The 141,352-nt window shown below is 50.3% G+C and overlaps 4 protein-coding genes and 1 long non-coding RNA gene across 9 annotated transcripts; 1 reads left to right on the plus strand and 4 right to left on the minus strand.

Moving 5' to 3' along the window:
• Positions 1-3,016: 3,016 nt before the first annotated feature.
• On the minus strand, positions 3,017-21,855 carry DAPK3 (death associated protein kinase 3). Of its 2 annotated transcripts, none has more exons than XM_065578240.1 (9): positions 21,712-21,855; positions 19,657-19,779; positions 14,377-14,737; positions 12,575-12,704; positions 12,112-12,160; positions 10,903-10,929; positions 10,464-10,616; positions 9,771-9,816; positions 3,017-8,569 (listed from the first exon to the last, which is right to left on the minus strand). In XM_065578240.1, exons 2-9 carry the CDS (start codon positions 19,716-19,718, stop codon positions 8,027-8,029), a joined length of 1,371 nt encoding a protein of 456 aa, XP_065434312.1. In that variant the 5' UTR covers positions 19,719-19,779; positions 21,712-21,855; the 3' UTR covers positions 3,017-8,026. The 2 variants fall into 2 exon arrangements, with proteins under 2 accessions (XP_065434312.1, XP_065434313.1); XM_065578241.1 differs by having other exon boundaries at positions 21,650-21,750.
• A 4,926-nt stretch (positions 21,856-26,781) lies between these two features.
• EEF2 (eukaryotic translation elongation factor 2) lies at positions 26,782-38,702 on the minus strand. The gene is made up of 15 exons (XM_008168854.4): positions 38,464-38,702; positions 36,916-37,130; positions 35,953-36,134; positions 35,651-35,862; positions 34,310-34,488; positions 33,584-33,689; positions 33,106-33,219; positions 32,777-32,915; positions 32,164-32,359; positions 31,621-31,879; positions 29,911-30,018; positions 28,922-29,275; positions 28,232-28,414; positions 27,994-28,126; positions 26,782-27,579 (listed from the first exon to the last, which is right to left on the minus strand). The coding sequence occupies exons 1-15, from the start codon at positions 38,464-38,466 to the stop codon at positions 27,386-27,388; spliced, it is 2,577 nt and encodes an 858-aa protein (XP_008167076.1). The 5' UTR covers positions 38,467-38,702; the 3' UTR covers positions 26,782-27,385.
• A 5,955-nt stretch (positions 38,703-44,657) lies between these two features.
• On the minus strand, positions 44,658-50,789 carry LOC112059593 (uncharacterized). Its single transcript, XR_002888895.3, has 3 exons — positions 50,317-50,789; positions 46,841-47,005; positions 44,658-45,429 (listed from the first exon to the last, which is right to left on the minus strand). It is a non-coding gene; the product is annotated as an uncharacterized LOC112059593 (long non-coding RNA).
• A 40-nt stretch (positions 50,790-50,829) lies between these two features.
• On the plus strand, positions 50,830-82,906 carry PIAS4 (protein inhibitor of activated STAT 4). Its single transcript, XM_008168852.4, has 11 exons — positions 50,830-51,009; positions 55,388-55,817; positions 64,021-64,105; positions 65,833-65,874; positions 66,330-66,420; positions 66,804-66,932; positions 67,021-67,126; positions 70,524-70,597; positions 70,814-70,974; positions 76,945-77,075; positions 82,538-82,906. Exons 1-11 carry the CDS (start codon positions 50,983-50,985, stop codon positions 82,744-82,746), a joined length of 1,485 nt encoding a protein of 494 aa, XP_008167074.1. The 5' UTR covers positions 50,830-50,982; the 3' UTR covers positions 82,747-82,906.
• Positions 82,907-112,284: 29,378 nt separating this feature from the next.
• Positions 112,285-140,219, minus strand: ZBTB7A (zinc finger and BTB domain containing 7A). Of its 4 annotated transcripts, XM_065578427.1 has the most exons (4): positions 139,897-140,219; positions 124,047-124,478; positions 119,886-121,078; positions 112,285-115,847 (listed from the first exon to the last, which is right to left on the minus strand). In XM_065578427.1, the coding sequence occupies exons 3-4, from the start codon at positions 121,061-121,063 to the stop codon at positions 115,394-115,396; spliced, it is 1,632 nt and encodes a 543-aa protein (XP_065434499.1). In that variant the 5' UTR covers positions 121,064-121,078; positions 124,047-124,478; positions 139,897-140,219; the 3' UTR covers positions 112,285-115,393. The 4 variants fall into 4 exon arrangements, with proteins under 4 accessions (XP_065434499.1, XP_008167073.1, XP_065434500.1 ...); XM_008168851.4 differs by lacking the exon at positions 124,047-124,478 and having other exon boundaries at positions 139,897-140,216; XM_065578428.1 differs by lacking the exons at positions 124,047-124,478; positions 139,897-140,219 and adding an exon at positions 137,999-138,528.
• Between the last annotated feature and the right edge of the window lie 1,133 nt (positions 140,220-141,352).

Here is a 141,352-nt window from a genome sequence, read left to right on the forward strand (position 1 = left end):
GCGGCTGGGTCACATACTGAGGTTGATAACAAAGGTGGCTCTTTTAGCTCCGGCAGTACTAGAGGATACACTTTAAAAACCGGCGGTCCCATGTTCTGCCTTTGCTGGCCACCCCACAGGTGTGATACAGCGCACGAGTTCGCCCATGAGATGCATCTGGCAGCGTTCCACAACTGGAGACGCTGTGCACTTGCCCTGTCCTGGAAAGGAAAACAAGAGCCCTGGCGCCTAACGTTATTTTGGCAATAGACCAGCGGGCACAAGCCCTGGTGCCTCTCTAGGGGAATCCCTGGGGGTTTGGGCACCTACCCCTGAGATTTTAGACACAAAACATCCATGATTCCATATTTGTTTTCCTTTGAAATGACCCAACCAACACGCATTTTCCTGGCCCGCTTGGTCATGGATCGTTGCAAGAAACAGACGTGGAGGCAGCAGGATTTGGACCAAGCCTGGGAGCCCTCAGAGACGGAGCAGCCTAAAATCACCGTGTGCCTTTTTTAAAGCATCCCACGGGGCAGAGCCTACCCCAAGTCTCAGTGCCAGGCTGGGAGCAATGGACTCTCCCCCTGCAGGCTGTTGAGACGTCTCGGAGTTCTTGTACCAGCTGCAGCACGTACAGCGCCCCATCACGGGCACGTCCAGGCCCGTACCCACCTCCCTTTGCACTCAGTGGCCTGCACGGAGCCCTCTCACGGCACAGCTGTGGCATGCAGGAGGTGTGGGCCCCCCAGATCTTTCCCCCACCCCCTTCCACAGAGCTGAGCCAGTTGTGGCCGAAGATGATTTGTCCCTTTGACATTTGCATCCTTTCCGGGGCCCTGTAATTGCTGCAGGAGACCGGGATGGGGAAAAACACCAGGGAAACCCAGCCCGCAACGAACAGCCAGGGCCTTGGTTACTAGATTCAGAGGGTCAGTCGGGCAGGTGGAAAAGTTTGGGGGAACTATTTTTCCGCTGGAAAATGCGGTCTGCTTGGAAACATTTCATGGGATTCCGGCAGCAGGCAAACAAAAGGAGGGGCTTGAGTCTGGGGCACTGGCACCAGCACCAGCCTTCACATCCGAACCAGGGAGGGAACCCGCCCGTTGCTCAGGTGGAGGGGCTGGCCAGTTAGCAAGGGCTGAGGGGAAGCAGGAAGAGGTGCTGCGATAGGGAAGCGAGAAGCTTTTAATTTAATTTTTATTAATTAAGGGAGATATCCTATCTCCTAGAACTGGAAGGGACCCTGAAAGGTCATCAAGTCCAACCCCCAGCCTTCACTAGCAGGCCCAAGTACTGATTTTGCCCCAGATCCCTAAGTGGCCCCCTCAAGGATTGAACTCACGACCCTGGGTTTAGCAGGCCAAGGCTCAAACCACTGAGCTATACCTCCCCCAAAGGGCAGGGCAACGGTAATGAGTCACACCTGGCTCCCGCCTCCTTCAAGGCAGGATATTACCCACCTTGTCCTACCCACCCACACTCCTGCAGCCCTCGAGGAAGGACCCCAGGATGCAGTCCTCTCCCGTTGCAGCAGCTGAGGCCAAGCCAGGCAGCCTCAGGTCTCCCCCCACCACCAGGGCAGGCAGGGACCAGGGTAAGAGAAACCCAGAGCAGCACCCAGGAGGCAAAGCCTGGGGCCTGGTCTTTAAGAAAGGGAGAGCAGTGACCTCTAGTGGCAGCCAGCCTCTGTTACACACGCCACGGCCAGTGCTTAGGGGATTTAAGCAGCTCATCACCATACAGACCGCGGAGCTCCTTGGGAACAGAATCGTAGAATCTCAGGGTCGGAAGGGACCTCAGGAGGTATCTAGTCCAACCCCCTGCTCAAAGCAGGACCAATCCCCAATGAAACCATCCAATTTTTTTTAGCCCAGATCCCTAAATGGCCCCCTCAAGGATTGAACTCACAACCCTGGGTTTAACAGGCCATTGCTCAAACCACTCCCCTCCCCCCCCAATCTCATATGCCTAAAGCTCTCCCCCTGCCTAGGGCACAGCCCCCCCATCTCATAGGCACCTAACACCTCGACAGGCCCCACTACTCTCAGAACCCACCTGCATGCCAAGGGTAGAGGAGCGTGGAGTAAGCGACTCCCCCGCTCCCTTTTTCAAACTCCTCTGCCAGGTAGGGCTTTGACAGCACCCTGGCTGCCTCCACTCAATAAAGGACATGAGGCAAGCAAAGGCAGAGTGTATAAATGGTGATGATCTAGGGGCAGCGTGGAGGGGGGGGAACTCGATCTCACACACAGGTAGGTATGAAGGGGTGTTTCCCCTCTTAGCACTCCCACATGAGCATCGCTCATGCAGCCGACGAACGTTTTCAGCTGCTGTGGGTCCTGCAGGCTGCCCGCTCCCTGCTTCGGGGCTGGCAAAAGAAATGGCGGCAGGAACTGCCGCCCGGGGAGTGAAACCAGGAGCTCCAGCACCAAGGGCAGTTTTCTCTGCATGGGCACATGAGTAGGTTGTTATCCTACACGGGACGCTCCTAGAGAGAGAGGATCACAGGTGCTTAGGTCATTACACTGGCCGAGCAGCAGGAGGTTTGTTTTCCTGTTAGATCAGTGCCAGGGAGAAGGACACCGACCCCTTTAACTCAACCGGCAAAGTACAGAGCCTGCCTAGGGAATTGCATTGAAGTGCAGAGAGCTCCTGCCACAGGGAATCCAGCTGAGGTGTTTCAAATGGTATGAATTTAGCGCATGAAAGATAACCAGTCACCCGCCCATGGAGAAGAAAGGCCTGTGTTTTGCCACAGAGCAGGGCCTGGCCCCATGGAGCATGGGAAGGGGGGTGGGTTTGCAACCACATGGATGCAAAGAATTGGACTCTATGCAGGGCACCCTAATGCCGAGCTACCGTTAAGCAGCTTAGCTGACGCTCTCCTCTGGCCAGATTCGAACCAGCACCTTGGAGGCGAGAGGCATAGAGAGTTTACCAATATAAGTTCTCCCAGGTGACGCTATCTTCCCCTTCCCTAAAGCCAGGTTCCTCCCACCCATGGCAGAACACAAGCCCACACCACAGCCTGTTGATACAGAAATCTTTATTCCTTTAAAATAAAGACAGGCTGGTATAACCTATTGGTACTGGATTGTGAGTGTCCCAGAGCAGAGGAGTACATGGGGTCACTCCTTCCTACTAAAAGTGGACCTAGCCCAAGGTTAATACATCTCCCTGCTACACAGGCAGCAGGGCATGGCACAGAGCAACACGACCCAGGAGCCCAGACAGCCATGTGGGTGAACCGAGAAGGCTCAGCCCCTGTCTACACTGAGAGTCAGTGATTGGCCAACCCCCGACTGCCTTCAGGCAAAGTTGAACACTGATTGGCTGCGCGTTATTGCTGCTGTGCTGTACAACAACTCTCCTTCCAACACTCGGTTCAGGCACCGCGCTACAGGCACCATCTGCCTTTCAACCCTAGGTTCTGATACAAACCAATCAACTCCCTGCCCCAAGCAATGGCAGAGTTGCTGTTCCCCAGAGACTTCTCTCAGCCTTTCCTTTGGGGACCCCTAGGCAGAGTGGAGACTTCCTCTGGGAAGGGGCCAGGGGTCCCAGTGACTAGTGGCTCTCACACAGGAGTTTCTATCCGCCCCACTATCATGTTCATGACAAGCATCGGGATTCTCCAAGATCCAGCCCATGCTCTTCTCCCTCCTCAAGGCCCTGAGTTGGGTTGACACCTGCTGACAGCAGGGACTGACTAAAGACTTTCCCTGGACGGGAAGAGATGCTGGTCCTTGCTCAAGGACCGCCAAGGATTGCCACAGTGCAATACACTCAGGCACACTGGGGGCTCCCAACTCATCCAAGCAGCTCGAGACCAGCCCGTGGACAAACCTCACATCTCACCTGGTCGTTCACACCTGCCTCCCCTCATCTATTTAATCCCGCACCGGCATCTGCTTTCTCCAACACCAGGGATAAAGGTATTCAAAAACCAGGAACATACAGGAGTGGCTGCAAGGTTCCCTCCTCCAACCCCTCAGAACACACAGCACATAAGTACAGAAAGGACACTTGGAGATCACACATCACAGGCCGGGAAGAAGCCAGGAAAACACGTGTTTTCTGCAGATCTGATACAGGCTTGGCAACCAACATCTCTTGGTTGAGTATCTGGTTTCCCTGATCCACTATGTATCCAGAGATGAACCAGTCCAGGCCCCTCCCTCATTTTACACAGACATTTCTGTGTCACTGGAACAAGTTCGCCTGAAAGCGCGTTCTGGCCGGCGTCCACTTCATTACGGAAGTTGGGTGCTGGGTTACGGCACATGCAATGGTGCTTTTGACTCTGATTGGCACAAACGCACGGGTCTATTTCATCTCTGAGGTGGGTTCAAGAGTTACGTGACAGCCCTCAATGCTGCACCTTACGCAGGCACGGGGCTGCCTTTCGAATCCATGGCCTTTGGAGCTATGGCACAGGAGAAAAGGGGAATACAATCTGAATGGGATAAGTGCATCAAACATTGCCTCTGCGGAGGAAGAGACAACAACAATATTCTCCACGAGGCATTTTCCTGCTCTTTCATTTTACAGTCTGGAGCCCAAATCCTTAAGCTGGGTGAAGAGAACGTTCGAGAGATTTCTAAGTGTAACTGCTGTCACATCCGACCGCACCCAGGATACAGCCTGGCAGCATCCCAGCCCTGAACCCCAACCGCCGGGGGAACGTAGCCTGCCATGAGCGCAGAGTAGAAGTTACGCTCCCTGCAGACGTGGGACCTGATCCTGGGAAGTGCCAAGCAATCCTTTATTCCCAGTGAAATCGACAGGACTGGAGTGTATCTGGCAAGGGCAAGGATTGGGCCCCCGTGAGATTCAAAGTCTTTGGTCATAGATTGCTTAGAGGACGAGACAGACATGGAAGAAAGCAGGGGGTTAGAGAGACCAGCTGAAAAGGGATTCTCAAGCAACACAGCCACTAGCCTGCTTGGCTTTTCAACGTGGAGGCATGAGCCGTAAAGCAACGAATTTCTCACTGCTTCCTCCCCGGAGGGATCAATGACGAAGAGTTAGCAGGAAAGCCAGGAAAATCCAGGGCATTCTTTGCATTCTTCTCCTCCTGACGCTAGAGTCCACAGACTAGAAGAGACCAAACAAGCTGCACATGCCACGTTTGCAGCCGGATTATTGTTTTCCAGCTTGATAGACGGTTTCTTCCCCCACGACTGCCAGTCTGCACATAGACTCTTTCCTGCACTGCGTGATTGTATAGAGCAAACCCCAGGCTAGAACGGACGGGAGGGAAGACAAGAAAGGAAACTGATTGGACCTGGAGTTGAAGACAGCACATGGCTGTAAGGGTCAAAGTTAGGGAAACTGAAATTCAAGGTACACTAAAGACTCAAACAGTTGCCTTGAACTATCAAAGCAGCTGTCGGTACAATGCAGCAAGGGGGCAGCGAACGTTTTACTGAAGATGAAACACAAAGTTAAACTGCCTGGGTAACAGGCCACAGAACAGCCGTAACCAGACATGGATGGTGGAGGTAGAAATGTGGTTTAGCTTGCAGGCAAGAGGATTGGCTAGTGGGTCGAGATGGGGATGGAAGGCAGGACTCCTGGGTTCTGTTCCCATAGGTTAGTGACTTGACTGTGCGATTCAGTTCGCCTCTAGAAACATACACGGGTCAACTGAGGTTCAGCTGGTGTCTGCAAAGCACTCTCGGGTTCCTGGTTGGAAGGCGTGGAGGGAATAACTAAAGGGAAGCAACAAATCAAGCACCATAGACCGCAGGCCTTGATTTGGCGCATGCTGGCAACATGCAGGGAGATGGGAAGTGCACAGAGGCCAGTCAACGCCCAAAGGTGGGGCAGGGGTAGGGGAGAAAAGGGACAAGCACGGACAAGCGGCTTCTGCACGTGACGAACATAAGGAGAGGGCGGGGGAGAAACGTGCAAGGGAATTCGGCCCTAGAGGGCCAAACATTGAATCAGGCCACTAGGGCAGGAGAGAAATTGAAGATCTGGTGGGTGACCAGCAGCGGTGAGGAACACGCAGTATAAGGAGCAGGAGTCAGGAGAGACCCTTATGGCCCTGCTGCGGCCAGCAAATCCACTCCTGAGTACTGGGCACGATGCCAGGCAGCCTGTAACATGTGTGAGAAAAGAATCAGGGAAGAGGCAGAAGAGACAGCAAGGAAGGACCCGCATTGCGTTAGCCAACTCCATGGGCCTGCTAGTTGATCTTTCTCACCTCTAGGAATCCCAGTGTCATGGAAGCTATTGTACAAAGAAGAAAGAGGTTGTCAGAAAAGAGGCAGCACGAACTCCTACGCGGGCTCAGGGCTGAGAGGCACCAAGCAGAGGGAAAACAGAAGCCACGCGACAGGCAGAGACTGAAGTCGGGAGGTATCCAGCTGCTTCAGGAGACAACGAGCAATTGACAGGTGGAAAAGGCTCCAAGAAGCAGCAGGACCAACCCCAGCCAAGATGGCTCCGGAGGAACATCCAGGCCAGGAGGTGCAGAAAAGGAGACCAGGCACGGGGAGTTGACATGGGCAGGTATGTTCATGGCAGCCCCTGCGGCCATCAGAGCTGCAGCACACCCAGCGTATCTTGGGAAGACACCTGCTTGGGTTCAAGATCCTAGACTCCCAGTGCTCTCCTGCCTCGAATAAAGCGGGGTCTTTGATATGGAGGCCAGCAGGGAGGAAGCGTGGCAGGAGAAGGCCAAACCCTGCCCTCATTAGGGGGAAAAACGATTCAACTCTCCAATTCTACAACCCAGCACTGGCTCAGGACTGCTCCGCCAGTCTCTTCCGTGGCCAGGATCGAGTGAGGTGCAAATGAAACCCTGGGAGAGGGCAAGGATCACGGAGAGGACGCCCTAGCGTTCCAGAGCATCCTTTGCGGCTGGGAACGGTGCCCGGCAGCCCTAAAGCAAGCCCAAGCCCCACAGGTTATAGCTACCGCCCAGAACGGTAAGAAAACGTATTTCCAACAGCAGAGTGGCTTGGAGAGTTTAGAAAGAAATTAAAGCCCTCCCCTCACACCAGGGGATAAAGCGGCACTGGGGGCGCTGAGGGACAAAGGCAGTTGCCGAGAAGGAAGGAAGGAAGGTCACGCCGCTGAGGCAACAGCTCTCGAGGAGCCTGCAAATCGGCGAGAGAGATTCTACCGGCGAGAGTACAGACAGGCCGCCCCTGTGCGAGCCGGCTAAGGAGGTTGGCTAAGACAAGTTGCCCAGGTCAGGAGAGCTTGACAGCCAGGTTACGGACTGGCCAGTTAGAAGCCTTTTCCAAAGGGTTTGGCTCTTTGCTCTCCAAACGTGTCAGGAGCTATCAATGCACAGATCAAGGGCCCCCCCTGAGCCGCTCAGCTCTGCCCTACGGAACTAGTTTATCTGGGAACACCTGCTGGTCTCTCTCCCCAGACAGGCAAGAGCCTTATGAACTTGCAAGAGCAGCTCCCGCTGCCAGGATGCTCTAGAAGTCCAAGCAGCTACAGTACCCAGGTCAGGATGGTCGCAGCCATGGCTGCAGGGAGTTAGAAGACAAGTCACAGCTTCACTGCTGGTGGTCAGAGGCAGCGGGAAAGAGATGGAACATTAAGAACGATCAGCAAGTGATTTCATTAATTTCAGAGTAAAAAACAGCCCAAGTCCTTGGACAAGGACTGGGCCCACTCGCAAGTAATTAAAAGCGGCCATTGCCAATATACCCTCAAAACAGGGGGCTGGCCGGAGACCAGCCCATAAATAGGGCAGCCTTCTACTTTAATATGGTGGGGCAATTGGGGGGAAGACTACAGGTCCCAGCATGCAGTGGGCTCAGCAGACTACAGTTTGGATCAGAAGCATTGCATGATGGGAGTTGCAGTGTCCAGGCTGTCATACCTGCATACTAAACGCTGCTGCAGTCTACTCCGGTTTTATGCCATTAAGGCCGAGCCTCTCGGGCTCCTAGTGAATAGATGACGCTCAAGTGGGCACAGATTGGGTGTCTCCCCCATACCGGCCATGGCAAAGGTATTCTCCCCACCACCGGGTCCTCCTCCCCAGCCCCACAAGCTCAGAGGATGAAGGCTAGCGGATGCTGCAGTCCCCCTCTCCACCCTGCAGCTTCTCCTGCTCCATTGACCACACCAGCTCCTGCACGAACTTCATCTCCGAGGCCACCTGCTTGGCCAGAGCCTCATAGCGGTTCTCCAGTTTCCGGTAGCGCCGCTTGAGCCCGTTGGCCACCAGCAGGGTGCTCTTGGTCTCCTCCTGGGTCTGCTTTTTCAGGGCCTCTGTCTTCTGCAGCTCCTGCTGGATCTGGCGCAGGTCTTGGCGGATGCTCTCATTCTCCTCCTTGTACCAGGACTCCTTCTCCTCGTAGATGGAGCGCAAGGCTTCGATGTCCTCCCGGAAGGACTTCTTGTTCCTCTCCATCTCCCGGAGGCTCTCCTCAGCGGCAGCCACCTCCTCCAGCACCTTGGAGAAGCGCTCGAAGTTGATGTAGGTGTTGTTGGGGGGCATGCTGGAGTGGGACTTGATGGTGTACTCCTTGAGCCGAGTGGTCTTGAGACGCCGCCTCTCCGGCTTCTTGCCGTTGTCTTCGTTGCGGACGTTTCTCCTCTTGATCACCTGCAAGGAGGAGAAGGGAAAACTCAGCTCTCGGGTACCGTCCAGGGTCAATGATTCTCCCCTCCCACCCCCAGGCTGTGCATTTCATAAAATCCTAGAATCTCAGGGTTGGAAGGGACCTCAGGAGGTCATCTAGTCGAACCCCCTGCTCAAAGCAGGGCCGACCCCAACTAAAGCATCCCAGACAGGGCTTTGTCAAGCCTGACCTTAAAAACCAATAAGGAAGGAGATTCCATCACCTCCCTAGGGAACCCATTCCAGTGCTTCACCGCCCTCCTAGTGAAAAAGTTTTTTCCTAATATCCAACCTAGACCTCCCCCACTGCAACTTGAGACCATTGCTCTGTCATCTGGTACCACTGAGAACAGTCTAGATCCATCCTCTTTGGAACCCCCTTTCAGGTCGCTGAAAGCAACTATCAAATCCCCCATCACTTCTCTTCTGCAGACTAAATAATCCCAGTTCCCTCAGCCTCTCCTCATAAGTCATGTGCTCCAGCCCCCTAATCATTTTTGTTGCCCTCTGCTGGACTCTTTCCAATTTTTCCACATCCTTCTTGTAGCGTGGGGCCCAAAACTGGACACAGTACTCCAGGTGAGGCCTCACCTCAATGCTCCTACTAATACAGCCCAAAATGCCATTAGCCTTCTTGGCAACAAGGGCACACTGTCGACTCATATCCAGCTTCTCATCCACTGTAACCCTTAGGTCCTTTTCTGCAGAACTGCTGCCTAGCCACTCGGTCCCTAGTCTGTAGCAGTGCAGGCCAACAGCAAACCCGGCAGTTGCATTCACACCATACGCTTTGTGCATGGTTCAGAGCCAGCCCACACGCAGTGTAGTTCCCCTACCTCCACGGTGCAAGCCAATATTGATGGAGACATGGCCACCGGTCCCCCACCCCCCTGACTGTAGAGAATTCCAGATTGTTTTGTCCCCACCCCTGCTTCAAGGTTGGTGAGGAATCAGCTCCCTCTAGACCAAGTCATCACAGCTGCTAGACCTCTCCAGGCTGGCGGAGTGAGTGAGAAGCAACCACCTCTTGCTTAAAGGGGGATACCAAGTGCAATTTAAAGAGCAATTTTTAGATGCCGGATTCTCCAGAGGGGCTGAGTGCACGCTGTTCCCATCCGGGGGAGTTGGGCTGTTCGGTATCTTTGGGAAACAGAGCCAGGCCACAAGAATTTATGGATTTTTTTACCTTAATCCAGGGATGCTCCAGGCTCTGGGCAATTGTCATCCGCTTCCTGCAATGACATTAGGTCTGGGCATTAGACTACAGCAGCTGGACCGAGCTTTTGGCCCACTTGGGTCACTAGTTTTCAGATGAAACCCGCACGCAGAGAGCTGGACCAGTTCTTCTCAGCCTCTGCTTTAATCCCACCAAGCGCCAGCCGTCAAATCAGCTGACCCGACACACGACGTACTGTAATTATTTGCCTTCCTGCCTTGCGGACCCAACCGCTGCCCCAGGCGAGCTAGCTTCTCTGCTAAGTGCAGGATCCCCGTTAGAGAGGAGCTGGCTTCCAGAGATACTGCAACGGCAGTCTGGTAACAGACTATCGTCCGGGAGAGACGAGAGCCAGGCCAACGGCTCCCATTAAACCCGCACACCTGGAGCGGCAGATATTTTTGCTTTGAGGATATTGTGCGAGACTGGACCCTGTTGACGGCAGATAAGAAGAGCTGTCCGAGGCTACGGACGTGAGAAAACAGCACTTCTGGCTGACTTATGGTCTAAGACATAGTTAGCCAAGCTCTTCCACTGCACCACGGCAGCAAGAGGGAGGCTGGGGGCTTTTGGAGGCTGCTGGCAGGGGGCAGTGCTGGGCACCCAGCAGACCGTCCCCACGCCTCGCTCCCCGCGGTTCGTTTCAACCGACTGGTCTCGTACTTGGGATCTTTGACGAGCAGGCGCCGGATGAAGTCCTTGGCCAGCTCGCTGGTGTTGCTGAAATACTCCTCGTCGAAGTCGTAGTTCACGGCGGAGATATTCGTCAGGGTCTCCTGCTTCGTTTCGCCCAAGAACGGAGAGGCACCACTGAGACTGCACGGCGAGATCAGACAGTTACCATCAGACACCGCTCTGTGCTAACAGCGTCAAGCCCTGCCGCTCACTCCCAAACACCAGCACTAACATTACTTCGGTTCCCCTGACCTGGGTCACAGAGGTGGGGGGGGAAAGGACTTGCCCCACGTCAGGCAGTGACTCAGTGGCAGAGCTAGGAGTAGGACCCAGGACTCCTGAATCCCAGCCCTTGACAACACTGTCTCCTCAAGCACAGAAGAACATATTCTTATCCAGGGAGAAGAATAATTGTCCTTATACTCACAGAATGTATGTGATGACCCCGATGCTCCTAGGAGAGAAGGAGAGGACATAAGATCACTGCATTGTAGATCAGTTTTTAGTCAGGTCTTTCCTCACTCCAGCCTTAAGTCTTCTAGATTTTCCAGCGGAGGGCACATGTTCGTGACAGATCGGTCCACCCTGCAGCCAGCTTTCCCCGAGCACAGACGCTTTCTAGGTCTAGGACAAGGTTCCCTGTTCACGTCTCGGAGCTGCCCGAGTTAAGGATCAAAGCTCAGGTCAGGGAATCCCGGGTTGGGTTATTTCATTAGAAGCTTCCAGGATGTGCAAGTCATCCAAATCCCACTCAGCCTTCAGCGATTACAGGCGTATCCCGAGCCCTGGCCCCCATACCCAACACCCCCCCACCCCAGAGCTAGATTTAGCAGCATTCAAAGAGACCAGCCTGTCTGAAAGTCAGATTGCTGGGGCCCACCAGGAATTAAAGGCCTGCCCCCTTCAGTGAGAGGGGTACCACAGAACCAGGAAACAACAGATGAAACACAGGAACAGGAGTGAGGGACAAAAAGATATAAGAGGAGGGAATTAGATGGTCAGGCTTGACAAAGCCTTGGCTGGGATGATTTAGTTGGGGATTGGTACTGCTTTGAGCAGGGGGTTGGACTAGATGACCTCCTGAGGGCCCTTCCAACCCTGAGATTCTATGATTCTATGACACTGAGCAGACAGCAATGGGGTCAGCAGACCCCAGCCAGAACACTGCCTGCCTACCGGAGACAACCAAGGGACAGAAACAAGCCCCACGGATGCAGAACTCCCTCCTCCCTGGCTGATTGCCAGTGCCAGGCGGACAGCCCCGCAGACTGAAGCAACCTATTTACCTACAAGAACGTGCCACATGCATATTAGCACTGCAAGCTAGTGTATGGGCCAAGATAGCACATGGGTACGCTGGCTAGCGTATGAGCTGGTATGGGCCGCTTCCCTCACACTGCCCAACCAGCCCAGCACCCCTCAACCCTGGCTTAGAGGGACTCCGCTCCAGAAACAAGACGACAGTTCAGTCCCCAGGTGCATTTAATTCTTGGCCTTTATCAGGAAGCTGCCAGCTGGTGTCTACCACAGAGAGGGTGCAAACACCTGCCCACTAAGAACTGGGCCGAAACCACCCACATCAGCAGCTGTTCTACAACAGGCCTGTGGTTATGATGGAGAGTCATGGCATACTCACCACATGTCAGCCTCCAGCCCCAGGGGCTCGTAGTTCACTATTTCAGGGGCTTTAGAAGGAGAGAGAGAGAGAGAGAGAGAGTTTGAGTTATGCCGCAGGGAGAATCCATTGCAAGCAGCATTGGGCATCTCGTGCAACGACTCAAACCCTCACGCAACTGGACTTAGCCAGAGCTTTGGGGATACTTTTCTCCTGGGGACGTCGAAGAGTTGTAGCAAGGGTACCCAAATCTCACCCAGTCCAGGGCTGCACTGGCGGCTTCCTCAGACTCAGGGAGGTCCTGGATACACAACTGATCGAGCGAAGGGAGGCTGTTGTGGGCTCTGATACACAGGGGCACCATGCAGGAATACGGCTTCCACCCTCCCCCAGCTCTCCTTCACTGCAAAGTCACAGGGCATCTTTCCCAGATTCAAACAAGCCTCCAGGACACACAGCTGCCACCGCCCCACTTCCCTCTTACCTACAAACTCCGGGGTCCCAAAGATGTTTTTGAACTCAGTCCCCGCTTCGATTTTGTGAGCGATGCCGAAGTCGATGAGTTTGATGCGGGGGTTTGGCACGTTCTTGTCCAGCAGCATGATGTTCTCGGGCTGGAGAGAAGCAAAAGCCGCAGGGCTTTTTCATATTGGCTTCCAGCAACACTCACTAAGATCCCTGTACCTTTGAGTGCAAGTCTATACTGGAAAGAGACATCCTGTGATTCCCTATCCTCCTTCCCCCCGCTTCCCAGGCTTCGTCTAACTGTATACTACAGAGTTAGGTCAACGTAAGGCAGCTTACGTTGATGGCAGGGCTGGGGGCTCCGGCCGAGAGCCCCACATGGCGGGGCTGGGGGCTCCGGCCGAGAGCCCCACATGGCGGGGCTGGGGGCTCCGGCCGAGAGCTCAGGTTGTCAGCCCCAGGGCAGGGGTGGGGCTCCAGCGGTCAGTGCTCCACATAGTTAAGTCAGTGGAAGTGCTCCTGCTAAGTGCGTGACAGCCAACAGAGGGGGCATAGCACGGACATGAACCCCCACAGCTGTAAATCAACCTAGCTCGGATCAAAATTAATTTTTTAGCATAGTCAGTCATCTCTGCTCAGAACCCGGCTTTCCAAGCTGCCAGCCCTGCAGACTCTGCCTGGGATCTGAAAGGCAAGCCGGGTTCCTTCCTGCCGCATCAGTAACGGAGACCCTGTGGTTAGCGCGCCACTGACAACTGCTTTGATGCTGCCTTGTGAAACAGCAGAGATTCCAGCTCGCTCTCCCGCAGCCGCTGCCAAGAGGAGTTAGAAATGCACGCGTCAGGAAGTAAAGACTAAGCAGCGCTGGTATGGGACCATTTCGACGTGGCTATTTCAAACATCCACCCAGAATGCCAAGGAGAAGCTTCAGTTCAGTGGCTTTACGCAAGCGCTGTGTGTATTTCGCTACTGTGGTTGTGTTTACTGTCTCTCAAGAGCCCTTCACCGCCTCTCCCAGCTTCACCTGCCTACGTGAAGCACAGGGTGTCTGATCTGGATTCGGTCCTTTGCATCTGTGCTTACGCGCTTTGGTTTGACTCCAAAGCGACAGGCCGGAGTCTGATCAAGGACATGCAAGCAAACACCCAGGGTACGTCTATACTTCCCTCCGGGTTCGGCGGTAAGCAATCGATCTTCTGGGATCAATTTATTGCGTCTTGTCTAGACGCGATAAATCGATCCCGGAAGTGCTTGCCGTCGACGCCGGTACTCCTGCTCCGCGAAAGGAGTATGCGGAGTCGACGGGGGAGCCTGCCTGCCGCGTGTGGACCCGCGGTAAGTACTTTGTAATTCAAACTAAGGTACTTCGACTTCAGCTACGTTATTCACGTAGCTGAAGTTGCGTATCTTAGTTCGAACTGGGGGTTAGTGTGGACCAGCCCCCCGAGTAAATGGATTGGCACCAGTGCAAACGAGAGCAGAATTCAGCCTGTATGTTCAGGTTCAGAGGGCTTGGGAAGTGGAGACAGACCAAGCAATCAGGTTTCAAGTGAGAGCTAAAAGCACCTCATTTATCCCTCGCAGCACCACACCACACCCAAGAAAAAGGAGCGCCAACTACTGGACCACGAACGGCTTCCCGCAGCAGCCCTTGGAGATCTGCCACCCGGTATCCACCAGCTTTGATCTCATTGAGCCGAGAAGATCTAATGAGATCACCGCACAAGATGGAGCCGGCCTCACAGTCAACGGGTCTGCCCATACCTTGACTCCGCTGCGTCTAGCAGGCCAGGGCCCTGGGCAACATAGGCCGAAAATTACCTTCAGGTCGAAGTGCGCTATGCGCTTAGAATGCAAGTAGTGGACCCCATCCAGGATCTGTTTGAGGAACTGTGTGGCCTCTTCCTCCGTCAGGGACTCCTTCTCGGCCAGGAAGTCAAAGAGCTCGCCCCCCGAGACCAGCTCCAGGATCAGCACCACGTCCGTCTTGTTCTCGAAGATGTCGTGGAGCGTGATGATGTTGGGGTGCTGGATCTCCCGCAGGATGTCCACCTCCCTCTCGATCTCCTCCCGGCTCACGCCCCGCCGGCTGGACGACAGGCGCCGCTTCTTGATGAACTTGGCCGCATACTCCAGGCCGCTTTTCTTCTCCCGGCACTTCCGCACGATGGCGAACTGGCCGCTGCACGGGGGGAAAAAGGACGCATCAGTTAATAAGATGTCTCCTCATTGGCACCTGCCTGGAGGAGTCGGGGTAGCTACAGCCTGCGTTGCTCGGAGTCTAAAGAGACCTCCCATTGGTGCGTTTCCTTACTGAGAAGGGTGCAACTCCTTACAAACCCGCTGGGAGCCACAGTACTTCCACGGGCAGCAGGTAAAGCCCTTCCACTCGACTCTAGGTCTAACCGTCTGCCTTCTCCATGCACCACTTGGCCGACTGAGGGATTGGGGTATCATGGACACTGAAAGCTGAGCACCAAGCAGAATAAAAGCCCCTTTCTTGGAGAGCACACTTCAACCGCCTGGGGCATACAAACAGACCGAATTGCTGCCAAGCCAGGACAGATCAATAGCCCAGCTCATCCCCTGTGGTTGTCAGTCTGGGATGCATCAGAGGCAGGATTGGAATAAACCGATACCGCCGCTACATGCCACTGTGCTGGGTAGGATGAGAGAAGGAAGGAAGAGACTTCCCCTCCTGGCTGCAGATAGAGTTCAGTTAACATCCTAGAGCAAGGGTGAGCAAAGCCCAAGGGCCACATCTGGGTATGGAAATTGTGTGGTGGGCCATGACTGCTCACGAAATTGGGGGTTGGGATGCAGGGAGGGAGGGGGTGATGGCTCCGGCTGGGGTGTGAGCTCTGGATCGGGGCTGGGGATGAAGGGTTGGAGGTGCAGGAGGGTGCTCCGGGTTGGTACCGAGGGGTTTGGAGAAGGGGAGAGGGATCAGGGCTGGGACAGAGAGTTGGGGAGCGGAAGGGAGTCGGGGGTGCAGGCTCAGGGCGGCGCTTGCCTCAAGTTGCTCCCGGAAGCAATGGCATGTTCCCCCTCTGGCTCCTACACGGAGGCGCAGCCAGGTGGCTCTGCGCCCTGCCCCGCCTGCAGGCGCCGCCCCTGCAGCTCCCATTGGCCACGGTTCCATCAATAGGAGCTGTGGGCGTGGCACTTGGGGCAGGGGCAGCATGCAGAGCCCCTTTGCCACCCCTACACATAGGAAGCAGAGGGGGGGACATGCCGCTGCTTCCGGGAGCCACGCAGAGCCACGGCACACGCGGGGAGGGAGGCAGGAGCTTGAGAGGATGCGGCCCCCCCAGTCCGTAGTTTGCCTACTCCTGTCCTAGAGCATTTGGATTGATGGCTCATGCTGGTTTTATCCCAAGTACGTCACTGCAGATGCTGTTCTGATTCAAACAGATCTCTAGCCCTTCCTTGAAACGTATTCATCTACCCAGGTATCAGGAAGCATATCGTGGCAACAGCGTGATTATGCTGCTTAGACATTTGTGCAATATCCTGCTGATACATAACCACAAGATACAGGGCTCAGTGCTGGAATCAGGCAGTTCCCGTGGCCTGATGATCACAATGGTCCCTTCCGGCCTTCAGATCCACGAATCCAGCGGCTGAAGAGTTCCAACCACCATTGTGGAGCACCCCGAGATGTCAATTTCACCGTGAGGCGCATTTGGGGAGAAGCACGCCTGTGCAACTGACCCAGACAGCAATGCTCGGCGCTCACAGAGCTCTTTAGATTTGCAAGTGCTTTGTGAATACTAATTTAGAACACGTGCTCCCCCTCCCCATGGTCTATGTCAGCGACGCCCCCATTTTACAAGCAGGAAAATTGAGGCTCTGAGAGGTTACGTTACGGACACGCAGGGGGTTGGCGACAGAGTCAAAAAAACAGAACCCAGGGAATCCAGACCCACAAAACCATGCCGCCTCTGGAAGTTACACGCCCAGATTTAAGTGCATTTCTTCCTCTTCCTGGGAGGATCAAAATTAACTGCCCCTGCTTCAGGGTGACCAGATAGCAAGTGTGAAAAATCGGGACTGGCGGTGGGGGGGTAATAGGCGCCGATATAAAGACAAAGCCCCAAATATCAGGACTGTCCCTATAAAATAGGGACATCTGGTCACCCTACCCCACCCCCCACACACACACAGCCAGCATCTCAGCCTCCAACAGGGTTATTTACATTTTTAAACAGTGACATCAAGGCTTGCTTCATTGGCTGGCGCCTGCCAGGCCTGAACTTTCCATATAAGGCTTGTGCTTGGACAGGAAACAGTCAGAGCTGATCAAACGCTAAAGGCTTCCCAGACCAAGAGCCTCTTAACTCCCACCAGCAAAATCCAGCAGCCTGGCTGGATTAGAGTGCGCTGCGCAGGGGAGGAAGAAGTGGGCTATGAAGTGTGAAGTGTCTAACAAACCAATGTCTTCTAGGAAATGCAGAAATAAGGAGGTCACCCCTTGTCGGGACAGAGAAGTGATGAAACAGTCACACAGCAAAGGAGAGGTACCGCCAGAGCAAAGCCCTAGTGCTCCCTGGAGAAGGAATCCAGGGGATCGATAGGCACACTCATTTTAAGCTGCTCACCCCTTTATGAGCACATTAGTCAAACCCAAAGCACAGAGGAAGGGGGAGCCACTTGCCTCCTTTAAAAATCTTGCGTCCCCCCTGCATCCATCTCTCTTCACTGCCACAGTCATCAACCTTCCAGCTGCCTGACCAGCAGGGAGCAAGGGGAATCCATGCCGCTCCTTGCTCAGCTGGAGAGGTTGGTGACACAAAACTCCTTCCCCCAGGGGCTGGGGAGCCCAGGGATTAGAGGAACCCATGAAACAAACTTTCGTCCCCATCCCAAGAAGGCAGAACTGCAGCAGCCGCAGGTTGGTCCAGCAGACTTGAAAAGAGAATCCAACTAAAGGGTAAGAGGCCCAGGAACGTAACCTTAACAGCCTCTGAAAGAACTCACCCGAAGAACTGGCGGCACTTATGCCCACACACCTTCTCGGCAATGGAGAAGACAGATGACCATCTCAAAGTAAACAGAAGGACGCACTTATGCACTGCAGCATGGGCCAGACCCACAAAGCCCCGCACAATACCACTGCCCAGGTAACACTCCTGGCCTGTCCACCTTACAGGCGCGGAGGGAGGATTGCTTGGAAAACGCTTTGAGCCGGTGCAGGGTTCTAACGAGCGCCATTCTTATTTAAACACCAACAGGGCCACCTGTGCGGTTACAGCACTCAAAAGGAAAACAGTGTCCCTAAGGAACTCCCGAGCTATATTCCGATACACAACACGCCTTAGCTAGCAGCGGAGGATGCTGAAGGCAGTCCAAAAAACATCTAACACTGCCATGGTGTCTCTGGTTTAAACAACATGCAATCACCAGCTAGGTTTAGATGCCGAAGTCTAATGCCAAACTTAAACGCCGTTCTCACACACACAGACAGATCAGAATTTCCTGGGCTTGCTACACCTGAACCACTTTAACTCTGTTTCTACGGTTCAGACTTGGAATGCAGACTTCTTCAAGGGACACCAGCAACTTTAATCTGATTCAGAAGTTTAATCTGGTGGGGAAAGGTTTTCTAAGAAGCCTAAAATCATCAGAAATGTTCCCAACAAAGGATTTTTCCACTTTTATTTTACTGTTTACAAGCAAGCATTCCCCTACACAGTCAAACACCAACACTCCAGTGATGCGCAGACCTCAGTGGTTCATGAGTCAAATTAGCCATCAGCGTTACCCAAAAGAGAAACAGTCGGGTGAATTCATTGTTTCATTTCCTATTTGGATATATTATTCTCACAGCAAAATGACTGACCAAGAATTATCTTAGCAACTACAACTGGTTAATAACATAGTAAAAGCACCCTGATTGGTTAATAATTCAATCACACAGCGTTTTAATATCATATGCTGCAAAGAGCCGCAGGAGACACATTAAGGAGCCACTTGCGGCTCAGAAGTCTCTGTCTGACTATCACGGTGTTAGACCATAAGCCCTTTGGAACAGGGGCCTCATCTTCCTATGGGTTTGTATAGCACCTGGAGCAAAGGCCTCCGCCAAGTGGGACTTTTGGACACTGCTACAATAAACAGTAGCTCAATCAACAAAACCAAAAACTTGGGGAGAGTTTCTGTTTCCGCTAAGACATGGAGCGCAGCTAAGATATTCACATTGGCTGCAAAACCAGTGTGTAAGTCCAGTTTGCGTGCAACACAACAGTCTCCTCTTCCAGTGTTCTAAAGACAGCCGAGCTTCTGCCGAGAGGCAAAGATGATTCATAGCAGGAACGTGCCCCAAACATGCAGAGCGACTGAGACACCGATGAAGAATGCTAAGCAAGCCACAGTGATCTCTTCGAGGCAGGGCAGACCCAGCCAAACAGGGACATGATGTGAGCTTATGGGGAAAAGAGTCACAGCTCCACTAAAAAAGGAGTGAATTGTGAACAAAAATGCTTGGCCCTCGTATAAGAGCCTGTCACCATATGGTCTCTCTGATTGGCCCAATGAATATTATTTATACAAACTGGAACAACGCCAGCAGGAGAGATTGAGACCTCCCCCCACTCCCACCCCCATCAGGCTGGCTGGCTGGCGCTCCGTTGAAACTCCACCCTGAACCTGAGAAACCTTCCCAACTAAAGCATAATCAAAACTGGCCCATTCCCATGAAAAGTTTGTTTCAGTGAATCAACATTGTCTGGCCAAAACAAAGTGGTGTTAAAAAATTCCCAACCAGCTCAAGTTTTAAATATTAATTAAGCCTCCCCCGACCCACCCCTGGGAGGTAGATAAGGGATATAAACATTATTATTATATTAACCCACCACTGCAACAGAGCTGGCTCTGCAGAAAGACACAGCAGAACTTGAAAACAGCAAGTGGTAGAGAATCCCACACCGGATGGAACACGCAGGGTGGGAACATGGAGACGGGGTGTAGTGACCAGAAATGGAATCAGCAAAAGAAATGCCATGGGTTTATTTAATGACTATAAGCGGTCAGGCTCTTGGCTTTATGGCCAGCAGACGGCACCACCCGCAGCAGAGCATGCGCCCTAGTTAGCACACTCACCTGCCCAGCTCTTCTCCCATCTCATAATGGTCCTCCACATTCTCCTGCCTGAAGGTGGACATGGCTGTCAGACCAAAAAGAGCCCGGCCCACCCTTCAGAGAGCCAGACAGCTCGGTTCAACCCTGGAAGGAGACAAGGGAAACAGGAGAGAATTGTCATGCCCCAGTCAGCCACAGACATTCCAGCGCCGTGGGATGAGCAACAGAACCCCTGCGTGACACAGCGGCACCTGCTCTAAACTGGCACGCGAACGGATACAAGAGATGGATGAGCCCTGCTCTTACGTTGCATCTATTTCTGGTTCATTCGCACCCAGCCAAGGCAGGACTGATCCCTGCAGTCTGCTCTCCAGGGTTATGATTCAGTGCCCCCCCCCCCCCCCACTGCTTGTGGGAAGATATTTCAGTCTAGCAGATTATTACAGTAGCCCCTAGAAGCTACTGGCAGAGCCCCATTGTGGTAGGTGCTGTACAGACACATAGCAAGAGACTGTCCCAGCAAGAGTCTGTGGCAGAACCAGGAATTAAACCCACATCTCGTGAGTCCTAGTCCAGTGCTATAACCCCAAAACCATCGTTCTTTGTCCCTCAGCCACCCTCCTTCCCACATTTTTGTTCAGCTTCCCCAACATCCTCTGCTAAGGGAGAGGAAAGCTCACCCTCCTCTACTCAGCCCCCTGACACAGCACTGGGTAAGACCCCTAAATAAGTCGCCGGGCCCTGGAGGGAGGCGACGAGTGACTCAGTCAGCACATTGATTTTATAAATCTGGAAGAGGAGGAAGCAAAGCCGAGCCTGTCACGATGTTTCCACTCTGCCCACTGGGGTGCACTGGAGGAGAGAGGGATCTACACAGAGGAACTTCAGCCTCCTCCTTAGTCCCCCTCTCTCCCGCCCCACACCCACACAGACAAGCAGGCCTCACCCTCTCGCCACACTCCAACTACACTACAGGAACCACTGTCCCCAGGGGTGCAGGAACAATCTGTACAATGGGGGGGCTGAGAGCCATCAAACCAAACTGTAAACCCTGGATGTGATGGAAACCACTTCAAGCCAGGGGGTGCGGCAGTAGCCCCAATTCCAGTACCTCTGACTGTCCCCAAGTTACACCTGCCTGGAGCTCCACACAACCCTCCACGCCTCACTCCTCACCCCAACACAGTCCCCTGCCCTGACCCCTTAACTCCCACACATCCACCTGCCCCACTCCCAACCCACACACAGCCCCCACTCCCTATGGCCCACCACCACACAGCCCCCTAGCGTCCCCACAGCCCTCCACTCTGCCCCCTAACCCACACACAGCCCCCTGCCCCACTCCCAACCCACACACAGCCCCCACTCCCTATGGCCAGCACCACACAACCCCCTGCCCTGCCCCCTAGCCCCCACACATCCCCTGCCTCACTCCCTATGGCCCACCACCCAGAGGATTCAGGGGGCTTGGGGGGAATGCGGCGCTTGTACTCACCCGGCCGCGGTCCGGGTCTTTGGCGGCACTGAAGGACCCGGCGCCGAAGACCCGGACCGCCGCCGGGCCGGGGCTCGCGGGGCCCCTGCGGGGCCTGGGGCAAATTGCCCCACTTGCCCCCCCCGGGTGGCCCTGCCCCCACCACCCTGACCCCTAGCCCCCACACAGCCCCTGCCCCACTCCCAACCCCACTCAGCCCCCACTCCCTATGGCCCCCCACCACACAGCTCCCTAGCACCTCCACAGCCCCACACCCTAGCCCCCTGCCCCACTCCCTATGGCCAACCCCACACAGCCCCCTAGCACTCCCACATCCCCACACCCTGCTACCTAGCCCCACTCCCTACCCACACACAGCCCCCACTCCCTATGGCCCCCCACCACACAGCTCCATAGCACCTCCACAGCCCCACACCCTGCCCCACTCCCTACCCACACACAGCCCCCACTCCCTATGGCCAGCCCCACACAGCCCCCGCCCCACTCCCCGACCCCACACAGGCCCCAGCCCCTTCTCACCCCACAAGCCCCCACTCCCCAGCAGCCGCAGCCCCCGGGCGCAGCCGGCCCCGATCCCCCACCTGGGCCCGCGGCCGCCGCATTCCGACACTCCCGGCTCGCTCCCCCGCCCCGCGCCCACCATTGGCTGAGCCGCGGCAGCGACGTCACCGCAGCAAGCCCGGCCCCGTGCGCGCCATTGGCCGAGTCGGCCGCGCGTCACCGGGCAAAGCCTCGCGCTGGGGAGGGGCTGCAGCTCCGAGCCAGGCCGGGATTCCCCGGGACCCCCTCCCCTTCCCCCGGGGGCTCGCCCCTGGACCCCCATCCCCGCCCCTCCCCCTCTGGGGTTCGCCCGTGGACCCCCCTTCCGGGGCTCGCCCGTGGACCCCCGCCCCTCCCCCCCTAGACCCCCGGCCTCATCCCCGCCCCTCCCACACATGGCAGCGGGGCTCCCCCCTGGACCCCCGGCCCCATCCCCCCTCCCCTCTGGGGTTCGCCCGGGGACCCCCGGCCCTATCCCTCCCCCTGGGCAGCGGGGCTCCCCTATCAGCCCCCCCCTCCTAGACCCCCTCATGCCCCACTCCACTCTACCACCCCCAGTCCCCAGGGTTCCTAGTGCCCCCCGTGGCCTGGCTGCTGCTGCCCACCCCCGTTCTCACATCCCTTCCTTCGTTGTTCCTCGCCATGTGCTGACGTGGCCCAGCCCTAGAGAGATCCGCACCCCTGTACCGCACACCCCCTTCTCTAGGGGAGGGGAGGGGAGGGGAGGTGGGCTCACCCCACCCCTGTACCGCACACCCCTTCTCCAGGGGAGGGGAGGTGGGCTCACCCCACCCCCGTACCGCACACCCCTTCTCCAGGGGAGGGGAGGTGGGCTCACCCCACCCCCGTACCGCACACCCCTTCTCCAGGGGAGGGGAGGTGGGCTCACCCCACCCCCGTACCGCACACCCCTTCTGCAGGGGAGGGGAGGTGGGCTCACCCCACCCCCGTACCGCACACCCCTTCTCCAGGGGAGGGGAGGTGGGCTCACCCCACCCCCGTACCGCACACCCCTTCTCCAGGGGAGGGGAGGTGGGCTCACCCCACCCTCGTACCGCACACCCCTTCTCCAGGGGAGGGGGGCTTCCCTCCACCTCAGTCACAGAAAACACGCAGGAGCCAGACGCACTTCTGTCTGTTTTAACCCTTGCAAACGGACACGCTCCTCCATGCGCCAGGCTGCAGTGGGGCTGGACTCCCAGCCTCCACGGGGCGTTTTAGGCCCAGCTCAAGGACTGCTGTGTATCAGTGTCTAACAGCTGCTGAACTGGGAGATCAGAGCAGGACCTCCCTGCCTTTCCACACCCACAATGTTCCAGGGCGGCAGAGCCAGCGACAGACATGGAGGTTGTTAGTCACATGGGTGGGGATTTTTAAACCGTTCTTCTTAACTATACAATTTAAGAACAGAGGCCCTGTCCGCACTGCTTGGGTGAACCCATGGCACTTACCGTATGGGAAAGTTTGCCCCAGGGTCCTTCCATCTCCCCCTCCCACATTTTGGTGTAGCCTTTTATGTCCTATCCTCCATGGAAGAGGTGGCTGCACTGGCTTGGAAGCTGTTTGGGGCAGGGACCATCTTGAAAGGTACATGTAATTTTAACACTATTTCACCTTTTGGTGCTTTTCATCCATAGATTTCCAAGTCCTTTCCAATGGTATTGTACTGGCAAGTGTCCTTAACCGCTGCAGGTGTGTCCATTTATTGTGAGTCTTTGGGTTCAACATGAGAACCCCTGGACTCTTCATTCCCCAAGTTTAATATTAAGCTCCCAGGGTGAGCAGAAAAGACCACGCACACTTGCACCGCACTTTGCGCAGAATGCAGCAGAGTTGTTGCTGCTGTTTCTTCAAACACCTCTCTGTGCTGGGCTGACACAGCAATGTTTGAACAGAACATGTTTCTCAAATGCTAAAAAAAAACCGATTCCTCCTGAAATTTCTGAGCCAAATCCCACATTTTTATTTGACCGCACAGAAGCCATGTTCTTGAAGGTGACTGCCCACCTCCTCTCCTGTAGAATTGTGCTAAGAGTCAGCTGGATTAACCGCTCTCAGGAGCACAACAGGGAGCCCAAACATCTACACTGCCGTTTTATACCGCCCCCCCCCCCGCCCAAGTCAGCTGACACAGGCCAGCTCTGTTTTATTGCAAATTAAACATGCTACGAACAATCAAACTTAAGAGCTACTCCTTTGCCTTTGAAAGTGGGACTTGGCTTCACTCCACTCGAGCAGGGGGCCACACTGCAAAACACCGATTGGATGGGTAGCAGATAAATTGTAACTCAAGCTACTGCACCCCCACCATGGAATTAGTTGGACCACCAGCAGCAGTTGAATTTAACCCATGCTAGGGTGACCAGACAGCAAGTGTGAAAAATCAGGACAGGGGGTGGGGGGTAATAGGAGCCTATATAAGAAAAAGACCCCAAAATCAGGACGGTCCCTATAAAATCCGAAGAAGTGAGGTTTTTACTCACGAAAGCTTATGCCCAAATAAATCTGTTAGTCTTTAAGGTGCCACCAGACTCCTTGTTGTTCCTATAAAATCAGGACATCTGGTCACCCTAACCCACACTGATGGGCCAGTTAGCTGGAGCTTAAGGTATCCTTAATTTGTGCTAGAGGTGAGCATGGAGGGCCATCGTGTTACAGACCAAATTCTAGTTGCCGTTCACACTAACAGTACGGTGAAGATAAGCCCAGGAAGAAGATGGTAAGTACCTATGTGAGTGAGCTCAGTACACCCACCTACAGTTAGCAGTAGGAGCTGCATCAGTAGGGATGACGTAGGCAAGGCAGGTGAGGTAATATTGGACCAGCTGTTGGTGAGAGAGAGAGAGAGCTTTCAGAGCTCTTCTTCAGGTCTGGAAAAGATCTTCCATTCAAGGGGGAGTGGCCCATTAACACCACTGCAGTCATAGGACAAAAAGGGGGGGTGTGTGCGTTACAGATTATTGTAATCAATAAATCCAGTGTCTGTTCAGTGCATGATTTTTAGGGCTGGTCTACACTGGGGTGGGGGGGAGAATTGGTCTAAGATACGCAACTTCAGCTATGAGAATAGCGTAGCTGAAGTCAAAGTATCTTAGATCGATTTACCGTGGGTCCTCACGGCACGGGATCGATGGTCGCAGCTCCCTCGTCGACTCCGCTACCGCCGCTCGCTCCGGTGGAGTTCTGGAGTTCCGGAGTGCACGTTCGGGGATCGATATATTGTGTCTTAATGAGATGTGATATATTGATCCCCGATAAATCGATCACTACCCGATACGGCAGGTAGTCTGGATGTACCCTTAGTGTCTAGCAGAGTAATGAATTTAAGCTCCCAGGCTTCTCTTTTGAAAGCATTGTGCAGGCTTCGAGATGGATGAGGACTGATAGGTCAGAGATTGCTTTGTGAAAAGAAGTGTTCACCCGTAAGTAAGGTTAGGATTCTGTCATGGCTATTTTTAGTAGAAGTCAGGGACAGGTCCTGGGCCATAAACAAAAATTCATGGAAGCCCATGACCTGTCCCTGACTTTTACTAAAAATACCCAGCAGGAGGATGGACAGAGCACTGCTTGTAGCTACTCAATCCCCACCACTGCTGCTGCACTAACCCCAGCCAATGCTCTGGCAGGCCAGGGACCGCCGTTCCAGTGGACTCAGGGCTAGCTGCTGGTCAGCTCTTTGGCATCCCCAGACTTGGCCTGTGGCTGACTGCTGATCCAGCCCTGCCCAAACAGATGACCCTGAGGTCCCAAAAAGTCACCAAATCTGTCACTGAATCATATGCTTAACCATAGATGATAGGGTGTTTTTGTCTTATTTTCCTAGGGGAGTTCATTCAACAGCATAGCGATTGTCTGGTTTCACCCACCTAGTGTTATTGGGGCATTTGGCACACTGAATGAGGTATACCACCTATTGTGATGGGCATGCGTAGGATCCATTGATCTTGAAAGGTTTGTTGATCATTGTAGCGGTGGAGTTGGCTGTAGATTTTGCATTTATACTTCTGGCATGTCCTGGTCAGTGGGGAGCTTGCTGCTGCTGAGTTTGAAGAGTGGAGGGAGGGGTGGGGGTATGTCTGAAGGCCAGAAGTGGTGGGTTCAGAAAAGATTTTTCAGAATGTTTAAAGGCCACTTCATCTTGAATGGTCCCTTATGTGTAACTACTTACACTAATCTGTTCGTTCCACCTTGCATTTTGCTGCCACAGTGGGAGTACATTTCCCAGAAGAGCTGTGTGTGGCTCATTAGAAGGTGATCCAATAAAAGATATTACCTTATTCACGTTGTCTTTAATATCCTGGGACTGATGTGGCAACTACACCCCATACACAGGGCAGACAGTTCTGTGCACTCCTTACATCAGTTTCACAACCACCACCCCCCTCAGCACACTTAAGGACTTGACTACAAGAAAAGTTGCAGCAGTTTCCATTTTAAACCGGTGCCACTTTTTGGACAGAAGAGTCCTAAACCCTGTAGGACAGGATTAAATAGTAATCAAGTGCTAGCAACCAGTCCATGACTTGTATATAGCATGAAGGGAATGCACCTCTTGACAACCATGGCAGAAACAAACCGTTCAGGTTGGACCCCACTGTGCTACCTTACTGAATTCCATGCAACCTCTGCCATACAGATTTCCTGCTAACCCTGAATCAGTCCTAGGTTTGATTAGCTTCTCCCAGTGAGCCATTGAGCTGTGCTCAGACTTTCCTGACTGGGGAAAGTAGCAGTTAGAACAAGCTGGAGTGACATTCTTGTACTTGAAGTTAAAGATTAACATTTGTTGTAGTCATGGGACTACATATTTGTCTGATCTTCAAGGGCTTTCCTGATGGACAGGCCTGGTTAGAGCTGAGGCCAGATACAGATAATGCCCATGCGGATGTGTAGTGCAATAAGGTGCAGATTTCTCTACCACCAGTCTTTTTCCACAGCCCATTCTATACAAGCCCCTGGCAGTTATACCAGAGACACCTCTCCCCTAGGAAACAGGATGATACGTTTTGCTTTAAGACACCCCAGGCCAGGCTAGATTCAGTCCCCCTGCTAGAGCTTGAAGGTTTCCTCTCTGCTGGACTGAAGTGAAACTGAACAAGAATCCAGCTGAATACTCATCACCATATCAAATTTATTATTCCAGTGGCACTAATACATTTGTTGATGTTCATGATGACAATCACACTGCACAAGATCTTCCTGCCTTTGAGTTTCTGCCCAACTAGAAGTCCCCTTACACATCCCCCTCCCCTTAAAAAAAAAAAAGCATACTAGAGACCCTTAACTCAAGCAAACCCTCTTACTGCAATGTTTTGCTTGGATTGCAAGCTGTTGGGCATTATGAATTTCCCCCTTTGAAGAGGCAGGCACCCTCTTACCCCACCCCTTTTGCCCAATCCCTGCAGAGAGGAAAACATCTTTCCTGTGTGTCAAATAAATATGGAACTGGGCAACTTGAGTTGCATCAAGTGGAAATGTTTTTAAGTTACAATGGCACCAAGTGGGGCCCCAATGAGTCATGTGCAACACAGAAACCTATAAGGCTGAATATCAATGTGTTTTTCTGAAAGTCTCAAATTGCTATGAAACTGATTAAGTATAATGCAAAGAGATGGTCACTGCAGTCTACAGTTGCCTGCTGCATTTGATGTTATGCTAGTTAGTTTATTCAGAGTCCAACAACAGTGATTTTAAAGTGGTATTGGGGGGTAGTTTTTACAATTTGTCCAGGAAGTTGTCTAGTGCCGGGATGCCTTCCTTCAGCCCTTTGCGTTTGCGGGTCTCAGCCACGACCTGGCAAGGACGGCTAGTGTTGTCAAAAGGGTCCCCAGGCAGGATCTGCCAGTGATCGAACACACACTGGGGAAAGGCCTGGCCACCTGTGTTGGATCTCAAGTCAGCTGTAAAACCTACGGAGGAAAAAAAGGTCCATTGGGATAAGAGCATAGAGAGAAGTGCATGTTTGATTATGAGGTTCTGAGATTGTGTTCCTATTTGGTTCTGTCACTAAGAGCAAACCAAGTATTTTCCAAGATAGATTAGAGTGCATGGTATTTAAGCCCCAAGAAACCACTGTTGTGTTCCAGTCACTTGAGGGTGGAGAGAGAGAGAGAGAGAGTTAGTTCAGGCTCAAACGAAGAGGCGGTTAAGGGAAGAATGTAACTACTAGGTCTATGCACCACGACCCTGTGAAGGAAGTAGTCACCTGGGAAGACCCATCTCTAACATTCTAGAGGTCAGTACATGCTATGTGGAGCTCTAGCAGAAGTTCCTAGGCTTGTAGAAGGAATCGGATGACCAAGAACAACGTGAAGGTCACTTACCAAAAGATTCGTTGACAGGCAGGTAGGCCTTAACAACGAACATGGGAGTGCCTGCCACCTGGGATTCCTCGAAGACATGGCCACGCTTCCTGTTCAGGACACCATAGATCCCACCAACTACTTGTTCTGGACACTGGTACACAGAAAGTTTGCATTACAGGCATTGCTTTCATCTTAAGCTTAAAGGACTGACATTTTAATTGTAGGTTAGATCTGAAGCTAAGCAAAGTGTAAGTACCTGGATCTCTACAAGGTAGATGGGCTCCATAAGTCTTGGCTGAGCAGTGAGCACACAGGCATACAGGCACCTCCTGGCAGTAGGGATGATCTGCCCACCACCACGGTGAATGGCATCAGCGTGCAGGGTCACGTCGTGCACATCAAAGCGGACTCCACGCATGTTCTCCTCACACAGAGCTCCCTGGAAGAGAGCAAAGCCCAGATATCAGTGGCCAGCTGAGAGATTCTCCAGGCCCCTCACTAGGTCCTGTAGAGCTTTGCAAACAGTTCTCTAGCAGGGGCATGCTAGGTGACAAATCTATTAACAGCAATGAGCTAGAAACAAATGCCACTCCTGGCTCAGAGTCAGTGTCTCATACGGGCCAAACATTTACCTATGGCACATTCTATATATCCAGATGTCAAAGCAAGGTACTGCCAAGAGTAACTGTGGGCCTGGCCTATCAGAATCTTTGTTAAATGGAGAGTCTCCCCTATTTTATGGGATGAAATTAAAGGCAATTTTAGCAGCTGCATCAAGATATGCCAGGTCAATGGTAGTTGCCCATGGGAGGACTGCAGTATGTTGCACTGCCATACTAGTGATCCACCTAGGACCTTGGGAGGAGGGGGGGGAGGGAGGAAGAGGAGAAGAGGCAGGAAGGCAACAAATTCCTGGTTTTGATCAATAGCAGTTTACTGCACCTACCTCCTTAGTAGCCCACTGGAAGCCAGCCACAACACTGTCCTTGATTTCATTCAGGTACTGCACTCCCTTGGTGATGTCAGTCAGGATGTTGGGGCCAGTGCCATCTGGACCAAAGCACCAAATTTTACGGGCTTCAGTAACATCCCACTCATACTTCTCAGCTAGGTAGCGTGCACGCTGCTTCAGCTCCTGACGGGAAGAGACGTCGCCTTTGTCGATATCCTCAGCCAATCCATCTGGGAAAGGTCGGGCCTTCATGTACAGCCTGTTGTGCTTATTGGGGGACTTGGAAAGGCACAGCACGTCAGATTCCTCACTGACCGTCTCACGGTAAGACACGACAGGGTCAGATTTCTGCAGACAACCAGTCACCAGTTAGTTCCAGAGGATTTGGAAAGAGTAAAGCAATACAGTCACTTAACTGAGCTGTGAAGTCTACTCTACACCCACAAGCCATACGAAAGGCCTCTGAAGTGCAAGATTGTATCCAGCACAGAAAGTTTAGCAGGACATCCGATCAGCATTATTAATATGCCAGAAACACAAGACAACTGTTACTACTCCGAAGTGTTCGCTGCACTAGACATCAGCTACTCTTTTGTAGCAGACTCACTCATTTTAGGCATCTGTCCCCATTTTATAGATTAGTACACACACACACACACACACACCCCTAATGAAAGCAGAATTAGGAGAAGTCAGTGACTCAGCTGGGTTAGAAACACCTGACTCAGCCCTATGGTCAGTCCACTAGCCACAGCGCCTCTGTAGTGGAGACAGTGTATGCCACACCCTGCTGCAGCCTCATGGATTTGCTACCTACACAGCTACTGCGCTTCCCATCATGAAGACAACAGCTTCAGCAGTTGTATTTGTTCCCAGTAATCCAGGGGTTCACAGACTGACTAGATCTGCAGCCATTTCAGCCACTCAGCCTTCAGTTGAGTTCTTCTGGGCTTAGACCAAGAGGGAAGATGTGGCAGATTTACCTTAATTGGAATGCATGCATGGTCCTCTTCCAGATCCTTCAGGCAGATCTCCAAATGCAGCTCTCCTGCACCAGCAATGATGTGCTCTCCAGACTCTTCAATGATGCACTGAAACAAAGCGACCAGTCATGCAATGGGGTGGGGGAGGAGACTCCTTACTAGGACTCCATTAAAGCACCTGTGTGTACTGGTCTATATTGTTAAAAGTCACTTGAGATGTTGGATCTTTACACACATCAACTGATTTACAGCTTGCATTGGGGGGCGGGGGAAATTGGCGGTGGCCCAGCAAGGTTGGTAAGTCTTTTCACTGAAGATGATATTTGCCAGGGCAATAGTTTTCTGCCTCTGAACAGGAGAAGCAGAGATGCTGTGGTTTCAAGAGCTTTGAAGTCCCTTCCTCTGACTGGAAGAGGAATTAACCATTGCAATGGATGTCATGGCAAGTTACATGAGACCCTCAAGGTGTTTTCTACGTTCTGTTAAGGACTTAGATGGAAGCTGTATGTAGCATCAGGTGGCAAGAGTTCTGCACACCACATGCTTTGTTCCAGTCTTTCATCAGCCCTTCAATGCACATCCCCTCAATATGTATACAGTGGATAGTGACCTGTTAACTAAATCATGCTGTTGAGGATCTTGACTTAGCTCCAGAGTAGCAACCACGGCTGAAGATTACCAGTGATCTTGCCAATGGTCCCCACGTGGTGGAGTATTCAGGGAGATCATTTCACTCCAGCCAGAGATCCAGTTGATCCCAACCCAGGGGTAGTCAATAGGCAGACCATGGGCCAAATACAACTGATGGACACTTTTGAATGTACTGCAAATTTGTTATTTTTTTATTTTCTCTAGAGCAAGGGTGGGCAAACTACAGCCCACAGGCCAGATCCAGCCCTCGAGCTCCCACTGGGGAGCAGGGTCTGGGGCTTTCCCTGCTCTGGCGCTCCAGCCAGAAAGCAGGGTCAGGGGCTGATCCACACTGCTCCCAGAAGCAGCGGCATGACCCCCCCCCCCCCCTCCAGCTCCTACATATGGGGCAGCCAGGGGGCTCTGCTCTGCATGCTGCCCCTGCAGCTCCCATTGGCTGGGAGCTGCAGGGGCAGTGCCTGCAGATGGGGGAGCGTGCAGAGCTGCCTGGCCATGCAGGAGCCAGAGAAGGGACATACTGCTGCTTCTGAGAGCCTCCCCCTGTGCCCCAATCCCCTGCTGCAGCCCTGATCCCCCTCCCACCCTCAACCCCTGGGTCCCAGCCCAGAGCACCCTTCTGCACCCCAAATGCCTTATCCCCAGCCTGCACCCCCAACCAGAGCCCTCACCCCCTCCTGCACTCCAACCCCAGTTTTGTGAGCATTCATGGCCTGCCATATAATGTCCATTTCCAGATGTGGGCCTCAGGCCAAAAAGTTTGCCCACCCCTGCTCTAAAGTCTGGACTGCGACCAAAATAAATAAATCCATTATCCCTGGCCCACGCTTCCATGGCATGCTACAGGTTTCAGCCAAGTGAAGGCCTTCACGTGGAGGAGTTTTGGAAGCTCTCTGCCAGTATTCCCTCAATCTCTTCTACTCAAATATTGCGGCTTGGGAAGATGAGAAAACGTGGTTCCTCTATGGTACTGGGCTGTGTCATTACATGTGTAATTATGGACAATACTCCAACAGATCTCCAAGCAACTGCTATTGAAGAGTTTCCTCAGAGTAACCTTACCTGCACCATAGGGTCAGACTTGGCCAAACGCTTCAGTCCTTCTACTAGCTTGGGCAGGTCAGCAGGGTTCTTTGCTTCAACGGCCACACGCACCACTGGGCTGACGCTGAACTTCATCACTCTCATGTTGTGAGCATGCTCAAAGGTGGTGATTGTTCCGGTCTTGACCAGGTACTGGTCAACACCAACCAGCCCAACGATGTTACCACAAGGCACGTCCTCAATGGGTTCAACATAGCGGCCCATCATAAGAATGGTCCTGGGTTAAGAAAAACTTGAGTCAATCTGGATGGTTCCTTAGAAAGGATCCCAGCCTAGAAGTGACAGGTTTGCATAGGAACACTAGATGCCTTGTCTCTTGATTGAGTAGACCAGTGAGGGGCACAAAAAGGCCACTGAAGACACAAAGAAACATCAGGAAGCTACTAAACTGTCACACCAAGTGCTGGGAATGTAGACGTAAATATGGAACCTGCATCGAAGGAAAAAATATAAGGCATTAAATTTAATCTCAACATGGGATCAATCCCTGCCTTTACTGACCTTTGGATTGGTTTCAGGTACAGATCTTCCTTCTTGCCAGGAGTGTAATTTGGTCCCATGATTCTGACTTTCAAGCCAGTAGAGACGAGACCAGAGAAGACACGTCCAAAGGCATAGAAACGACCTTTGTCTGAGGTTGGCACCATTTTAGAGATGTACATCATCAGGGGCCCTTTGGGGTCACAGTTCTTAATACCTGGGAAAGAAGAAGCGATCAGTGCTGACCTGTGGTCCTTTCTTCCACTCCTAGTGCTCTGAGATTTTGGAGCAAGGTAATCACTCAGATGGAATGCAGCAGTTGTGACACTGGCCTGCTGGCTACCAGCCAGGTAGTTGGCTAGCCCAACTGGCAAGGAAAAGCCATATGCCAAGAGATCATTGTAATTAACATAGACTGAGCCTTTAGTATACACTCTGGCTACTATCCAGGTACTCGGCTAGCCCAGCTATCCACAGGAAAGCCGCTCACTAATAAGCTGGTCTGATCCACACTACAAAGGTTGCAGGTGCCGGAATTACAACTTCAGCCCAGCTGTATACTCGTTGAAAAGCAAACCAGCAGCTCTGGGCATTTTAGAGCCTTAATGCAGTTCTGCTCCTGCACACTTCATACCCATGGCAGCCTCGTCGTCAGGGGGGCCCTCGTACAGCAGCTCACAGCGGTATTTCTGAGCTGTGACAGGGGAAGGCAGGTGGATGGTGATCATCTGCAGCAGAGCTTCTCCGGCAGGCAGCCAGCGCCTCATCACAGCCTGAAAAAGCAGATTGGCGGCATGAGGCTCAGGCAAACCCATCTTTGCTCATACTACTGCCAGCCTCCCCCCACCCCTTCAATTTCTCATCCCAGTTATGCAGACTTAGGTTATCTACCAAGAGTGTTGAAAGACAAGCTTAGCAGCCCACTGCTAGTCTCTTCCCAAGGCAATGCCGGTCAGTTCTTACCTTCAGTAGGGGTTTGCCCTCCTTGTCTTTATCCTCACTGTCAAGTTTGATGTCTAGTTTCTCGATCAGTTTAGCAGTCTCCTCTTTCTTGAAGTTCATGATTGCATCAAAGACCTAGCGCAAGAGTTCCAAGTTAGGGGAGAAAGCATCAAGCAACCCAGTTCACAGAGACAGCAGCTCATGCTCATTCTCCAGGGAGAGCCAGTAAATGGCAGTTTAACTGCCTTAACAGCAGCCCTTGTATCAGCCAATTAGTAGGTCAGCTGATCAGATACATGGTTTATAAACAGCTTCTGGTCTAGAGAGCAGTTACTCTCCCAGCCCTTACCGCACGGCTCAGCTGTGTTTGTGTCAGATATTTAAAATTTCTTCAAACAGTCAAGTCAGGTCAAAGTGAAGAAATTTTTCCATCATCATGCACACAAAGGAGGCACAGACCACTGGCAGTTAAGAGGAGACATAGTCCCATGGTAGTTACCTTGAAGATGGGGTCTAGGATCAGCTGGCAGAAAGTCCTGGGCAGTTTCTTTCCATCAGGGTTGGTAGCAGATTTGCTGAACTTGCCAGAAGCAGGATCAAAATATCTAGGGGGAAAAAAGAAAAAAAAAAAAAAAAAATCGGATCAGAGGGGATTGGTTTTTCCATCTTGTTTAATTAGCACTGCTCATTCTGCTGGCCTTTCAAGATGGAGGGAAGGGTTATCAAGTCAAAAGATCTGTTTTGAAAGGAGTTCACCTCTACCTTCCTGAGACCTAATGCACTTTCAGTCACTGGACTCAAAAGCAAAACTGAGACAGATCTGCCTGCATAGTATATTCCTGATCCCATCCCCTAATATTTGTCTGATTGTATCTAGATTGCAAGTCCTTCATGGGAGGGACTTTAAAGCAGTCAGCACAATAAGCCATCCACCCTAATTAGAATTCCTTCCTTTGGGTGCTACCATACTGTTGCTTCCTTACTCCCACCCCAGGGGAGTTCAAGTATTCCCCCGTTCTGGAGATCTACACAGCTGTGTTATTCAGGTATTCCCCACCACTGCCTGGTCTGAGTTTACAGACCACCTCTGTGCTCTGCCATCTCTAGTTATGGGATCACTGCTCCAGCTAGCTGTTTCAAGGTGTAGCTCAGGTAATCCTAGCGAGGGCAAGCCCAAGCTCAGAAATCAGCAGCACTAGTAGAACCATGAGCTCAGATCACTTACCTGTCTCCCCACAGCTTCTTCATCATGTCCTCTACCTTCTTGGCACGCTCAGCAGCGCTCAGTTGCCCATCACCCTTTGCAGCAAACTTTGCAACATACATTTCAGCAAACTGTTTCAGGGTGAAAGCCCAGCCGTGCAGGCCAGAACCAAAGCCAACTGTACCTAGCACAGGGTCAATCTGAAAGAGGTAAGAGTAGCATTGAGGTGAAATTTGTATTGACACCCCCCCCCCCACCTCCCAAAACTGTGGCAGCTCCACTGATAAGCAAACCCTGCCTTCCATAGTGCTGTTAGCTAATCACCTCCTCTGAAGGGTTAGTTTAGCTGCACATAGGACAGATTATTCAGCAGGGGAGGTTGCTATTGACTAGGAGACATTTGAGGTCCTACAGCTCTGCCTCAAAAAACAAAACAAAACAAAAAACACACAACACCCTAAAACACAAGATCTAGGAGCCCAACTTAGTTCATGCCTCAATTTCAGCTTTAGTAGTGAGAATCGGATAGCAACACACACAGGTGGTTAACTGAATGTCTTCAGGCCTTCACCAGCTACCTGCACGGATTAGTGATCTGGAGATGTTGTCTGACTATGCTGAGTCATTTGATTAGGGTACCCTTCCCTTCCCAGTGGATGAACAGCAGGCATCCTAGCTCCGCTACACACTTCCAAGTGTGGTTTCATTAAACAGAAGGAAGGGTAAGTGCTTTGGGTGCAAGAGCGAGACTTGGCCAAACAAAAGCTACTGGCTATTAACTAGTTGAAATGCCTCATGACTGGCTGCTGAGTAGAATACTTGAGACCCAGATCGGAAAGATCTTGCCAAACTGATGGAAATTTTGATACAACTGCATGCTAGTCCATTCAAAGGCGATGCAATTCCTATAATTGTCTATGAATCCATGGTATCACCCTCCAAGGCACAGTTGAGGAGCCTGAGTGCCTAGAAGAACCTTCTACTTGAAAGCGGAGTCCGCCTATACCAGCATAAGGAGAAGCGTGAGATACAAGACCTGATCAAGTGGAAGAGGGTAGCTGATGAGGGTCTCAGTTTGACCAGGAATTTGAGAGATGGTTTGACACTAAGTAGGTCAGATAGCAGTAGGATTAAACCTGTAATTCAGTGCATCCAAACTGAAGCATGACTAAGTCAATTGTATTTCAAGCCAACTACCCATACTGTTATAGTAAACATTCTTCTGGGTCAACAATGTAACCTCCAGAAGAATACAAGAAACTGCTCCTTGCTTCAAAGAGGAAGGATGTCTTTCAAAACACCTGAGGGCAAGCTCTGGACAGTTGTTCACTTGGAATACAGCCCCTTGATTCCTCTCCTTACCATGATGTTTCCCATGGGGCCACCCTCTCCTTCCCCATAGGTAGAAATGATGACGTTGACATTCTCCACAATACGCTGGAAGGTCTGGTACAGCTCTTCTGGCTCCAACTGCAGCTCCAGCAGTGCTCTGTCCATCTTGTTCATCATCAGGACAGGCTTGATCCTCTCAGCAATGGCCTGTCGCAGCACAGTTTCTGTCTGCACACACACACCTGGAAGAGGCAGAAGCTTGGTGATTACGGCTGCAGGACTAGCATGCTATTTCTATAGAACATGCATTTAAATGTGCTACCAGTTCTCACCAGAGACACAGTCTACGACGACCAGGGCACCATCAGTGACACGGAGAGCAGCTGTGACTTCAGAAGAGAAGTCTACGTGTCCAGGAGAGTCAATCAAATTGATCAGGAAACCAGAACCATCCTTGCTCTGCTTGATGAAGGCCAAGTCATTTTCAGACAGCTCGTAGAAGAGAGAGATAGCTCTGAAAAATAAAGATACACAAAAGAAGTGCTACATGATAATACTTATCTTTAATGCATTCTATTTTTGGCAATGCATTTATAGCACATTTAGCTTGGGTAGTTCTTAGGCCCACTCCTGATAAAAGTTGTTGTTAGAGACCATTAAGTTGCTGACTAAAGAAATGCATTAAACAAGCCAGCTCCAGGGATACCAGTTAATATAAGTAGATACTAACAGGGAACATTTTAACTTATGATTGCATGAAAGTTTTCATTTGCTGTTTTGACTACCAAGATAGAGGTAGTAATTGATGCACCATGTACAAGCCAGTATTTAGTACTCCTACCGCAGTGGGGTTCTCAAACTTTTGTACTGGTGACCCCTTTCACATAGCAAGCCTCTGAGTGTGACGCCCCCCCCCCCTTATAAATTAGGAATACTTTTTTTATAGATTTATTTAACACTATTATAAATGCTGCAGGCAAAGCGGGGCTTGGGGTAGAGGCTGACAGCTAGCGCCCCCCTCATGTAATACCTCACGACCCAGAGGGGTCCCAACCCCCAGTTTGAGAACCCCTGTCCTACTACATTTAGACAACACTGACAATGCCCTAGGTTGCAGGGAAGTAAGCCTCTGGTGGCAACCAAAGCACTTTATTAAGTAGTTTCTTCTTCCCCCAGCTTAGTATCAGAAACAGAACTAGAACCCAGGAGTTCCTGGGTCCCAACCCTGTGATCAGACCATGACTCAAGGAAGAGAAGCAACTGAACACCAGAATGCTTGAAGGGAAGCAACTTACGTTGACTTGATAGTGATGCACCTTTCCTGCTCATCTTTTCTCGTGTCAGTGAAACGAGTTTCACCAGCACGGGCAGAAGCAATGATACCAGCTTTGCATACCAGGGAGTCAGTCAAGGTGGATTTGCCATGGTCCACATGGGCAATCACAGACATGTTTCGGATATTGGCCTTTTTGTCCATAATGGCCCGAATCTGGTCTACTGTGAAGTTCACCTTGAAGAGAAGGTTATATGATCAGGGGAGAGTTCTTCCAGGAATCCAAACATAGCAGTGCCAAGCTTAGTCACGCTTTAACCGATCGCTCGGCAGACATTACAGGGCAACTCAGAGAAAGCCGAGTTTTCCAGTGCATTCCCATCTAGCTGAATGCCCCAACCAGTGGCTTTTACAATTGCCTTGGGGTGACAATGCCACAGCCTACTAGGCTCTTACAGTCAATAAATTCCCCTGTAACCCAGTCTTAAGATCACCACCACTCACATGCCACACCTGTACTCCTACCCATACCCCACACAGCTATCCTGATATTTCACAAAATAAGCCCACTCAGAGCATCTTCTGCATCAGCTCACTCTTTCACAACCCGAGCATCCAAGCTAGGCTTTTACTCCAGACTGCAGAGTTACATAAGATCGCTACTACCTCATTGCAGGAAATCTTCCCCCTCCCCCCGGCCTGCAGTACCTCCCTTTGACCAGAGAGGAGAGCCCAGAAACCTCATCCTGGCACTTGCCTTCCCCCACCCCGCCACATCACTCCCAGCCGCCCCACAGCTTCAGGGCTCCACCAAACAAACCCCTTGACAGGCGAGTGGGGCTGGGGAGCCGGGGAGCCTGCCCGCCTGTCTGTCTCTTGGGGGAGGAGGCCGATCAGCATCATGGAGCAACCTGCACAGGCACTGGGCGTACAAGGGCAGGCTCACGCCTACCACCGGCGCTCTGCAAGGAGGCTGGGTAGAGCCAGCAGGCCCCAGAACCTCCTACCCCCTCCCCAATAGCGCATCCACACCTTGCAGAAGAGGGGGGCGGTCTGTGTCCACTTGCCCAGGGCACAGATCACACCCCCCAAGGGGGAGGCTAGCAGACCCCGCTGAGCACCCGCCCCACTGCGAGAGGGGCGCACCACTCCCCTGGGGACGGGGAGTCCTTTAACAGGGGCCGCACAGCCCGCTCCAACAGGGGCGGATCTGCCCTAGAGAAGGGGCACCCCAGACACCCCCCATTAACCCCCCGCTCCCCATTAGGGAGCATTGCCCTGGTTGGCACAAGCCACACCCAGGAAAGGGACGGACACCCTCCTCCCCCTACCGGGCCCCGCAGTTCCCAGGTATGGGGGGGGTATTTACGGGTCTAGCCCCCCCCCCCTCCCCCCACACAGGCCGCCGCCGCCCCCCCCCCCCCCACTTCCCAGGCCGCCTCCGCCCCACCCCCACTTCCCAGGCCGCCCCGTCGCTCGATACCGGCCAGGGGGCGGCCATAACCAGCGGCCCGCCTGGGTCCGGGCCCCCCGCGTCCCCCCAGCCGCCCTCGCGGCGCGGATGGCTCACCATGGTTGCGGATGGCGGCGGATTCTCCGGGAGCGGAGGAAAGGAGGGGACCGGTAATGGCGGCGGCTGCGGCCCTGTCTCGCTGGCGGGGACAGAGCGGGCGGAAGAGAAAGCTGACGTCAACGACCAGCCTTCTTATAGGCCGGAGCCGGCGTAGAGGCGGGGACAGCGGGCTGCTCAAGGCGCATGCGCCAGAGCCTCTCTAGTTCCCCCCTGCCCTTAAGGGATCTCTATGGTCCGAAGGGCCTTTAACTAAGAAGGGACATGCTGCAACCACGTGGCTGTACATAGGCGGAGCCCCAGTCGCCAGTCCACTCAAGTCTCCCACAGGGCAAAGGCCCTGGGGCTGCTATAAACGCTACACAGGCGGAGACTTGGGCTGTTTAATCTTTAACATGTTCTATCATTCCATTTAGGATTCAAAGCAATACAACAGGGAATAACCAGATCTCCACTTTTAAAATTAAAGTAAACGAAGAATAAAACGTGGGTAAGACTTATGAAGGATGGTATTAGATATTGCGGGTTTGATGCATATACATAAGTAACGCATTTCATATTTGCAAGCTCTTTGGGGAACTGGGAATCCCTTAATACTTGTCCCTAACGTGCCTTACTCTGTGGGCGAAATCAACTTCATTTTTAGTGCAGGGTGGTATGGGGAGTTCTGATCTGCGTCACACTCACAACCTAGGGCTAAGGTGCAGGACTGGACCACAGATCCTCTGCAGCTGTTCCTCTAGTTATGGGTCACAGATATATGATCCCACAAAGGGCCCTGCCTGGTGTTCTATTGAAATCAGTGGGATTCCAGCAAGGCATGAGGATCTGTCCACTCAAATCCCTTTTCAGGACTGGGGCCACATTTCATAGGATACATGTAAAATATGCTAGTAAAACCACTACATACTGAATGAAAGTGCATTCTGCTTAAAACATTTATCAAGAATACAAGCAAGTCCTGGATGTTGGTTCTGTTTGACACAACGTGATTAAATGGAATTAAGCAAATGAATATAATCCTCTAAGCAAAAAAATTAATTACCGATGATGTTATCGCTATATGACTCACTTCACCATGATGATTAGATAGGACTGTAGTAGTTTGGCTTCTTATACATCAGTTAATTTTTGTTCAGACTCTTGTATAATAAATAACAAACGACCTCTCGTTAAAGTCAATGGGAATTTTGCCATTTACTAAAACTGGAAGGAGAATTGGGTTCTAAGGGAATTCCCAGTATACTTTGGTGAAAACAAGTTATGACTAGGGCTTGTCTACACTGGCAATTAACAGCGCTGCAACTTTCTCGCTCGGGGGTGAAAAAACACCCCCCCTGAGCGCAGCAAGTTGCAGCGCAGTAAAGTGCCAGTGTAAACAGTGCACCGCTGGTAGCTACGCCCCTCGTGGAGCTGTTTTTTTTAGACTGACCACACAAGGCACGTTAAAGCGTTAAACGTTAAAGTTGTAGAGCTGTCAATGTATCTTGATTCCTACAAAGTACAAAACTAAAATGTATACGTTAAATAAAATAACATAATAAGGAATAAGCAGATTAAAATATCTGCTTTTGCATTCTTTGGGCAGTTCACTTCCTTTCATTAAAGGTGTAGGTAATAATACCTCTCTTTCCCTAAAGGAAACTGAGATTCTCTGCTCAGTTTCATCAATTTTACAGCGGCACCATTGACTTGAGTTACCCCAGCATAAAGCAGATGAGAATCAGGACCTCTGAATTAATTTGCAAATTGAGTGCAGCCTGAGATGACAGCTCCAGACTATAGCCTGTATACATTATTTCTTGCTTTGGCCCTGATCCTGCAATGAGCTCTGCATGGGCGGACTCCTTGTGGAGGAGCCCTGATTAAGTCACAGGCTTGCATCTGTGCTTTGTTCATTGCAGGCTCTCTAGTCCTGTTCTTAAAAGCAAGATGCAAATAAGGGTGTTTTTTAAAAAGCGCCACCCTTTCTTGAAGCACTAACCTTTAGCTCACTGTGTTAACGTTCGATCAGCTGGAAACCGAGACCTGATCTTGCAGTTCCCTAGGCAAGCAAGTAATCCTGCGTGAGCTGCCCCATTGAAGCCTAAGAAACGGCTGCGTGAGTGAAGGTTTTCCGGATTGGGCCCCAGCTTGGTCCATTCCTTCGCTGTAAATCAGAGGAAAAGCCTTTGATTTATCACCCTAAATATACATCTAAAGAGTTCGTGAAAATATCGCACTGCCGATTGCTGGGGGTTGCTTTTAATTTCCAGGCTGAATCTTAGAACCCTTATTCTCCTTGAAACTATTGCCCCCTATAGCGCCGCTGTCAGAGCTTTCAAATGCAGCTGCTGCCAGATGCTTCCAATTCAACAGAAGCTAGAATAATTCAGCACTTTGTGTTCCTTTCTGATATTAACCTCCCCGGATTTTTTGGCCTCTGTATTTTGTTTTTTTGTATGTTTACTGCTGCATTAGCTCCATTATTTCTGTGCTTATAACCAAAATACCAAGGTGCTGGGAGGGGGGCAGGTGGGGAGGCCTCAGAGGCCTGCATTAAATATTGAAGGAGGGGGCGGGGAAGGGAAATTGAAAACCTCTGCAGGGAGCCTGTGCTGCGCATGTACTGCCCGCAAGAGGAGGGGGCAGCAGCTACACCTACAGGAAGGGAGGTTCTACTGCAAGCCAAGAGCTCCCAGAGGTGTTGCTTTAGCTAGCTCATGTGTTTGCTGGCATGCCAAGAGGGGAGAGCCGGGCTGCTCTGCAGCGCTGTATAAATCATGTGCTAAAGAGAATTATTTTTAGAGCCTCCACTGAAACCTGGCTCTCGGGGGCCTGTGTAAATGGCTCTGTCGTGCGCTTCGATTCTCGCAGGCGTCACCTGTGCGAAGATCTTCGTAGGGGGGGAGATTTCGGCCTGCGCCCGGCAGCGAGGGAGGCTTTTAAAATGTCTCCTTGAAACGCACGCTGCAGAACTCCTCCCGCTTTGGCAGAATGGTCAGCTCACTGCAGGTGGAGGAATGGGTGGCCCATATCTGTCTAGTTAGGTGCTTTCAGCGGGCTCATCGCTAGGGTGTCTAAGCACCGATAAAATGAAACATAGTATCTAATGATCTCCGTATCACCATGGTTTTACCCAGCTCCCTGAAGTGATCTGGCTTTTTCTCTAGAAGAGCTAGTGCTGGCCTATCTATTCCTTACTAGCATGGATGAGAGGATTGTGCAAACAAATGCATCTTGCCCTGGGCCCTGAAGGATGCAAGCTCATCCTGCTTCATGGCAGGGTGGGGTCCTGGCTCTGTTCCCTTCACAGACGGAGACTAACTGCAGAAACCTTAAAAAGGCAGGCTCCCCTTAAAGCGCATTCACCGCTGGAAGAGGGACAGGTGGCAGGAGCTGCAGAGGGGAAGGCTCTCACAACAACGGTGAAATGGCATGAAGGCACAGAGAGGAGGTTGTTGCTAGATGAAAGGAGGAGCTGAGAGAGGGGTAGAGCGAGGCCAAACCAGTGAAGTCGGCTGGATCAAATCAGGATCCCAAAGTGCACAGGGGAGTGGAGTGCTTTGAGGGTGGGGCAGTATAGTCTGGCACTGAGCTGGGCCCACCTGCTTGGCTCAGGCTGGATGGTAGTTTTTTTGCAAGCCCAGTTGTATCAGGGGATGGTCTAGGGATTCACACCCTCCAGGTGAGAAATTCACTCCTCATCCAGAACCTTTCAGAAGTTGCATCTTGCTCAGTATTTAACCATTCTGCAATTAGCTTACTCTGGATGGTTTGTTTCCTGTTGAAAATGCATCTAAAAATCCAAGTATGACTCAGAAAATACACCCTTATGACCCCTAAGGCCTGGTCTATACTTAAAAGTTAGGTACTCAGGAATGTGAAAAATTAAAACAACCTAACCCCAAGTGTAGACATGGCTAGGCTGATAGTAGCGTCATCTACACTAGGGCATGTAGACATGACCTAAATATCAGCTATCTACCCTGCTCCACCTCATGCTTTACTCTGCCCCATGAGCCGCTTCCTTCACAGGATCTCAGAGTGCTTCAAACACATCTTCAGACTCTTCTCTCACACGGATATAAGTCAGAAGTAACTTCATTGAAGGCAGCGGAGTTACAGCCGTGTTGACCTGGTGTGAGAGGAAAAACAGTCATTTTGATTGTGCAGTAGGCAAGTCGCCTTGTCCCAATTTCACGGATGGGGAAACTGAGGCAGAGATCAATTAAGTAACTTTCCCAAGGTCACGTGGCGAGTTAGTGGCAGGATAGAATCCAGGAGGCCCGACTCTCGCTTTCTCCTTCTTTAGAGGATAGATATATTCCCTCTCTTTTATTTATTTTCAATCAGGATAAACAGCATTATGGGATGAGAACTGTATTCCTCTTTTTCACAGACTTCAATAAACTGCCATAATAAAAGTTGGAGCACAACAAAGTCACTTTGTTTCATAACTGCCTTGCCAGTCAGCAGTCTCCTGCTGAATTCCTCACACCTCCTCCGTCAGCTTACTTAAGAACGATCACAGACAGCGGTTGGCAGCGCGTATGGGCGAGAAAGGGCCAAATTCACTCCTAGTGGAACTCCGGTGGCTTCAGTGGCATTATGCCATGGATTGCTTTGCCCCATTGAGTCTGTCTGGGGGTGTGCTTTCTCCCTGTGACATGAGGCGCTATCAGCTGTTGCAGTTGCTACGGTAACTGTTTGCATTTTTAGCACAAACCCTGGATTTTGCCAGAATTTAAGTTGGCCACTATTGGCCTGATTAACACACTGGCCTGTCAGGGAAATTGTCTAATTGTCTTCAGTGAATATTTGTAGCTGTTGTCAATGTGCGAAAGTCTCTTGGAAATTTCTTTCTTCCCCAGCAGCACTGATTACATGCACTCCCTTTCCATGTTTGGGTGCTTATTCTCCTGTGTCTACACTGCAGCTGGGAGGTGTAATTCCCAGGTAGATGCAGGCCTGGTCTACGCTAAAAAGTTAGTTTGACCCAGCTACGTTGCTCAGAGGCATGAAAAATCGACACCCCTGATTAAGCTGACCTCCCCCGCCCCACGAAGACAGCCCAAGGTCGAGGGAAGAATTCCTATGTTGATGGGAGAGCAGCACTAGCCGTCTGATCCTAGGTGCACACGCAGGCCCCTAGTTTTGAAGTCAATGGCAATTTTGTTTGCACGAGGACTGAAGAATTGGGCTTTTATAGGCAAATCCCGTCCCCGTGGCCCTTCTCCCTGGAAGTGCATTCCGACCATGCACCGAGCCAGGCTGCCTGGAACCTGTACATAAGGTATATAACCCCTGCGTGCCACAGAGCTCAGTTCCACAGGGTCTCCTTGTGCAGCGCTTCTGGGTAGACCTGCCCTGAGTCCAGAAGCTATTAGCATTAAATGCAATCTACTAGATTTAGACCCCAAATGTAGAGCTGGAACAAAAGTGGCAGAGCGCAGAAGCCCTAAAGGGAACAGAAATATTTCCAGGGTGTTTGCAAGCCAGACTTTGCAGCCTGATGCTAATGCGTAAGAGGCGGAAAATGAAAAGGATTAGAGAGGAGTAGGCACTTATCACTCTGTCATCACTTTCCCATCCACGAAAGGCTCTCGGGGGCCAGCTTCTCAAGTACTCAGCAGGACCCAACCTGCGTTTGAAAAATCTGGCCACTTCTTTTGGTGTGTAAATGGGAGCTGAGCTCCTTTGAAAATCTCTCTGATGTAAACAGGGAAGGTAAATGGTGAAGCGTTAATGAGAGGTTTAAAATGCTTTGTGTTTCCATAATATAAGGCAGGGATCGGCAACCTTTCAGAAGTGGTGTATCGAATTTTCATTTATTCACTGTACTTTAAGGTTTCCTGTGCCAGTAATACATTTTAACGTTTTTAGAAGGTCTCTTTCTAGAAGTCTATAATATATAACTAAACTATTGTTATATGTAAAGTAAATAAGGTTTTTAAAATGTTTAAGAAGCTTCATTTAAAATTAAATTAAAATGCAGAGCCCCCTGGACTGGTGGCCAGGACCCGGGCAGTGTGAGTGCCACTGAAAATTAGCTTGCGTGCCACCTTCGGCACGCGTGCCATAGGTTGCCTACTCCTGATATAAGGCAATAGTTGTCGTACTGCTAAACAATAATAGAATACCATTTATTTAAATAGTTTGGGATATTTTCTACATATTCAAATATATTGATTTCAACTACAACACGGAATACAAAGTGTACAGTGCTCACTTTATATTATTATTTTTTATTACAAATATTTGCACTGTAAAAAAAACAGTATTTTTCAATTCATCTAATACAAGTACTGTCTTGCAATCTCTTTATCATGAAAGTTGAAATTACAAATGTAGAATTATGTACAAATAACTGCACCCAAAAATAAAACAATGTAAAACTTTGGAGCCTACAAGTCCACTCAGTCCTACTTCTTGTTCAGCCAATTGCTCAAACAAGTTTGTTTACATTTACACAAGATAATGCTGCCTGCTTCTTGTTTACAATGTTACCTGAAAGTAAGAAGAGGCATTCGCATGGCACTGTTGTAGCAGGCATCGCAAGATATTTATGTTCCAGATGCACTAAAGATTCATATGTCCCTTCATGCTTTAACCACCATTCCAGAAGACATGCGTCCATGCTGATGACGGGTTCTGCTCGATAACGATCCAAAGCAGTGCGGACCGATGCACGTTCATTTTCATTATCTAAGTCAGATGCCACCAGCAGAAGGTTGATTTTCTTTTTTTGTGGTTTAGGTTCTGTAGCTTCCGCATCAGAGTGTTGCTCTTTTAACTCTTCTGAAAGCATGTTCCACACCTCCTCCCTCTCAGATTTTGGAAGGCACTTCAGATTCTTAAACCTTGGGTTGAGTGCTGTAGCTATCTTTAGAAATCTCACATTGGTACCTTCTTTGTGTTTTGTCAGATCTGCAGTGAAAGTGTTCTTAAAATGAACAACGTGTGATGGGTCATCATCCGAGACTGCTATAACATGAAATATATGTCAGAATGTGGGTAAAACAGAGCAGGAGACATGCAATTCTCCACCAAGGAGTTTAGTCACAAATTTAATTAACACTTTTTTTTAAACGAGCATCATCAGCATGGAAGCATGTCATCTGGAATGTTGGCCAAAGCATGAAGGGGTATACGAATGTTTAGCATATCTATCATGTAAATACCTTGCAATGCCGGCTACAAAGTGCCATGCGAATACCTGTTCTCACTTTCAGGTGACATTGTAAATAAGAAGCAGGCAGCATTATCTCCCACAAATGTAAACAAACTTGCTTGTCTGAGTGATTGGCTGAACAAGAAGTAGGACTGAGTGGACTTATAGGCTCTAAAGTTTTACATTATTTTGTTTTGAGTGCAGTTATATAACAAACAAACAAAATCTACATTTGTAAGTTGCACTTTCACGATAAAGAGATTGCACTTCAGTACATGAATAAGGTGAACTGAAAAATCCTATTTCTTTTGTTTATCATTTTTACAGTGGAAATATTTGAAATCAAAAATAATAATATGAAGTGAGCACTGTAAAATTTGTATTCGGTGTTGTAATTTAAATCAACATATTTGAAAATGTAGAAAAACATCCACAAATACTAAATAAATTTCAATTGGGATTCTATTCTTGTTTAACAATGTGATTAAAAGTGTGATTAATCACGATTCATCTTTTTGAGTTAATGGCGTGATTTAACTGCGATTAATCAACAGCCCTAATCTATCTATATGTTTTTTTGAGCACCCCCTTCACCCTAAATGCCTCAGGCGTTACAGAGCCAGGACCACGCTCACAGACAGCTAAGGGAGTTACCAACACCGAAACGTTTGGAAAGGGGCTTCCTTTTGCCCAGGTCTCTCAACCAAATCAACAAAGGAGTGGCTTTACACAGCTCACGTGCTCAGATAGGTTCATGAAGCAGCCCGGCAAAGAACTGACGCCTTAGGGCACGTCTACACTGCAAATTAAGGTGGGATTACAGCATAGGGAGGCATAACTACACTAGCTTTAATTCACGTAAAAAGCAACAGAGGGTCCTGTGGCACCTTTAAGACTAACAGAAGTATTGGGAGCATAAGCTTTCGTGGGTAAGAACCTCACTTCTTCAGATGCAAGTCATCGGCTACCCCCTGATAGCTTTAATTCAACGCATGCAGGTAAGAATAGTAGTGACGACAAGGCAGCGGAGTTCCATATGGGCTCTAGCCACCTCTGTGCGGCCCACTGGGGACTCTGGGTATGTACGTGGGTTGTGCTAGCCCGTCCGAGGGTCCATGCCACCACATCTTTGTCACTAGTGGTAGCTGCGCTGGCTAAATTCAAGCTGGCGCGGGTGTGCCTACCTGCACTACAGTTACACTGGAATTTGTGGTGTAGACGTACCCCTAGTGCAGGCTGAGCCCAGAGTCCTCCAAACGCATCTGTCTTGTAGTGTCCAGAAGGATGACCGTTCTCTACAACTGGGGCTAGCCCTGCCCCCCTGGATCCCCAACAATCCCTGAGCGCCAAGGGATTTTCCTGGGGGAGTGGCTCCCTGCAGCTGTGGTCCTTTGGGGAGAAAAAGCGAGTGAGAGTTAACCTCCTTCCTGCTGTTTGCGAAGCAGGGTGTATACACCCCGTCACAGTGCTAGAAAATCCCTTTCCTGGTAACTACAGGCTTCTTCACCCTCTCCACAGAGCAGATCTAATGGTCAAAGTGCTTTCAATGGTGCTAGCAGCCAGAGGGCCCCTGTTACGCTGCCACCAATGGAGCTGAGCTGGAGCACAGACATGCTTAAGCTTTTGGTTAACTTTATACACTGTTAGTAAACCCACTGCAGGACTCCTCACATGTTAACCATATGCATGAAGACTTTGCGGAATCAGGCCCTATGACTATAACCTGATTTTCAAAAGATTTCAGTGGGAGCTGCTGGGCGCTCGGCACTTTTGACAACCGGGTCACTTATTGAGGTGTCTAAATATGGACCTAGAAGTCTAACTTTAGGCACCTATTTTTGAAAATCTTGGCCAAGGAGCACTACCCTGTTTCCCCGAAAATAAGACATCCTCCGAAAATAAGGCCTACTTACAGTTTTGCCTCTCGTTGTAATATAAGGCATCCCCCCGATAATAAGACCTCCCCGATAATAAGGCATCCACCGATAATAAGGCATTTTTCATTTCTGAAAAATAAGACATCCCCTGAAAATAAGACCTAGCGCATCTTTGGGAGCAAAAATTAATATAAGACACTGTCTTATTTTCGGGGAAACAGGGTAGCGTCTTTTGTCTAGTTTGCATGGTTGCCAACGCTTGCAACGTTATGACCAGGTCTCATGACATTTGGTGATTTTCTTAAAGCCCCAGCTCCTGGAAGCAAGTGATTCCATGAATATCTCAGGGTATGTCTACACTGGAAACACTACAGCAGCAGAGCTTCCACGCTGCAGCTGTGCTGCAGTGTAGACAGACCCTACAGCTACAGAAGGGGTTCTTCCATTGAGGTAGTGAATCCACCTCTCCAAGAGGTGATAGTTAGGCTGATAGAAGAAATCCTAGCAGTGTCTACACCAGGTCTTAGGTCGGCAGAAGGGAAGGCTGTTTGTTTTTTAAAAAAAAAGGCCAGAAAGAACATTTCATAGGCACTCAAAAGGGATTTCTTAATCTGGCAATATATAATCCAGTTCTGCAGTAAACTTTAGCCTGATCGATACATAAAACATAGCTAGGCCGACGGAAGAATGGTTCCATCAACCTAGCAACCATTGCTCGAGGAGGTGGATTACCTACCTTGACAGAAAAACACCTTCTGTCACTGCAGTCTGCGTTTACACTACAGGGCTACAGCGGCCTAGCTATGGCGCCGGTAGCTGTGTCTCTGTAGTGCCTGTAGGTGTAGACATGGCCTTTCTCCAGCCAAACAGGATTAACAAATGTGGGCATCGCCAAGCCCCAGCCTTGTCACAGCAATGAGGTATGGCCTCTATTCCCCACCACCCCAACCTCCCTAATGAAATAGGAGATTTACTCCCCACTGCCCCATTCCTCAGAACGGCTTGACTCTTCTTCACTGGGGGTGAGGTGGGTTCCAGCTCATGGAACGTGCTTGGGGACTCAGGCCTTGGGACCTAAATAGAATTAGCGGTCATGGTTTTTCCACACCCTGAACTCCCTAAAACTATTTCCTCCCCCGGAGTGACCTTGTCTTTGGTTTCACAGGCATTGTTCCATCCTGTAACAGGGTAGCACTGGCCTGGGGGGGTCCTTACAAAGTACATTCCATTATAGGCTGTCCCACCTAAAGTGGGTGTATCATTATTGCTATACTATAACATAGCCCCTAACAAGTATCAGGGGGTAGCCGTGTTAGTCTGTATCTACAAAAACAACAAGGAGTCTGGTGGCACCTTAAAGACTAACAGATTTATTTGGGCATAAGCTTTCGTGAGTAAAAACCTGCATCCGAAGAAGTGAGGTTTTTACTCACGAAAGCTTATGCCCAAATAAATCTGTTAGTCTTTAAGGTGCCACCAGACTCCTTGTTGTTTTTATAGCCCCTAACAGTGAGTTGGATCAAACCCCTCTGATCCATGTGCAAAAGAGACGCTCCGTGTACAAATATCCCTCTTCCCTATAGGAGACGGGATATCAGATACCTCTGCAGCACTTTCCCTTCCCTCCATCAGACCCTGCGGAACCCACGCCACAAGTCTGGGGTCCAGGCAGTGGTAGGAGCCAGAGGATACTGGATGGGAAGGTGTGGTGAAGTGGGTGAGCCTGCCTGGAAGTTCCTCATCTTCCCACCAACCCCGTTGAGTAAGGCAGCTCCAGGACTGTACTAGTCTAGCCAAGTCCGATTCCACAGGCAGGCTGATTCCTTAGTACAGGGGTTCTCAAACCAGGGCTCATGAGGTTATTACATGGCGGGTCATGAGCTGTCAGCCTCCACCCCAAACCCCGCTTTGCCTCCAGCATTTATAATGGTGTTAAATATATAAAAATGTGTTTTTAATTCATAAGGGGGGGTTGTCGCATGCAGAGGCTTGCTATGTGAAAGGGGTTACCAGTACAAAAGTTTGAGAACCACTGCCTTATTAGTAGCATGGCTTCCAAGGAGCTACTCTACCATGGAACTGGCATTGAGAACACGCAAGAGCTCCTTGAGGAGGATTCTGGCCTCCCTAGGAATTTGCCATATTTGAGGGATTAGCCCCCAGCCTTTTCAATGGGAAGGGGAAAACCCCAACCCCTATAGGAGCAGGGCCGCCCAGAGGGGGGGCAAGTGGGGCAATTTGCCCCGGGCCCCCACGAGACTTTTCGGCAAGTCTTCGGTGGCAGGTCCTTCAGTGCCGCCGAACACACCCGGAGCTTCTTCTGCTCCGGGTCTTCGGCGGCAGTTCGTTCACTCGCTCCGGGACCCGCCGCCGAAGTGCCCCGAAGACCCGGAGCGGAAGGACCCCCACCGCTGAAGACCCCAGGCCCCCTGAATCCTCTGGGCAGTCCTGGATAGGAGCAGGTAAAATCTCCCTGAAGGGAGATCTGGCCCATGGAAACAACAGGCCTGCTCCTGCATCAATAGGTGGTAGAACTAAGGGTGCTGTGTGTGTGGGGGGGGGGGGGAAGCAGCACCCCCTGGCTTAGGGTGACCAGATGTCCTGATTTTATAGGAACAGTCCTGATTTTGGGGGCTTTTTCTTATATAGGCTCCTATTACCCCCCATCCCCCGTCTCGATTTTTCACATTTGCTATCTGGTCACCCTACCCTGGCTTGAAGTGGTTTCCATCATATGCAGGGTTTGCAGTTTGGTTCAATGTCTCTCACCCCCCCCCCCCATGCAAATTGTCCCAGCCCCTCCTGCCTACATCCCTTACTCACCGGAGCAGGATTTCAGTGGAGTCCAAGGGACACCTCGCCTGGGCAACACCTAGATGTGCCCGGGGAGTCAATTGAAACTACACATTGCATTAAAACTACACATTGCATTAATGACATGCCAGCGGTATTCATTAGCTCCCATCGCGGTTCTATCACCCCCCCCCCAAGCTGCGGTGAGTTGTTTGGCCATCAATGCACCGGACACCAGTCGCCGCGATTGATGGACGGGCTGGTGCTAATCACGCTGTCTGCATCGCCTGCCAATTAATGGCCATTGTTACACCGCTGGGTTTGCTTAATGAGTCATTAATTCAACCCCGTTACATTGCACCGCCCCCAGGCCCTGGCTCCACCCGCAGCCGGGGGGGGCCTGGCACGCGGGGGCCCCGGCCCCCCGGGGAGAGCGGTGATTGGCAGCGCCCTGCCCCCCCCCGGGCCATGCCGGGCTTGGCGTGTCCCGCGGCTCTGTCGCTTTAAGAGCCCAGAGGCGGCTGGAACGGGGTCAGAGGCGGGGCGCGAGCGGCCGGCAGTGCGCTCGCGCCGGCTGGCGGAAGGGGGCGGAGCGCGAGGTGATTGGTTCCCCGCTCCTCCCTCGCGCCGCCCCACCTTGATGGTCACGTGACTCGGCGGCGGCTCCCGGCGCGCCGGTGGACGCTGGAAGCCAAGATGGCGGCGGAGCTGGTGGAGGCGAAAGTGAGTGAGCGGCCTCCCCCCGGCGGGGGGCGCGAGGGGTGGGGCCGCGGCGGGGGCACGGGGTTGGGGGCGGCAGCGCCACGGCCGCGGGCGGCGCCCCCGTTCCCCCCGGGCCGCGAGGAACCTCCCTGCGGGAGCCGCCCCCGGCTCCTGCCTCCTCCGCCGGCCCCCTGTGGGGACCTGCTCGCCGCTCCCCCGCCGGGGCCCTCGCCTGGGCCGCGACCAGCCCCGCCTCTGCCGGTCTGAGCCCTCCCTCGCTTCCCCATCCCTCGGCGTCAGCGCCGTCCCGATCCCCTCCCCTCCCGTCAGCCCCGTCCCGTGCCGATCATCTTCCCTCCCCCCGCCGTCCAGATCCCGGAGACACGCCCTCCCCCTCCCCGCATCGCAGTCCCATTCCTGTCCCTGGAGACACCCCCCCCCCCCCATCTCCTGGTGACAGTGCCTCCCCCCCCCCTTCCCCAATAACTTCCCCAGAGCCGTCTCCTTAATCCCCCTCCCTGGCCTCAGTGCCATCCTGCCATTTTATAGCTGACCCCGGAGACCCCAGTGTCAGCCCCTTCCCGACCCTGAGACCCTCTCCCACCCTGCCTCTGTCAGCGCCTTCCTGCCCCTCATGGCCCCAGAGAGCCCCCATCCCTCTGGTGTCACCACCTTCCCTTCCAGTCTGGAGACCTCTTCTCTCTTCCCCCCCGTCCCACCAGTATCAGTGCCTTCCTGCCCCTGCCAACTCCAGAGACCACTTCGCTCAGCCCCTTCTCATCCCCATCCTGATTCCTGAGATTCCCTCAGGGCCTTCTCATCACCCCCATTGACCCCTGAGATTGCCCACCACCCATGCTTCCCCTACTTTCGCTCCTTGCGACTGATGCTTAAGATTCCCCAGTTATTGCGGTCTCAGCCTCTTCTCACCCCAACATTGAACCTGAAACTCCCCAGCTTACTCCCCCATTTCAGCACATCGTCTTTTACAGCTGTCCTGAAAAAATCATTACAACAGGCATGCTGCTCCCTGCACACCTTGGCTTCCCTCCCCACCCGCTGCTTCATCTTCTCTCACTATTGCCTCCCCCATGTAGTCATTGCCTCAGGTCCCTCCTGCAGTTCTCCCATCCTCACTTCTACTCTTCTCATTTTCCCCTTCCTCTGTGACTCCCTCATGCTGCCCCCTTTCCTGTTCCAATCTCAGCTCATTGGGCTTCTGAGTGAAGAGTATGCAAGTGCAGTTGAGGGTGTGAGTGTGAAGTGATGACATGCAGGTTTCCTCCACTGACATTTTAGGAAATAGTTTTGGAGTGAGGGGTGAGTGAACTGTTCAAATGTCTCCTGTGGGTCAGATTGTTTGCAAACTTTACCCCCCCTCCCCTCCCATGGAGGCATTAATGTCTTATTTTATGATCTAAATTGAAGGTATGGAGAGGCTTTCAGAGAAGTGAATATGGAGGTGGATAATGAATGGCATCCAATGCTTTAAATGTTCTGGAGAAAATCTTGATATGTCTATAAATCTGCATAGACTAGAGGATTCTGCGATGTCTGATGTATTTGGAGGTTGTTTAGTGACATGCCATTTTTTTAAAATATGTGAAGTTGTATTATACTTACAAAACATCTTGTGCATAATGAGCCCCTTTGGGGAGGGGAAGACATGCAGCACCGATTCCAAGCCTCTCTTTTTATTGAGTCCAGTTCTGCTATGTGATACTGCTCTCTGCATGAGTGGGGCTCTTCAGTTCCTGCCTGCCAATGAGTGGAATCACAGGTGTACTGTCTGTGAAGCAGAACTGTAATCTCTCAGTGCACACAACAGGCTTTCATGGTAAAGTTCCCATTCTTGCCAGATGCTGAACACCTCTGAGTGACTTCAGTGATGGTTGACGAGGCTCAGCATCTGGCAGGATTAGGCATTAAGTAATGGAATGACCGGGCAGACCCAGTGAATGCTGTGAATCCTAGAACTGGCTGATGTAGGGCAGAAGTAAAATGTAGAGAACCCTGTTTTTAAATGTAGGCAAAACAATAGCTGACCCCTTCTCCCTGTGTCAGGCCTTCCTCGTTGATTATTGTGGGCAGAAGCCCACCACTCTTCTGAAAGGAAGCATCTTGAAGACTTGCCTGGCTGTAGTGAGAATTCATTATCTTCCATGCTCCTTGAACACACAATTTCCTGTCTTTTGTTGCTGCCCAAAGCCTACACCTATATTCATTTTAAAATGAATAATCTCACTGGCTAATGAGAACTGCATATTCATACCACTCACTCTGAGTTAGAGGCGTGAGGTTCTAGACCTATATTTCTCTGTGCCAAAATAGCCTGTTTTGCTTTTTATTGTTCAAATCTGATAACATCTCTAGACCTGAAATCTGGGTAAATGTAAACTGCAAAAAGCAATTGAGTTAAGCGCTGGTTTATATGCCTAATACACCAAGAGAACAGGAAATTAGGAACAATGAGTACAGGGATAACTCCCTTGTCTAGGGTGCTTATGCAGCCGCCTTTGCTGTAGTATCTAGGCACCATGTGATCAGTAATGTAATTAGCCTCACAATGCCCCTGTGGGGTATGGACAAGTTCTATTCCCCCCATTTTACAAATGGATAAGTGATGCACAGAGACTGAATGACTTGCTCAGGGTCACACCAGGAGCATGTGGTGGAGTAGGGAATTGAATCTGGGTCTCCTAAATCCTAGATTAGTTCCCTGACCACTGAACATTTTTCCTTGGTTTGTCAAAGCTCTATTCTCACCTGCCCCCACCCCTCTTTCTTCTTTTTCTCACCTACCCCGCCCCCCTTTCTTCTTTTTCTCACTGAAGAGATTCCAGAACACATCACACTACTAATTTTCCTTGCACCCAGATTCATTTGGGATGCATTCTAGGACAGCTTCAGTGAAATAAGTCCTGTGGGATTTCACAGGAAAGGGGAAGAATAAAATGTAAGAGGTTAATTCTTTCTGTGGCCTGGTCTACACTTAAAATTTAGGTTGACATATCTGTGGCACTCAGGTGAAAAATCAACACCCATGAACGCCATACTTATGCCCACCTAACCTCCAGTGTAGACACAGCTAAGTCAAGGGAAAAATGCTTCCATCAACCTAGCTACCATCGGTCGGGAATGTTGTGTTCCTGCAGTGGCCAAAAAACCCCTTCTGTCGCTGTAGGCTGTGTCTACATTACAGGGTTATGTTGGCAGAGGTAGAGTGCCATAGCTATGCTGCTATAGTCCCCATAGTGTAGATGTGACCTGTGCTTAATTTCACACCCCACAAATACTGTTAATGAAGATGTCTGGATTTAAATCAGTTGCCATTTTCCTTTAAAAGTTGGCTTGTCAATTTTTTTCAATGAACAGTAAGAACATTATTTTCAACCTATTTTGGTAAATTAATCTGATTTCTGTATGTCTTTTCCGTATCATCAGAAAATAAATATGGAAAACACCTAGTGGGTGTTGATTCCATCCCCTGCAGCTGGACATGTAGGAGTGTTTTTCTGGAAAATTTCGCCTGAGTTTTTCACAAACCAGTGAGCAAGCTGCAAGAATAAATGCAAATGTTCAAATGTATTTTCAGGGCTCGAAAAACACTTTCTTCACCCTGGGTGTATGTGAAGGTTTTTTTTTTTTTTTTTTTTTGGCAATGAGGAAGGGCCTTAACAATCAATCTCTGCAGAATGTGAGCATTAATTTTAATTAATATTTTCTCGCTCTTATCCTTATGAAGACAATCCTCCAAGCATAGATCAATCCTGTGTTGTCTTTGAGTCTACAGACCACTCCAGTTCCTTTTGAGCTTCCCCAGGCAGAAGAGAGTGAAGTTGACAAGACTGGTCAGTTTCAGTGTTGTTCAAAACCTTAGGATCAGCCTTGAAATTGGTAGTTTCATGGTGCTCCCTTTGAGCAGTAACAGAAGCAGGTACTGGTCCTATTCATAGGAGAGCTGATTGAAGGAAGTGAGGTGTGGGCTGAAGTAGTTAATAACCCCGAATACACTTGCTTTTCCAGCAACCCGATGCAAGATATTTAGTGTCCTTGTGATTGGCACTGTTTTCAGTTGTTACCATGAGATTACTTTGTATTTATCACAGATTTTTTTATAGCCATTCAGTAACTAGCTTGTGTCACTGCTTTCGTATCTATGTATACTGAATGATGTTCAGTAGGTCTACTATGTATTCCCATTGCACAAACAAGTGTCTAATGCATGGCACATTAATCAGTTGAAAACCAGGTGAGCTAAACAGAAGGCTTGGTGTCACTCTTGCAAATGAATTTTAATCTTTTGAGTTCCAGGGTACAGGCTTTGGAGAGAATTGTCACTTGATCTATTTATAGTTCCAAGAATCTTTTACTTTAATTTTTTACCTTTATTTCCTAGAACATGGTGATGAGTTTCAGAGTCTCAGATCTTCAGATGTTACTGGGTTTTGTTGGCCGGAGTAAGAGTGGACTTAAACACGAGCTGGTCACTAGAGCGTTGCAGCTGGTCCAGTTTGATTGTAGCCCTGAAGTTTTCAAGAAAATTAAAGAGCTCTATGAGACTCGCTATGCCAAGAAGAGCTCTGAACCGGGGCAGCCACAGCAGCACCGACCTCCAGAGGCACTCTCCATACATTCTTCCTATGACCGTGGGAGCACTGTTGCTAGGACTTCTCTTTCCACGCCTAACATTGACTATCCTGCACTCTATGGGAAATACCTTAACGGACTGGGGAGGTTACCACCCAAAGTTGTAAAGCCTGAAGTTCGGCTGGTGAAACTTCCCTTCTATACCACCTTGGATGAACTGCTGAAGCCAACAGAGCTAGGTGAGTCTCTCTCCTATGCAAATACAATAGTAATGCCCAGAACGCCGTCTGGGAAAGGACGGTGAAAAAGCATGCACGTTTTGAAATGATGGCAGCATTTTTGGTGAGCAGTGAGGCCACATAATCGAGAGAGAGAAAACCAATGGGTTCTCTCTTAGTTGGTGTCTATTTATTCAGAATATTCCTAGATTAATTTTTGTTGCTTTTTTTAACCTTTCTTAAACCAGGAGCTGCAGTCACTTATCAAAGTGTCTTGAAAGCCAGTCTTGTTTTGCTGTAGCTTTTGTATCCTTCGCTGAAAGTGCTGCCTTTTTAACATATTGCATCCTTGTGTACTGAATCATAATCTGTTCTTGCTCCAGCTAATGTAGCAGTATATAAGGGGAGCAGCTGTTTTTCTCCGTCATTGTCACAACTGTGCTAAACTGGAACAGTGGCCCTTTCTATGCTGCTACCAGTTAGTTCTATACTTTATCATGGCAGACTTCAAGCTTCCCACAAATAAAGAAAGATGACTTATTGTCACACACACACACACACTTCTTACTTTTATAAACCTGTCATGCAGTTCTTTATGCACCATACCTTGTGTTTTGAGGAGCAGCTAGAAAGATGAAAGAGGCAGCTCCGTCCACTTTGAAGCCATGATAACCAGAGTCTGGGTTAGCGTTGTTATGGTTCTAGGTAGTGACGAGCATTGCCGTAACTGGCTGTAACGTGTTTTTTGTGTATGGCGTAGGCAAAATGGGCCTTTTTGCTATGGTGGTGGCTCCCTTTGCTTTGTGACCCATCAAACTACACCCCTCTTCAATGGCCCGTAGAGTAAACATGGTAGCCTCAGGCCTCGTTACAAAATGGACCTTGTTCTGAGCAAAATAAAGACGGAACTTGAGGATCTCCCATTGCTGGAAAGGCTTGGTCCTACTGTGCAGAGATGAAAGCAGTGTTGATAAATGAAAGTCGTGATATCTTACCAAGATGCAGCTAGATGAACTGCTGCAGTGTCTGCATGGAGTGGAAAATTGAAGGCATGTGGGAAGCAGCCATTGCTGAATAGCCCCACTAGGCAGAAGTGTGGATTTGTTTCTCTAATGTGGACATAAAAGGCGCTTTCTTTAACCATGTTACGTGGCTCTGAGAAACCTGGCAGAACACAAATCAGATAATACTTAAACTGTCCTCTTTAATTCTAGAGAACATAAAATTTTAGGAACAGGAAACCGCCATCTGGCCCTATGTGCCTGCACTTTCATAATTTCTTAATCCCATCTTCCTGCTTTTTTCATCATAACCCTTCACTCCCTTCCGCCTTCACAAACTAGGCTGGGTATCCCTTGAGGTTATTTATATCCTCTGTTTCAGTTGCCTTCCCTGTTAACTTATTCCATATGTTTATTACTCCTTGTGGAGTTTCCCTGTTTACTCTTATTTTCCATATTTCTTAGCTTCTGGACTACTTACCAGTATAAAAAGAAAACTGTATTGACTATATTATACAGGCTTCAGATGTACGTGATTTGTCTGCATAAGAAGGCAGTACAGACGTTAAGGCTATGATGACTTAAACAGAGTTTTAGAAATTGGTTAATTCAGTCTTGTACACTGTGTGCCAGTCCACTGGAAACACAAATGAAATGTCATTTCACGTTTTCTCCCCCTTCAAAATATTATTTTTTTTCCCCAATACAACCCCATCTCCTATTTATAGCTCCATGAAGGAGGAGTGGAAGCATCTAGAGATGAGGAGAAATATATTTAGCCTGATTACCAGAGGGTACTGAAGTTTAACAATACATAGAAGTTCCATGTCGGACCAGATCTTTGGTTTGGCTAGATTGGCATCCTACTCCTTATGAAAACTACAACCTCCTAGAAGTCCTCGTGTTCCCTGGGCATGTTTGACAAATTTTCTCTTTTGATAGGTATAATTTGTACTTCATCTATGGGACTTGGTGTAGGGCAGCTAGGTGTGGAACAGATGCTCTTTTTAATCCTGATTTATCCCTCCGAATCCACACTAAAATATAGATTTACATTTCTACTTCATCTTTCCAACTCTGGAGGTCCGGCATTGGTGGTGGGGAGTACAATTGCTGAGTATCGTGTATGATTCCTGGCTGCTTCAGCATGGCAGAATGCCTGTGATGTACTCCTTTCATTTTGGTAACTGGAAATGAGACTAGTAGGCATCTCTACTGAGATCTGGTTCTGGACTCGTGCTCTCCTAGCATTAACATTAGCAGAGGTGGTGATTAGCTCAGTGGCTAACTTTTGTTCTTGGCTCAGTAAGATTCCGGTTCTCTTAACCCAAGAAAAATGCTCATCACTGTGCTAGTGAACTGTACTCACAAATACACACGAATAGTTTGTGTTTTGGAAACTGACATGTTGACAATTTAATTCCAAGAGTATTAAGTTAAGAATACCAAAGCAAAATTAGATGTCTATGGAGTTCTACTTGATGAGACCGAAAAAAGAATAAAGAAGAATAAAGGCTTATCAGTTGCTTTGGTTTACTATATCATCTTAACTTTTACACCTTTTGTTAAAGCAGTGCAACTTCTGTGTGTAGACTAATCCTGAGAGCTATTCTGTAGAAAATTCAAATGCTACTGGTGGTATGCCATAGAAATATCGGAGATCAAAGACCCATTTCACATGGACATCATAATGAGCCCTGGGTAAATGTCCTGCTACGGAAGACATTTTAAGCATATGTACTGTGATGAGGGAAACCAGGGAATTGTAACTTGTGTATTTCCCTGATTTTAAATAGAAGGATCTTTGTTAATCAGAAGCTATTTATGTGCTGAAAACAAGCCTCCTTGAAATTATCACATTGAGATCAAAAGGTGGGCTATATTTAACTTGATCTCTACCATTGTTTGTATGCAGTGGTGTAGCCGTTTGGGTCCCAGGGTATTAGAGAGACAGGGTGGGTGAGGTAGTATCTTTTATTGGGCCAACTTCTGTTGGTTAGCGAGACAAGCTTTTGAGCTTACACAGAGCTCTTCTGACCTGAAGAGCAGCTCTGGAAAGCTTGTCTCTCACTAACAGAAGTTAAGATATTACATCACCCACCTTGTGTCTCTAGGCAGACATGCTTTTCTCTGCAGGAGAGTGTCAGATTACTACGCTTGCAGACAAAGCTACAGCTTCAGGTGTTAGGGCAAGGAGACTTGAAGTGTTTTGTGAACCAGGTAACATTCCATATTTGGTAACTACATAAACATACAAGTTATACCAATTCAGTTTAGTAATGGATTGAATTAAATCCACACAACTTCCTTGTGTGAACACTTCTAAATTGGTTTAAGATTGTCCACGCAAGGCAGTTGTGCTGGTTTAGTTGAATCGGTACAGCTTTTGTGTGTAGACAAGGCCTAAAACTTAGTATTTGCTGACAGGATGTTTTTGTAGATTTCCCTAGCCATACTGTGGCTTTCAGTAAATGCCTTGGTTTTTTATCAAAGATGAACATGGTTTGGTAATAGTGAAATGTGGTGTGGTAGGGAATTTTGGCTGGTTCTCCCGAGGGGAGAGAAGGTGAGACAGCCAGGGCCGCCGAGAGCAGGTTCGGGCCCCCCCAGCAAGGGCGGACCGGCTAAACAGGGCCAGGGAAGCCAGGCCCAGTAATTTGTACCAGTTTCCCCCCTTCCCTCCCCCCACCCTCGTCCGCCCTGGTGACAGCCTGCATGCTTATTGTGGATGCAGAGTGCTGTGGTCTTTGCTTGGAGGCAGTGCCTGAGGAGGATCTGCTGGTGTCATTGTGGGAACAGAGGGCTATATAATCTGTGTTCCAGCCACTATCAGAGTAAACTGTATCTCAGTTTGCTTGATACCTTCTGATGGTATCTACTTGGCAATTTGTATACTGCTTTTTATCTAGCCGTGAGTAATAAAATTGACAGTATTACTTCCTCCCCTGTTGAAGATCAAGCTCCGTTCCTGTATCTATTCAGTCTGTCTTGGGGTATGTCTACACTGCAACTAAAAACCTGCGGCTCATGCTGGCGTGGCTCAGTCTAATGGGCTGTTGAACATCTACACTGCAATTAAAGCTCAGGCTGGAGCCTGGGCTCCATCACCCTGAGCTCGGACTCCAGCCCGAGCCTGAACCTGAAATGTAACAAACCACTTAGCCGAGCCTGAGTCGCCTGGCACAGGCCCGCCACTGGTGTCTAATTGCAGGTATGAGGCAACTGCATTCTCTTGATTGCAAAGCACACATCCCTGAATTGGACATCCTCTGAGAAATCCTCCCAAGAGCATATTTTCGAGCCATTGGTTCAGTTCTCTCTCTGGGCTAGTTCTCCGAGGTGAACAAATTGGAGGATTTATTGATTCACTTGGAGTTAGAATAAAAAGCGCCCATCCATATTCCCTGAGAACCCTGCCAGTTATTTAAAATTATAATTACAAAATGTAATGGGCTCTCACCCAAGTCCCAGTATGAACTGCACCACCATCCCCTTACATTAGTCAATATGTGTTTTCAAAGGTCGGGGAAATGAATGGCCACTGCACCATACTGTGAAAGCCATCAAATCTGGGCTACTTTGGATTGTGGGGTGGAAGGACACTTTGGAGCTCTTACAGAGAATCCCATGCCAACAGCCCCTTCTCTCCTATATCAAGGGGGAGAATCTAGCATTGCCTCCACTGACCACAACTATGGTAATATCGCAGAAAGAGAGGTGGTGACTTAGGTGGTAGGCTCCCAGCCTACAAAATATGATGCACTGATGCAACATACAGCTTGGTGTAGGGAAACCCTAAAACTAACGATCCTACTGACATTAAAGAGCTTTAAGTGATCATGCTCCGCTATTCTCAGAGTGCTTGTGGGTTGGCTTCTCAGAATAAGAATCCATTATAATTATGTTGGACTAAAATTCTAAAGAGCTATGCCAAGTACTTGTGAGTGTTGGAGGTTGTATGTCTTGTCTTAAAGTCTGAGATTGGCTGATCTCGCTCAAACGTCATAATTAATTGACTTCTTTATATCTTGCTATCCTGGGGTTTTAACAGAAACTCATCCCAGCAAGTCACAAAAGCCGCACAGATCAGAAAAGCTTAACTTAGCTCACTTTCAGAAAAGGCTTTTGATTAAAAGTGCCCAACTCTAAGTATTGAATCGTTGTACATGGTGCCTTTTTTGCTGTTGGCCAAGGATGTATTTGGTTGTGCCTTAGCAAAAAGACTGTGGAATTCATCTAGGAGTTGTTTAATACTTACAGTAAGATTTTGAAAGGGACTGCAGTCTCATGCTTCAGGTCATAAACCAACTTCTAGTCGAGATTTGGCCATGCTTGGTGGAATACTGGAGTAGATGGACCACTGGGCTGACCCAATATTTTTTTTTCTCCTAGCTTCTTTTGAATCAGGAATATCTAAGAGTTCTTCACTCACATCAGTCCCTAGCAGCCTCCTCTGGTCCACCCAGTAGAGGTATTGACTGGCTACGGATGAGATGAGCCTAACTCTGTCAGGAAAGATGAATTGCCCAGCTCCTTCATGGAGAGGAATAAAGAAAGATCAAAGGGACCCAGGTGGCTCAGTTCTCTTAATTCTGTTTCCTTTCCTCTTTCCTTCTGCCGCTAGTGGGCTATCCTTGAAAAGGAGGGTTTTGCTTTGACTGATATTGCTTTTCGTATGGAGCTGGTTGCACAGTCGTATTGACTAGGGCTGCTGTTGCTTCAGTCTCTGATTTGTGGTCTGAGGAAAGCACTGCTATGTTGCCTAACAGTCATACTCGTTTTCTTCCCCAGCGTCTGGCAGGCCTAGTAGCCCAATTACATTTGAGTGACAAGGGCAAGAGGTAATCTTGGAGTGACACCTCACCCGTGGTGCCTGCCAGAAGCCATTTGGCATCTTGTAGAAGTAGGCCTTTTATGTGTTTTTGAGGTAGGTGGTATGCTAGATATCTTGCTGCTGGGAGATACTTTGATGAAGAGAGAGGATTGTAACCTCACATGAAAACCGAATCCTACAGTGATGATGGGATAAGTGGGTGGAGACTGCTTGGGTCATGGCTTTGCTGCTGTTTGTACTCTCAATCAGGGTACAGGCATGGCTTTTGGAAAACGTGGCTGCTTTGGAAAAGAAGAGGGATTCTTGCAGGGTGGATTGATTTATATTTTTAAATAAAAGTAATTTAAATCACCAAGCAGGAAACCTTGATTTGACTCATTGATTTTAATTGTTTTGAATTTGTACTTTTTAGTTAATTTCTGAAGAGGTTAATTCTCAATGTTGTAATTTGGAAACTTTTTGCTAACCAGCAGGATACCCTGTACGCATTTAAGCAGTTGTGTGAACTTCATATACATTTATTCAGATTTGTAATTTTGACTTTTTATTACTTTAGAAAATGGTGAATGAAATATTTACTAGATTAATTTTTACTTGTGGTTTGTGTCGAGCTACATTTGCATGGAAATTGGAATTAAACTAAAAATGCACTAAGGCAGCTTTTAAAAAATTGTTTTGTTTAATTATTTGCATTTAAAACTAATTTATTAAAGGAAGTATTATTTGCAGTTGGTGAGTTGATCTCTGGTCACCATGTCGTTCAAGATTTTAGAACTAGTAGATCTCATCCTCACACCTAGTTTTTATTCATAGATCAAAAAAGGTAAACTAGCTTTCCTGCTTTTTTCAACTCCCAATCAGTTTTTCAAATTTGAATGAACTAGTCCAGGGGTAGGCAACCTATGGCACGCGTGCCGAAGGCGGGACACAAGCTGATTTTCAGTGGCACTCTCACGGCCTGGGTCCTGGCCACCTGTCTGGGGGGCTCTGCATTTTAATTTACTTTTAAATGAAGCTTCTTAAACATTTAAAAAACCTTATTTACTTTACATACAGTAGTTTAGTTATATATTATAGACTTATAGAATGAGACCTTCTAAAAACTTTAAAATGTATTACTAGCACACAAAACCTTAAATTAGAGTGAATAAATGAAGACTCAGCACACCACTTCTGAAAGGCTGCCGACCCCTGAACTAGTCTTTGAACTGATCTAGTCTAATAAACTGAAATGAAGAAAATATTCTCTCTCTACCTGCAGAAGAGGCCACTGCTGGTTAACACTTTAGGTAATGAGTGCTTAGCCAGTGAGATTTGCTGCCTCTAAATTGGTCAGCAACTGGGGATAGGAGGAATATCCCCTCCCCCTTCAGACCCCCTCCCCATGATGTGCATAATATCCAGGAGGTCAGCCTAGATGATCTGGTGGTCCCTTCTGGCCTTAAACTCTGACTTCCACCAGAGCAGTGGTTTGGCTTTCTTTAAAACTTCATCCGCAAACATGTACTGCTTGAATGTTGTTCAGTGTGAGATATTTTAATACCTTAGAGTAAGGTTAGGCCTTAACATAGCTGTCATAATTTCTATTTTAATTAAGCGTGTTTTTAAAAAAAGAAAAATGTATTTCATTTGGATTTTTTATTAAAATTAAACTGACTTTTTTTTTTTTTAATCCAGTTTTTGTCCACTCTGGGTTGTGGCTAACAATATCTCCTTATCTGTCTACAGATCATTACATTTCATACCTAAAACTGCACCATTAACTTAATGTATTTGTTGACACCTCTTTTCTGTGCCCTTTGGGGCCAGCCTTCTGATGCTAGATGGCTTTTTCCTTTTCCACAGCCAGTCTAATGGTGCCATCTATAAATACTTTCATGTTATGCATTGACACGTCCTTACATTTCCTCCCCCCCGAGTTACCGTCTTCATGCTGTGATTCCACTCATAATGTGCTCTTATTTTAAAGTATGCACCTATTGCCTGATTGGGAAGTTGAAGGAACACATTAAAAAATGGGTGGGACAAATTCCACAGCATGTTAGTTGCCCTGGTAACAAAACAGGCAGGCAAGGAGTGAGCAGTGCATTTTGATCAATGGTGCAAAGACATTTGTCTCACAAATCTCTCCTTTAATTATCCCGCCATGACAAGGTGCCCTTTTTGGACTATTCATGCATCCCTTTGGCTTTATAGGAGCATCCTCTAATCCCAGCAGAGAACGACTTTTCTCCAATGCCAATTCAAAGAAACAACTACAGCTCTAAACAAACTGTGGGTGTATTGCTAAACAGAAAGTGAAATGAGGGATAGAACACTACTCGTTTCAGTAGCACTTGGATGTACGTTGGAGTGTAAAGTCTCCTCTTTTTCTTCTCCTTCTCTTCAGTCCCACAGAATAACGAGAAACTTCAGGAGAGTCCATGCATTTTTGCACTGACGCCAAGACAAGTGGAGCTGATCAGAAATTCCAGGTACTCTGTGCTGTGTATTTTTAAAACGCTGTTAAATGCATAACTTCCCTAACTGTCTTCCCTCCATATTGGGTCTCTGTTCTCTGCCTGGTAACACTGCTCACTTGAGAACACCAGCAGACAGGCTTTTCCCCAACACGAGGCCCATAACCATTTTTGGCACTGTCCAATCTGTCTTGGTCTCTGCAAACTTTCCTTCTGGCTAGGTGCGATAAATCCCGGCTAGAATAGTAAGTTTAGGCAGGGCAAACAGCATGCAATTATTGAGGTCTTGAAACGTCTCTTTTAAGCCGACAGCGTGAATTTGTTTGCAGAATCTTTTTTTGAATCACAGGTTAAAAGCTATACACTTTATGCCATTACACAAGGATTCTTATAATAGCTACCTGAGCAACCATCTTGCACTCTGCCACTAGGACTTCCCATGACAACTGCGTTCCTCTTCGGTGACATAACTTTCAACCCCAGGAGTGAAATACACCAGTGCGGGAGGTAAAACTTACTCTGCAGCTGGCCTGTGACTCTGGAACCTGAAGCCATGAGAGATCAGAATGATGACAAACCTTTTGGGCTTCTGAGTGAAATGTAAAACTCTGACACAACTTTCCCCCAGTAAACAGCCGAATAATAATGTCACAAATCAGGGCGAGCTTCCTTCTTGAATATTTATTTTTAAGTTAAGTGCTCAAATAGTATGGCGATCTACATAGATGAAAGTAGGGCGAGGAAATGCCATTCAAAGACCAGCAGAGACATGGGCAGACCTTTTGGGATGATCTAATAGAAGACTGCTAACTGTGTATCTTGAATGTGGAGAAAGGGAAAGCCAGGAATATTTGGATTTGTGAGGGGATTCTCATCAGCTGTAGTCGGATTAGAACATAGCATGCACTCCCTTTAGGGGTTCTAGTGAGCGCCTGACATCAGATGCAATGCTCCTTCGGGGCAGGTCCTGCCTTCTCTGACACCAGCGAGAAGTATCTAAATATGGTCCCTGCTGATGGACTCTTTAAAGCTGTCAGAGTAACTCCCTTTCCTGTAAGCTACGGGCTGAACTCAACCTCCTGAAAACTTTAAACAATTTAAAAGTAGGATTGGATTGCGAAACACTTTCACTGTCAAATCCAGGCTAAAATTCTGACTTTAATCTGGGCAGAAGTTAGAGTACATCTTGTGCCTGTGTCTAAAACTTTCTATTAAGAACTCCATATTCCGCTATGCAGCTTTTCAGAAACGAGTTAATATACTGTTTGTTAAAGCTAATGTCAACAGGAATATTCTGTTGGTACCATAATGCTCAGATTCCTTGATTTGAAGGAGCAGTTTTAGTTCCCTAATCGAATGAAGAGGGTGTTGTAGGGACATTGTCAGCCTAAGCATAGTGTGGGGCAGAGGGTGGGAATGTTTTACAGAATCTCATCTGCCTGGAAATGTTTCCACAGTCCCTTCATATTTTGCTGAAGACAGATATTTTTCTTTAAAAATTTCTCTGCAATTTTGGAAACCCAAACACCAAAACCTTGGTCTAGTGCATGAGAGCTGGAAAATGAAACTAACCAGACTGTTCCTATTTTCCAAAGCAAGTGAAATTTTAAAAGTAAACGTCACAAACCCTGACAAGTTTAAAAAAAAAAAAAAAATCTGTAATAGCTTTAGGTTATTTGTTGATTGGATAAAGAAGAAAACTGAGGTTTGGTTAAATGAAAGTCTGTCATTTGTTTTACCAGGGAGTTGCAGGCTGGTGTGAAATCTGTTCAGGTTGTGCTAAGGTAAGTCTGAATACCATGAAATTAATTAAACCCATGAGGCAGCAAACTAGGGGAGGGAGATCACTAGTACAACATGGTAACCGTTTCAATGCTCTGTGTTCAGTAGCTACTAAAATAACGGCTCACTTTAAGCAAGTCCCTTGTTTGCAAGGATAGCACAAGCATCTTACAACATAACTTTCTGCTGCTTTGACCCTCTTGGTTCTCTGCAGATGATTTGAGTTATTGCTTTAATAGAAACTGCTGGTTACATATTCTGCTGTGAAGCCGAATTTGAAGTCTATATCATGTCCTCGGTAGAGATTCCTGGGTGTAATGGGTTTGGCTTGACCAGATGACAAGTTTGGGTGGTACTCATAGCTGGCTGCTGTTGAAGTCAATAGTATTTATTAGGATAGAGATCTTTTAAATCGCATATGGGATGTAGACATTTCAAGGTCACCATTTCTTTCCAGAATCTGCTACACGGACACTAGTTCCCCACAGGAGGATCAGTACCCTCCAAACATCGCAGTAAAAGTGAATCATAGTTACTGCTCAGTGCCGGTAAGTCAACCCAGCCACGAAGTGTCACTTTACAGCACAGGAAGAATGTGTGTGATTTTTAAATGGTTCTGTTTTATTCTGGAAATTATCTGGTGAATACAGAAGGGGAGCTGCAGTGCTAAAAGTAGATTGTTTTGACTTTGAAGGTCATTGTGTAATGGATTTGGTTTGTAGAGTTCATTAACAGTATTCTTGCAAAACTGCCATGAAAGTGCAATGTCCACTTCCCTGCTCTTTACTGTGACTTGATGATCTCATCCAAAAAAGTTACTCTGTGCATGAGTAGAATTTTTCAAGGCTGATGTCCTTGTAGCTGAAAAGGAAAAAATCCACAGCAGTGTCTCTGGTAAAATAAAGAGGAAAAATGTCTGTCTTTGCTATAGGGCTACTATCCATCTAACAAGCCTGGCGTGGAACCTAAAAGGCCCTGTCGTCCCATTAACCTCACGCATCTCATGTACCTGTCTGCAGCGACCAATCGAATCACGGTTACGTGGGGGAATTATGGAAAGGTAAATGACTGCGTGACTTGGGAAATAAATGAGCATGTGTGTGGAGTGTGCCCTTTCTCCTCATCCTGTCCCTTTCCTTTCTCTTTAGAGTTATTCAGTGGGCCTATACTTAGTGCGGCAAATGACCTCAGCAGAATTGCTGCAGAGGTTGAAAACCATTGGAATCAAACATCCAGAGCTCTGCAAGGCACTCGGTAAGTCCGTGTCGTTGTTAAAGTTCATGCAGTCTTCATCAGACTGGACAGTCTGAAGTCCGACTACTAGAAATTTGTGCAGAAACAATTGTCAAATTCTATAGAATCTTTCTCTGCAATTCTATAAAAACATTTGTCAGATTTGAGTGACTTTGGTAAGCTGTGTTTTAGGCACATTATCAAATTGCCGCAGAACTGTGCAGAGATTTTTTGCAGCACTTTTTCTTGTGACTGTACAGATGAATTATGACCTCATTTAGTTGGATTTAGAATTCATTCCCAGGTCATATTATGGTGAGTTATGCTGAGGGTCAGTGTCATTCTGATGAGTGGCTTCCTGCCTTCAGCTGAATAATTATGAATGGATGAATGTTGCCAGAGCACTTGCAGGATCTCCAGAGGAAATTTCTAGAGCAAAGAACTCTTGTGTGGAGATGCCCTGCTGCCAATCACCCTGTGTTTTGAGAGCAGGAGTTCACAGCACCTCTTTCAAATGGGATGATCGATCTTTAGAAAAGAGGTGATCCTTGGTCGAACCCATTCAGATAGATCATGGTATTGGGTAAATGCAGAACCTTATTGGAAATCTTGGGAAATTACCTTTCAAAGGCAAGGCCAGACCGTCCGTTCCTAATAGTCCAAGGAACTTACTTCCAGTCATTCAGTGATTCCAAATTATATTATGACATAATGACCGTAGCACTTAATTCTGTATAAGAGGACAATAAAAAAAAAATCATGCTGTGGTATTCTACACTAATCAGACTGCACTTAGGGGGCACAAGTTCAAAAAAGGTCTATTTAATGTATAGGGAAAAACGCATGTTCAGATGTATCAGGTCCTTGTAGCCTGATCACTAGCTACAGATGACTGATTATATTGAAAAGAGAGAATTCAACATTCCTTTAGGAGGTGCAGTGTGGCCTAGTTGATAGAGCACTGGGTTTGGAATCAAGAGGCCTGGGTTCTATCCCCGGTTCTGTCACTGGCCTGCTGGGTGACCTTGGGCATGTCCCTTCCTGCTCTGTGCCTCCATTTCCCCATTGATAAAATGGCGCTAAGGTACTAACTTCCTTTAAGTGTTTTGAGATCGACAGATGAAAAGTGCTAGATAAGTAGGGTGACCATATAGCAAGTGAAAAATTGGGGTGGGGGGTAATAGGGGCCTATATAAGAAAAGGCCCCAAATATCAGGACTGTCTGGTCATCCTATAGAGAAGACTTATTACATTGCAACAGTTCAGCCAAACTCTAACCTCCATTTGTACAACTGTCTTTAGGGTTCTCTATGGGTCCAAATATACCTTTTGTACGTTGCCCCTCGTTCCCATCCCTGCCCAGGTGTGGTGCAGAGGGACATGCTGATCTCTTCCAACTCAACACTTTGGCACAATTGTGCCTAAATACCCAACGGTCCCATGTGATTGATGGACATCTGCAGAACCGTTGCATCTTTGCTTATGGCAATCTGAGCATAAGGGGAAGGAAAATGGTAACCAGCGAAGTGTTTGGCAATCATTGGTGGTTGTGAGGTTTATGTATCTAGCATATCTGAAGCAGCGGTTGTGGACTGCACTCCCATTTCCCCTAGCCGTTAGTGCTGTAAATAAAACCAGATCCTATCATTCCTCTTTGAGCCCAGTTTTTGTGAAACAGGACTGTGGGTAATCAGAGTAGAATGACTCTTCCTTTCAAAACTAGTGCTTACAATGTATCCCCTCAAAGTCTGGAAGCATCATGCAAATATTCTACGAACAGGATTTCCTGCCTTTACTGTTCACAAGCTTATTTTTGTCAACACCTCTAACTCCAGTGGGATAGTTTAATAAAAACCTTGGCTTCGTTTGGCTGGCAGAGGTGGATTACTTTTGTTAAATTCTTAACCCTGGAGTCCTCTTTCTTTTGTTTAGTTTCCCTGGGCATGTTATGAGCTAATGAGAAACACCATCACTTTGGCTTTATTTTTTGTGGGTATCTGAATCTGCCAGATCCAAGTATCTTGTAAACCCTGCTACGATAGATAGCTCACCAGTGCATTCTACAATAGTTTCGGATTCTGGTCACCTCTCTATTTCATTAACCACTAACGCTGCCCTTTAACTCCACTTGCTTACCAGGGCTGACTTATCTTCCTCTGCATATGTTTCTGTTGACCTCTAAGAGCACTTTCTGAAATCTGGTGCTTAGATGCCTAACTGTGGAGTTGAAAGCCAAAGTTTTGTCACCCATTTTAAAAACAAAATCTTGATGCTAGTTAACAGCTCCTAGGATATAGTTGTTCTCATTTCCCATGATCTCCTGGACTGGATGGAAAATGAATTTAACTTTTGCAGAATTTAATGCTTGGTTTTCTCATAAAACAATACTATACAACCCCACCAGCTGTTGTTTTAGTTGTAAAGCAACATCTCGGCATAGAGCTGTTTTTGTTTCAAAATGCATAAAGATTCTGTATCGAGTTGTGTTTTATGATGGTCTGAAACAGCCAAGGTAATGCACCCTTACCCAAAGATCCATGATGATGGAAATGTAATAAACCTGTATGAACAGCAGCGCTAGGGGCAGCTTTTGTAATGTTTATGGAGTGATTTGTTTAGGGACAGTATTCTGTGCTCGTTCAGCACCTGTTTAATTAAAAAGATGTCCCTCCAAAAGATGTAAATGGTTGTCTCCCTGTGGCCCCTGCAGTCACGTCGGCCCCCCACATCTCACCTGCCAGCTAGAGCATCAGCCTTGATTCTGTCTGCTGTCCCACCAGATTTTTACACGGGTGAGCTTCAGCAGAGACTGAACTCCCTACCACCTGTCCTAATGTGTCGATTCCTTCCAAATATGCCTATTCCCTCCTTGGAAAACGGCATTTTGGCCAGACCTCCTGCTTTGCATGCTCTCTGGCTTGACACAGCCTGCTGCAGTGTAGAAACTGGCCAGTATGCCCACAGCCCAGCTTGTTGGTCAGCTCCAGAGTTGCATCCCGTTGGGGTCTGGATAGAGCTAGTCTGTTCAGCTCAGATGAGACTAGGAAGGTCGGTTGGACTAGGAGTCCTGCTGCCTTGCTATCTCTTGGGCTTGCCCCATTATAGTGGTGTCACTCTGTATTGTACTATGATTTTTTTTTTAAGTGGGTGTGGCCCTATCTTGAATGCCAGGTACTTGTCCCGTATCTGCCCTGATGTTGCAGTGACGTGACCCACTACCATCTCCCACCCTGTACTCCATGGTTGACTGAGTCGCTTGCATATTGCGGAGAATTTACCGCATCCTCCCCTGGCATCAGCTTTTTTTTTTTTTTTCCCCATGTGACAATCGTGAAAGCTTACCTCTTGTACTACATGTTATTCCCAGGTTTAAAACGGGCTGCTTTAATTTTATCCCCTCTTGTCTTCCTGAATACAGTAAAAGAGAAATTGCGTTTGGATCCAGACAGCGAAATTGCTACTACAGGTGTTCGAGTCTCTCTCATCTGCCCGGTAAGTTGTTGCCCAGCAATCCAGGCTGTTAACATTAGCTCTCCTATTCATCTGTCCAAACCATCTTTACAGGATAATCATCTTTTTCACCAAAAACATCTAGAAGCAGTTTCTTGTGTATTGGCACAAGGCACCAGTATCCAATTTTGGAAGGGGAAGCATCTAGTGATACAATGGTGGGATGGGTCACCGGTCTGTCTGCTCTTGGTCCCGTAGCTGGTGAAGATGCGTCTGTCTGTCCCATGCCGGGCTGAGACCTGTGCCCACCTACAGTGCTTCGATGCAGTCTTCTACCTCCAGATGAATGAGAAGAAGCCCACTTGGATGTGTCCTGTGTGTGACAAACCAGCACCCTATGATCAGCTAATAATTGATGGGTGAGTTCACACACTCCTTCCTCTTCTGCCCCTTTGGTTATTCCTCCCCACCCTCTTCCACATTGGGCTCATGCTCTGGTTTTTAAGGCCTTCTAGCTGATCCACCTCCGTTTCAAAATTGTTTTTAAGTTTAAAATATATAATTGATCCTTGGGCATGTAAGAGACCCGCCTCCCCGTTACTGGTGGTAGTGGGTTTGTGTGAGACTCGGTCATTAGTCTTTTGCTCCTTGATTCTGTAGTTTCTCATCCGCTCGCTCTGAAACTCATACAACCGTCTTCATTTTTCATCTTGGTGACCGCAAAAGCTAGGCCGCTTTGCTCCTTTTCCATGCAGTGATTGTTGATTGTCATTTACACTCCCTAGAATAAAACTACTTTACACACTCCTGACCAGACAGGCTGCCTTCGGCATGCACTCTTCTCCCACTCCTTCGTTAAGGGCCTGATCCTGCAGTACCTCACAAGCACGTCATAAGTATGTGCCAACCATTAATCCAGGTGTCATTAGATGCAGAGCTAGCACATCTAAGATGGAGGTATGAATGCAGTTATAAACCAGTGCTCTGTGGGTACTTTTTTTTTTTTTTTGATACTCCACCTGCAAACTGTGCAAATAATATCTGTAGCGGTAGGCTGCAAACTCCTTAAAGTCCTTAGAAAAAGCTTTGCTGGCAATTTTTATATTATGAGTTCCTATAACAGGAACAAGACACGGGGTTGGAATCTCTCTAGGGGCATATTGAAGGTATTTTGGGCACCTTATTTATGAATACCCACACTTTCAAAGGTTTGGGGTTCTTGTAAGCTTAGCCATTGTTTCTACGAATATGTTCTTGAAATGATTTTATTTTTACTTTTGATTCTTTCGGTCTGGGTTCATCAAAGCAGCTTAGGGTTGTAGTCTTGCATTGTTCAGCACCAATCCAGGCTCTTCCCTGCCTGTAGATGGAGACAGTACAACAAAGATGCTTTTATAATGTTCTTCCATGAATAAAAGGAGCTTGTTGGTTCATGGTTCTAGTAGTATCTGCCTCCAATATCCTTACTTTGGTAGGTTCAAAGAACCTCAAGCTGTTAAGCATTGAATCATCTTTGTTATAATGTCACACTAGTTGTTTGTGCTGCTATCTGAGAGGAGCTTTTTGTGAGTAAGCTTTAGACTTTCAGATGGAAGGTCCTGTGTATTGTATCTCTAACAACATTATGTGGTCTGGCAGCACTCCCCAGTACTTACAAACAGCATAGTAAGTGCGCCAGTAGGATTCCAAAAAAGTATCTAAGGTTTGTAGAGGGCCCCGCTGAGCTCTGATCCAGCCAGTTGACTTTGGGTCACTTTGTTAAAACAGCATATGAAGGAGGCAGACCAGAGAACCAAGTCCAAGAGAGCATTATGGTCCACGTTGGGAGGCAGGAGGCCTGCATTTTGTTTCCCCCAATCTGGGGCAAGAATCTGAAGCCACAAATTTTAGGGAAGGTCCTTAAAGACTGGCCAGCCCCAAACCATCATCTTCTTTTAGCCTCTTGCGGAGACCGTGCGTTTAATATATCTGGAGGAGAGTTCTTTCATTCTGTCATCTTGTGCTGCCCAGTGTGTTCTTGTGGGTCCCAAACATTAGGGTGGCAACCCTAAAAGCCCATGCCTTCAGATTGTGACCCGTAGGGGGTTTCTATGCCCTTTGAAAAAACTTGATAAGAGAACAACTGGCCTGTGAGGGGGCATGTCCTACAGATGCAATATTCAGTGTTGGGGTCCACATACCATTACCAATACCTTTGGACTAGCAACAGCACCATAGACATTCTCAAACACGGTGGCCGTTTATACATCAGCCTGGAAGGGAGAAGGCTTCACAGTCTGTCTATACTTGGGCAACTGGCTGAGTCAAAGAGAGTCCTTAACCCTTAGCCTTGAAGATATTTAAGAATGTCAGCTGCTCAAAGATTAATGCTTGATAATAGACCAGCACCTTGGAGGTGATATGCTTCCATTGTGCATCTCAGAAGAAGGTTTGATACTGTGATATTGGAAGATCATATAAAGAAACATGGAGAGATGGAACTGAGTCTTATCAAGAGGATAGTCCTATCCAAGGAATGTCTGCCTCTTACCATTGAGGTATGGTCTCCATATGCAGAACCGGGACAAGAGTCCTCTACAGAACCACTGAACTAGCTAATCCAGCCATAGATGCCACCCTAAACAGGTTACAGACCTGACTAGGATCCCCAATAGCTCCAGGAACATGGGTTTTAGATGCTGATCACCTTAAAGGAGAGCTCAGTAAACTGCCTGCCTACTCTGCCAAGAGCAAAGGAAGGAACAAAGTGATGAATGCCGTTGTTTCCTATGTGAACAAGGCAGCACAGGAGTCAGGAAATGGCTAGGCAGCCTGACTATTTACTGAGCTTCAGTGTGGAAATTGCTGACAATTGTACAAGTGGCGATGGCAACAAGGTGCAGAGCTCCTGGTTTCTGGGAAACTAACTCCCCCCTCAGATATCTCAGACCTCCTAATGGGGATTCTCTCCAATATACTGATGGACCCAATCACAAGAGCGCAGATGAATTCTACAAAGGGCGGATGAGTGAGTATATGTGAACTTCAACCTCGGTTATATATTCCCATGGATTTAGTCATGCAGACAGTACTCAGGGCATCAAGAAATTCATAGTTACTGATCTTCTCTGGCTATTGTGACCTCCTCAGTCAGTCTGAAGTAACCTAGGCATAGATTACCTGTTCACTTTGCCCTGTGGCCAATACATAGGCTTGGAAGAACTTAATTTTTAACATTTACCAAGAAAAATCTAAAGTTACTGATATGCAAAGTAAGAAAAATGATGCTTGAGAACTTGTTACTTTGATTTAAAAATATTTACTTTGTATATTTTGACGTTTGTTTTAAGTCATAAAGATTTAACTTTTTGAATCTTAATGTCTGTCATTAAATAATTATTTGACCCCACCTAATTTCCTGAAACTGTGGAAAAGTTAAACAGATGAAAACAGAAGAAGGTGCTTAAATAGGCTTTGAGATTATCCATCCAAATTATTAAATTCTGCCAAGCCTACCAATGCATACGCCTGGGGGAATTTTGCATCACTGTGCATGTGCAGAATTCATGTCTCCTGCAGACTTCTTTGCTTCCCCGTAGAAAAATGACTTCTGATAGGAAAGCAAAGGAAAGCTGCAAGAGCGGTCATGCGCCCCTTCCTGACAGCACAGGCAGGTTGGCTCAGGTGCCCAGAGCAGCCGGTAGAGGTGTAAATCACCACCGGAAGGGGGGAGCTGGGCAGTCATGCAAGTGAGAGACACATGCTGTCTCTCTCACTTGCTATTGCAGCAAGCACAGAGTGGAGGAGCAGAGCTTCAGGGTGTTTCTGAGGAGGTAGGAATGGGGCAGGCTCTGTCCCCTCAGGCAGAGCAGAATGTAGCAGCCTACCTGCTTAATGAATTGTTCCCATTGTCTTTTGAATCCTCTCCCTCTCCCCCCTCCCCCCCCCCCGGTGTATAAAACAGATGTAAAAGTTTTAAGGCTCCTTCACATTGCCAGAAGGGTGTAAAGCAGTGCTTCTCAAAGCCAGTCCGCCGCTTGTTCAGGGAAAGCCCCTGGCAGTCCGGGCCAGTTTGTTTACCTGCCAATTCTGCAGGTTTGGCCGATTGCGGCTCCCACTGGCCTGGGGAAGCGGCACGGGCCGAGGGATGTGCAGGCCGCCCTTCCCGCAGCCCCCATTGGCCTGGAGCGGCGAACCGCGGCCAATGGGAGCTGCAATCAGCCGAACCTGCGGATGTGGCAGGTAAACAAACAGGCCCGGACCACCAGGGGCTTTCCCTGAACAAGCAGCGACCCGACTTTGAGAAGCACTCGTGTAAAGGACAGTATGGCCTTAGAAATGCTTATTGTGCTTTCGTGATTAGAACTGGTCTACATTTTTGGACTGAAAACCTTTCCTATCAAAATGTGCTCCATGAACTGTTTGCTACTGACCTTTCTGGAGATGGTCAGTAGCCAATGTAAATTGTGAGTTTGATTTCCCCAGCCCTCAGTTTCCTGTGATGTAACACTGAGCATGTGGCTTCATATATTTGTTGACTAATAACTAGAAATAAAGGGTCAAACTTAGCCACATTACTATTAGGCAAGGGGGTTTGGGGACTTCCTCCAATGCTCCCCATTCCTATGCTCCATCCATTGTATTGTAGTTTAAATAAACTACTGAAGTAATTGAAACCAGAGTGATTATATTGCATTATTTTGACAAATGCAGAATTTTAACATATTATGTTCAGAATTCCCTCAGGAGTAAATACAACAGGAATATCCATTTCGGTTTCTCATTTATAGCCTGGCTATGGAGGACTAAAGCGTAGGGAAGAAAGGGTGTTCTGGTAGTGCTACCTCCACTTGCAAAGCTTCCTTTTCTTTATTTTACAGCAGAAAACAGTGATGTAGAGAAGATGAACTCGAGCCAATCCAGGCCTTTGTCATTAATCTGGCATTTCTCTAGACAGCCGAACTTTGTACCTGTTCAGTTTTTGTAAAATTGGTAGTAATAGTCAGTCTTCAGGAGTAAACTAGAACGGACCATGTTGGAGTCTGATCTGGATGTTGTCCATTTCAGCAAGCAAAGGAACGCAACCTTTGTGTTGATCCGGTAAAGATCCAAGGAAGCTACTGAAGACCAAGCTAGTTGATGGATCTCATGTAAGCCTCCCTGAACCTTTTTACATCCTTAAAGTTCTATTTCTAGTATCCATTTTGCTAGGCTAGGAGACTAGAGCCGTCCAAGTCCTGTCGTGAATCAAATAGCAGATCCTACTCAATCGGGACAAAGCAGTGCTCAGAATATCGCCCTTCAAGGAAACTTCAGACTTTTACAAATCAAGTGTTGGTTCACCCTCGTACTGATAAAGGGAAAAACTCCACCGCCTAGGCGTGAGTGATGCTTTCTACAATCTGAATTCTAGATGGTCTGTTCCAATAACTATTAAACACCCTCATGAGGCCAGTGATGAGAAACACTTCAACAATAGTAAAGCAAATGCCCAACCTCTAAGGCACGATGAACCAGAGAGGTGGTCTCAATCTGGTTAGAGGTCCATCTCCTTGTGATTAGAGATGGGTAAGGTGGCCATCTGGATCTATGCCATCACTTTTGTATTTTCAACACCATGTGGGCTGGGCACAGAAGCGTTTTCTGATGCAGCCTCTAGCGGGAGGACATTGCATGCATTCTACTTCCCTGGAGATTTCATCACTAGCTTGGGAAGTCCAGCGTCTGGACTGATAAAGAGTAAGAAAAGAGGAAGGCTACACTTCCTACCTGACTTTCTTAATCTGGTGGATTACTCTGTCCTTTCATAATGTAATAAACTGAATGTGTGTGCAGAAGTCACCCAGTGTACTATAGATGTAGCATCGTAAGAATATTGTCTGGGCGGAAGCACAAGGGACTTGTCTATTGGCCTAACTTCACCCTTGCAGTGGGGGTGGGAACGTGTTCTACGGTCTTTAAAATTTCAGCCTTTGGGCTCTGATGGGCTACAGGAGGTAGGTCTTTTGCATCGTGTTCAAATGTGGTCTAATAACTGAGTTGCTATCTCGGCCCACTTCCTAGTGGAAAGTCTTCCTCAAAGAACGACCACCTGTCAGTAGTTGTCCTCTCCCACACCAGGGGCAGCATCAGCAGAGACCAAGGACTGAATTGAGCATGGAGGCTGCTCTCTGATTCATGGTTTAAGCCATGTCAGGATGGACTGGGGATGTTGGCACTGCCAGTACCTGGTGTGTGGGGAGGGGCGGGGGCGGAATAGGACTTGGGTGTAGCAGCTTTTCACTACCAAATTCCCTTCAAACATAAATTTTAGGGCCATTTAAGGTGAGGATCCATCTTCGCGTTCTGTCGTCAAAGGTGCTCTGCTGATTGCCTCCAGGCTAATAGATGGCATCTTCTTTCCTCTCCAGGCTGCTATCAAAAATATTGACGGAATGCGAGGATGCCGATGAAATAGAATACCTGGTGGATGGATCCTGGTGTCCAATCAAAGCTGAGAAAGAGAGAAGCTGCAGCCCTCAGTGTCCAATATTGGTACTAGGTGGGTGTGTAGTGAGTGGGGCTAATAATTTTAAATGCCCTGAAAGATGAACTGTAAAGAACATACACAAATCACTTGATACAAAATCGGGAAGCTGGGTCAGTGTGGGAGAGTTGTCCAACACCTTATGACCTCTGCTCAGAATACCGCTATAAGTCAGCTAATAGGTCCCCCTGTCTTTCTATACAAAAGAGTAAGTCGTATCAGAGATAGTAACTGCACAGTAAGGAGGGGATCATTCTGGTTGGGGTCCTCGAGCCCTTTGAATAGATCCCTAATGGTTTAGTTAGCGTTCAAATCAGTTGTTTAGCAAAACTGGGTTATCCCTTCAAAGTGGCATGGAACTAACATCTTTTATATATTCACTTATAGACTAACCCTGAAATGTTCTGCCTCCACTCATGGACCTTTCATTAGTGGTGTTTTTACCAACAAATCGGTCTGCATTGTTCTGTAACGTCTCTGACTGAAGCGGTCCCTTATTTTTGTGCAAATATTTCCTGAGCAAACCCTAATTCTTTGAGTGGCTGCAGATGTGTGTTCCATTCATGCGTGCACTTGTCCAAAGCACTGAAGCCAAAGAACTCTGCTTGGCAGTACCTGTTGGGGTGGTACTTGTGCCCGCTGGCTGCCATAGTCCCTACCATGGCTATATAAGGGAGGCAGCGCTCTGATCCCCCTCAGTTCCTTCCCGCCCGCGGCTTGAGTTGGCGCGTTCAGTGTGGTGTCTCACCTCATGTTCTCTATCGTAGGGCTTATTGTGGGGGGGGGGGGGGGGAAACAAGAAATAGTTGAGTAGTACCTTAGGATTTAATGCAGTGTAGTTAGTTTTTAGCCAGGTGTGACACCTTCCCTGAGTTTTAAGCATTGTCCACCATGTGGAGTAGCTATCCCTACCAGTGGACCCCTCCACCCCCCACACTCCATGTTTGTTGTGCCTTGGGGAAGGGCACATTAAGGAAAGATGCTCCATCTGTAAGTTCAAGAAGAGAATGCAGGTGGTTAGAGCCTTGCACTTAAATTAGCACCTACTAGAGCAGAACATGAGGCCTGCTTCAGCAGCGGGGACTGCCACAGATCATCAGGCCCCTCAGAGAGCACCTGAGCTGGTATGGGCTGCGACTCCACAGTCATACTTGGATTCCTCGCCCAGGAGCAACCGTGATTGTTCTCCTTCCTTTGGTAATCTGAGGAAAAGCTCTCACAAAACGGACTGGAACCACTCCAGAACTTGGAGAGATTCCTCCTCCCTTTCTAAGAGAATGTAGACCAGCACCCGTGAGTCTTTCAGTATGTGGGATAGAGGTGGACTGTCAACCCACTCTGCAGTACCAATGTGAAACCAGTTAGAGACTGTACAGTCAACTCTGGTACCGCCTGTGGGGCATCCATTGAGTCCAGTCCCAACAGTGTTGTCGTCATGGATGGTTTTCCATATTGGCAGTGTATTGGGCAGCAGTGGATTTGCTGTGCCTTTCTGTTCCTGACTCACCACTTGTTCAGGAGCATTTTACAGTGGTGGCTTAGTATTCGATGTCCTTGGCACCACTGGGACTGGCTGCAGACTGTTGTTGGCTCTGTCTGCAGCACCTCGTACCCAGGGGGCAGGGTTGCAGTTGGCTTCCTGGTCCTGTACCGAGGGGTTTGCCAGTGCAGATGCTATCTTCGGTACCGACAATGCTTGCAGCGCAGTCTAACTCTGGGTCTGGGATCAACTCTGGTTTTGGTACCAATGCCGGCTTCAATACGGAGTGGGTTGCCTTTATCAGGACTGTAAGTGCCATGTCTTGCAGTTGATGCAAGGCCTTTACTGGCTTTCATCTGGAGTGGCTACAGCCCAGCAATATCGTCTGCATTGATACTTCCAGCTGTTATCCTACCTTGCTAGGCTGCAAGAGTTTCTTCAGAAAAGGGCATAAATCACAGAGGAGACCTGGTTCTAATTTTAACCAACCAGCCCATCCTCCTCCTCCTCCATCTTTGGGCAGGTAGAGTCTTTGACTTGCATATCGAGAGCAGCTTACCAGTTGTGACCGTCTCAACTAGATGTCCCTTCGGGGATGGGCTGTCTCACTTCTGCAGTGCATGGGAAGCAATAACTACGGACAGATGGGTCCTAAGAACTGTGGGGTCAGGTTATGCCATCCAACTTCTGTCCATTTTCTCCTTTCCACATCTTTAACCCCATCCGTTTTCAGGGACTCATCTCCCGAGCCGCTGCTGCTGCTTCAGCAGGTCCAGACTCTGTGCTCTGGGAGCTGTAGAGAAGGTGGTTCCTTTGAATCAGGGAAAGGGATTCTGCTCCTGGTACTTCCTGATTCCCTATGTCCAAGGGAGGCTTGAGACCTATCCTCAGTCTCCATGGTCTCACCGATTACATCAAATGCATAAAAGTCCACATGGTTACCCTGGCTACTATTCTTCTCACTTTGGATCACGCCGTCTGGTTTGCTGCTCTCAATCTTCAGGATGCCTGCTTCCATGGGGTGATTTTTTTCCCCAGACCACAGAAAGTTTCCTAGTCATCAATCAACATTATCAGTACGCTGGTCTCTACTTTGGCCTGTCATCAGCCCCATGTGTCTTTAGTGAATGTATGATGATGGTTGTAATGGCTTATCCCCAGTGGAGGGGAATTCATGTCCTCCCGTACCAAGACAATTGGGTAGTGAGGGGCAGATCCAAAGAATAAGTCCTCAGTCCTCTCCAGTTCACACGGTACCTCTTTGATCAACTGGGGTTGATTTTGAACACAGCAAAGTAGACATTGATTTTTATGAGGACCTTATTAGACTCTATGAACTTGAGGGCCTTTCTCCCATGTCAGTGATTGCAAACAATGACACCTTTGTGCCTCTGGGCCTCTAATCTCAGCCTTTGACCATGGTCCACGTATACCTGAAGTTACTAGATCATATGGCCCCGTGCACTTATGTGGTCCAGCATGTGAGATTGCATCTTAGACCAACTTCAACCATGACTGAATAGGACAATCACCCGAGTTGCCACCAGAGATACTGGGCTCGCTACAGTGGTGGGCTGAACAGAACAATGCATGTCAGGTTCCCTTTGCCTGTCCTCTACTGACCAGGACTCCAGTCAATGATGCCTCCATAATAGCGCATCTACGGACATTAAAGGTTCATGATTTGTGGTCAGAGACGGAAGCGTCTTTTCATATTAGTATACTGGAGCTTCAAGCCACTTATGATGATTGTCCTGCCTTTTGGGATCAGATCAGGGGAGCATACCACTGGGAGCATACCACCACAATGGTTCATTTGAACAACCAGAGAGGAGCCCGTTCCAACCAGCTTTGCCAGGACCCAATAGCGTTCTGGTACTTTTTTGCATCAAAGACATCACGCTTTACAGCCTCACGCTTACCGACCTCACAAAACCAGTTGGCCAACCATCTCAGCAGGACTTTCTCCAAGAACCACAGGTGGTCTCTGAAAAGCAGCATGGTGAGGCTCATCCTCAGGGAATGAGGCATCCCTTCAGTAAACCTGTTTGCAACAAAGGACAGTAAAAATGCCGTCAGTTTTGTTGTTGATCTCAGTCCAAGATCTTTAACCAATGCCTTCCCTTTGAATTGGGGATCAGCCCTGATGTACGCCTTTCCCCCTATTCCTCTTATCTCTCAGGTTATCCTCAAACTCTGAAGTTGGACCTTGCCAAACTGATACTTATTGTGCCAGCTTGGTCAAGACAAGGTTGGATCTCTAACCTTCTCAATCTGTCTGTCCAGCCTCCCAGATCTCTTCATCTCTTTCCTGACTCAGCACCATGGCCAAGTTACATATCCTACGCTGAGCGATCTATACTTCACAGTATGAATGGTTAGATGAAGAGGAAAGGCAGTATTCGGAAGCAGTTTGGAGGGGCCTACTTAATAGTAGAAAATCATCTACTAGGACCACCAATTTAGCCAAGTAAGTTTTCCCCATTTGGTCAACATCTAGGGGAATTCAGCTGATTTTCGCTCATGCTTAGGATGCTTTGGGATTACTTGTTACATCTGAAGTCTTCCCGTCTGCCTCTTAACTTGTTGGCAGCAATCTCGGCATTCCATTCTCCAGTCCAGGGGAAGTCAGTTTTCTCAGACTCCATGACCGTGAGATTTCTGAAAGGTATTGTCCGTCTGTTTGCACCTGTGAAGGAAATGGTCCCGTTGTGAGACCTTAATACTGTACAGGCGACCCTCATGTGTCCTCCGTTTGAGCCGCTACCAGCTTGCTCTTGGTCTCTTTTTCTTTCCCAGAAGACCGCCTTTCTTATTGCTATAACATCCACAAGAAGAGTCCGCGAACTGCAGGTCCTAATGGCAGGGCTTCCTCCTACACAGTTCTTCAAAGAAAGTGTCCTTCCGGCCACATCTGAAGTTTTTTATCCAAAGTGATTTTCACAGTTTCACCATAAGCAGGTTATTTAGTTACCCTGTATCCTTTACTAAGCCACACTCCGGTGATCCGTGTCTTCATACCTTCAATGGGAGGCGATGCTTTGCATTTTATGTGCAAAGGACTAAACCACTTCAATCATTGCATCGGCTTTGTCTTTTATGCGGATCAGATGAAAGGACATCTGGTCTCAACACGCACAATTTCCAGGTGGGAGAACTTCAAGCATGATGACAGCTTATGAAGTAGCCCAAGTGACATCTGTCATTTCTCAACAATGTTTCGATATGGGACACATGCAGGGCTGCTGCATGGTCTTCCATACGTACTTTTACTAAACAGAATGCTGTTGCGGTGGCATCTAGGTCAGGTGCAAACTTAGGGAAGGCATTTCTGTAGTCATTGTATGGGTAGATTCAAGCAGTACTAGTAGGAAGTAGGGCTTGGAGAGTCATCTGAGTGAAATATACATCTGCAGCCACTGAAAGAAAAGATGGTTATTTACCTGTAACTGTTCTTGGAGATGTGGGTGCAGACCTATATTCTGCAACCTGCCCTCTGTCATGTCTGAATCAGAGTCTCCAGTCTTGGATTCTGGTTGCAAAGAACTGAGGGGGGTCAGGGATGAGCGACCCATATGTAGCTATGGGGAGAGGCTTTGGGGGCCAGAGGGCATGAGCACTGCCCCGATGGGTACTGCTAAGCAAAGTTCTCTGGTTATGTGCACATGTGAGTGGAATATGCATCTGCACCCACATTTCAAAGAGCAACCGTTACAGTACAGGTAAGTAACCAACTTCCTTCCAGGGTGTATGGGCCTTCCGGGGCATCTCAGGAAGTATTCCCTTACCCCACTGGTCTTTTAAATAGATGGATTTCCATACGCAGCCTCCTTAGAAGGAATGTTTTATCTGCCCCTTCTCAAAATACTGTTCAGATATGCAAGGAGGCTGCATTCCTCTGGGATTTGCTGTGATGATGATGATGATGGTGAAAGAGCTGTCGAGGAGTGTTAGTAGGGAAGTTTTGTAGATGTTCTAATGAAGCCTTTCTTCCCAGGTTCTTCCGACGTGAACGGGCTGTTGCCCACTCCCAATGGTAATGGAGAGAACGGCAAGGCCACCGCCGACGTTGTGGATTTAACACTGGACAGTTCATCCTCCGAGGAAGAGGAGGAGGAAGACGACGAAGACGACGACGACGACGATGATGGACCCCAACCGAAACGACGCTGCTCTTACGAGAAAGGTCTGGTTTCTGCCTGCTGACTGCGGAAGCAGCTCTGAATCTCAGAATGGACAGACTTGAATACTCTGGTGCTTACTAAACTGGAGAGGAGGGGAATTTCTCCTTCGCCTCACTTCCCTTCCTCCCTGGTCTCCTTTGGACGTTCCTCTTCCAAGTTAACCATTAAAACGAAAAATAAAACCCTTGAGCTGCTTCTTGGTTGGAAAACTGCCCCACTAAACAGCCTGACCCGAGCTCTGCCAGCTGAACCTGACCCGGAGTCCGAAGTAAGGAAAGTGTCTTAAGCCAGGCAGCTGGGATCCAGACCTTAACTGACCTCGGGTGCCATTCAGCATTAGTGTGAATCGCTGGAGTTCCCCTGCAAACCTACAGGATGGCTAACTCCAGTGCCTCTCCAAAGCTGTGTGCATTTTTATTGTCTTGTTAAATAACCATTCCTGATTATCTAAAGTTTTGCTGGACATGTGAATGGGTGGGTTAGGGTGGGAAAGAGAGGGACTTGGGGTGGGGGGGAGGAGGTTTATATATCCCAGCAAGGTTAGAGGGTTTTTTTAGGGGTGGGGGAAGGAATGAAAGGAGAGACTTGAGATTGGAATCGCACTGTTCTAGTTAGGAGCTCCAGCAGCTCTGCACCTCATGTAAAGAGACACATTTTGAATCCTTTTAATCTAATCTGAAGATAATGTAGAAATTGTGCGTAGTGAATCATTTTTAGTTGAGCAGAAGCCATGGGGAGGGCGGGGAGGGCTTGAACCACAAATCTGTTGTATTTTTGAAGTGCAATAACTTGGTGTTTTTGAAGACGCAAAGGGCTGTGCATTCCCTTTTGTAAAGAAGGCTTTGTCTTGGGAATCTGTGCCAGGGGCCTGCAGGACAGCTGACGCCCATCAACTGGACATGTGGCATTGTGTAGGCGTGAGGTGGGGTGGAGGGGATGTATGGCCTTCAAGAAAATGCCAGGTGGGGAAATCTCAGTTTCTAGTCAACTACCTCGGTAACTCCAATTCAGGTTTATTTCAGTCATGAAACAGTGCAAAGCCCATCACTGGTACTGCTGACCGCATTAATGTCATGGTGTTTGGAGACTTAGCCAAGGGCTAAGTGGAGCACGGCGACCATGTATTAATGGCCTCTGGACTTTTCCACTTCTGTTAAGACTTTGGTCCCAGACCCAAAGCGACTGCTAAGCTCTTAACGGCAAAACGATGCTTTTGAGTTTCCAAATGGTAACCTTTTTCCTTTGTCTTGTAAAGATTTTTTGGTAACTAAATTGCCTACACAGCTCTGCCTGTTCCTAGTTAAAAGCCTCTGAAGTCTGCATCACTTTGGACCTTGCCGACTTTCTTGTCTGTGGATGAGGATAACCTTTAGAAGGAAGTTGGCATGTTGACTTTGCCCCTTGAGCATATACAAGGGAAGGGTGGAACTCAAAGTAACTGCCCTTAGTAATGCAACGGACCACCCCACCAGCTGAGCAGAGATGCTCCAACCAAGGCCAGGCGTGTAGCTTCCAGTCATGCTGTGTGTAGACTTCCCAGCTACTGGCAAAGGACATTCTCTCATTTCCAGCCCCACCACCCCGTCTGCTCGCACTTGTACTCTCTAACTATCCGTGAAAGTACAGACGCATGGGCAGCATGGACCCTATTTCATCTCCTATAATTTCCTCTCCCCCTAAAGCTTGGACCTGGAGGAAAGGAGGCAGCTACGTTAAACCACAGAACCAAAGTGATGGTGCTTTCCAAAGCACTTCTGATGCATTTAAGAAAAAGTGATGCATGTAAAATACCCCATCAACTTAAAAGCCATCAAGTTCCACTAGAACTCTTTTTAAATACCCTTTTAAGGACCTACTCTAAGGCCTGTAGGAAGAGAGCAGAATATTCTCCCATAGATGCTATTGAGCAGAAAGCTAGACCCTGGCTTTCGGCGCCTTCCCTCTCCAAACCCTCACTGAGACTCGTAGCCCGATGTACGGATAGAGCTTTCTCCAGCGAGGCATGCTGTCCCTTAGATTAGTCTGCTTCAAGAAATCCCAGGCCCGGCGGTGGTGGGTTATCGTGCTCTGCGTCCTCTGATGAGAGCGAGAGCTGATCCCCTTGGCCCACACAGGCGTGTTTGAAGGGAAAGGCCCTTCCTGCAAATCTGTATTCGGCCCAGTAAACGGAAGTGGAGGCAGGTGGAAAATGTTTCTGCCTTTTCTCCCCTCCCTCCCCCCTAAATGAACATGTGCAAAGCTGACTGTGGCCGGGGCACGTCAGGCTGAGAGGGTGGCGGGGCGATTATCAAGAAGCCGCTCTGGCGTTTCCTCAGCAGCAGCACCAGCCTGTGAAAACAACATGGCGAAGGAATTACCTAGTCCCTCTTCCCCTCCCCCCACCCCACCCCCCAAGAGCAATTGAGGGGATGAGGGACGGGAGGGAAAGAGGCAACCCTGGAATCTCGTTCACTCTTCCACCATTTTAGTTCCTTTCCCACAGAAAAACCTTTATTTGTATGGAAGACTTTTTTTTTTTTCTTTTTTCTTTTTGCAAATAAGCAATATGTTTTCAGGTTGAAACCAATAAATAAATAAAAAAAAAAAACTTGGTAGAGCTCAAATTGTTTTACTGTATAAAGTTTTGCGGCTTGCATCCCCAGCTGCCCGGTAGTGTTAGAGTCCAGGTTTTTTTTTTTTTTTTTTTGAATATTTGTATCCTAATTTAATTGTTTTTAAATTTTCCAGGCCAAGCCACTGTTTGGAGACATCATGCTTCTGTTACTGCTTTCTGTTTGAGTTGGCCAGCTCCTCCTGTACATGGTTTTTTTCCTTATATCCTGTTTTTTTTCTTTTTTGTAAAGAAGAGGAAAAGAACAAAACAAAATTATTTTTCTTTCCCTCAGTACACATTCTTCAACGTTCAGAATTCTAGTGTTTTTGTTAAATAAAAAGAGAGATTTACATTTAATTCCCAGCTTGTCCTTTTCCATTGTGTACTTTGGGGTCTCCCTCTTCTGACTGAAGGCAGGTCTACACCACAGCTGTACCATTGGAGTGCCATAATATGGACTCTGCCTACATTGACGGAAGAGCATTTTCCGTTGATGTTGTTAATCCACCTCTTTGAGAGTGAAAGAATTCTTCTGCTGACCTAACTGCGCCTCCACCCCGGGTGAGGTCGACCTTCTGATGTCGCACCGAGCGAGACGTGTCTCCCAGCACTGAGCAACACAGCTAGGTCAAGCTAATTTTTAAGCGTAGAGCAGGCGGGAGAGATGGTGGATTCTTCATTGTGTGGGGTCAAGATTGGGAGCCCGATGCTTTGTTACCCAGCGTTGTCAATTACACCAGGGGGAAGTGGGCGTGAATGTTACTATGGTGACTTACTAGGACTTTTAAACTCAGTGAGACGTACAGGGCAAGGGAGAATCTGGTGCTCCAGATGTCTAAAGGAGATGGTCTGGCGCCACTGTACGTAGGGCTTCATGCAGGAGTCACGGGATGGGATTCTCTGGCCAGTATCATGTAGGTGGCCAGGCTAGATGATCATAATGGTCATCCTGGCCCTTAATCTGTGACTCTCCAGTGGAAGATGGCAGAGCCAGGCGGGCTGAATGGAGAAGATATAACATTGCAGTTCTTATGCTGTAACTTTGGGTTAGTAACTCGTTAGTGACGTGGCTGACTCCAGATATGGTTTGTGGCAACACATAACCGTAGTAGCTTACCACATGCAGCCTAAGCGGACACACGGGTGTCAAATTGGTCACAGCCTCCTTTTTGGCTGCGTGGAGGAGACTCCCTTTAACCAGTTTGCCTGCTTCTCCCTCCTAGTTCTCAGTGTGGCAGGCAGGGCGCCCTAGAATGCGCTGGTGGACTGCCACTCTGTGGGCACGTGTCCCCAGCTACTCTGTTCCCGGCCGAGGCACTGGGCGATAGCTGCCTAGATTTTCCCAGACTGCGTGGAATTAAAAGCTCAGCTGTTCAGAGGCGCTGGGGTGGACGAGCTTAGTGGATGTATGGTTACCATGGAATAACTTACTGTGTGGACACAATTCCATGCGTGGGCCAGAAGAGCATCACAGACTGGTTACTAAGCCATAGCTGTAATCTCAGTTTACATGGAGTCTTGGTCCGTGGGAGCGTGTGCATCTCCTGCTCATAAATGGGGGGTGTGTACGTCTGTTAAATTACAGCAATGAACCTCCCACATGTCCCCCACCGGAACTCCTGAATTCGTTAGGAATAAAGTGGCTGCTTTGTCCTGCATTTCGCATTCCTGCTTGTATCATTAACGGGGCTTCTGATTGGGAAAGGCTGCTCTGAGCTTGCGTGGATCCTTTTACCGTTTCAGTCTGGGACCAGCCCTTGTTCCTCTCTCCTATTCAAGGATTATTTTTGTATTGGAGGTCTTCTGATCCATCCGCATTCACACTGAGCTCTGGCTCCATTCCCTGCAGATATGATCAAATCACCACTTAAAATAGGACACTGAACCAAACTAGGATTTCTACATTGACACGTTTATTTAATATCCGCGCCAGAACAGAAGTGGTGTCCTCTTAGCATGGATAAAAAACAAAATGATAGGCAATCAGCAACCGCCTATCCTTGGGCGCAAACAAAAAGCACGTGGCAGCCAGAATTGTGGAAGGAATTACACAGGACCCAGGGAGGTTGCAGGTTTCCAAACCTTAACCAGCATGGTCCACTGAACTGGGACTTAGGAGAGCTGGGTTCTTTTCCTAGCTCTGCCACTGAACTGTTGTGACACCTTGGTCAAGTCACTTCCTTTCTCTGCCTCTTTCCCCTCCCACCCTTCGTCTGACTGGCCCACTTAGATTGTAAGCTCTTCGGAGCAGGGGGCCATTGTGTATGTACAAGGCCGAGGGCTTTGGGACCTCTAGGCGTTACTGTAATTTAAATAACTCTCTTCTGTCCTGGAAGAGTGTTTTTTTTTTTTTGCTACTTGAATCTTCAAAATGTGACTGAGGATCAGTGAGAGCTGGGCCCATGAGATCCACTAACAGGCAACCCAGCATGAGAACAACAGCACAGAGGTCTAAAGCAAAATACGCCAAGGACTGGACTTCCTGGAAGATGCGGCACTGTTTAATCCTGCTGCAGGTCTTGAATCCTGGCTTTGAAATGTCTGAGCGCTTCCAACAAACTGATGGGCTGGAAACTGGCAAAGCGCTTGGAACGCTGGCCCATCCACCCGCAGACAGGGAGAGACCGCAGCCTCTGTTGGGCTGTTTCCCTGCAGATAACACAAGCTGTCTGAGCTGCTGCAAAGAAGGGAGCCTTCCCACATAAGTCAGATTCTGGTTTCTCCCAGCTTTCCCGGTCGCGTTACAGAGCATTCAGCCTTTCCCTCAGCGAGGAACACAGTTATAGCACCATCGATCGTGCCGCTGTAAAAACCTTCCCAAAGCCCTGATGCAAGCTTGAAAGTGCAAATTAGCGCACAGAAACCTGGTAAGTTGCACAGAGGGTCTTTAACATTCCTGTGTGGCCATAGGAGCACGTGGATGCTGGGTAAGAGTGGCTTATCCGGGGCCTAAGATCATGAGATATGGAGGGATCTTCAAAAGCGCCTCCGTGGCTTACGAGCACTCGACCCACTGGCTTTCGTGTGCTCAGTCGCTACGGGTCTGTCTACACTGCATTTTAAACACGTGCAGCTGGCCCTTGCCAGCTGACTCGCGCTTGGGCTACAGAACTGTGGTGTAGACATGTGGGCTGGAGGCTGAACTCTGGCCCCCTCCCTCCTCGCGGGGTCCCAGAGCTTGGGCTCCAGCCCCAACGTCTACACTGAAATTGTACAGCCCCGTGAGCCTAAGTCAGCCGACACGGGCCAGCTACAGGCATTCCATTGCAGTGTAGACGCATCCCCAGGCTACATCTGGGCGCTTCCCAGCACGTGCACTAGCTTCGCTCAAGCTACCCAGCTAAAAACGGTAGGGTGGCCGCAGCAGCTTAGGTCACCCATCCAAAATCCTAGGAACATGCTGGGGGGGGGAGGGCGCTAGCCCCCACCGCCATGGCCACCCCGCTATTTCAGCACACTGGCTTGAGGAGCGCTGGCACGTGTCCATCTGCCTGAGCTGGGAATTACACCTCCCATCTATAGATGTACCCTTAGGGACTTCTGCAAATCCCTCTGACTGGAAAGGCCTGCTTCTCACTTACACTGATATTGTTCTGGTGGTGCAAAGGGGTCTCCCTCTGGGCGTAAACGGCTTCGAGTTTGTCTGGCAGAACCTTGCATCTAAATGTGAATCAGGCCCTAAGTTCTGAGTTGGTTCATACAGTGGAGGAAGGTGAGTTAATGTCTCATGCCCAAGGCTGACTAGACAGGCCAAGTGGGAACCTTGCCAGCTGGTTTCTTTTAACCTGTATATTAAAATAGGTTTAATTTTTATGGGCACTTTAAAAACTTGGGTAAAATGCCCTGCTTCTATCAAACAAAGGCCTGTTCTCTATTCTGAAGGGAATGTCTTTTTTTTTTATCATGGCCAGGGTGGAGCGAGGTGATCTTTCAGTTCTATTCTTAAGCAGGTGGGCCACTCACTCCAATGGGAAAGTGAGGAGGGGGGTAAGGGGTAGAAATTGTTCTTTTGCAAGACGGGCCTAGAAGAACATGAGAACACAGGAAGTGAGAGGCTGGCTGAGATGAGAGCTCTACTCATCATTCAATTGTATAAGAGGCACAAGCCATCTTAGATGCACAAATACACACATTGGAGTGGACGGACCTTCTAACGGTTTCGTATTGGCGTTCTTGTGGTCACAGGAAGGTTTTAAGAATTGGCAGCTGCTATAACCTCAGTGGCTTAGAGCAATTTTTGCTTTTAATTATTGAGCATCTCAACCATCTTCCTGTCCTCAGGGTTAAAGATTCACTTTGGTCAAAGATTGACGCTGCAAGGGCAGTGAAGTGCCCAATTTCCATTGATTTGCCGGGCCAGTTGGGCACGGAACTCCCATTTGCGCCTCTGAAAATCTGGCCTAACAGCGGCTAGTGCTTGATGATGCAACACGAGCGGGTTGTTGCTTGAATACGTCGTGCTGGTTTGCCCGGCTAGCGCCTCATTCTTAAGTTGCTGGCTGAGGATGTGAACACGTCTTCCCTTCAGAAGCTTTCCATCCATCCTATGATTCTTTGTGATCAATTATCCTGTGACCAGTATGAGAGACGTAATTCAGAGAGAGCCTCACCGTGGAATTCCCAGTCTTGTGCTCCTCGTTCACAGCTGAAAAACACCCATTGCTCTCGGAGTCTTTGACTTCAGAAGTAGCAGCCTGTAGCACAAGACCCGTTGTGCACACTCAAGCCACGCCGGTACCTTGGCTTTTTATCAACTTCCCTAGTCCACTTTCTTCTGACCCTGCTCAGCAGTGGAGCTCCACAACTGGTCCTCCACCCGCAACTCAACTCTCCTTTGACACCTTTCCATCCAAGGGAGAATGCTGATCTTACGGATCTGCAGCCCGTCTACGGTAACAGAGCCAGCGAATAAGCGTGCCGGTGGCTTTCAGGTTTTGTTTTTCAGGAAGGTCTCTCAGAAGATCCACCCTCCTTAAATATCTCCTAGCCCTCTTCTGTGTCCGCCCTTGCGTCGCTCTAGCAGCTCTCTTCTCTTTGTGAACCCTGGCCTGGCTGGAGAGCTTGGCTCAGAATTCCTCCACCTCGAGCGGATTAATCATTTTATTTATTAGGCTTACGGGCCAAATCCTGCTAAACCCGGGGCTTTGCCAGATAAACAGGCTGCTTTGCAAAGGCAGCTCGTTTGTGAAAACACAATTAGCAAACCCTGTAATCTGCACTAATTATCAGGCAGCACTCAGGAGGTTCATTCCCCTCGGTTCCTGCAGGGTTTCCCTGGCCCCACTGGAAGCTGCTCCTCGTGCTGGAGGAGGAGAGGGGGATGAGCTCGGGTGAACCCCCCAGAATTGCCCAGACCATGGAGGAGGCAGGAGCTGGGAGCAGACGCCAACCTGGAGCCTCCTTCACAATTGATTATCTGCTCTTCGCTAAGGGGAAGCCAGCCAGCAGGGAGCGGGAGTCCAGGAGCTGCCGGCCACAGGACACCCCTGGCTCATCCGAAAAGAAATCGGTGGAGGAGGTGGTTCAGGGGAACCCGCCGGTCTCTGAGTCTCTGGATCCGCTGGACAAACCCAACCAATCTTACATCGCCCTCATCTCCACAGCCATTCTCTCCTCCCCAGAAAAGAAGCTGCTGCTCTCGGATATTTACCAGTGGATCATGGATAACTACCCTTACTTCAAAAACAAGGTGAGTTTTCCCCCTCTCTTGGGGTGGTAGGCTTGCTGGGCCGGTGTGAGGGCTGGAGCGGGTCCAGCAGTCCCCAGTTCATTCACACCCTGGGCTTCAGGCTCTCCAAACCCCTCTAGGTCCAGAGTCACTCCTTTGGGGGCTGTATTATGGATCCTGGCATGTTCCCACAGAGCGTTTCTATAGAACTCGGTTACACTTTCTTTCGTAAAAACCCACCGGCCCCGTCGGAGTCGCTCGGCGTGGGGGCTTGCACAGCTGCAGCTGAATCGCAAACCATTGCGTGTCTGATTTTTTTTTCACTGGGATTTTGGGGGCCCACGTGGGGGTGGATTTAATTGTCCGGTACAAACGTGCCCCTCTCTGGGCAGGAATAGACACTAGATCGCCTGGCCTCTGAAATTAGACCAGCAGAGCCGAAGGGAGGGGGGGACAGACCTAGGGAAAACCTCCTCTTTGAGGGAGAGTGGAAAGTTCTCAGCTGTTCACCCCTTCGCGCCCTGAACTCGCTGGGTCCCCAAGGATGCTGTATCCTGTTCGTCGCTGTTGTGCCGCCTCTGCCTGATTTTCAAACTTGCTCTGTGATCTGCTGCCCGCGAGAAAGGCCGGGGGAAGGTAACGCTGCCCCTCTTGCCTTCCAGCCGCTGTAGGTACAATGGATGGAAAAGGTCAGGAAACGTTCAAATGGAATGTCTGCTCTAAACCTCCATTGCTTGGGCCGCTGGGCAGGCAAGGTGGACTGTGTAAAGGCCCTTTTTGGCCTGGCAGGAGAAGGCAGCGGTTAGAGGTGCAGGAGCAGGAAAGTCCGTAGCTTTCGGACCTTGAGTGGGGTTCGGTTGGGGTTGTTTTGTTGTTTTTTTCCAGGTCAGACTTATCTTTTGAAAACAATCTGACCGTGACTGTACTAGGAAAATGTCCCCGTCCCTGGGTCGTCCGAGCGATTGAGCAAACACAATGAGAATTGTGATGCTGCTGTCTGGAGTACACGGGGATGCTCCCATGCAGGGGAGAGGGGTCATAGGTTCCTGAGCTGGTATTGTTTAAGGCTTAGAATAGGGTGCGGGGAACCAACATGTGGGGCTAACTCAAGTAGAGTGACCGGATGTCCTGATTTTATAGGCACAGTCCCAATATTTGGAGCTTTGTCTTGTATAGGTGCCCCGTCCCGATTTTTCACAGTTGCTGTCGGGTCCCCCTAAAATCAAGTGGCCCGCAAAGGAGGCAGAAAAATATGGTGCATCTGCTTTTTTTTTTTTTCTTCCCATAAGTTACAACGAAAATCTGCTTGTTCACATTGCAAAGTGAGGGCTGGTCGTCCCTGGAAGAATCTCTGCTGGCAGGGGGGGAGAGGGGATTTAGCAAAAGCAACGTATGAGCTGAGAGGGAAGCAGTTTGTTCCGACCGGGTCCTTCGACACTTTTTTTTTTCATTCCAATGTTGAATGAACCATTTGGAGCCGAGAAGTCTCTGTTAAAGAGTCACCCAGCAATTGCAGGCACCTCCACAACCTTGTTCCAGCAAAACTGGAGAAGAGCGGACTGGATATTTCTGTAGCGGGGGGGGGGAGAAACACCAGGGGAGGGAAAAACTTCCTTTATCCATCAGAAAGATGCCAGAAGTTTGTAAGGGATGGGGGGGGGCTTTCTTTTTTTAAGTCCTTTGCAGAGCCCCCTCTAACTTGGTTTATCCATCTGTAGAGCTCGGGGACATGATGGGACGGTTGAGGGATCCACCGATGATCTGAGATCCTAGCATGAAAACAGGTCTGGGATCTGGAGGATTTGCTGCTCATGTAGCCGCCGGTTTTATTGCCTGCGTTCCTCCTCCGCTTGCCTTATCTCCATCCCCGCCTCCCCCTCCTTGACTTCGCAGGAGAAGAGCTGGCGCAACAGTGTCAGGCATAACTTGTCCCTGAACGAATGTTTCGTCAAGGCCGGGCGAAGCGACAACGGCAAAGGGCACTTCTGGGCCATCCACCCGGCCAACCTGGAGGACTTCTCCAAGGGCGACTACCACCGGCGCCGAGCCCGGAGGCGCATCCGCAGGTGAGAGGTGGCTCTGGGTCGGGGAATCGGGGCTAGCGGCACCAGGCGCTCAAATCCTCCGCTTATCCCTAAGCCAGCTGCATGGTAACCCCCTCTCTAATGGACTCTTAACCTCTAGCCTGATGACCAGCAGGCACTACTCCCCCTTCGGGACTAAGACCATTATTCCTTCATGCTGACCTGAATCTGACCTTGCCAGACCCAAAATGTTACCCGCCTTGTCCTTTCACTGGAGCCTGGTCCTGCAGGTGACCTCATCTCCACCCTTGCTCTATAATCACCCTTCTACTCTTGGAAGGAGAAAAGAAACTATCACGTCTCCTTTCAGCCAGCCAGGGAGACTCGGCCTGGTGGTGGTTTGCGGTGAGGCGGGAAGAGGTCTCAGGGGAAGGCACCGGGGCTCCAGGCTTCCCGTGTTTACCAACCGTTCCTAGGTGCATGAGACCAAGGACCCCTGCAGGTCTCAGCGATTTAATGAAATGCAGCCTCATTCACTTCTGGCTTCTGGGGCTCCAGCTCTTCCGTGGGCAGGGGACCGGCACTGGGGTGCTAGGACTCCTGGGTTCAGCTGTGCAGCTTCTAGACAAGTCAGCGTGTGGGGCGCAGTTTCATCTGTACAATGGGCATAACACCCACCTCCCTCCCCGGCTGCTGAGAGAGGGCGGATGTTGGGTAAGAGCGTACGGAGAGGCGCTCAGGTGAAAGATACTAGGGTAGGAAGAATAAGTGTCTCATGGGAAGAGATGTGACTATGGCAAATCAGGGCATGTCGGAGAGAGACCCACTTCCAGTCAACCTGTGGAACTCCTTGCCAGAGGATGTTGTGAAGGCCAAGACTATAACAGGGTTCAAAAAAGAATAGATAAGTTCAGGGAGGATAGGTCCATTAATGGCGGTGAGCCAGGATGGGCAGGGATGGTGTCCCTAGCCTCTGTTTGCCAAAAGCTGGGAATGGGCGACAGGATGGATCACTGTTCTGTTCAGTCCCTCTGGGGTACCAGACATTGGCCACTGTCATAAGACCGGATACTGGGCTAGATGGACCTTTGGTCTGACCCAGTCTGGCCGCTCTTATGTTCCCTCCTGGGGGCCAATATGAACTCTTGTGCCCTTGAGGTGGAAGCTGCAGTAGGGGACGTAGCTGAGACAGCTGAACCTCCCAGGGCGCTGCTGGCCCCAAACCGAAGCAGCCCTGCCTTGGCGAGGGGCGGGAGTTGGGGGGGTGATCTTACCTTCTCTCCATCAGGGCCAACCTGCCTGGTGCGCTGGCAAGCAGGCCGCCGGGCGAGGCGCGATCTTCCCCTTCCGGAGCCCGCTCGGGGGAATCTGCCCCAGGCTCAGAGCAGGGCCTTTGTTTGACTGTCCTCTCCTTGCCCCATGCAGGATGGCGGTGAACCTGAGCTATTACCACCCGTACGCCTTCTACGGCTTGAGCTGCTGCCCAGGACGTCACTGCCTCTGCTGCCCTCCTTACGCGCACCCTGCTGGCCCCGGCCCTTCTGCGCAGTGCCAGTCTGGATTCCCCCTTCTCCCCCTCTACCCGCCCGCCTCCCAGCGCCACCCCTACCTTCCCGCCGGCGCCCACAAGGGCCTGCAGGAGAAGCAGTTCAACTGGCCTTGGCACAGACCCCATTTCCATCACCCCCTGCAGGCTCCTCCGCACCTGTAACCTGCACTTCTCCAGCCTCCAGGGAGCCTTGTGCCACCAGGGATCGTCCCAGCAAGGAGATCTCTGGATGCTTTTCCTCCTCTGCTTTGGAGCAGGCCCTGAACAGCTCAGCGGGGTCTGCCTTTGGGTCCCTGGGCCCCTGGCCATCCTCCCCCTTTGAAGAGGGTGGAGGTAGGGAAGTGACCTGGGCCTCCTACGACTTCACCTCCGAGTAGCCCCGCTCCCTTGGACTCCCTACAGCGAGGCAGGGGGGAGCTGCAGTAGCAGTCCGTCATCCTGGCCCTACCTGCCCAGCGTCTTTAGCGGTTGAATGCTGACGGGCTGCCCTTCCTCACGGGCTGGAGCATTTCCTCGAGGCTGCTCCTTTCTGTCTCTCTCCATGGTTTTGATTTCAAAAGACAAGAGGCCTCCACAAGACTGAAAGGGCCCTACAGCTCCATAGCACCCCACTGCTGTTAAACCAGCCACTCGGATAGGAACTCAGCCTGCCAGCCACCTCTCGGACATCTGTCCACCTCTGTATTGCTCCCTGCAATCCTCTCCCACCCTCCCGTCCGCTAGGTCTTCTGCAACATGCTCAGAAGCTCGGCAAATTCTGGTCGAGGAGCGCCTCCGCGTTGGCCACTCCTGCTGTGGGGGCCCAGGCCAGTGGTAAAGGGAAGCACAGAGCCTGGCTCGGCTCAGTGGCTGACGCTTCGGGGGTGACTGTAACGTGTTGTGCTGCTGGGAGGAGACTGGCTCCGGCTCCTCGCTGGGCTGGGCATTAGTATGATAAGCAGTTGTCTATATCATACACCACTCTTGTGGGCAGCCGCTGGAGACAGGCCAAGGACTGAATGGACTCCGTTCTCCTGCTGGGCTGGGGCCAGATGCAGGGCAGTTATGTACCAGGGATTAGCACCATGATGTAACCTGCATCCCTTGAGGGCGGTGCTCTGTCCCCCCCTCTTCTCTCCTCCCCTTCCCCCCCCTCGGGACATCTGGGTCACGGATAGGTGTTAGTGACCCATCTGCAGCCGGGGCGAGCGGACATGGGGGTGTCAGCTCAGGCAGCAGAGGGGCCTCTGTGTAGAGCCGGAGGTCCCACGTTCAAGCCCTGTTGCTAATGACCGTTCCTGGGCCGCTCCCTCATGGTCACAAGCAAAACCATTTTCCAGTTGGGCAACTGATCCGCTCGATGTTTCCTTGTAGACTAAGCTCCTGAGAACCAGGGTTAGCCTGGCCCACACTCCCCTATTTAGGACCAGGAAGCTGGGGCAGAATTTGCACCCTGGCCGCTGCAAACCCACTGTGGAGGTGGAGCCAAAAGGTGTTTAGACCCCTGCCTCGTTCTCTCTCTAATCTACAGAAGTGTATTTGTTCGATTAAGGGAACATGGGAAGGAAGTACAGCTACCCTTGATGTGCAAAGAACTTCACCTAGGAAGGAAAAATCCAGCCTGGGGCACAACGGGCTAGGTGGCCGTGCTGCTGCCAAGGTTCCAGCAGATCACGAATTGAATGCGAGTCACCAATGTGCGAACAGCTGCGAAAAAGGCCGCTCTCCTCCTGGAATGGATTAACGAGAGTGTCGTAGTGACATGGGAGGTAATTGTCCTGCTCTCCTCGGCATGGGTTCTGGGTACCACCCTGTAATAAAGATGTGAACAAAGTAGAGAGAAGCTGGAGGAGAGCAAGAGAAGGTTTAGAAAACTTGATGAGGAGAGGAAAGGATAAAAAAAAAATGGGGCATGTTTAGTCTTGAGAAAAGAGGATGGGGGCTGGGTGGGGGCCTAATAAGTCTTCAAATCGGTTAAGGGCTGCTCTAAAGAGGACAGTGGTCAATTGTTCTCCATGACCAGTGAAGGCAGGACAAGAAGCAATGGGCTTAATCTGCAGCCAGGGAGAGTTAGGTTAGAAATTAGGGAAAAGTTTCTAACTCTAGGGGAGTGAAGCTCTGGATCAGGCTCCCAAGGGAGGTGGTGGAAGCCCCGTCACTGGAGGTGTTTAAGAGCAGGTTGGACAAACCCCTGTCAGGGCTGGTCTCGGTTGACTTGGTCCTGCCTTAGTGTAGGGGGCTGGAGTTGTTGACCTCTTGTGATCCCGTCCGCCCCTACATTTCTACAACTCTTCCCGTGCCGTATACAACCAGGCTGGGCCCAGCACTCGTTAACGTGCTGCAGAGAACAATCACCAGTAGACTAGCAGGCTCTTAATTCCCATCAGCCTTTGTGGCATTTTGGTTTGAACTAGGTAGTAACGTTCTACTTCTGCCTTGTCTTGTTGGGTTTAGGTGGCCCCTTCCCTGCGGACGCCCAGCCAGCAACCCCCCCCCACACCTTCTGTTAACGCGGCTGACCCCGGCTGGCTTGTAAAGTCGTTCGGGCAGGTTTCTTTGAGGGGGAAGGTCTCGTGCAGCACAAACATTGTGCAGACGTAGTCCCACGTGACGTTGGAATGAAATCGAGCGACACCTCCCCCCCCGTGCGTGGCAATACACTGCCACGCTGCCTTGTATTAAAGCGCTGTCCAAGCAGCAACGCGTCAGTGTGAAAGTCTGTTCTTGGGACTGTGCAGTGACTACTCTGGGAACGGCCGCTTCATTTTCTCTCCTGACTTCTAGGAGTGTGCACATGTATGTTCCTGCCCCCCCTCCCCCCCACGAAGCTGCTTACACATATGGGGCTTCAAATCTCCTTCTTGCACAGGGGGGCCGGGGGTGTTGCGAAGCTTTGATTGGAAATTCATTTGACTGATTGGATAAGCCTCCATTTTGATTTAAGAAAGACCCTGCCCTAATTTCCCCCTGCTAATTGTTCCTGACGCCCTTAATGAAAATCGCAGATCCCAGCCCCTAAGTGGCATTAGCAGCCTTGCTAAGAAAGACGACTTTGCTGTTTTAATCCCCCCGGCTAAGCCCCCAAAATCTTATAGCGGCCTCGAAAAATAGGAAGCTTATGACACAAACTAATCTTTTAACATGGTCCGTGCCCTTTGAATTGAGGCTGCTGGGGAAATGCGTTTCAGCCCCTGGGTCAAATGTACGTGGGGCGGGTACCGGGCCGAGGGCTGCAGGGGGGCTGATGAGTTGAAATTCTCTTTCAAAACGTCCTGCCACTAAGGCTTTCGGCTGCTAGTTACCTGCCCCTTTGCTGAGCAGAGTTTTCATTTTCCTCCCGCAAGACCTCCTCTTCTTTTTCCCAGAGGGTAACCACTGTCTTGCTCCTCTCCAGCCATCCTGTGCCCTGCTTGTGACCAAAGAAGGGCCGGTTCCTAGCTCACATCCCTCCCCTCCTGCCTCAAGGAGTCCTGGCTTGAATGTTGAATCTCTAGCAGAGTAAATGTGGCCCTTGGCAAGATGAGTGGGAGTAGGGCCGTAACGCGGGGGCGAACTTGGCTCCTGGTTTTTATGTAACTAGCGGCTAATGCCTGGATCCCACCCGCTGATAGTCCCGATGCCGAGCTCTGCAGCGAGTGGCCAGATGACCCGAGAATATTGGGCTCATCCCGATAGTGGAGGCTTTGTCTTATACATGCAACTACACCTGCTTCCCTTCCCTGGGAAAGTTTCCCGCTTTCTCACCCGGGTCCCCCTCGCTCTGCAGGTTTGGGGTTAGTTTTGTTCTCTAAGGCGTCCTTGCACACAGTGGTCACCCTGCCCTTCCCAGCTGGCTCCATGGAAGGAGGGTCCTGGCTTCACGACGTGGGGGGGGGGGCGGTCAGGGCAGAGGCTGGGAATTGCCGCTTTTACCTCAAGTAGCAGGGGATAGGCGTGTTAGTCTGTATCCACAAAAACAACGAGGAGGCCGGTGGCACCTTAAAGACTAACAGGTTTATTTGGGCATAAGCTTTCGTGGGTAAAACCCCACTTCTTCAGATGCATGGCATAAAGATTACAGTTGCAGGCATTATATAATGACAGTGAAGAGAAGGGAGTTGCCTCGTAAGTGGAGAACCAGTGTTGACTGGGCTTTTACCTCATTACCGGGGTGGGGGCCTTTGGGAGATGAGTTTGGGTCTCAAACCAGCCCCCCCCCCCATCACTGCTTTGTGCACCAGCCTTTGCCATGGGGTATTTGGAATTGCCCCTGGAGAGGGTCCCTGGTCTCGCGTGGAGCTGTCCCTGCTTCCCCCAAGTGGTGAAATCTGTAACCAAAGCCCCACCCCCTGCTACCACAATCACCCTGGTTAACCCTGACGGCCAGCTGTGATTGTAACCATGTTTCCACCGGGCAAGCTCCTGAAGGAAGGAACAGCACCGCAGGCCTGGGATCCAGTCAGAACAAGGCTATAAACACTTCCCGTCCAAAACCCCAAACCTCCCTGGTCAGTAGCATTGTCCCAGGGTACTGGTGGGGAAACTGAGGCAGCGAGCAGGGCAGTGACTTGTCTAAGGTCAGCAGCAGAGCCCAGGCAGTGCAGGTGGAGCAGAGCTGCGGCGATTCCCCTGGGGAGCCGTTTCTCTAGGTAAAGAGCCAGCTCCTGACTCCCCTAACCTAGCCCTGTCGTTGCATGGCCGCCATCTTCTGACCAGCTGAGCCCCACGAGAGGGAGGCCGCCTGACCTGGGCATAGGGCCATCCGCTGGCCGCAGGAGAGCTGAGTTCTAATCCCAGCGCTGGATCCTTGAGCAATTTCCTCCCCCTCCCGCCCCCTTTAGGCTGAATCCCTCGGGCAGGGCCTGTCTCGTTCGGGGTCCGTGCAGCGCCCTGCTCTCGGCTGAGGCCTACTGTCCCGCCAGCAGCCCTGTAGTCCTAGAGACTCTCCTCTCCGTGTGAGCGAGGCTGACGATGCAGCACTCAGGGCCATGTGAGACAGGGGCTCCCTGGTGCGGGGGCGTCTCCCCCTGCTGCGCCTGCTAATCTGTAATGCCGCTCTCCTCCCCTGGCCCCAGGAGGGCGGGCAGAGCTGTAGTCCCCATGGGACAGGACTGAAGCAGAGAGCCTATGACTTGGCTCCTCCAGTGTATTAAGGCACCCAACTCTCAGTGGGTCCAATGGGAGTTAGGTGCCTACATCCCTTTGAGGACGTGGGTCTAGGCGACCTGCCCAGGGTCACTCAGCAAAGAGGCCGAAACCCAGAGTTCCCAGGGCCTGGGCTGGCACCAGACCATCCGACTGTCGTTCCTCTCCCGTCTCGCCCATTTGCACCCTGCCGCGCGTTGTCGGAGTCGCCGTTGCTGAGTCTTGCCTCTGTCGTGTCTACCCCAGGATTCAGTAACCCAGAGCTTAATTGGTAATGAAAGCGGGGCCGGGACTTAAGTAACTGTTTACATTAATAATTGCAGCAGGCCCAGAGGCGCCGGGGCTCGGAACTGCCAGGCCCACAGGTGCCGGGGCTCGGAACTGCCAGGCCCACAGGTGCCGGGGCTCGGAACTGCCAGGCCCAGAGGTGCCGGGGCTCGGAACTGCCAGGCCCAGAGGCGCCGGGGCTCGGAACTGCCAGGCCCACAGGTGCCGGGGCTCGGAATTGCCAGGCCCGGAGGCGCCGGGGCTCGGAACTGCCAGGCCCGGAGGCGCCGGGGCTCGGAACTGCCAGGCCCACAGGTGCCGGGGCTCGGAACGGCCAGGCCCACAGGTGCCGGGGCTCGGAACTGCCAGGCCCAGAGGTGCCGGGGCTCGGAACTGCCAGGCCCAGAGGTGCCGGGGCTCGGAACTGCCAGGTCCGGAGGTGCCGGGGCTCGGAACTGCCAGGCCCAGAGGTGCCGGGGCTCGGAACTGCCAGGCCCGGAGGTGCCGGGGCTCGGAACTGCCAGGCCCGGAGGCGCCGGGGCTCGGAACTGCCAGGCCCACAGGTGCCGGGGCTCGGAACTGCCAGGCCCGGAGGTGCCGGGGCTCGGCACGGCCAAGCCAAGAAGGGCCAGGGCTTAAGCATTGCCTATGCGAGGCCAGGCTAGCGAACGAGGGGCTGGCTGGGCTCTATGGCTTTTCACCAGCATCCGCATTGGCTGCCTCGTGGGAGGGGGGCCAGACATGCTGGTCAAAGGCCAAGGGGATTGGCATGCAGGTGTTACCCAATCCCATGCGTGTGACGGGGCCTTCGTTCCTGCTTACATGCGTCTACCGTTATGTAAGCATGACACGGCTGTGTCCTGTTCCACCCCCTGCTCCAGGCACTGGCATGGTCTGTCCCCTGGCAAACTCCCACCCGCCCAGTTTTTCCTGTTCTCAGCCAGGCCTCACCTTTGGGCCGGGGGTGAGAACAAGTGGCTGGAGCACTGCACAAGCGGCCAGCAAAATGCAACCATGTCTGGGGAGGGGTGTGGCTGCAGACCTCGGCCGCACTGGCAAACCTGCTTGGACAGGAACGTGCTTGGGGGGCCTTCACGCCTGAGAAGGTGCTTTAGTTTTCGGGGGCCTCATCCCAACCCCCCACACTACAGGCAGCCCCGTTGATCTAGCGGAGGCCAGGCTGAGCTGCGCCTGCAGGCCTGGCCCCTCTGGGTGCAGGGCTTGGCCCAGTCCCCTTCCCCGCCTGCTGCTCTGAACTAGCCTGGGGAGGGGTCGGGGGGAGCTGTGCCAGGCACGAATGCTCCCAGCAGCAGCAGGGAGGATGGCACAAGCGGCTGCAGGGGAGCTGGGGCCAGGGCTGTGTCCCCGGAGGGAGGGCAGCATGGGCCAGCGGAAATGGGGGCTGGGGGCCCTTGGCGGCGTCGATGGCGCGAGCGTGATGGTCAATTGTCATCGTTTAATGCCCCCCCCCGGCCACGCCCTCTCTGCAGTTGCAGGTTTTCAATGCGTGGGGCACTCAGCCAGCCAGGGCCGGGCAGACCCCCAGCATCCCCCCCACACACACACACACACTCCCCGGTGCTACACCGCCCGCTGCCACACTGGGGCTGGTGTGGCTGCGCTCCGGGGGAGTCGGCTGAATGCAAGACCTCAGCAGCGGCCAGGCGCAGCCCACAACTGAGGGGGCCTTGGTGGGGGTGGAGTGGGGCCCGCAGGTTGAACATCAGGGCCAAGCCCTCCGTGGGGTAACGTGAGCTGGGCCGAGCGCCGAGGCAGGGAGCGGCCTGGCGCTGCTGAGAAACCGACGCGTGCGTTGGCCGACATATAGCGGGCGGGGGGATGGACGGCAGAGCTCCTGGGTTCTGCCCCAGGCTGAGGGGGCGGCGGCAAGGGGGGGGGCAGTGGAATGAAAGTCAGGCCTCAGTTTCCTTTTTGCTCATAGACATGTCACTTTCCCCATCCGGTGCCTCAGGACAAGGCTTCCCCGGCCTGTTGCGACGTTACGGCCCGTGGGCCCTCTATCAGAGCCAGGCCTGGCTGCACTGGGCCTCGGTGCGCCGGCCAGCCCCGCTGCCTTCATGCACAGCCCCCTCTTGTGAAGGGGCTGCTGACGCCTGGCCCGCAGCTGAGCCCCCGGGGGCTCGTTAAGCCGGTGCCATATGCCGCCGCGTTCCCGCTGGGTGACAGGTTGGCCCGTGCTAAGCAGCGGGTCCGTCCCAGCGCCTTAACATGCTGCGTGGGGGAGCATTAGCAGCAGTAATCTGAGCCAAAGGAGGATTACAATCATTGCTTTGTGTTTCGAGCCCGGCATCAGCAGCATCACCTCGCACTTCTGGCCAGCGCCGGCAAGCGGCTTAGAGCGCTGAGAGCCGGGAAAGCTCCTTTAAGACGCTGAGCAAAGATGGGCCACAGTGTGTCACCCAAGAAATAAGCAAGAGGCCGGGGTGAGGAGGAAACCCCCATCCCACCCCATGGGCCATCCAGCAGGGTCCATCAGGTGACTGCTGCCAGGTACCGGCTGCTAGCTGGGTTTATTCCATCTCCCACCACAAGGAGGCACTGCAGAGCGGGGGGGGGGAGGGGAGGCTCAGCCACAGACCAGCCGGCATCTCCCAGAAGTACTTATATTGCCCCGTTCCACCTTCTCCTGCAGCACAGCCCCCCTCTGAGACAGGGCCCCAGGGCCCAGTGGGGAACCAGGGCCTACGTTACTTGTCCCAGGTCACAACACAGACTGGCTGTGGCAGCCCTGGCCTGGAACGGAGACCCCCTGAGCCCCCGGCTCGCACCCTGATCACTGCACCATCCAGCATGGTGCATCCCCTCCCCACGCAGGCTCCTGAGGGCGGCAGGGGGGGCATGAGCCCCTGCCCCTGCTGTTTTGGTGGACGGTGAGTGGTAGCGGCGCTCCAGCCTTGCTCCTTCAGGGGCGGGCGGTGGGGGGGAGATGGAAGCTGTTATACTGGTGGAACTGGGCGGGCGAGCCATGTGGGTCTATGGCATTTGATTTCCCCTGCCCATTACAGGGCCGACGCTCTCAGGAGTGGGGTTCTAGGGGAGATGTGGCAGGAGAGGCGGGAGTTCAGAGCGTCTCCGGAATAGCCTCCCCCAGCAGATGCTGGGGTGGGAGCAACGTCTGTGAAGAAGCTTCCAGCAGGAGGCGCTGCGGGGCCAGTTCCCAGCAGGAGGCGCTAGGAAAGCTCTGGTTATACAGGGAGCTCTCAGGGTCCCTAGCGTTCCCATAGGGACTGCAGCAGGAATGCTGGATGCAGGAGCCGGCCGCAAGGGCGTGAGCCACGACTCCCCGTGCAGGCGGAGCCACGTGTGAGTAGTGAACGCCAATGGTCACGAGGAAGCGGCCACGGGAATGAGAGTCGGACACAAGTAAACGGAGCAGATGCCGGAAGTCAGAGAGAAAACAATCTATTAGTGCAAAAAATGACCATTTCTCTATTACAGTACAATAGATGGAAAGGAACGTACAATTGAGTTCATTTTAGTCAGCAACCAATCCTGAACAAGAGTAGAAAAGAATCAAATGCAGCGTTTCAACTGGCGTCTCCTTACAGACAGAAAATCCAGGGGACGGGCACGCGGCCTGCGCAGACTTGACATTAGTGATGGCTGCCCCAGCCTGGACATCGATTAATAATAATAAAATAATAATAATTAATAATACCCAGGTCGCCCAGCAAACCAGCCAGGCCTTCGCCAGCCCGCTTCCCTTCGGGCGTGAGCAGCCGCCCTGACCATCTGTCACTAGTGGAATCAAAAAGGAGACACAACGCCTACAGAGCGAGGTGGGGGAGCCCACGGTGACACCGGAATTGGCCTGAGCCCCCATTTCAGGGCAGCCCATTTACAGGCGGGAACTACTTGCAGGGGGCGGGGGAGAGTCACTGCTTCAGCATCCCTGGGGTCACTGTCAGTTTCAGCAGGAGATGGGCAGGGCGAGGACGTTAAAATGACTTGACTTGACTTTAAAATGCTTGTTTGCAGCGCTGTCAGGCCCCAGCTATTCAGGCCACAAGGAGGGCGAGGTCACATCGTCTCTTGGCTTGGCGGCTGGTGGGGAGCGAGCCAAGCGTTCGAGCCACACAGCTGTGTGGTGAGCCCAACAGCTGGACATTTTCCCGCCATCGGAACTGGGGCCCAGACAAGATACGACCTCGCTCGCCTCGTCGCTTGGGTTTTAAAAGGGGGGTTGCTAGGAAGATGCTACATCCTGGGCAAAATTAGTCGGGTTCTTTGATTATTCTGGGGCTGGGGTAGAGTCATTGGTTGGTTTCTTTCTTCTAGGGCAGGTGTGGGGGGGAATTCAGGGCTGCTTCCGAACTGAACCAGTTTAAAACAAGTGGATCCACCCCAGGAAGGTGACTGAAAACGCTCCCTTCCTCAGCAGCCCATCCAGGATAATACTGCTCACGAGGGGGGGAAAACCCAGCTGAAGTGAGTGGTGAGGCAAGTCCATTCTGGCCTTTAGCCAGGAAGTCAAATGCCTGATTTCCAACCTAAGTGTCACCCCTGCCCCCTTCCCACGCTCGCTGCCTCTGGCCTCTTCTACCCTCCAGGCCTCACTTCCATGTAAGTTTTTCCTGCCAAAGGACTTTGGGGTTCATCTTGGGGCCTGGGATAGAAACAAACTGGCAGGGATCCTTAGGGATCCGTCGTTTCAAATTGCAGGCCAGTTAGTCGGTCCCAAACCCAACTGGCACAATTAACTCAACCCCAGGCGGTTAGCTCCTGGGGCGGTAGCTCGCACCTGGCAGACGTGGCTCCCGGTGTGTGGGGCAGAAGGGTGAATAATCCCAAACTTCTGCAAATCTGCTGGCTCAGTCGGGGCCCTGAGCTCACTAAGGCCTTGTCTATACTGGCGAAAGCAGTCCAGAAGCCAGGCCTGGCACACGCTGCTTGCATTAGAACCCAGCAGAACCTCAGATGGGACCTAATATTTCAGGCAAAGTGCTTGGAGTTATTTTGTCGTTAGCCCCGGGTAGCTTGGGAGAAACGTGCCTCTCTCCAATACCAGGACTACCAAAGGGCCAGATTCTGATTCTACTCCAGCACCCAGCCCGGTCAGTCGGGAGGACAGCCACTGACCTGGTACCCCTGGGTAGAGTTTGGCCACCAAAACTTTAGCAGCCCCTCCTGTCCTCCCTCCAGCTGGGGTTGGGAATGGGCCAGGACTGAGATCAACACCCCCTGTTGCAGAGGTGGCTTAGACACCTCGCTGTGCCCTCTGCTCCAACGGGAACCAGCCAGGACAGATCCCCACTGGTGCAGGGGAGAACACTGACAGGAACGCAGTGTTGGGGAAAAGCCACAACCGGCCACCCGCTTTCCGACCCAGGTCGTTTTCACAGTGTAGACCCAGGGCTGGATCCTCAGCTGGCATAAACCAGCATCACCCCACTGGCTTCCACTGAGCGATGCAGATTGACATCAGCTGAGGATTGTGCCCCACAGTCTTGGGGACTAAAAAAGCAGACCTGCCCCCCCACCCCCACCACCTACACGTGGCTTCCTCAGCACGGGGATCTGACTTGCCAGACCCACGTCCGGGGCGAATGGGATCAGCTCCCTCGTATACATGGCGCCGGACAGAAGGGCGAGTCCGACGTGGCTGGTCGCTGTGAAACAAGTCACGAGTCCAGGTGCCAGGCGCCCAGCAAACAGGTGAGCCCGGCAGCTTTCAAAAAGAGCCAGTACCCAAAGCCCAGTGAGTGGGAGGAGCGGGATGCAGGCAAATGACTGAGCATTGGCCCCATCCAAAGACGCCCCTGCCCTCTTTCAGCAAACGTAAAGCCAAGAGCACGGCTCTAAAACCCCAATCGCCATCCTCCTCCCTACAGCGTTCCCCGCTCAGCGCTGGGGGGCGGGGAAGGAGGAGAAAAAAAATCCCAAAGCAGCAACCTAGTTAACAAAGCTCCAAACCGCCTGCCGGGCCGGAGCCTGCCCAGCCCAAATCCAAAGAAAAGCGAAATCAACCCAAAGGGAAATCAGCTTCAATGCAAACACCCGTCCGAACAATTTCCCCTGACCGGCTGCGGGCCAGCTAAACCGGCTTCGCTCCGTTGAGTCCAGAGAGCCACGGGTGCTTTATGCCAGCTGACGACCAGGATGGGGGGGGCTGAGGTTTGTACACCGGGAAGGCATAAGAGGGTTGTTCTCCCCCTCTGATCCACTATCTCGTGGCAGCGACTAGCACCACGTTCCCTGCCGATCCGCTAGGCCTGTGCACCCACTCAGCTCAATGCCCCAGCCCGGGGCCATTAGCCTCCATGCTTTGGGGTGAACATCAACTGCAATGGGGCCTAAATTCACGAAAGCTTATGCCCAAATAAATCTGTTAGTCTTTAAGGTGCCACCAGACTCCTTGTTGTTTTTGTAGATACAGACTAACACGGCTACCCCCTGATACTTGACCCCTGAGGAAAGCAGGGGAAAATACTGGAATCGCCATGCATTTGGTGACATGCCAGGAGTACGCGTGTTAGCCGCTGCCTCTCGTCCTGCCAGGATCCTAGCTTGCCTCACGCTTTAGCCCACAGATATATTTTTTCTTGTCTTCTCTTCTGATTTTAAACAAGTTTTTAAAAACCCAAAGCTCCCCCCAAGTACATAACGGGCAGATTGTTACTTTCCTGTTGGTTGGGTTTTAGTGGTTCTTACATACAAGAAGAAAAAACTGTTGCAGTTTTATATTTTTAATATATATCTTTTATTTTTTTTAACGCCCCCAAAAAGTGCATTTTTTTTATTATTTTTTTTTTCTCGTCTCCCACACTTTATAAAGAACTACCAAAGTTACAATCTATGGAATGTCTTTTCTGTGCTTTTCTGTGCCTCGCTCATTACCCAGATACCACACAAAGTCGTTTACACATAAAACTGATGAAACTTGCGAGAATTCTTTTTTGTTTGTTTGTTTGTTTGTTTATATATAAAGACGCAGGAAATGGGGCCCTATCCTTAATATTCTCTTTCTTCCTCCTGGTATCAAATCAGTTGATTTCAGGGGAGGTGATGGGAGAGTTTAAAATCTACCCACCTCAGATTAAAGATTAATCTCTGTGTGTGTGTATACATATATATATATATATATATTTTTTTTTAGAAAACATAACTTCAATACAGCATCTCGTCACTTGTCCCAGGCAGTACAAACGCTACCCACACAGGTTCCCAACTAGGAAGCTAAATCCGCTACCTGCTCTTTAAAAAGTGTTCCTCTTTATTTAAATAAAACTTTCATAATAAATCAAAAATATAAATATAGATAGATTTTTTTTAAATAGTCGAATCAGGCCTCCTGAACGCTCCTCACACCGGCATTTTGAGAATACAGGCAGAGCTTTTGGTTTGCTAACCTGACGGATGGGCTCAAGACGGGGTTATTTCAAGCATCCCAAATGTTGGGGGGTGATCTAGGGACTTACATCGGTTTGTCGATTTCAAGGGACTGTTATGGTTGCCTACGCTGACCGCTCCTGCTTCCAGCCGGCACCTGGTGGCTGCAGAAGGGTGGAATCTTACTGGAAACAGACAGCCAAGCTCAATTTAAAGAGACCACATGATGGAGAATCCACCCATCCCTTGAGGAGCTGTCTCAATGGCTTAATACCTGCGCTGTTCAGAAACCTCCATGCGCCCCCACCACACTCTACAGCTGAACTCTCCCTCCGGGTTTTCAACCTATCCCCCTCTTCCTTGGAGCTGGGCTCTCCGGGCTCAGAGTAGCTGTGGCTGGTGAGAGCTTTGGAGGGGAGGGGGTAGAAGGGGGAAAATTCCCTCGCAGCATTAACCAGCGGATGCTAAAGGAAAAGGAGCCCTTTGCGTGCAGAGATCCGCCCTCCAGAAACGAGGGAAATCGCCAGGAACGCCCGCTCCCCAGTCCCCGACAGCCTGGGCTCACCACAGCCTCACTCACTCACGGCCACTAGCCTAGCTCCCACGTGCAACAGAACAACTTCCCACTGAGTTTAATGGGTCCCGTTAGTGCAAAGAACCCGCCAAGATGCTGCCTCACTCTTTCCGGTTTAAGGCGTGGGAGAACGGAGAGCCTGGGCCCCTTACTCAGAGCCCTGCTCTGGTGCAGGAGGCGACTCGAGGCCTGGGTTGGAGGAGCGGGCAGCGGCCTTGGCTGCAACCACACTAGGGCAGAGGGGACGTGTGATGCTCCCCCATGACAGCGATGGGGCTGCCCCCACCGCATGGGTTAGCTTCCTCTCCCCGCCTGCCCCCCTGCAAAAATTCAGAACTGGGGCCTGCCCCCGCCCAGCCAAAGCTCTACCTGGGCTGACACGTGGGTCCAATGGAGACTGGGGGAGGGTTTAAGCAAGAAGATGCGGCATCTTTAAAAGAAGCTCGGGGGGGGGCACAAAAAGGAAACTGACACATGCAGCATGACAAACAGAGAGGAAAATACACCCCACGCTCACGTCAGACGGCTACCGCAACACTAGGAGCTCGGCTGGTTCATCACCCCCAGGAAGTTCCCCAGGCGGGCTGGGCCAGTGGCCAATCGAGGTCTGATGGGAAGGGATCAAAGGGGTCCCATCAGAAATCCCCCTCCCGCCCCCCAGAGCGCTCTGCAGTGAGGGTGGAGTATACTTTGGTATTGACGGAAGAAGTCGCTGGAACTCACGGTTCTGATCTTGCCACCGTTTGGCCCGGCCGCAAACAGGATCTTTTACAACAGCTGGGCAGCTCTGCCCGCACCTCTCCCCGCCTTCCTTAACACTTGGCCAGGGTCATGGTTTTACATTCACTGGTTTCATATGGGGGGGAGCAGGAGGGGGAGGAGGAGGAGAAGGGAAAGGAGGGGAGGAGATAACTTAAAACAATGACAATAGCATTCCCTCCGTGAGCCTGACAGCCCAAATCCATGGTTTCCTAGAGCACAGGTGGTTTCTCTGTATCCCACCATGGCTGGGAGACACAGGACAGCATGCGCGTCTCTGCAGGTTTCCTTCTAGACTGGGGGGCGGGTCAGATGCATTGGACAATCTGTGCTTTCCTCCCACAACACTAGAGGGTGATGGGACCACACAGATGTTTGTCTTTAGTGTCAAAACCTCCAAGCCTGCTTCGGAGCCCACGTACACGGCTGACGCGGAAGGGCGATCTTCCTGCTTGGAGCCCAGTCCAACCCACGTCTGTGCAATTAGGATCTTCAACTAGCCCCAAAAGCAGGAGCGCTCTCAAAGGGCCCCCGTGAAACCCCCACTCCTGATCAGCAGGAGGATAACGCCCCATCTACGGTGGCTGGACAACTCAGGAGCCCCCTCAGTCTAGGGGAAACCACAACCTGAGACACGCATACCCACACACACAGTTATACCACTACTGAAATGACATGGTTTGTTTTGTACCAAGAAACGAAGAGAGGCAGTACTAAAAAGTCCGCTGTGTTGTCTGTTTCGTAGGAGTTATGGGTTGGTTGTTTTTCTTTTTTTTCCTGAAACATCATAATTCAGCAGTATCTTTGGCAACACTTTATCACAACCTGAATTTCAAAAGAAGAAGAATCTTAACAACAATAAGAATCAATGCTTATATACAGGATATGATTGGGGAGGTTTTGCATGCACTAATCTGTCCATCGTCGGTTGGTACATAGAGTAAGACAGGTCAGAACGTTAAGGCAGAATGTACTTGGAGGCCACGCCTCCCTACACGGAGAAGGGAGAAGATCGGTTGGTTGGTTTTTAGTGCAAACTTATCAAGGCTTGTGCTAAAGTGTTGCCGGCACTCACGTATCAATCAAAGCTCACGCGGCAGCTCCCCGGATCTCGAATAAAGGTAAAAGCATCTCATATCACAAATAAGGTGCGGTATCTCTGTTCAGGCGCCATCGCGGACCTGCCTCCAAACCCACCTCTGCCAAGGGGCCCCAAGGGGACAGAGAGCGGTGGTTCGCTCTGGAGAGAGGACACCGGCAGGGCGTGGAGGGCAGCTGTAGTGCCATCCTACATCGTCTGGAAAATGCCCTCTGTTCCTCCGGGTGTGGAAGGATACCCCCGTCTTGTAGCAGAGATGGCTCCCAACCCAAACCACAGACCAGAACGCCAGATCCCCATGGTTAACCGGCTGACTGGGGAGTTTTCTGCTCCAGCTCCCCAGGGGATCTTTCCCAAAGTATGGGATTGTTCTGGTTTGGGTGGGGGCCCTGGGATTGGAACCCAGATCTCGGCATTTAATTCAGGCCCCAGCACAGAGGAGGGGACAGGACTTGCCCTTAAGAACAGCCCCGTCCCTGTTTGCTCATTCTCAGAGGCAGGGAGCACCTCCAAAGTGGCTCACCCTGGGATCTCCAAGATGGGGGGGTGGGGGACAGGCAGGCTGGGATTGTCAAGCCCCCAGGGCTGCTCTCATTTCTTCCAAGGAATCTAGGTGTCTGACTCACTCTCTCCAACAAGAATCCTGAGACTTTTTTTTTTTTTTTTGCGCTGTCCATTTTGGAAGGGGGTGGGGGGGATATCCCCCCCACCCCCGAAATGGCAGAAGGAGGTTTGGAGAGAAACACAAGCTTTAAAAGGTGGTGGGGGCAGAGAAGGGGTAACACAAACGAGAAAAGAGATACCACAACTTTTGATTACAATAAAGAATCTCAAGTAACTGTCTATTTACAAGTCCACACTAGTTTTTGCATATGCAATAGGTAGCCAGTGCTAAGCAGAGGTTCATCCCTGGAAGAGGTGACTTGCCACATCCAGCTAGTGCCCGGGTCATGGGACACTCCACTCCGCTCTCTTTGGGATGGGAAGGCGGGGGCCAGGATTAAGGTGTTTTACAGCAAGGAGGAAGGACCCAGCATATGCGCTGTCGCCAACACTACGGAGAAACTGGGATTGGCTTTCGGGCAGCAAGATATTTTCAGACTCACCCTTAGTTGGCTGCTGCGTGAGGACTGATATGGTCCCTTGTTTGGATGTATATTTCAGCTGACTGACACCCTCCAACCCCTGCAGCTTAATAGACCTGCTTCCAGCACTAAATGCAACTGACTACTGTATCTCAACTGTCCCGGGATCAGAGGAGTCAAATGTGAAGAGACCTCCTAGGTCGTCAATTCCATCCCCTTGGGGGCAGGGCACATTCCCCCCACAGTTTATCTCCTCGGCACTGATCTTACAGTTCATCCGAGCCCAGCCTCGTGCTCTGCAAATGGGAACTACAACCTGAAAGCAAAAGCACCAGCAGTTTTCCCTGTGTCTCCTGGAGCGAGACAGCGTTCAGACAGTAAGGCTGGGTCTATGGCCCGGGGGAAACGCTGATTCAGGAGTGCTGGGTTTTGTCCCCTTTTTATTCTTTCGGGTGGGGGGGAATTCCTCGCTGTGAAATTTTTGTTGGTTTTTACATTACGCCAGAAGGAGGGCGCTCCTGTGGGGCAAAGATCTGGCCACCAGCCAATCGGTTGGCAAAGAAAAGCAATGGGGGATATGATTTTTGATACTTTATTTTCTCTATATTTAATTTGTAAGGTGGGTTTCCCCCCGGCTCCACTCTGAGCATCTGATTCTGGAATAGTCACTGGGCTCACGGCAAGGGGGGAGAAGGGTTTGTTTTGTACCAAGGGTTTACATGCATCATCAAGCCACAAAAGTCTCTATCCGGAATTAGACATCAACAAATTGACTTCAAACCTGAATCCCTGCTTCGGGCTACTGCTGTCCAAACAGCGGGGTGGCAGAGCTGGGAAACGCTAGGTTAACTTCAAAGATGGAGTACGCTTTTGGCTTGAAGCGCTCTACCCAGGAGACGTATCTCATCCTCTACCCAAGCCTGGCTGAGTGACCCTGGTTGAAGAAATGAAACAAGGAAGAACGCAGAGGCCGCCCCTGTCCCATGGTCCTTTCCCCCCGATCAACTACATCACCAGCCGTGTCTTTCCTCCTTGCAACACAAGCTAAGATGCTCCCGGGGGCGGGCGGGGCACGGGGGAAGGCGGGAGAGACATCTGGGCTAGCACTGGCTATAAGACATTTAAGAAACAAACAAGACAAATAAAAAAAAAAAAAGGGAAAATAGAAGGAAAAAAAAATACAAAAACAAAAACACCCATGATTCCTCCCTAATATTCAAGCTTCCGTTTTGTGAAGTGCAATCACTTCTGAGGGGTTTGTTTTCAGGTCATGTCACAGAACCTAATTAGCATCCTTCCTCTCATTGGATATCTTTTTGTTGGATTATTCCACGAAATAGACGTTGGATTCTGCCGAGGTTGGGGTTTGGTTTGTTTTTTAATATATATATATACACTTTTTTTTTTCTTACAAAAATAAATTTAGGAATTTTTTTTAATAATAATTTTTTCCCATAGAAGTTGGTTTCAACTTGTAAACATGTTTCGCGTTTGCTTTTTAAATTAAGATAAAGTGATTTCGAAGTACCCGTTCCATCGCAAAGTGCTAAGACTTCTTGGTTGTCTTTTTTTATGTTTTTTTTTTTAATAATGGTTTTTTTAAATTTTTATTGCTTTTTCTGCATTAAATAAACATCCATCTTTCTCTCCCCGACACCCCCCACCCTCCCCTCCCTTCCCCAGTTCACACACTCCCCTCTCACTCCCTCTCCAGTTTACATTCGGCCAAACCTGCTCTCACTTTAAAATTAAAATAAAATCTAAAAAGTGCTTTCAAAATAAAAGGACTAGAATCTCTTTTCATTTTGAACTGTGCATTTAAAAAACAGGAGAATGGCTGAAAGGTGCCCTTTCTAGACTCTGCTAAGCTGAGGAGCTGGGTAATACACACCAATATTTACTTTATATCTGTATTCTTGACTCTCTATATAGCTGGGGAATAGGGATTGATTGAGACTGACCCATGTAAGATGTTTCAGATCACAGGGCTGGGACTGGCTAGCAACCACCAACAACCCTCAGTGTCCACATGAGGGCACTGGACCCCTTTACCTGTCCCGGAAGAGTTAAAGGGGTACAAACCCTCTCATGTGGATGCAGTTTACTGGTAGAAAGAGGCTTTTACCAGTGTTGCTTATTTCCCTTCTCATATCTTTATACTGGTATCATTGTATCCACAGTAGGCATTGTACTGGTATAACTACTTCAGTCAAAAGTCACACCCGTACCTGAAACAGTTATACTGGTACAAAACCCTGTGTGTGGACCAGACCGAAGACTCCATTACAGTGGGAGTAATTTAAAAGCCACTTTCAAGGTCTTTTTGTGCGATTGTAAAGGCCTTGGTGTAACCAAGCATTAGGCCCTGAACCCCTTCACGTCAAGGAGTCAGTGGCCTGCGATTCTGATCATCTCACACACAGGTCACGCCCGCATCTTTTTGGGACTGAAACCGGGCGCTGGGTGAAGCTTCGGGCGCTCTCCTAGTAACCGCAGCAAGGAAAGGACAACGGGGCTTGAGGTGCGGTCAGCCCCGGTGCCCGTCTCCTCCACCCCACCACGTTAGCTCTGTGCACATCCCCCGGGCCAGTCTTTCAGTGCCCGCTATTCAAATAAATACATTCCGCTTTGCCTCTGCAGGACAGTAAATACATTGGTGCCAGTCTGATGGAGAACTACCCCTCCCAGAAGCCTGTGCATTTAATGACCCAGCCTGAGGTCCCCAGAGGAGATAAATTCCAAACCCCAACACCAAAGCCTTTCAGGGAGACCTTAAATAACCCTTTAAAAAAAATCCCCAAAAAACTCAAGTTTTAACTGCTTTTAGGGTGCTCTCATTTGATTCCTAAAATGTTGGGGGTTACCCTGCTCCGAGAGATTCTTTTACTTAATAGAACCATCTAATGAAGTGCTTTGAGATCTTGGGGTGAAAGTTGCTGTAACAAGTGCTAAGCGCTTGGTCACATGGCCACTGTCCATTCCATGTCAGGGTGGCAAAAGACTGAACGCCCCATCTTGTCAGTTGCTGATCATTAACTCCCAGCAGGCCCAAAGATAAAGAAGAATCCTACCATATCCCAGAGGGGGGCTCCAGCTTCAGCTCTGGGGAAGGGGAGTATCTGAGAGTCTGACTCAACAGGGAGGATTGAATAATTGCTGCGTCTTGAAAGGCAAGGTTCGGATTCAGGAGGCAACAGTCCGATCTAGCAAAAACCTACCTTCCGCTCCTCTCCTATTGGGACACAATTTGCCAAGCACGGGACCAGGCAGTAAGTCATCAAAGTACAGAACTAGCCCATTCCATCTGAGGTTGCCTGGAATTTGACTCGATTGCTCAGGTTCCGGCCCGATGCAGGGTTTGCAGTGTGCTGGGGAGAGAGAAGTTTGGTAGCCACAAGGCTATCTTACTAAAACAGGGCCTTTAATGCTACAACACATTACAAACTATATACATGCCGCACTCATGGAAATGCAGCCACCTCTGGGGTGGAGGACAAGAGTGAGGCATAAACATGTGCTGCCCAATGGGTGGGTGAGGGGGAACGTTGGCCAAGGGCTCTGCAAACATCCTCAGGCAAAGGGCCCCAGAGATCTTTGCACAGAGCAGAGAGGGCTGCTGTTTTTGTCCAAGAGACCCTCACGTAGTAACCCCTAACCGGCCAGTTCATCTGCCGAGAAGGAGTTCCCACCTTTATCGCAACGTGCACGCCCTAGATCTCAAAGCACTTCCCAAACCTCACACAAAACGGCATTTGCCTCATTTTCCAGCTGAGGGAGCTGCGCCCCAGAGAGGGAAAATGACTTGGCCCAAAGTCACCCAGCAATTCTGTGGCAGAGCCAGGATTGAACTGCCTCCCAGTCGGGGATGAAGCGCCAATCTAAACCTCCCGGGGAGAGTCGCAGTTTCACCTGGCATCTAGGCAGCTCGGAGCAGCCTTGCAAAATTCTGTTCGCCCACCTACGTGGCGGGAGCAATCATTCTTAAAAAATGAATATGTAAAATATCATCAGTTCCCCCCCCCCCACCCAATTATCATTATAAAAATTGTGCACCAGGCGAGTTCAGCCAGCTTTGCTCAGCATCAGGCCAGAAAGGATCTGAACTCCCTACGGCAGAATCAAATCCCCGATCACCAAAAGACCGTCTCAGGCCTCAGAAGCTCTCACTTTCCAATGGAGAGAAAGCTGCACTCAATTCTTTCCCATCCAGTCAGACGGAGGCACGGAATGTAGTGACTGTCCAGGAAGAACCTATTCACCTCTTGGAATTGTTCTGTTTTTTTTTAAATAGATGCATCTCTGCCGTTTTTTAAAGTGTGTCTGGACACAAAATAAAGCTTTGGATTTGCATGGACGCTTCTTTCCATGTTCTAGACCAACCTTTCAACCCTCCCGATCTCACACTTCCTAAGCATCGGCCTTCCAACGAAAGGTCCTTAGCTATTCGAGGTGTCCCCATGGGACTGGTTATGGTGGGAAGATTGGAAACATATATATATATATATATATCTTTTAAAAAGGGAGAGAAATATTTTAAAGAGAAATCGGAGGAAAGTACTAACTAGATTTTGTGACACTTTTTTTTTTTTTTTTTTGGTTTAGGAGAGTCCTTGTGTTTTACCCTCTGACGACCCCTCCGCTACATTCAATCTTCCTGGTGCTTCATTGTTAGAACTATCTTCAAAGTGCTGCTCCTGGCCATTTTTCTGCTCGGTGTCCTCCTGTGATTCTTGTCTCTCGCCACCAGCTTCGAAGCTTCCGTCTTCGGGGTTCCCTGCGGGGGCGGGCAGGCCGCTCACATCTCTGACCCGGGGCTTGCGCCCCCTTCTGGATGGGATGCCGTTGCACCCATCTTTTTTAAGGTGCCTGTGCAAGTGGTCGGATCGGACGAAAGTCTTGAAACAGCTGTCGCACTGGTAAGGCCGCAAGCCAGTGTGCACACGCATGTGGTTCTTCAAGTCGTAGTTGTGAGCAAAAGCAGCCCCGCATTGCTGGCACAGGTAAGGCTTTTCACCTGTGTGCTTCCTCATGTGAACTTTCAGCTTGTCCTGCCTGCACGGGAGAGAGAGACGGAGTCAGGGAGGGGGCGGGAATTCTGCGCCTGAACGCGGTGGGCGGGGTGGGCGGAGCCTTCAACCCCACCACACAGCAACCCTCCCACCCCCAGACACATGGTGACTGGGGGAGCCCTGTACGTTCAGCACCATGATCCCTCGGGGCTGGTTGTGCTAAGGGCTGGGAGATTTCCCACAGGGAGCGAGCTGACTCAGCCCTGCGAGAACGGGCTATGGAACCTTCCCCTAGCAGAGGGGGCCACCGCCTGGTGTGAGCTGGTGGCCGAGCGTCCACGTCCCCAAACTTCCCACTAGAGTTAGCCGCACGTGAACCACGTGCTGACAGTTCCTGCAGCAAGGCCGTGGAGATGGCCCTGCGACTGGGGCAGAGCGTGGGTCCATCCAGCCCAATACCCTGTCACCTACTGCGGTCGACATCAGCCGCTTTCGAGAATGGTTCCACAACTCCCCTTCCCCGCCTCGACAGCTACGGGATACCCAGTCCCCCGGGAAATTTTCTCCCAACCCCTTAGTTAGGGTCTGGCTCCGGCTCTGACAGAATTTAGATCCCTTCGAAAATGTTTCGTAGGTCCTTATAACGCCGCCTATCCCCGTTCCCCTGGTAAGCGTGAGCGTGTCTGGCAGTGACAGACGCCTCCGTCATCAGCGCTAATCTTCACAAACAAACCACACACACAACTTCCTGGAGCTGCCTGCTTATCCTGGTGGGGCTTCGGGGCACGGTTTGTGCGGTGTCGGACAGCAATCTAGCACAACGGGGCCCTATCCCATGCCGATGATAAATGAGGGGAATATACACTGGTGAAAATTCTGCTGCGGACTAGAACGAGCCAACGCAATGGCGGAGCTTTTCCGAACATTTTTCGGAAGAACTGAGGGGCTCGGGATGAGTCAACAGCTGGTCTTTGAACAGGCCCCAAAAGGGGAAGAAATCGGCAGAGGTTTCGAAAAGGCCACCCTGCAGGTTCGCAATGGGTTAAGCGGTTATTGCCTTAGCTCCAGTTAAAGGAAGATTGTTTAAGCCCAAAATGGAATAATCACTTGAAAAATAAAAGGGTTTCTTAAAAACCAAATAGTAATAGAATTTTTTTTAATGATTTTATGATTCCCCCCCACCCCCCCAACATTCCTCACTGGGCTAGTGCAGGAAACCCAGAAAACGAAATTGACTAGAAACTAACGTCAGATTGACTAGCCCGGTGCAATTCTCCAAGCTGAAAGAAAGGGAAACAAACAGCATAAATGGTGATGAGCAAACTAGATTATTTCCAAGTGCCCGTTTTATTAATCTAGGGGGTTCTCAGAGAGGCAGTCGGTAGGGCACGGCGCTGGCATTCAGGGGATTAGGGTTGTATCCACAGTTCTGCTGCTGACCCCCCCCCCCCGTTCTGTCCGCCTGGCCTGTTTAAACTGTGAGCTCTTTAAGGACTGTCTCTCACCCTGTGTCTATAGCGGGCCCTGCATAACCGGATCCCTGATCTGTTAGCAGCTGTCATAGTACGGACAATTTGTTATTATTAATTATTACTGTAGCACAGATAAGGACCTTTCTTTTTAACAGATGAGCTTTAACCTGCCCCGTCTCTTTAACGAAGGGAGTGGCGGGGCGGAGCGCAGGGGAAGCTGCAGGAGGCATGCACAGGAAAGCACATGGTGACTCAGCACCCATAGGGGTTCATGGGAAATCCAGGCTGCAGCCCTGAAGGTGGCATCACTCAGGAGGTCAAAGGGAAGGCAGCAGAACCCAGCTGCTCTCCCCACCTTCATTTGAAAGGAAGAACCACAATAAAAACCAAGAGACACAAATGTTCCTGGGCTGGCCGGACCAACCCCCCAGCCTTCGGGACCCCACGCTGAGCAATGAAACGTCTGGCAAAGACCGACAGGCACAAGTCAGACGAGCAGAGCAGGAGGGGAGCGCCGACACGTCAGGATTTCTTAGCATTTCTGAGGTCAACAAACTGCAGTCGTAAACAGAGAGTGGAACAGCAGGTCTTCCTGGGACAGCTGTGACATTGGGTCTGCAATTAAAGGGCATCTTTGCTACCGGGAGACGGCCCAGGCTAGAGATGTCCTGATTTCGGGGGCTGATGTGGCCACAAACGGGCGTCCTGGATTTCAGTCTGGAAACTTGGCCTAGAGCATTATGCGTCAGCCTTGTTTATATATGGTGTGTGTGTGTGTGTGTGTGTGTGTGTGTGTGTGTGTGAGTGTGTGTGAGTGAGTGAGAGAGAGAGAGAGAGATACAGCCACACAGGTGTGTGGCAGGACAGAAAGATCAAAAAGCAATGGGGCTGCACTGCCCCGTATCAAATCTTTCTCCAAACTGGCCCCAGCAACGCAGGCACTGCGTTCCCACCAATCTCAACCCCCCGCACACTCCGTAGCTAGCAGGCAGGCAGGATCAAGTAACAAGACAGTGGCCGTCTGCATTTCAACCTGTCAGGAGACAGATGCATCCTCCGGCTTCTCAACAGCACCTCTGAGAAGGAGGTGGGTTTGCTCACAGGTGAGTGAGCGCACACTCGCGTGTACACGTACTGCATGCACACGCCCCCATGCATACCACAGACGCGTTGCTTTCGATGACTGCTGGCAGATTCACTGGAAGGGGCAGGAGGCGTCTCTTGCCTGTCGGTCAGGGCCAATGCCTGGCCCACTCCAGGCCTAGAGCTGGCCCAGCGGGTTACAGCAGTGATGCAGCTGGTCCCCTAGCCCAGCAAGCCACTGCATTATCAGCATGCCACAGCTAACAAGCGCGGGACCCTCTCCCCGCTGCATGGCCGGGCAGGTCGCCGCGCCACATCTGCTCCCGCTCCAGCAGGTGCAGCTCCCTTCGCTTTCAGTGGGACTCAGGCCCGATCCTGCCAGGGGCTCAACACCTCCTCCTCCCGCTCCCGCTCAATGGAAATCCAGGAGAGCTGGGTGTGATGCGTCCTCTGCCCTCGCCCGCTTACCGCTCTCACCCATGCTGCTGCTCCACCTTACCCAGGCACTTCTGATTTACACCAGCAGGGGGCAGATCAGAATCAGGCCCATGAGCTCAGCGTTTTCTTGGCTCGCTCCTCCCCCCCCAAGGCTCCGCACGGGACTCGAACCCCGTTGGTGCTCCCGAGTCCGGGGCTATTTGCGTAAGCAGAAAGCAGGCTGGGCGGGCGAGGCTGTTTGGCTTCTTTGTCAGCCAGCCCACACAAGCGCTTGGCAGAGTGCGGAGAGATCTGGGCGGAACCCCCCGGCCTCACGCCGCAATCAGACTGAAAAGAGGAGGCTCCTTGGAGCACATGGACTAAAGTGAACCAGAGGGACTCGAACAATATCCCCTTTCTTCGGCACACCCGTGGCAGACGGAGGCGCAGGCAGACCCGGGTTAGGAATGGGGCTGAAACAACCCATGCCTCTAGGGGGCCACAAAAAGTTGATTTTTTTTTTTTAATGGGGGGAGGGAAGGAGGGAGAGAGAGACAGTCCCGATCCCTTCCTCGGATCCAGCACCACCAGGCAGGTGCAGCAGGAGCTCTCCTCAGGGCCGTTTGCAGAGGACAGGCCGAACTCTGCCTCCAGTTACCAGGCTCTGGATGTCTCAGTCTTTAGATGGGGTCATTTCTCAAGGGTTAGTTACATTAAACAGCCCCCGCTGGCCACAGAAGCCTACTTCCCCAAGGATGGAAATGATATGGGAAGCTCCCCCAGATGCCCACCCCCCATTGGCCCCCTTTGCAAATCCCAGGCGTGGCCAAGATTTATCAGCGACTATAGAGATTCGGGGCACCTGACACCGCGGAAGGGCCCCCCAATTTCCAGAAGGGTGGCTAACTCAGCACTTTCTAAGTCAGGGTTTCTCAAACCGGGCACCCAAAAAAATCACTCGTCACTTGCCCATCAAAAAGGAAATGACTCACTGCAGGCGGGGGGTGGGGGGGGAATTGTGCAAGGCTGATCCGTCCCACGCCCACCCATGCCCGTAAGCTGCGAGCCGGCTTGGGCAATACCCCTCCGCCACCCTTGCTGCCCCTCACCTGGTGAATCGGACTTTGCAGATGTTGCACTCGTAGGGTTTCTCGCCCGTGTGGGTGCGGATGTGGCGGGGCAACTTGCCAGCCCCCTGGATCACCTTGTCACAGATGGGGCACTTCTGGAATGCTTTCGCCCTGATCTTCTTCTCCGCCTTCTGGGACCAGGACGGATACACGTCGCTCTCGTGAGAGCTGCTGAAGTATTTCAAGTAATAATCCATCACCCCGTCGTCGTCCTTCTGGTCGTCCTCACCCAGCTGCTGCCGTCCCACGGAACTGATCATCTGCTGCAGCAGGGCACTGGCGGCCAGACCGTCCACCTCTCGAGCCTCAGCCTCCTCCGCCTCCGCTCCCCCAGGAACGAAGCTGGGAGAGTTGCTGGCTTCCTGCTGGTCCAGAGCTGCCTCCTCTTCTCCTTGTGCCGTCAGGCCGTGTCCACTGTAATGTCCATTCTGGGAAGGTGGGAATAAGGCTCCCGGGGCCTCCTCTTCCTCTCTTTTCAGCCACATGGCATGGTTGCTGTCAGGGTCACCGTCGTTCACCTTTGGTCTTTCGTTTGGGGGGGCTTGTGAGTAGAAGTCCATGCCGTTGCAATCCGGCTCCTCCTCGTCCTCTTGCCCTTGGAAGTTCAGTCTCTGAAGGTCTCTCAAGTCTTCGTTGGTCCATGGAAAGTTGCCTTGGTGGCCGTTGATGGGGTTGCTCTGGAAGAACTCCAGGTACTCTTTTGCTCTGAGATGGTTCCTTTGATCAATTTGATCTACTAAATCCATCTGGTCATTTTTGGCCAGAATCTTCCTGTCGAGGAGATCCGTGCAAACCTCCGTTACCGCCTGGATCTCCAGCAGTTTGGCGGCGTTGAGGATCTCGTTGACGTTCGAAGTGCTGACGGTCAGGGTCGCGGTGTACGCGAAATCGAGCAGGGCCGACAGGGCGTCCACGCTCACAAAGTCTATCTCGTATACGTTTTGCTGGTCCACCACTAACCCTGAGGTGAAGAGCTTCTTGAAGTATTGGCTGCAGGCCGCCAGGACTGAGCGGTGGGTGGGGAACTCCTGACCGTCCACCAAGATGACCACGTCACACAGCAGCCCGTTGTTCCTCTGTTCATTCAGGCTACTCAGGATGTCGCTGCTGTGATCGGGGAACGGGATCCCGATGGGGCCGTCCACGCCACCAGCCATTTTCAACACCAAGGGCTGGGAAGAGACGAGAAAAAAAAAAAAAAAAAGCAGGATCAGTTCTAGAGCCTCTTATTGCTAACAGGCGTTTGGACTGTCGAAAGCATCTCCCACCACGGGTCCTATTTATTGTCTGTTGGCCTTTACATGGGGCAATCTATGTGCCAGACACGAATGCAGCCTTCATTCTAGAGACCCAATGCACCCACCCCGGCCCCCAGGTCCTCTTTGCACTGAACATTTCTACGGTCACAGACTTGGTTGGTCTCCTGCTCTTCCCACCCTGCCGTCTCCTTCGGAGAGATCCCCTGCTACGTCGCTCTAGGTCTGGGAAGCGATTGGAAAAAGAGAGAGAAACTCATGGAACAATTCACAAAGGACTTGCTGGGGAAGGAGCGAGACAGCTTGTGCAAGCCTCGGGCACACGCACCAACACGTCCCACCCCGTGGGAAGGGCACAGGCAGCCGCGGCACTGGCCTGTAGGGACGGGGAAATAACAAAACCTTCCTAACCTGCTGCCAAAGCTCCCACTGCAGGATGACGAGCCCAGGTCAGAGACCTGAGCACAGTGGGGATTTAAATGCTTGTGGAATTAGGAGGGTTCCCTGGGGGAGACGAGAGACAGGACTCGATGGATATGAAGGGGATTCATTATTGGGGGTTGGACTAGATGACCTCTTGAGGTCCTTTCCAACCCTGATATTCTATGATCAAGGCTGCTGGACACAGACAGACCCCGTTGTTCTCTGGGCCTCCCCGGCTCCCCACCCTGTGCCGCCGGCCATCACCACACGGCATCCCCCAGGAGCTGTGGAAGCAGCTGAAGTTTATGCAGCAGAACCAAGGGCACCGGCCCTCTGTAACCCGGCTGAAATGAGTGCGGTGACCTTGCCCAGCTCCTGTAGTAGCCACAAGAGCAGCTGGCAAGGTGAGCAGAAAGGCCACGGACTCAATGGGTAGGGGAAGTTGAATCCCTCTTGCCCCTATGAATCGTCCCTCGCATGGAGTCTCTCTCTCTCTGCTCCAGCTGGGGACTCATGTGGGCACCGTGATGGCTGGATTTACCCTGCCCCGCTCTGGGAGGCAGGCATCAGCCTGGCTGATGGGTGGGGGTGTGAGGCACAGCATGGATTAACGGACTTGCCCGAGGTCACGCAGGAAGCCTTTGGCAGAACCAGGAAATGAACCCAAGCCTGGCACGTCCCCAGCCCGGTGCGCGACCCACTGGGCCACCCGTCCTATCCCAGGGGGCCACCGTGCAGCTGAGCAGCGACCCCCATTCCTTTAGCTGCGCTGCCAAGGGAGTGCCACTCGTAGTGCCCGTGGGCCCCGCCTCTCTGTTCCTTCTCTGCCCACATGCACTGAACAGAAGCAGGGTGCCTCAGTGGAGCCCATTCTCCTCTCTCTCTCTCTCTCTCTCTCTCTCTCCCTCCTGACATGCCAGCTGGACACCCCAGCGGCCTTTCCACTGGCTTGGCAGCCTGAGTGGAGGGGCTGGGAGCTGGCTGGGATCCCCACCCATCTTAGCTCACACCGGACCCTATAAAGCCTCAGGCTGTACCTGTGCCACCCCATCGCCTTTCCCCGAGCCCCGCTCTGCCAGTTCACCAGCTGCACGCCCAGGAAGCGCCAGCAGCATGCTCCGCTCTATAAAAGGCCTGATCCGCCTGCCTCTCACACGTTATTCTCCAAGCGAAATGCCTCTTTCTAGCATTATTAGAGGCTAGTTAGACAAAGCAGCTCTGCTTAACTTCCTGTTGTGACTATTCAAACCCTTTCTACTTTCTCAAGTGATCTGCCAGCCAGGAGTCCGGCAGCGTTTGTGGTTAAGGCACTAGGCTGGGAATCAGGAGATCCACATTCGATTCCAACCTCCACCACAGAGTCCCTGGGCAACCTTGAGCAAGTCACTTCATCTCCCTGGGCCTCAGTTTGCCAGCTGTAAAACAGGGACAGGAATAATTCCTCTCTCCCGCCCTTTGTCTGTCTTGCCTGTTAAGACTGAAAGCTCTTTGAGGCAGGAGTCGGCTCTCGCTAAGCACGTACAGCGCCTGTTACAATAGCGCTCCTACCTCAGTTGGGGTCTCTAGGTGCTATAATAATACAAACAATCATAATTAAGGCTAAGCTTTAGTCACGGGTCTATTTGGTAAAAGTCATGAACAGGGCATGGGCAATAAATGAAAATTCACCGGTCCATGACTTTTACCAAAAATACCCAACTAAATCTCTACTTCTGGGGCCCTGCTGCTCCGGGGTGGGGTAACCAGATGTCCTGATTTTATAGGGACAGAACCGATTTTGGGGTCTTTTTCTTATGTAGGCTCCTATTACCCCCCACCCCGTCCCGATTTTTCACACTTGCTGTCTGGTCACTCTACTCCGGGGGGTCCTGCTCCAATCCTGGGGTTGACTGCCCTCCAGCGGCTGCTCCCAGGGACCGCTCTCGGGATGGCCTCCAGGCACCCCGGGGCCGCTGCTCCAGCCATCCTGGGACTGCTGCTGCTCGGGCGATCCCCAGGGCACCCCTAAGACTGCTGGTCAGGTGGCTCGCCGGAAGCAGCCACACCGGCCGCTGCTTGGGCAGTCCCCAGAGCCAGTTGCCCCAGGGACTGCCAGAGCCGCTGGCCCCAGATTGTTCCAGCAGCAGCCGACGCGGCCGGCCGTGGGGCACCCGAGCAGGGGGAACTAAGGCACAGAGAAGGGATGTGACCTGTGCAACATGAAATAATGAATCAGTGGCAGAGTCCAGCACAGAACTAACTACACAGGGAAGCAATTGATAGCGCTATGTTATAGTGGTGGTAGGCAGCAACCCGGGCACAATACGTAAGGTTTCAAAACAGTCTTCATGACAGACATGCACACGCCTACTTTTCATAACTTCCCCAGCAGCGCTTTCAAGCTGAAACTTTCCATGAGTGATCTCAGCCCCAGAGGAGGGGATTTTGCTACACTTTCCCCGTTTAAAAAAAATCCTGCTACCTTTTTTCTCACTCCAATAGCTCAAAGAACAGCTCAAACCTCGCCCTGAGGTCCTGAGTTACACCCACATGGGTCAGTGGGGGACAAAATAAAATTGGTCCTGGATGGAAGTTTTTGGCGCTTGAGAGCGCTCGCCGCGGACGACGTTCACTAAGGGCTCAATCCTAACGAAACATATCGATTTGAACAGCAGCAAGGCAGGAACCGGCTTTAAAATCCCAGAGTTGCGTGGTGCAAGTGCACCCATCCAAGGAAGTAATTGGGAGTCCCTCCATTCACTCTGATGGGAGCTGCTGGAGCAGGCCCTTAATCACATCCATTAGAAGGTAGCCACTAACACGGATCAGCTGGGCTGTGGTGTCTCACGGCATGTAAAATGCAGACGCTTTACAGGGTTTGAAATATTCCTGGCCTGGAAGGAACCGACACCAGCTGCAAGGGATGAAATATGGTTGCAGGGGTTAAAACTAAGCACAAAATTTGACCTAGATTCTGGGCTCATGGGTTTTTGAGACGAAGTGCAGTGATAAGGGAGGAGGAAAGATGGTTTTGTGGTTAAAGCCCTGAATGGGGACACAGGAAATGTAGGTTCAATTCCTGGCTCTGCCACAGACTCCCTGGGTGACCTTGGGCAAATCACTTCATTGCTCTGTGCCTCATATTCCCCCCACATCTGTAAAACGGGGGTAAATAATTCCTTCCCTTCCTCTCAGGCTGCTGTGCAAGGATATGTTTATTAGCAACGGTAAGGTGTTCAAATGCTACAGAGTACCTAAATACATGGAATTGGCCTAATTTACAATCATGCAACCCCGCTGACTGACGGGGGCCCACAAGTGGGTGACTACGGGCAAAATTCTGTGTTTGAAAAGAGGAAGTGCCAAACGTGCAAGACAGACTGCTATCCCGCTGAGCGAGTGCGTTTTGGCCTGGTCCTAAAAATGAAATTTAGAGATTTCCCCAGATTAGAAGCTGGAGGGAGGTCCTGTCCCCCTTCCCTTTTAGAGAGAATTTGAGCTGGGTAAAGCATTTAGAAGCTTTGGGCGATAATCTTTTGGCCAGCCAGCCTGCAGCACCCACACAACTAGGGTTTGTCATGCCCAGCCATAGCTGGGGCACGAGGCAACCGTCCAAGCAAGGGTTAATCCCACACAACTTGGGAGCCGGGACAATCAACAGTATAGTGCGGGAATGGTGGCTGGGTCATGAGACTTCCCAGCCTTGGCATGGAAAGTGATACACTTCACAACTTATTCGAGTTGGACAAAATGCCTTTTGTGTTGAGCTGTGGTTCAAATTTGCAGCCGCTGAGAACGTGAAGGAGTTCAAAAAACATATACATTTCCTAGCACATCTCCCCCACCCGGCCAGCGAGCATCCTCTGTTATCCTTGAGCGAACAGCTTCTCTCTCACAGCAGCATTGGTTATAAAACTTCGGCCAACAGCACAAAGGCTTTTTACCTTGCATACCGCTTGCTATGTTCTTCTGAACAGCTGGCAGAAATCACACACGCGGTTCCCTTACTCAGGGACTCTGAATGGCAAGGTTATTAAAGCAGGCAGAGGATTAGTAATGGGGTAGGGAGACTTGCACCTTTACAGGTTGCAAAGCATCCCAGGTCAGTAGCCACTGTAAGGCATCATGGAGCAATGGGGTTTTCAGTGACTCGTATGAAATGAGTTGATGGGTCTGAGTGCGGTGGACTGGACAGGTGTGCTGAGGGCTTTCCAGCTAGGCACAACTGCCACGTTAAGGACTGAATGAGCCACAGGGCAGCAACTGACCTCAATCTCCCATGCAGTTTTTTCTCCAATTGAATACAACATTCTACGCTCACTGTCCCAGATTGCATTGCTATGTGCTGTTATAAAGATGCTACATTTCACCCCAGAGGTGGCTGCATTTCAGAAGTTCCAAAATTATATCCATGAGCATAATTTGTAGCACCTGTATCGAGGTACAGCGTCAACTTCAAATATAGTCAATTGGAAAAAGTGTCACGCAGTACCCCTTCCCTCAAAAGAGCCAGACACGGGAAACTAACTGAAGCCTGGTCAACACTAAATTTTTTTACTGACATAGCAGTTGGGGGGGTGGTTGGGTTGTTTTTTTTTTTTTAACTCAACATAGCTGTGCTGGTAAAAGCCTTAATGTAGACACAGTTATATTGGTATCCCTGTGTTTATGTCAGTACAGTTTATGCTGTTGAACCCAAACCAGCATTAGCTATACTGGTATAAACATTTTTATACCAACCTAACTGCCTCCACACGAAAGGTTTTTGCCAGGAAAGCCGTACCAGCCGAACTGTTCTTCATGTAGACAGGCCGGGCTGCTGCTGGGGAACCAGGGCAAGTGACAATACACAAAGTGATATGGAACGTACAAAGTGGAAGAGAAATACCTCTCTTCCCAGCTCAGAAATCTGAGCCGTTACTTGTGACCGCAGGGAAGTTATTGTCACACAGAAAGGCCATTTTAACTTCTTTCAGGGCTTGCAGACAAATGACTCTTTAAAAAAGGCAGAAACATGACTGGACGACTCACAAATTTTAATTGGTTTATTTAAGACAGATTCCAAAATGGTTGCCATTGGAGGCAGCAGTTTATGGGAATTCTGTGAATTCAAGTGACATGCCCATGTCATGCCAGGGTCCAAGTTAAACCTGTTGACATCGTTCTGTTTAATGACCAGGTTTGCCTGGGAAAAGAGTTCGTTTAATTTTTTCTCTTATTGCCCTGCACTTAAAGTTTAGCTGGATGAAAGGAGGAATCTAACTGGCTAACGAGGGCTCTGAACCATATGGTATAGGCAGATAAGTCACAGGTGGTTGGTTAGCCAGTAAGAGTACTGCATGCTTGCAAAGCATCCTTCATCCGGAAGATCCCAAAGCACTTTATAAATCAAGTACAGAGCTCCTTCCCCACTGCCAAAATGCCACCAGCTCTCCCACCAACACATCCGCTGTTTAATAACAACGTTACACAACAGTTTAGGGCTAAATCATCTCGCTCATTGATGAGCGGGACGGACGGCTTCAGGGCACCATTGTCACTTGGTTTTAAGGAGCAAGGCTTCATGGGAATAACCACCTGGGAGAGCTGAAGGTGCTTGCCCCCAGCTGTCACAACGTGCTCAAGGTGGCACACAAGGCCACCACTTATGTCCTATTGCTCAAGGTCCAGCCATGCTATCAGCACCAGGAGTGCGGCCGAGGATTATTAGAATGACATTGCTATTAAAAATAAAATTCAGCCGTTTGCTGCCCAAAGCCCAAACATTACTGCCTCCCTCCCTCACCACCAGCTGGAGAACTGGGCACGCCCCCCACTACGAAGAGCTCACCCAACGCAAGTCCGTGTCTGTTCCATTTATATTAAGGGAACAGTCGTCCTAGTTCCCCCTTCCCACTCGATGTCTGCAGCCCTCGATCTCTTGAGAGAAACGCAGCTCTTGGGCCATTCGGAGCATGAGCCATCTCTGCTGACACCAATTTCTGCAGCATTACAGGGCAAGCCTGAGCAGGTCTCTTTCTGCCTCGGATCCTCCCTAAACTCTACAGAGGCCTCGAGAAGCGCAGCCCAGAGCCAACAGTGGGAAGATGGCAGTCAGGAGGAAATGAAGCATTCCTAAAGTAGGGTGTTTGCCTACTTAGTAGCAACCCGTTTCACCTCTGCCATGTCGCTATTAAAATTCAACCGCTTCCCAAAAGGAATGTGCTGTTGGCAACGTAGTGCCATCAAAGCATCTGAATTATGTGGACCTGCAAAACAAAAGCATGCTCTTGAGAGGAAGATCCTGGATGTCAATAGAAACCAATGACATGGTTTCGAATATTAAAAGGCAATTCAGAGCTGGTGACAAGCACTGGATTGACAGTGTAGGAGGATGAAACGCGCTCTGTTTAACAGATAAATGGTACCTCCTTCGCAATGAGAGAACTGTTCCATCCATGGATCTCAATGGGGGGGTATGCCTCAGTTTGGTTTCACAGCTGGGGTAACAGACACAGAGAGAGGGTAAGTGACTTGGCCAAGGTCAGTGAGCCAGGAACAGAACCCACGTTTCCTGACGCCTCATGCCACAGTCACCTGATTACATTACCCCCCTTTTTATCGTGGGTACCCCAGAATGCCCCCCATTCTGGAGGAACCAGCCCTAGGAAAGCTGGGCTTTGGCACTCTGCTAAGGCCATTAGTAGGGGGCAATTAGTGCCTAGGGTGGTGGTGGCTTTTGTGACGTGAACGCTTCCCTACTAGGGATCCAAACTCACCCCCATGTCGTCTGAACAGATGTCAGACGAGAATGACTTTCAGCCACCCCCCGGAGACCGACTTGCGAATCTAAAGGCAAAATGCCACACGGGCTATTACTGAACCCAAAAGGTGCATTTTGTGGTTTCTTCTCCTTACAAACCCCGGCCATGTTTGGATCTACGGGACTACGGCTCTAGGGCCACAAACCCCAGATTTGTTAACTATGGATTAAGGCTGAAATGGACGAGATGCTGGAGAAGGCACCAGCTTATCTAGATTATGGCAAAAAACAGCCCAATTGCAATCAAATCATTAGGTGACCTGAACTTCTCCTAGGGTCCATCACATCACCTGCTCCCATTCACCTGCCAGACCCAGGTCAGACCTGGGTGAGATCTGCTTCTTACTGCTGCGCAGAAAAGCACGTCAGGGTAGAAGCAACAGCAAGGCGTATAGGGATGCCAGATCCCCATTTTATGACTCTGCTTTTTATACCAGGTACTCGCCCAAGGGTAAAAATAAAAAAAAACATTTTGGATTTTTCTACCACCAATTCTCCAGCCTGTAACTACAAAGAGTTTTGCTTGCTCCCCATTTGTATTTATAGGTCACTTCTTACCCCAAAGTACTTTACAAACCATATACTCAGCATGCAGGAACTATACCCACCACTGAAATGCAGCCACCTCTGGGGTGGGACGTACACAGCACACAATAGTTTACAAAATGAAAAGACGACTCTCACATCCCATTAAATTCCCCTGGTGGTGTTAGACAGGAAGATAATATAGTAATTACTCAATCTGAAGTTTGGACAGAAGTTGAATTAATGCCCACTGCTTTTCCAACAAGTGTCGTGGGACGCTTGACCGCAAGTGATAAAGAACCTTGGTTTTACTTCCTATGAAAAAAAAATACACCACCTCCAACAACGCAGTACCGTGCAGAAGTTCCAGTGATGCCAAGTGAAATGGTAGGTTTTCCTCGGAGCTCTCCTCTCCGAGCATTGACCAAAAAAGGGGCAGATCTACAGAGCCAATGCAACAAGGAAAAACCTCCTTAAATCGTCAACCATTTCCTAGATCAGAAACGGCTGCATCCTGTGTGTGCCTTCAGAGAAGCCAGTCTAGGGCTGATATATTTGGCAGAGCATCTGAATTGGTCAGGGACATTTGCATCTAAAATCGGCACCCGCAAAAAACTCCAGTCTGTTGTTTTGGTATCTGAATTCTTTCGATTTAGAACTTCAACTCAGGAGGCAGACAGCTCTCGGCCAATTCCCAGCACTAGGTAAAAACCATCATCAAAAGCACCTCTAGCATTAGGCAAATACCGAGCATCACCCAGTTTCTTGGAGCTCCTGGAAACACATGGCATTAGGAGGTAATTCGGCAATGCCTCATCAGCCGGGTAAGTTCCGGAGAGCTGAGAGAAGGCATCCCCAGACACTGATTTGAATTTTACAAGCCAGCCGGTTTACAAGTTTAGCATTCACATTTTTTTCCCCCCTTTTATTGTTGTGTCAAAGATGAAAACAGCTGAAGGATGACTTAGCAAAGTTCCAGCTAAATGGATATCATTTACCGCCCTACTCTGGGACATGCTGACCAGCCGTTTGTGCTGGAGAGGCAGTGCAACTGAGTGGTTAAAGCAGAGAATTGGGAATCAGGGCCTCCTACTCCCAGCTCTGTCACGGAGGGTGTCTATAACACTGGCCCACACCAACTCGCAGGGCTGTAAAATTGTGGTGTAAACGTTTGGGCTCAGGGCTTGGGCTCCCGTCCAAGCCCAAATATCTCCACCACTTTTACACCCCCCCGCAGCGCAAGCCCAAGTCAGCTGACAGAGGCCAGCCGCAGGGGTTGAATGGCAGTGTAGACATACCCTAAGTCACTTCTACCCTCTGTACCTCATCTATCAGACAGGCACCCCACCACTCAGCTACCTCTGACACACAATTGCGTGCAAAGCTCTTTGAGATACTCACGTCAAAAGCTCTATTAAGATTAGGGCCAACCCTCCTCCAGCCACGCTCTCCCCCAAATCACTGAGACTTCCACAAGAAAGAATGTCTATCTTCCTCTCCCTGACTAAACAGCGACCCGGATCCGTACCTCCCCCTGCATAGAGCTGGGATGAAACAGGGAGATAATTGCTACCCAAATTGAACTGACTCCCTGGTATCAATGGTTCTGTTTGAACGTAATAAGATGTTATAGGGCTCGGATTCCTCATTGTAAGCGAGGAGATTATTAGGGACACTGCAGCCCACCAGCAAAGAGATTCATTACTCGTCCTTCAGTTTTTGGCACCGGGAAAATGTAAATACACATCACATGACAACTCAACAGAGAAAGCCTCTATAAAAGGGGATAATTCCTTCAGTCATATGTAGGGCCCTACCAAATTCACGGCCATGAAAAACACATCACAGACAAGGAAATCTGGTCTTTTGTGCACTTTTACCTTATACTATACAGATTTCACAGGGGAGACCAGCGCTTCTCAGATGGGGGGGTCCCGAACCAAAAGAGGGTCATGGGAGGGAGGGGGGGGGGTCTGCAAGGTTATTGTATTTGAGGCACAGTATTGCCACCCTTACTTTTGTGCTGCCTTCAGAGCTGAGGCTGGAGAGTGGCAGCTGCTGGCCAGGCACGCAGCACCCGGCCAGCAGCAGCGCAGAAGTAAAAGTGGCAATACCATCCCAGGCCACCTTTACTTCTGCGCTACTGCCTTCAGAGTTGGGTCTGAACCCCTACAGTTACAACACCGTGAAATTTCAGATTTAAATCGCTGAAATCATGAAATTTACTATTTTGAAACCCCATGACTGTGAAATTGACCAAAATGGACTGTGAATTTGGTAGGGCCCTAGTCATATGGATGTAGAAGATGAGCGAGATAGTCAGAGACTTCAAGGCCAGAAGAGATCATTGTGATCATTCAGTCTGACCTCCTGAATAAAACAGGCCAGGGAACTCCTCCAAAATAATGCCTAGAGCATACTTTTAAAAAGGCATCCAATCTTGACTGAAAAATTGTCAGTGATGGAGAATTCACCATGACCCTTGGTAAATTGTTCCAATGGTTAATTACTCTCACCATTAAATATGTCCGCCTTATTTCTAGTCTGAATTTGTCTAGCTTCAGCTTCCAGCCACAGGGTCATGTTAGACCAGTGGTTCTCAAACTTTTGTACTGGTGACCCCTTTCACATAGCAAGCCTCCGAACGCAATCCCCCCTTATAAATTAAAAACACATTTATATATTTAACACCGTTATAAATGCTGGAGGAAACACGGGGTCTGGGGTGGAGGCTGACAGCTCGCGACCCCCCTGTAATAACCTCACGACCCCCTGAGGGGTCCTGACCCCCCGTTTGAGAACCCCCGTGTTAGACCTTTCTCTGCTAGATGGAATGTAATAGCTCATTATTAAATATTTGTTCCCCATGTTGGTATTTACAGACTATGATCAAGCCACCCCTTAACATTCTCTTTGTTAAGCTAAACAGACTGGATTCATCATCTGATGAGAGGGACAAAAACCACTAGGATTTAGTTTAGAGACTAGAAAAATCAGAGGCAGTGTGATCTAACTGGTAGAGGCCCTGGACTGGGAGTTAGGAGACTTGGGATCTATTCCCAGCTCTGCCACTGACTCTTGTGTGACCTTGGGCAAATCACCTCACTTCTTTGTGCCTTTGTTGTCCTCCCTTTGTCTGCCTCCTCTATTTAAATTGAGTTCTTTGGGGGAGGGGGACCAGGGACTATCTCTTTCTGTGTGTTTGCACAATGCCCAGCCCCTCCGGCCTCTAGGTATTACCATAATACAAATAATAATGAACAACAACAGAAGGGAGGAGTGTGAGAATTAAGACTGTGGATGGTAAAGTGAAAGCTGATCCACTCCTTTTTCTGGCTGTGCCACAAGGCCATGGCAAGGGGACCCCTGACAATGACAACAAGCAAATTCAGACTAAGAAGCAATATCGCTCGATGTGGGGCCTCACCCCGAGATGTTCTGAACTCTTCTAGAGGAGTTGCAGGTGCTCCATGTATCTCAGCACAAGGCCTACATGGTTAGAATGTTTTGCCATAGGAACGAGAAAAATACTATAGTTGATTATTAAAGGACTGGCTATAAGAGTCAGCATCTGTGGCCATGCAAACTAACATGGGGTAATCAAATCCTCCTGCTTTATGGCACATACTGATTACTGTGGGGGTCAGGAAGTACCCACATGTGTTACAGTGAAGCATTGGGGCAGCTCACTTTCTGTTGAGACGTCAGGTATTGGTTAACATCGGAAGCAGGACAGTGATTAGATAACAGTGGTCTGACCCAGTATGGCACATCACACATTAAGACAAGAAAACCCTTCGGTTAAGGGATAGCAGAAGGAGCAAGCCCTAAGCACGGCTAAATACAACCCAGCCCAGCCAGCTAACCTACCGAAGGGCAGCACAGGAGACACACGGGGATGATTCTACGCTATGTCAACACACGGCTGTTTTAACCACTGACGTTAAAAACTAGGGCAAACTTCTGTGTTGCAAGGTTTGTCTTAACTGGTTATTCCACCCAGACCTCCTTGCCAATTATCTCCTGTGTCATCAGGGACCACATTTAATCTCACAGGAATGTGTCTTGATACATGTATATATGCAGTAATACAGTCAAGACCTGTGTGTGTACCAAACCTGGGGGGGTATGTTTGCTGGTACACTACAATAGTACACTATTCAAACAGTCAGACATCAATGACGGTCTCCCCCCATACACATGGTTTAATGGAAGGTCTTTTTTTCACTGCTGGATCAAACTCTCAAGGCCAAGAGCAAATTTATCGGCATGCCTAGCACAGTCCAATGGGCTTTCTCCTCCCCCTAAGTTGCTCTGGTATTGCCATAAAGAAACAAACAGATTGTGGTGATTTTAAGATTACTTATTTTTAAGAGGGAAACATTTAAAGTGACCAGAATGCATCACTACAAAACCACAGTTCGGATAGGATTTTCAAAGACAGCTTTACTTCCTGAAATGTCCAACTCTTATTGTCTCTGGGCACTTAACTCCCTTGGGAAACCTCAGACTTCACCATTTTTGCAAAGTGGGGTGGGGGGGCGAGGGAGAAAGCCTGGAATTGAATTGGTTACGATGTGAGGGCTTCTGTTTTTAAGGGCAGAGTTGAAGTGTTGGCTCTTGATGGCTCTGTAAACCTGAAAACAACCAACAAAATTTCAACGGGTAACACGCGGCCCCGTCACCAAATAATCTTGGCATCAGCCTGAAGAATCGCCATTAAAAAAATAAAACCGGTTCCAGTGCTAACCCACTCCCCAGCACACCACCTAGGAAGGAATCTTTGACCTCACCTGGCAGGGACCCATGGAGGGAGAGGGGGCGTCAGTCTATAAATTTCCATCTGGACTTAAAGACAGGGTGAGGATACGGCCTCCGACATAGGCCATGTTTCTGTTCTAACTGCTTGGAAGATATGCCTGGTGTCCACTCGTGCCCTTTGAGGCCAAATCCTGCATTCCTTACTCAAGCAAGACTCCCATTGTGCAACCAGACCTCCTCCCAGAGCATCAACCTCGAGCAACCTGCAGAACTGGGCACCTCAGGACTCGTCCCCTTCACTCCCGAATCACTTCTTTGCAGTTCCATCCTTTATTGTTTTGTCTACAAATTAATCAAATTATCTTTTCAATTCACACAACCCTCCCTTCTCACCCCCACGTGATCTCACACACATTTACTATTGTCTTGCAAACAGACATATTAAGGCTTGCTTTGAATATACTTTGATACCCAGTTTCCCCACTGTCCTCGGGTTGCGAGGCCCAATCAATCATCTTCAAAACTGCAACCATTTTATCGTCTCTACTCCCCTCCACCTGGACCAAACCCCTCCCTCAAATACGCATGCCGTTTCCTTTCCTGCTCTCTCTGGCTTTAGAGTTTAAAGGTCTCACGTTATTTTGATTGCCTCAAAGGCCAATAATCTTTTCCACACCAGGAAGGAAAAAAATAAAAAGACGAAGGTTTAGGTTTACTGACAAAGCAAAGCACACAAGGCAGGATCGGCACTTATGTAATGCCTGGTTTGTGGATAAGCAAATAGTTCTTGTCTTATTGCTCATTACTAGTAGTGCAAAAACGAATCCCAGGCGTAAGCATGCCATAAAATAAATTCCTAGGAACGGGGTCCTGCCATTAACTTTTTTTTCCTCCAGCAAAATACTTGATTGTATAGCTACAAAAGAAGGGAATGCTGAACAGGACCTCCTGTCCTCTCTACCTGTTGAGGCAGGAGACTTTGGGTAAGGAGAGAACACCTACCTGTAGCTACAAGCCCAAGCTCCAGTGACTTGCAAAGCACTGGACTGGAGATGCATTCAGAAACAGGAAGGGGGGGGGGGGGGGGGGGGAATTGTCTACTTCCTGGTTTCCAGTGGGGAATAGCTGGGTATGTCAATCAGGACTTTAAGAGCACAATCAGAACAATAGATGGTGTTAAAATACATTGGGCGGCACTGCTCCACATGCATGATCTGCTGTGAAAGGAGTACAGGAGTACTTGTGGCACCTTAGAGACTAACAAATTTATTAGAGCATAAGCTTTCGTGGACTACAGCCCACTTCTTCGGATGCTGTAGTCCACGAAAGCTTATGCTCTAATAAATTTGTTAGTCTCTAAGGTGCCACAAGTACTCCTGTTGTTCTTTTTGCGGATACAGACTAACACGGCTGCTACTCTGAAACCTGTGAAAGGAGTGTTACATGCCCTTCCAGAGACCGAGGTATAACTTTGTGGAATTTCAGACCATGACTCTGATGGGCTTTAAAGAACAGTAGGCATGGAAAGAAAAAATGAAAAAGAAAAGAAGTAATGGAAGTGCTAAACACCCACCGGGAACTCCGGGGCATTTTGCCATTAGGGAACGAGGATTTACAAGTCCTGTCTGCCACCTGCAGCTATGCTAGAACACATCATGAGTCCGTCTCCCACTCCTTGCCATATAAGAGCAGACCACTAGCTCCCCTAATCTAGTCTTGTCTCCTACCTAAAGCCATACCAGAGCAGTCCCTTTAGTAGAGTGTTCCACTCCCTATCATATCAGAGCAGAACCCACTTACGGTCCTGTCTCCCAAATACAACAGAGGCCAAAGCCTAATGCTTCAGAGGAAAGTGAAAAATCACATCATGCACCGGGTCTTCGGAGGGAAATTCTTCTTTGAATCCACAAGGGATCACCCTATGCCCTGCTCCACAAGAACAGACTATTGCCTTTTGGACAGCTAAGAACATTATCCAGTCCTTTCTCCAGAATCCAGCTGCAACGTTTGGGCTTTCGACAATGTGATGCAAGACTATGTGCACCATCAAGATACTATATGGGAGTATGAGGAGAAACAAAATAATTGTCTCAGGTATTTGTATAGAATCCCAATGCCTGTCTGACCTCATTTACTCCTGTTCTGACACCTTACTGGAGCTGGTCCAAGATTCGCGGGATGCTCTGAGTCCAGGTAGTGAAGGCATGGACACACTACTGGCTGGCTGGCGATGTGACCAATCAGAAGAGAGTTCTGAACAGAAAAAAAAATCCTATTTCGGATCAAAAGGTCATGGGATTTGGCACAAATACTTCTCACCATCCAAGATGTTAATTTTCTGTCTCTCTCAAATATTGCTCATCAAAAGGCTTTTAATTACAAAGACATGCTGGTCTCTCCAAAGTTGAGGGAGACTGTTTATTGTTTTGATTAGCAAGATAACAAGTGGAAGTCTAATCGTCTGTCACAGATGACTTTACGTTCAATAAATGGAGCATCCTAAGACTGTCACTTTTAATCAAGATTCAACTGCACGTCTCAAATGTCTGGGTTTGATTTTCAAGATTGGGGGCCTAAATTTCAAACACGGGCACTGTGTTTCTGATGTTCAATTTACAACTGGGTTCTAAAATGCGTACTTTGGCACCCAAATAACCACTTAGGTAAACAAAATGTTAATTTAACAGCTCAACGGTAACACTGGCCCAGATCTTCAAAGGTACATAGGCTCCTAACTTCTACTGAAATCAGTGGGAGTTAGGAGCTAAATACCTTTGAGGATCTGGGCCAAGGTGCCTCAACTTTAAACTTTCTAACTTATTAATGAGCTTTGGGGTTCATTAACAAAATGCAGTTACTTACGGCTGCAAAAGCATAGCCATAAGGAAAAAAAAAAAACTTTCAGTCTTCAATTCACATTCATACAGATTAGTACAGTACTGGAGTTGTAAGGTACTATGGGCCTGACATTCAGAGGTTATGGGTAGCCCCAAGTCCAACTAAAGTCAATGGGATCTTCCAGTGCTCAGCACCCCTGAAAACCATGCCCTTAATATCAGTGTTAGAAGGGACCTCAGGAGATCATCTAATCCAAATGCATGCTCAAAGCAGGACCAATCGCCAGACAGATTTTTGCCCCCAATCCCTAAATGGCCCCTCAAGGATTGAACTCACAACCCTGGGTTTAGCCGGCCAATGCTCAAACCACTGAGCTATCCCTCCCCCCTAAAGAAAAATAAGTATAGAGTATGGTTAAGTATTATCAGTTCCCTGTACCACAACACAACAGGGTGCATTTCTGAGCTCAAAAAAGGCCACACGAAGACCCACAGCTCAGCATAAAGCACAGAACTACTTTGATCCACTAATTTATTAGAACTCCAGCACTGCAAAACTCTTCCTAGGCACAACTAAGGCATGGTGGAAAAATCCCACCACCTCATCCACATTTGGGTTGTGCCGCTGCACTCCTCCTTTTCCCAGAGCAAGCCTGAACAATGACCAGAACGAATATTAAACAGCAATGGCGCCTCTCCAATAACCCATTCATAGACTTAAAAAAAAAAAAGTTTAAAAACAACATCCGTAAGCAAACTGCTGGAATTCGTAAACCTGCCGCTTTCTCCAAATCAACCCTCATAAATGACCAGAGGTTGTTTCTTCAATCCAAAACAAACTGTAATATTCGGTCACATCTCCTCAACCAAAGTACTAACAAAAATCATGGAATTAACCACTTCTCTGCTGTTGCACCGCACACAACCCCCAATCCTCATCCTTCTACCGACTTGGACTGGAAACCCTTCAGTGCAGGCATCTTCTCTATTTGTCCATATAGTGCCTAATACACTTTGGGAACAATATAAATAATACATTTAATAGCAGAAAGTTAGCAGAGAGGTGGGTAATCTTGTTAGTTTAACTCAGGAACCAGCTGTAAATCCTGCCAAATGGCCATTACAGGGAATCAGGACTATTCGCTGTCCAGGCTGCGGCTTGGAAATAATGGACCCTCCAGGGAACCACTGGGAAGTCTGCTAAAAATGCTGTAGTAAGGAGGAGATGTAGGTAGCCATATTGGTCCTCAATGTGATGCATTTTATTAGACCCAGCAGGAGCTAACGCACAAACTTTGGGAGCAGAAAGATCCCTGAGAAGAATGACAGAAAGGTCCGACATCTTGTGAACTGTAAGCTACATACAAGTTCAACACATTCACATTCAACCTTTTTCCATGGTCTCAGTATAAACCTTTACCGACCGAGAACAGACAGCAGCACTTCCATTCCCCAGCTAGCTAGCTAGGAACCAACCACCAGCTCCGAACCGTGGTCACCACAACTCACCCACTTGTTATCTAACGGATCAGCCCCACAAGAGCCGGTGGTTCACGATGGGCAGCGTGCAATGACCTTCAGCTATATTCCCTGGCCTCTATGGGAGAGCTTTTTAGACTGGCTCGGGGCCCAAAGCATGGCCTTGATTTCTAGCTCTCTGATCCCCAACTCAAGGATTAGCTGTGGTTTCAGAGGAGGCGGAAGGCCCTGAACCCGGGCCGGGGTAGAGGAGCCCCTCGGTCCTACTAGCCCGAGCTAGTGATGCTGAAGCCTTTACGATACTGGCTTGGTCTCCACATTCCAGCCTCTGCAGCAACTTGCCAGCTTAGAGACTTCCACAGCTCCAAGGGGGCTGGCAGAGCGATTTCTCCTCTCCTCTCGGTGCCATTTCCTGGATGAATCTGTGCACAGCCAGTCTGATGGGGTGTCGTCGTGTTCCCCCCCCCAGGGTTCCCCCCTTTAACACGCCAAGGGGGGGGGGATTATCCAGCTGCAAGTTGCAGCCTGGTGCCACTGGGAGCTGCCTCCCCACGTCTGCTGTGGCCGCCAAGGGAGGGGAGAGCCGGCCAGCAGGCTCCCCTCCCCCCCACTGGGGCGGCCTTGTGCTTGCGGGCGACCTTGGACCCAGCCCCCCACCCTGGCAAGCCCCCCCCCCGCGCCCTGCCCGCGGCTGGGCGGAGAGGCCCGGCCCCACCCCTCCCCCTCTCCGCAGGGCGCCAAGCCCCACCGCAATCCGGCCCCCTCCCCGCGGGAGCCTGGCCGCCTGCCACACCCCACCCCTCCCCGGGCTGCCAGCGACCAATGGAGGCCTGAGCTGGGGGTGGGGGCAGGAGGCCGGGCCTGAGCCCTGCGGACACCACCCAGGCTTGGGCCTACACTAGGCCCCGCATCCGCGGCCTTTCCTGGGCGCCGGCGCCGAGGACCCCGCCTCCGCCCCGGGCCGGGCTGCCCGGGAAGGGGCCGGAGGGGGGGCCCGGAAGTGCCGGGGAGGGAGGGCGCTGCCCCGCTGGCCGAGCTACTCTCGGCGGCGCCTCCGCATCCCGCCCCCCACTCTCGCAGCGCCCTCGGTCCGCCATTGGCCAGGCGGAGCCGGGCGGGAAGGAGGGGCGGAGGTCCTCTTCCCATTGGCTCGGCCGCCCGCCCATCAACACACCTCCCGGCCAGGGTTGGTTTGGAGGCGGCCGGCCTTGCGCGGGGCAACCTGGGAGTTGTAGTCCGAGGCCCCATTGCACCTGCAAGGCCGAGCGGGGCGGGGAAACTACAACTCCCATGAGCCTCCTTTCCCACCCCTCTTTGCGAGTCTCCCCCCCCATTTGCTTGCAAGCCCCCCCTCAAAAAACTCCCCCCCCCAGGAAGCACCAGCCCAGCCAAGTACAACGTATGCACGCAGCAGAGAATAGAGGGGGGGGGGGGGGGGGACTGCATTAACTGCATGGCCGCAAAGTTATTTGCAACCCCCCCAAGCTGCCCCCCCCCGACCATATTGCAACTACCCCCGGCCTCAGTGCAACCCCAGCACCCTGGACCAGCCTTGCAACTGCCAAATGCAAAGAGACAGGCAGGCAGATTAAAAACACCCTCCCTGGAACATGGAGAAGAAAATGAATCCCCCCCACCCCCCGCACACGCGCGCGCTGCTCACCCTCTGCCCCCTCCCTTTGCAACCCCCCTCTCCCCTCAGCTGCTATAAATTCTCGGACAAGCCCCCCCATGTCAAAAAAAATCCCGAGGTTTATAAAGTTGGGGTGGGGATAAAGTAAAGCACACGCCAGGGGGAGCGGGGACTTTCCTCCTTCCAAGGCAGCCTCCCTGATCGAGGTGGGGGGGGGCGGCAAGGGGGGGGTGAAATATCCCCTTGATTCAGCACCTCCCCTCCCCCGAGACAGCCCGATCCCCCCCAGTCTTACCTTGCTGGTCCTGGGGGTGGCGGGGCTGGGGGTGGGGGGGGGGCCTGCCTGGAGTTTGGAGTCAGTTCCCGGCCAGCTCTCCCTCTCTCTCTGGTGTTACTGCCCCTACTGTAACTGTATATGCAAAGCCCCGTATGATGCTTCCTGGTTTCTCTAAGGGCAAAGGGGTCCTCCCTTCTCTTAAAGGTGCAGCAGCCTCCCCTCTCCCTCCCCAGGCGGCGAGCCTCCGCGCAAGGGCGACGGAAACAGGCTCGGCAAGTCCCAGCAGAGAGAGAGAGGGAGGGCAGGACACCCTCCTGCCCCGGCTCGCCCTTCGCTTCTCCTGCACCGGCTCCCCCAGAGATACAGTCCCACCCCCCTCCCCCCCCAGCCGGGAGAGGGGAGCTGCACCATTCCCCTGCCTCCCTCCCTGGCTGCCGTCCATGTTATCTAACCCAGAGCACCCTTGGGAGAAGGGAGCTGTTGTGTTCCTGGACACACGCGCACGTGCTCACACGTGGAAGCAGTTTGTTTGTTCTCAGCTGCTACAGAACATCCCCTGGGGAAGTTGGGTCATTTTCACTTAAAACAGGCAACGCGGGTCCCATGGCTAGAGGTATGGGAGAGGTGGGTTCCGGGTCCCCATCTCTGCCTCATGCTTCCCAGGCCACCTTCGCCAAGTCGCAGCGACCGCTCCGTGCCTCAGTTTTCCCCTGGGTACCACAGGAGTGACGATATTTGTAAAGAGCCCGGAGAGACATCATTGGAAAGCGTTGGAGACCGCCAAGTACAATTGGACTGTTACTAAGATTTCCCCTTTAGTGGCTAGAGTGGAGGGCTAGGAATCAGGTAGGGTGACCAGACAGCAAGTGTGAAAAATTGGGACGGGGATGGGGGGTAATAGGAGCCTATATAAGAAAAAGACCCCAAAATCGGGACTGTTCCTATAAAATCGGGACATCTGGTCACCCTAGAATCAGGACACCTGGGTTCTCCTCCGGGCTGAACTACTGAGTGACCTTGAATAAGTCACTTTCCTGCTCTATGCCTCAGTTTCCCCTCCCACCCTTTGTCTGTCTTGTCTATTTAGACGGCAAACTCTTTGGGGTGGGGACTGTCTCCTAGTAAGTGTCATTTTGGGGGTTGACACAGTGAGTGGTCCACAGAAAATCAGTCACGCCCATGAGGTAGCCTCAAGCAAACAGTCCAGCTCCTAAAAACGAGAGATGGGAAAGTCCTGTTGTGCTACCTAGCCCCATACCCTGCCCAATTACGTTTTATTTACTCGCAGGGTTTTCTGTAGTACTCAGTGCCATCATATCTGAGTGGCTGACAAACATTAACCAGTATCCTTAGAACAGCTCTTTGGTATTAGCACCCCCAGAACAGAGCCTGAGTTACCCACACAGGAAGTCTGTGGCAGAGCCAGGATGTAGGTCCTGACACATGTTGCTCATGTCGCTTAATGCTCTGCAAG

Source organism: Chrysemys picta, chromosome 25, assembly GCF_011386835.1.
Source record: "Chrysemys picta bellii isolate R12L10 chromosome 25, ASM1138683v2, whole genome shotgun sequence".
Lineage (NCBI taxonomy): Eukaryota > Metazoa > Chordata > Testudines > Emydidae > Chrysemys > Chrysemys picta.

Bases quoted from the DNA above. Each gene is read 5' to 3' on its own strand.
- PIAS4 (XM_008168852.4), top strand. From the start codon at position 50,983: ATGGCGGCGGAGCTGGTGGAGGCGAAA. The intron at 51,010-55,387 runs GTGAGTGAGCGG...TTTATTTCCTAG, and splicing joins CGGAGCTGGTGGAGGCGAAA to AACATGGTGATGAGTTTCAG. The intron at 67,127-70,523 runs GTAAGTCCGTGT...TCCTGAATACAG, and splicing joins AGAGCTCTGCAAGGCACTCG to TAAAAGAGAAATTGCGTTTG.
- EEF2 (XM_008168854.4), bottom strand. The intron at 35,863-35,952 runs GTGAGAACTGGT...TGCCTCTTCCAG, and splicing joins CGTCGTAGACTGTGTCTCTG to GTGTGTGTGTGCAGACAGAA. The intron at 30,019-31,620 runs GTAAGGTTACTC...GCTTTGTTTCAG, and splicing joins AGTCTGACCCTATGGTGCAG to TGCATCATTGAAGAGTCTGG.
- ZBTB7A (XM_065578427.1), bottom strand. From the start codon at position 121,063: ATGGCTGGTGGCGTGGACGGCCCCATCGGGATCCCGTTCCCCGATCAC. The intron at 115,848-119,885 runs GTGAGGGGCAGC...TCTCCCGTGCAG, and splicing joins TGCAAAGTCCGATTCACCAG to GCAGGACAAGCTGAAAGTTC.
- DAPK3 (XM_065578240.1), bottom strand. From the start codon at position 19,718: ATGTCCACCTTCAGGCAGGAGAATGTGGAGGACCATTATGAGATGGGA. The intron at 14,738-19,656 runs GTGAGTGTGCTA...CCCCCCGTGCAG, and splicing joins ATGGGAGAAGAGCTGGGCAG to CGGCCAGTTCGCCATCGTGC. The intron at 12,161-12,574 runs GTAAGAGGGAAG...CTCCTTCTAAAG, and splicing joins TGGGACCCCGGAGTTTGTAG to CCCCTGAAATAGTGAACTAC.